At 38.3% G+C, this 144,179-nt stretch overlaps 1 protein-coding gene across 3 annotated transcripts; it reads right to left on the reverse strand.

The window, feature by feature from the left end:
• Positions 1-899: 899 nt before the first annotated feature.
• On the reverse strand, positions 900-72,626 carry GPRIN3 (GPRIN family member 3). 3 transcript variants are annotated; one of them, XM_054485755.2, is made up of 2 exons: positions 72,246-72,626; positions 900-14,743 (listed from the first exon to the last, which is right to left on the reverse strand). In XM_054485755.2, exon 2 carries the CDS (start codon positions 14,616-14,618, stop codon positions 12,288-12,290), a length of 2,331 nt encoding a protein of 776 aa, XP_054341730.1. In that variant the 5' UTR covers positions 14,619-14,743; positions 72,246-72,626; the 3' UTR covers positions 900-12,287. The 3 variants fall into 3 exon arrangements, with proteins under 3 accessions (XP_054341730.1, XP_054341731.1, XP_054341732.1); XM_054485756.2 differs by lacking the exon at positions 72,246-72,626 and adding an exon at positions 72,017-72,030 and having other exon boundaries at positions 2,682-14,743; XM_054485757.2 differs by lacking the exon at positions 72,246-72,626 and adding an exon at positions 71,466-71,675 and having other exon boundaries at positions 2,682-14,743.
• Positions 72,627-144,179: the final 71,553 nt, after the last annotated feature.

Below are 144,179 nucleotides of genomic sequence, written 5' to 3' on the forward strand. Positions count from 1 at the left end.
AGGTATCTCCAACTGGAAGATCTCTTAATACAGGGGAAGGACCCTCTTCTAACTCTTGCACATAAAGCTCTTAATTCAACTCCCGTGAATCTGGAAGGTTTCCCCCAGCAACATTAAACTGTGGGGATTAGAGATTTGTTAGTGAAGTTTAGCATATTTTCATATGTTTATGATGCTTGCTTATATAGTTTGAGTAATCTATTTTATTGCTCATCTTTTAAAACTAATTTGTAGGTGTTCTTTCTATTTGCTGGATTCCAGTACATGACTTCTCTTTCAATTTGTCTATGAAGTCTTTTTATCAAAGTTTTAAGTGTTAATGTAGGTAAATTTACCAATTTGGTTTCCCCTTTCCTCCCTTTTTGAATTGGTAATATTTTATTAGTACTTAACTTTATGTTTTAGAAATCACATTTAATGTGACCCAGTTAAACTTAATTAAAATCTTTTCCTAATTCTTAAAGGTCTGACAATTTTACATGTTGGAAAGTATTTCCCTCATGCTTTAAACAAAAAAGAAAAATACTTTTAAAGTCACAGTTTATGTATCTCACAGTCATACATTAAAACCATTCTTAGGCCAGGAGCGGCGGCTCATGCCTGTAATCTCAGCACTTTGGGAGGCTGAGGTGGGTGGATCATGAGGTCACGAGATCGAGACCATCCTGCCTAACACAGTGAAATCCCGTCTCTACCAAAAATACAAAAAATTAGCCGGACGTGGTGGCGGGTGCCTGTAGTCCCAGCTACTCAGGAGGCTGAGGCAGGAGAATGGCGTGAATCCAGGAGGTGGAGCTTGCAGTGAGCTGAGATCGCACCACTGCACACTCCAGCCTAGGTGACAGAGCGAGACTCTGAGGGAAAACAAAACAAAACAAAACAAAACCAAAAAAACATTCTTAGTATTTATCCAGATTTATTAAAAGTTTATTAAATAGGATAAAATGGCAAAATTTAAGGCTTTTAACAATTGAGTGGTAAAGTTCAAGTGGAAGAAAGCAAAACTCAGAGGAGTAAGAGAAGAAAAGAAAAATATTTTGCCTATGCCATTTAATTCCCACAAATTTGCAAAGTGAGCATTGTTATTCTCAGTTTCCAGATGAATGCACTGAAGTAATTTGGATATTTATCCTCTCCAAATTTCATGTTGAAATTTGGAGGTGTGGTCTGGTGAGAGGTGCTTTGGTTTACTCAGCCAAATAATTTAGCTTGTTTGATTCAAAGCTGAGATTTGAACCCAGGGTCCTTTGATTCCAAGCCCAGATATTTACCACAATATCTCTGTGATCATCCAATTTATATGTCTCAAGTATCTGTGCCATTGAAAAATTGTAAAACTGTGCATGTATACATTATACCTCCTAAGGTTGAGACATAGATGGAAGTGCCCAGCAAAACGTTTGGCACAAAGGCATTATTTTTTGTTTTGGCTTTGGGCTAAAAAAATATAGATAACAAGCAAATGCTTTCAGGCCCTTTAAGAAGTCTTATCTTGCTTTTAAACACCTATAATATCTTTGGCAATGACATTCTGCTTATTATTATTTTTAATGGCAGGTCAAGGCTCTTCTGCAGTTTGATTGAGAGATGTCAAGCGGGACTAAAAAAGGTGTAGGGAAATACCATTCTTGAGATGCCAGTACTCCCACCAGAAATCTCTGCAAGCACTTTCAGCTTCCATCCAGACAATTTGAATTTCAACTATGTTAGACCTCTGTGATATATTTAGAAAAACCAGCTTCAGAACACTGTTAAGGTAGTTACAAGGGTCTAAACATTTTAGAACTCTGTAAATTAGCTCAGTGGTTGTGTAGAATGGTGTTGAAGAAAATTTAATAATGTTGGCATTCAGAAGTTCATTAAGAATGTGTGTGCTATGGTCTAAATGTCTGTATCCCTCCAAAACTCATGTTGAAATCTGAACTCCCAAGGCGATGGTGTTAGAAAGTGGGGGCTTTGGGTGGTGATTAGATGGTGGTCACAGAGCCCTCATGAGTGAGATTAGTGCCCTTTTGAAAGTGGCCTGGGAGGGGACCCTTCATCCCTTTTACTGTGTGAGGACACAGCAAACAGGCACCGCAGGTGAGCCGGCAAGTAGGCCCTCACCAGACACCAAATTGGCCTTGATTTTGGAGTTCCCAGCTTTCAAAACTGTAAGAAATAAATTTATTTACAAGCCTCCCAGTTTATGATACTTTATTATAGCAGCCCAGATAAACTCAGACAGGGTGGTTGACCAAAAGTGATCTTATATTGTTTACAAAAGGCAAACCCTTCACAAGAAACAAGAGGTATTTTGAGCTCACAATCAGTCCAGTGAAGCAAGATTATGCTAAGAAGGATGTTCTTCTGTTTGCTACTCAACATTGAAGATGTGAAGAATGAGAACATTTGGCTGGAAATGGCACCTAATGAAACAAACACCCACTGGTGGTACATAAACAGCTATAGGCATAAGACAAACTATCTCAGCCCTTCTGAGACTTGCAAGATCTAACTTCTCCAGGCAAGGCATTTATATCTTTGGACATGCATGAGGTTTTAATTTGGCCAAGAATAAATGTCTAAGTATGCAAGAGTTAGAGAATGGCAGCCACAGGGCACCATTTTAGGTTAAAATAGTGTGCATTTATACACACACACAACAGTTGGAGGGAAATTATGGCTCTTGGAAATTTTGAAGCAATCACTGTTGAAAGTTCATGGGAAATTCACTAAATCATTGTTTTGAGATTTGGGTTTCATATATCTTGTACCTCTCCTTCTTTACAGATCCTTGATGAATTGAAGATACTCAAGGAGGTAAAAAGGGATCAAATTGTAGTGCTAGTTTTACTACTGGTCAAGTCAAACTGGGGGATATGGCTGGGCTTTCCATCTCCTTCTAGGAATCCAGACTGCAGGATCCCAATTTATCTTCTCAGGAGTAGGCAGAAAGGCTGGAACTACACAGGGTACACCTGATGGCTCTGGGTAAGAGGCATCTAAGCTTGAACAATAAGGCAATCTAAGTGCCCTGGACCCCTACCCAGCCCTGTTACCCCATCCCCGCCTGTATTTTCACAATGCTCAGCTCTCATCATTCTCACCAAACAACACACACACAACACACAAACACACACACACTCTGCTCTGCCAAGTAAAGGAAAAACCTCGCTTTTGATGACCAGGAGGCATTGTTGATTCTATGGGAATTCTATTTTAATTAAATAAAAAAGTTCTTTCATTGCAAATACTTCCAGTTCCACTGCAGATTCCTAGCAGAAGTTGTCACATGGAAAATCAACTGATTCTGCGCATTCATGGTTAAAAGAACGATTTCAATAGCAGTGGAAACAACAATAACATCAACAAAAAACAGAATAAATTGTATCTATATTACATTTATTATGAAAAGTGAGATGCAAAAAAATCATATTCTAATTTTTTGAGGGTAAAATTGAGTCATTAGTTGAATTTCAGAATTTTAAGCATCCATTCAAAAACCAAATCCAAAATGAAGGTGTAAGTATATGTAATTCCAAAATCTTACTTCAACTTTGTATAAATTATAACATTTCTTCTTTTTTCTAGGAAATGAAGTTTTATTGGTCAATATCTGGAGATGAGAACTTTCTTAAATGATTTTATGACCTTTGTGTATAGACATTATAAAAAAACCTTTATATTTTAATATTAATACATTCATAAATGGACGTTCCAGTTTGAATATTTTTTCTTTTAATATTATACCACACTTTTGATGTTTCTTAGTTGAGTATTTACACACATAAATGATTCTCACATTGAAAACTGCAATTTTTAAGTTATAATTTTTCTGGGTATTATTTAAATTAATACACATCTTTCAAAAATAATCACATAAATTTATCTTTTAAGCAACCATAAGTATTGACAAACATCAAGATTTCAGGTATGCTACACTTATAAACATGTATACTTTTAGTATTTAAAAAACACTGCCACAATAGTTGTCATTGTAGTGTTCTTACAGCTGGTTAATCTTTGATTTTTATTTAATATACAACAATGGCACATTCATTCTCTAAAACATGAACATGTTTTTAAATGTTATTCTTAACTTTCTACTGAGAAGTGGTTGTTTGCACTTTGCCAAATGGAATTCTCTACCAAGGGGTGATTCTGGTATTTCCATTCATATTTTCTTTCCATTCATATTTTCTTTTTTTTTGAGACGGAGTCTTGCCTTGTCGCCCAGGCTGGAGTGCAATGGTGCGATCTTGGCTCACTGCAATCTCTGCCTCCCAGGTTGAAGTGATTCTCCCGCTTCAGCCTCCTGAGTAGCTGAGATTATAGGCACACACCACTACGCCCGGCTAATTTTTGTATTTTTAGTAGAGATGGGTTTTGCCATGTTGGCCAGGCTGGTCTTGAACTCCTGACCTCAGGTGATCCACCTGCCTTGGCCTCCCAAAGTGCTGGGATTGCAGGCGTGAGCCACCCCGCTCAGCCTCCATGCATATTTTCAATCTGATACCCAGCCAACATAATTTTTAGTGTCAAGGATTCAAGGTCAAATTGTGTTAGGTTTTAAGAACCAGGTCAGACTTTTTGATCCCTAATAGAGCACTTCCTTTGAGAAGAAATGAGATAAATTCGAACAATATCAATTAACTGGTTGGAATTGTGATAAGCTGACAAATCTTGTCCAGAGTTGACACTTGCCAGCTAATGATTCTAACGTTGTTACCTAGTCCACACAGTATCACCTGTTATTGATAATACTAATTTTTTATTTGAGTCCATCTTAAGGAACTCAAGACATGAGGCAATTTAAGTGCCCTGGAACCCCACCCAAGTTCATATCCTATTATCTCACCAATATCATCTGTGATTTTTTTCATTTAAATCTTTGACTTCTCTTCAGTGTTGGTAAGCATAGTTTTGCTGAGCTCAAGAGAAGAATGGCTGTGATCATATCCACTTTGAGTGATTATACATGCTTGAAATCTAGGGATCCATTTCCAAAAAATGTAGGGCTTTTATTGGTTTGTGCCAATCAACACATTGATACATGTCCAAAAGGAGTCTCCAAAACATAATTGGTTTTCATTACTGTTTGCCATTGCCAGATATAAAATTAGGTGCTTAAAGAACAGCATTAATTCTCTGTAGCTACTCAGTTACCAGTCTGTGCTTCAGATGCTGGACTTTTCTAAGCACAAAATCTGCTACCAGGCAGTAACACCATTAAATAGGGGGCATCTGATCCAATAATAATATTTGTAAAACAGAGCAGTCATGGAAATATGCAGCTTTCAATTAGTGGTTTTAATTTGTGATTTATTTGAATATACTAGTATAAATAAAATGTATTATGTGTGCATATATATGTGGATAAGCTATTTACATTTTTATGTGTAGAAAATGAAAATACATATTGATTAGCCCTTTTGAGGCTTTTGAACAACTGTTTCATCTTCCTTCTTTCCTGCAACTGCTTTGAGGATTTAGATAATCATACAAGGTATGTACACAATCACACCCATAGTATGTACATCCTAGTCACACACTTAACACAGAAAGGATGTGTGAGGAATGTAAATTATCCCAGTGGTCAAAGAACTGACCTTACCTGTGACTAATGGCATGGTTAATTAGCCCTGACATATTTAATAATATGCCAATGTACTGATTACTATATTCAGCCTTTGTGATAATTATGTTACCTACTCAAGGAGATGATAAAAAAAAAAACAAATCAAACAGCCCTTTCTGACCTTCAAAAATAAAAGGACAAATTCTGTTACTGAATACATGTGCACACTTTTGTTGGCTTTATTCATGTATGTACATATGCCTGCCTGAATACAGAAATTGGCCTTTAAATGGGATACGACAAGTTTTTTTTACACATAAAAATAGAAAACTGATCACTCAGACTGTACACACTCACAGAATGTATTGACATACCACGACCAGCTACAGTATTATGCACGACATATTGTTCACACATTAGTACAGCAGAGATACACACATTTAGAAAATTAGTAATTGCTAGCATATATTTTTCTTATTTTCAGGCTGTGTTGACCTTTTTCAACCTTAATAAAAGGTATCTCCAGGGGCCCTTAAAACAAGAATTAGTCTTTCCTCTCCTCTAGGGATTGGGGGGTATGACTATAATACTGCAATCTCCTGATATACCAGCATCATTTTAAGACACGATGGAAAACATTAGGAAAAATAAGTTACGTAAAGATGTGATCTAAAATAAATGTTAAGGAATCTAAACTAAAATCATTAAGGATGCCGATTAACATGAGTAAGCCCTTTCTATTCATTTTATATAGTTTGCTCTACACACTGCCTTTACATGTTATTAAAAGCAATGATATGAATCAGAAAAAAAACTGTTTAACTGCTCAAGAGTTTTTCTAAAGAAAGACAATTTTTAAAGCAACAAAGAACAATACTAGCAGCAATGTCAAAAAGCAAGCTATAATTTTTGCCCCAGAAATAAATGAATGACATCTCCATAGTTAAGAGATCAAGAAAGCTGTTAGCATTTCTCTCCCATTTAATTCTTTCTAACATCATTAAATCACTGGGGTGTCTCATCATAGTTATCACTGTGCAGGTTGATCATCAGTATCCTATTCTAAAGTGTAAAATGTGTGATTTTTATTCCTACTATTTTGCAGCCAATTAATTTTGAGCTTGAATCCAGAAAGATACTTGATGAAGAGTTAGCATTTAGAAGTGCCCATCTGGAGCATCATTTTCTGTAAGGCATCATTTGAAGCCTCTTTGGATATAAGATCTCATGTTTTAGTGATTTTACATCCGGGAGCCCATTTTTTCACAGCTAAAGCTGGTAATCCTCTGGGCAGAGTTAACTGAATTGCTTTCTACATGCTAGTGTCCAGAAAGAGTAATTACCATAAGTTTAAAGTCTCCATTTCAACAGAACTTCTGGTTGCAGCTGTCTTTGAGTTTTAAGCCAGCAAGACTTTGAGTGGCTCCTCTTCCCTCTGGGCTTGCGTAAAAACATAGATGCCAACTGTATCCTTACTAACGCTCGTTAGTGCTGTGCCTCTTTATGAAGCTTCTAAACAAGATTTTCCAGGAAGAAAGCAGAAACTATGCCTTCGCTTATTTTATCCTGTGGGTTACAGTCAGTCTTCATAAAGCAAACCATCATTATATAATGGTGTGCCCATAATAGATGCATTTGCTGGTATAACTGCCTCTTTTTGGCACATTATTGCTTGGCTTTAATTTCATAGTCAACAGTCTTTAGTCTCATTATTAGTATCTGAGATATTTGTGTCTTAAAAAAACTTGTAAATAACATCTTGTTGCACCATTCTGGCCACCACAAGTCATTTCACCAAGGTCCAAGGTTATTTGAATGTTGTTTATAATTATCATCACTTACCTAACAGCCAAAAGTAATGTTTCAGGATTGTTTGTTGCTGCTATCTATACATATATACAGATGTACTGGATTTACTTTGAGAGAGGTTATTTTGTTGTGGCAAGTGAGTAGTTTAGCTGGTGACTGTTCACAGTTAAAAGTAGCTGTAATGACCTCTGGCAGATGCCACTGATCACTTGGGAGACAGGATTTTTCCACTTCAATCCATCTTCATTTATGTCCTTGGTCATTGCAAACCCAGCTTATTTGATTTCTGCAGCCAAGGAGAATTGTTTTCTTTCCAAGAGTAGGATAAAGTTCATGGAAATCTGTTTCAGTATTTACAAGACTATTTTTTTTCCCATTTGCAAAAATGTCTAAAATTTTGTAGACATCCTTAAGCCCATGTGTCTGGACAGATGACATTTGTAATTGCTCAGCCAGTTGAAGAATTTCATTAAGAAGGATATCGTTACAAGGATGGACAGGAGATTCAGCATATCCCCTGTTATTTGCCAGGTGGCGGCAGCTGACCCGAATTTGGAGAGAATCAACCAAAAAGGGCCATGCACAACATCAAGAAGCATTGCTAACAGAAAACAAAATGCTCAGATACATGTGTAAAATAACAAACACTAAAGGGGATGTTTGACTTCTGATTTCACCATGTAGACAAAAACAGTGTGGGAATAAGGTAGTCGGCTCACTTATCCAAGATACTGCTGAGTTCACTGTTCTATCACAAAGGGAAATTCACAGGCCTCATTTCTCAAACACCACTTAGAACAAAGCAGGAGAGAGTAAACAGCATCCTCTCCATGGCAGCATTACAGATAATTAGTAAATCAGGCAGGTAGAGGTCTACACAAGGCTACAAGTGCCCAGTTTTCAATAAAAACACATATACATATATGCAAACCTTATCCTAATGTATTGTTTTTCTTTATACTGATTCATAAAAGTAGACAAGGGATGTGGTTAATTATGTGTTACTAGGAGTAGACAAAATTTCAAACACTTGGCACAATATGTAGGAGGAAGAGAAGACACACATTTCACACATTTTGGCAGCAAAACAGTAACAAAGTGGATGCAGAAAAGGCCAAACAATTTATATTAACAGCACACTTGCATATATCCTCTGTAAACACATTTTAAAGTAACATCATACTCTCTTCTTGGTATGCTATATATAGGGATTCCCAGAATGACAGGCATTCCCAGAAATGAGAGGAAAAACATTAGTATAAGCAAGGAACAGTGAAACCTCAATATGCTAGAATACAAACAAATGCTATTTTCCTCTTCTGCTTTCTACTTTAAGACAGCAAGCTCCTATTATGAATTTGAATTTGGTTCTGAAATCCAGCTTCTAAGGTATATGTTACACATGCATATTTAGTTCAATTTATTTCAATTTTTATGTTTGACTTTATAACACGGTGAACACTGGTTTTCAAAACAGTATCAGAGAATTCTCAAGATTAAAAAAATTATCAAAGATCAAATTACATTCAATATAGGTGAACTTATCAAGGCAGGAAACATACTAACACATTTTATAAATATTTCATTTCAGACGTGAACAAAAAGGTTTCTGGTTAACCTTGACTTAACAGGATGTTCAACTTTTGCCAGTGACCCAAAACACAGAGGTTAATCAATATTTTACTCTATGTAAAGTAGTTGGTTTGTGGCATTCAAAGTCAATAATCCAGAAATACATAATTAGAAAAGCATTCAAGATAAACATATGACAGCTGAAGCTGTCACATTTTTCTCATGGTCATAAAAACAGAATAATCAATCTTTAAATTAAAAATTTTAGTATTCACTTGTTAAGTGGTATAGCATCTTAATATTTTAAATGTTGAATTGTCTTCCAGACATGGAGTTCTAACTCATCTTTTTACTACTGGTTTAAGGAATATTTTCTATTTCTTGATTCAATAAAATACTTCCTCCATATATTTCAAAAATAAAATGCATGAAAAAGAACCAAATCATATCTAAGAGAAATGAAGGGTAAAACCAAACAACTTTCAACCCAATGTGTGTCATGCAGGTAAAGTAAAGAAAAAACTGAGCAAGTTCCAAGAGTCTGCCACGAAAACTGTTTTGCAACTTCATCTGTTGAATGAACCTTAGGTTTCACAAATAAGGTATACTAAATGCCTAATGCTATGTCACAGATTGAAGTGAAGGAAAATTCTCAAATAAGGTTTTATTGTGAGAGTAACTTAGGGGAGATATCACAATATAAAAATGCTGTTGTCTTGAATAGGTCCCTGTCTTATTTATCCATCTGAAGATATATTTCTGTTATTGTCCTTAAAAGCTGTTCGTTCTATAGGATTTAATCAGCCACAAAACAAACAATATTTTTGTAATATTTTGTGACAATCTCTTGAGTGTTGTAGAAGTGAAGAATTTGGTTCTAGCACCCAAGAAAACCAGTTAAACTTAGTACATTAAACACATTTTCTTAAAGTTTTGATAGGCATAACCACAATAGCAAATCTAGCAATTTTAATGTATTTAATGTGAGACAAATGCTAACAACTCTCTCAGGCCTCTGCTTCATTTAACTGTTTACAAATCATGTGGTTACTCTAAAGTCATGAAAATAAATATTATTATCAGATGCGAAATTCCTTATTCTCGCCTATTTTAATGCAGGGACAGCCTGTTCTAGCCACTTCACAGCAGAGGATTACCTGGGGCCACCCATCTGGAGTAGGCACTGTGGACAGCTGCCACTGTGTACACAGGCTGTACTCTGTGTATACACAGCATGTATGCCCATGTGGGAGGCAGAAGCCAGCTAGCAAGAGCTAGCAGAGAGATTATGTCCTGGCAGAGGCATCTGAGACAGAAGTGACACAAACACAACTACAAATGAGTATTTAAGGCCCAAAGAGAGAGTATTAGGCTAAATCTCTAATCATTAATAGTAATTTGCTTGGTAATTTGATGGAAATTTCGACATTACATAGTATTCTTAATAGACACCAATAGGTAAGAAACTGAAAAATGTGCCTTATTAAAAAATTCCTTCTAATTTCCAAATAGAACAACTGTAACAACTCTCAGGCTCTGAGAATACTGGTCCATGTATGCAAGCTTTGTCTACAGTTAAATTGCTTCAAAATAAATCCAAGGCTTTTTACTAATTTAGATTGTGTCAAGTGTAGCTTGTGCTAAGTTCAGGAATGATTTTTTTTTCCTGCATATGTTCAGAATGTGCAAAACAGAATTAAAGTGAAAAAAGCCAGAACAGATACTGTGAATCGACTGTACCCACGGGACACGAGAGTCTCTAGAGAGAATACCTACGGTTAGGTACTCTTTTCTAGCTCATTACGGGGAATGAGTTCAAAGAAAGCAACCAGTGCCCCTCCAGCCTCTTAAGTCTGGTTTTCTAAACGCAAAATGGAGACCAGCACTCCCCCAACAATGTCTGCAGGAAGGGAAGCCTTCCCAGGGCCATTGTTCATTCTTCCTTTCCACACTAACCCAGTTCTCAAGCCGATGCTGCTCATCCAGGCCAGTGCCTTGGAGGATACTCATGTGTCTCAGGACACACGTCTCTTCTGGAGACACAGGAGGGCTGAGGTCCCAGGAAGTATAATCCACCCAAATCACAAGCCATGTTTTTGTAAAGGCCTCTTCTTTCATTGGGTTTGAAGGATATTATGGATATTTCTCTTAAAATCAATAAGTTTGCAGAAGTTACCTTTTTACTCCAGAGTATATACTTAAGCAATTAGATGACAGTAGTCTATGTACAAAAATTGTAAGGAAGCTCACATTCTAATTTGGTGTTGACTACATTTGTTACTGGAAGTTACTGAACCCAATTAAAAAAAATCACTAATTGCATCCTGTTTACAGGAGTCTAAATTAAACATTGTTTTTGTTACTTATGAGGCTTTTATCATCACAGAAAAAGCAGTGTTTGGTAATCTGCTATTTATAGTTCCTGACCAGAACCTTGGCATTCTCAGTACAGTATCACTGGAGAACACCTGAACAATATCAATTTAGTATTATCCATAATTTGATGACTCTTTTCAAGAATTCAGTCCCATGTACTTCCTCTAGGGTAAGAAAATATGAATATGTCTGGTCAGAATCACAGAGATGTGTCTTGCCTTTAGTGCAGGAAAATGTGTCTATATAAATACATGTTTAATGTAGGCAGTTTTCATAGTCAAAAGCTTAGCTAATGTTCCTAATATAACTTTCTTATATTTATTAACAGCAATAAGAAGGTTTATAAAAAGAGTTGCCTGCAGATGTTTACAAACATTAATTCATATTTTGTATTTTATACATTTAACTGCTTTTATTTAATGTTATCTGGCCTAGGAATGAATCAAATTTGTTCTCATTTTTTTCATTATGGTTCTTATCATATGGTTCTATTTAAAATTTGTGTGGTTACAGCATTCTTACTGCAATAGGACTAGAAATTATAACAATGTTTTTGCCAATAGTGTTTTTGCTACTTTCAATATGAAGCAGGGATTTTAATGGAAATACTATTGTGTGATAAACTGAGGCAGTAATACAAAATAATACATGTATAATGATATAATAATGCTATTTCTATGAACAACATCATATTTTTAAAAACCCAGTGAGCATTATTTTCAATTTGTTAAGGTTGCAAACCTTCAGTGAAGCTTGTTTCTCTTCTCTTGTTCCTTCTTTCAAATTGAAATGACATTTTTATTTATAGAGCTCCAGGTCAAAGGATCTAACAATTTTTAATAGCAATTTCCTATAGTGAATACTTGCTTTTTCTTCCTAGTCTTGCAGCAAAAAACTAAGCAAGCTTTGACATAGAGGGACACATGTGAATACCGTAAATTTATACACAAACTCCCATAAGTACTCCCTTTCAATCTAAGACAGAAGAAGGAGCAGGGCGGACGCAGCAGTTGGGGCGTCGGAAGTTCTGCAGCATGGACTGGAAAACACTGTGCTGCCTTCCTTTGAGCTTCTTATTTGAAGAAGTATCTGAGGAAATGGATCTCCGGGTCTGGCTATTTTGAGTTTTGATTAATTTCTCATGTTCCCTGATTTGTCTTTGTAAATGGTTCTGGATCGCGATTCCCAGGGACTCTGCATCCAAGGATGCACCATATACTTCCCAGGTCATTCCCTGCTCATCCCACACGACGTCCCTGACACGCTTGGACTGTTTCAGCTGGAGCTTGGAGTCTGTGCCAAGCTGCTTTTTCTTATCTCCTGGAGCGAGTCCTACCTGAGCAGCAGCTGCTGTCACATTTAACTTTTGCTCCTTGAGGAACTCGCTGACGCGGCTAGGCCTGCGTGGGCTGGCTTTGACGGAGCGAGATGGGGTCTTCTTGCCGGAACCTGGGCTGGAGTCACCCATGGGATCAGATGGCAGGCTCAGGCTGGTGGCTGTTTTGGTCTGTCTGTTTTCTTCTAAGGTGCTCTCCTGGTTCTTCCTAATTGGGGAGGGTGTAGGATTAGCAGCTGATTCTGTGCCTCCACTTTCTTGAGATTTAGGATCGAGCAGTAGGGCTTTGGCATCAGAGGTATCAGTGCCAGTAGACTCTTTTTCTTTTACTACCTGAGGAGATGCAGGCTTCTTTTCCCTTGCATCTCCTTTATTAGTGGGATCCAAGCTCCCAGAATGATCAGCTTTGCTGATAGAGCCACAAGAGTCAGATAGTTTGCAATCTGGGTCTGTTTTGTGGCCGTTTGTGGTTTTCTCTGCAAACTCAGATGGCCTGGTTTCAAATTTCCCCAATCCATAACTTGTTTCAGGTTGACTGCATGCACTGATAGAAATCTGGTCAATGGCGGTAGCTTTCAGGGAGCTAGAATTAGTACCTGCGAGCTTTTTAGCAGTTGACTCTTCCCTTGCTGGAGTCATTCCTGCTAACCTCCCATCTTCTTTACACGTATGCTGGGCATTACCGGAGACCAAATTGATTGATGAGGTTTTAAGGACCCCACCTGGTAGGCTCACTAGTTTATTTTCCCGTTGGAAAGCTGTAGACACAGCTGCAGCTGCCTGAATGTGCACCTGTGGCATGATGCCAGGGCACTGGCTGGACTCCTGGGGGGCTAGCGTGCTGTCAGAGAGCTCCAGTGTGTGGCTCCCACTGCTGTGGCAAATGACATGCAGCTGCTCTTGTTCAAAATGCTCAGGAGCAGGGCTTTCCTTCAGAAATGCAGTGAGGATACTGGGGCTGGTGGAGACGGATCTGCTCTCGACACTCGCCACTGCCTGCACCTCCGCATCTTGCCAAGCCCTGCTGGGAACTTCCTTGATTTCACTTTCAGCTTGGTTGGTCATCGTACTGGCTTCTTTGAACCTTGACATCTGATGCTGTGCTGGCAGTGGCACCTTCTCTGGACCTGGGGGACATGCCGAAGGTTCGCTAGTGAGGGGGGTTGGTTGAGGTGTCACAGAAATTGTGCCTTGGGGGCCCGAGGCAGTGACAGAGGGCTGCTTGTTCTCTGAACATCCAGATTCTCTAGTTAGAGGTTTAGAGGACCTTATTTCAGAGTCACAGATGGCTCCCTGCCTTTCTCCTTCAGGTCCACCTACAGGAGAGGATGAGTGACTGACCACCCTGGCTGCTGTCACTGGAGTCTGCACTGTTCCCTGGATTGTTTCTGGAGAAGGAATCTCACAGGACACCTGATCTTTGCTGCTACTGAGCATGCCTCCCACAGGACAACTTGGTTTCTCAGGTTGCTCTCTATTTGAGGTTCTCTGTGATCTCAGCAGGGAATCTTCAGGCATGGATGAGGTGATGGCATTGGGCTGATCACCTGGGATGGACTGGCAGGTGTGCTGATTGGCGGGCATTGTCAATGGTGTGTGTATAAGATCCCTTCCTGCTGCAGAACTCGGGGCTGATGCTGTGGGCTGGCTGCTCCCTGGCAGCTGGGGATTGCCGGGAGAGTTGAATGTGGCAGGTGCTTTCTCCACTTCATTGAAGACACCAGGAGAAGACATATCCGGTTGGGTGGTCTCATGCTCACAAACCTGCATCAGGGCTTCGGCAGCTGCCCTGGGGCTGAGGTCTGGTTCTGCAGGGGCACCTGAAAAGCCATTGGCATTCTTACACAGGAGAGCTGGTCGATGCCGAGGTGAGGCAGCCTGTGGCTCTCCTAGATCCTCTTCTTTTCCGGAAGCTGCAATCAGGGATGTTTTAGCTGATCTCAGAGGGTCAGGTACAGTCCCCATGGAATTTCTCTCTTCAGTAGCACTCCAGAGCTCTCTTGAGTAGTGTTCCCACTGGTGGGGGAGGGGAGCGCAGTCAGAGCTCAGAGTGATGACACAGTCAGGGATGATTCCTCTGAAGAACCAGCCTGTGAATCAAGGAAACAGCATCATTAATACAGTACGTCGCTTAAGGATTGAAAAATAAACCAAACTGTCATTTTTATAAGAGCACATTAAAAACTTTTCTTCCCATACCTGTTGATATAAAAATAGACATTGTGGGGAGGGAGAAGAAAAAAATTAATAAAAATAGACTTGAAAAGATTTTGAAAAAAATTATAATTACAAAAATATTATGTTGATACATTAGTTTCTGCTTGCATCCCACTAATGTCTAGCAAATAGGTTTTTCATGTATCTACCTAAGTTTGCTAACTACCTCAAAAGTTATTGGTGTAATCTGATTTAGCAGATGTCAGAAAATCCTGTAAAGCCACTCTAATTAAATCAATAAGTAAGTATTGAAATAGGCATAAACAGATATGTGAAATAAGAAATCTAGGGATAGATTCAAATATAAATGGGGACTTAATCTATGACAAAAGAGGTATTACAATTTGGTGGTGAAAGGCTGAGTTATTTCATAGAAGGAGCTGGCAAACTGTTTATTCATCTGGAAGAAAAGAAAAGTAGATGTTTATATTATACCAATTCCAAAAATAAATCCTAGATGGATGCAGTGGATTAAAGGTTAAAATATAAAATAAATAAATAAAATCATATAAGCAAACCTAGGAATCATAAATGTAATCTAGAGACAGGTGAGCTAGGCTTTTTCTGAGATGGTAGAAACACTGTAAGAGAAAACATAAACATAGGTAACTAAATAAAACTCAAAACCTGAATTTTATGGCATGACAAAAGATGCTATAAAAAATACAAGATGTTTGGGGGAAATAAAAACTGTATAACCCTAGCGGGCAGGCAAAAATGCCTATGATATAGCAGGAGCTCTTTAACATTTACAAGGAGACCAAATAATCCATTGGAAAAATGGATAACAAATATAAAAACATAGTTTACAAGATACGAAATTTAAATAATCATCAAGCTTATGAAAAGATGATCAAATTCATTTGTAGTCAAATAATGCAAATAAAGTAACAATGAATTTTACTTCATACCAGTTGCATCTGCAAAATCTTAAAAAAAAAATAGACTTTTAATAGTAAGGCCTAGGGAGACCTAGCAAAAGGAAGTATTTTTATTAATTGTAGGTGCAAATAAATATATATTGTTACAGCTTTCTTATGGAGGCAGTTTAATTTTTAAAACTATAAATACACATTTCCTTGTGTATTTATACCAACTGTATCAATGATACCAACTCTATCAACAGAAATAGAAACACCAACATATATGAATATGGGGATGTTTCCTGAAGTACTATTTGTAGAAGAAAAACAGACTGGTCTTTATAAACAGGGGGAATGATAGGATAAGTCATGACATATTTCTACTACAGAGTATTATGCAACCAGTAAAGTAAATAATTCAGCTATAACTTTACATGAAAGAGATTTCCTCAAGGTATGACTGAATGAGAAAAACAAGGTCCAGAAAACAGCATATACATTTTCATTTTTGTAAAACAATGACCTAAAACACTGCATACGTATGCACACAAACAGGCACACACACAGATATGTCTGTGTATGATGACATAAATTCTAAAAAACATTTGGAATGAGACATATTAGGTGTTAAATAGAGGGAGAGTGATAAGTTGGGGACAGAGAGGGGAGATGAAAGTACCCAAAGGTGGAAAATGCTGAATTTTAAAAATCTGAAATGATTTAGGGCATATGATTATGTAAAATTACATGTGTGTGTTTATGTATAAACTTTTTTTTTCTTTTTTGAGACAGGGTCTTACTCTGTCACCTAGGCTGGAGTTCAGGAATGCAGTCATGGCTCACCGCAGCCTCGACCTCCCAGGCTCAAGCTATCTTCCCACCTCGGCCTCCCAAGTAGCTGGAACTACAGGTGAATGCCACCATGCTCAGCTAATTTTTAATTTTTTTGTAGAGACAGAGTCTCTCCATGTTGCCCAGGGTAGTCTTGAACTCCTGGACTCAAGTGATCCTCCTGCCTCAGCCTCTGAAAGTGCTAGGATTATAGGTGGAAGCCCATGGACCTGGCCTACAAGCATTTTTTAGAAAGGATAACTAGACACTAGGTCATGTGGATAAAGCAATGGGTCAGAAATTAGTGGATGACTGTGTTTTAATATTTATCATTAATAAGCCATGTTACTTCAGGCTAATCACTTAATCTTTCTGAACCCCAAATTAACTCACTGGCAAAATGAATTAATGATTTCTGAGGATCTTTCCAGCTCCAAAATTCAAGGATTCCACTTCTTTGCACATGATGAATAATACATCAAACTATACGATCTTCACTCAGGCTACAAAGTGTCAAAATAAGGCAAAATCAAATCCTGTTGGGCCTAGATTTTGAAAATACATAATTTTATCTTTTAGCTCAATGTAATCCAGCTGATCTACTATCACATAAGATCTAACAATAAATAGAATGCATTTTCTCCTCTAAACAAACTCTTCCTTCTAACTTCCTTCTTTATATGAATAGGTTGAATATTTTCCCATCCCTGGTCTTAACTGCTTTCTGCTCAAACCATCTCTGTAGGTTTCTATTCTATTTCTTCCTTACCCCAGTATTCTGTTGCAAAATCACTTGCTCTGCCCCAGCCAGTCTTTCACTGTGTTTTGCATTTGTGTTTATTATACTTTTCCTCCCACTGTCTGCCTTCCTCATCCTCAAAAAGCCTACCCGTTCTTCAAGGCCCCACTTAGATTCCATTTTTTTTCTGAAGTCCTCTAAAGCCTTCAAGTTATGAAGTCTCTCTTTTCTCAAAAAAAAAAAAAAAAACTCTTACAGGTTTGTTGGTTGTCTGTGTCCTTTGTATTGTTCTTTTCATGCACTGTTTTTGCACCACTGTTACTTATATAAATGCCTCATTTTTCCAAAAACACTTCAAGCCCCAGAAGGAAAAGAAAGAAGCCTATTGATTCTTTTCTGTTGACTCCACAGGACACAGTGCAGGGTCTTGTGCATAAAAAGTTGTTAATTGATCCTGTTACCCTAAAATGGCCATTATTGCAGCTCTGCCAAATGTCAAACTTACAGGAAAATTTGATCCATGGCATGAAATGTTAATAAAAACATAATGTAAAAGAGTGCTTTTGGAAGGGATAAAATGGTGTTATCTTACTTATTAAACTTTATGTATCTGTAATCCAGGTTTAGATAACTAAAACCAAGAACACTGAACACCTGCTATGAAAAGTTGGAAGGTCTCATAAAGCCAGGAACACAGAATATCTCCTGTGTTGTAAGGCTGGTGCCAAGGAAGCTAATTCGCCAAAGAGGACTATAAAACATGAACAGCTCAAAGTCCAGCAACTGAAAGTTAAAAGATTTAGATGAAGATGACTTCACAAAACTCTCAGAAGTCCATTGTGTTTACTTCCATTTCCAACACATAGCTAACTTTTAGTTTAACTTTGAAAGTGTATTTTATTTCATTTGCTTTGCTAATAGAGGTTTAATTGTCCATCAACTGAAGATCAAGAAGAAAAGCCCAAATTGCTTGGCTAACACCTGGCACTTGAAATCTCTGTATTTATGCATAGATAACAAATCAATACTACTCTCCAATCTGTCTGCTAATGGAATTGTCACAGCATCTCCCTGAGCCCAGAAGAGACTCGCCGAAGTTCTGAACCAACACTCCTTCCCTTCCTCACTGAATGGCAGAAATCTATGGGCTCCAGTAGGTCAGACAAATCGGACATTTAAAAAGTATAACTACTTGCTGGTTTAGAGTGGGGAGTATGTGTCTTTATCATCAACCAGAGTCCATTATGGTAAGATTTAATAACTTGCACTAAAAATGAGGTGCAAACAGGTGGCCCCCAGACTTAATGAGTCCCTCCTACAGAAGGGTGTGTTGCATCTGTGTGTGTGTGTGTGTGTGTGTGTGTGTGTGTGTAGTGTGTGTCCTGCATGGTTTTCTCTTCCTCTTTCCTTTCCTCTTCCCTTTCCCTCTCTTTTTCCTTCTTTCTCTTTTTTTAAACTTTTTTTTTTTAAGTTCAGAGGTAAATGTGTAGGTTTGTTACATGGGTAAACTCATGTCACAGGGGTTTGCTGAACAGATTATTTCATCACCCAGGTATTAAGCCTAGTACCCGTTAGTTAGTTTTTTTCTGATCCTCTCCCTCCTCCAGCTCTCCACCCTCTGATAGGCCTTAGTGTCTGTTGTTCTCCTGTATGTGTCCATGTGTTCTCATTATTTAGCTCCCACTTAAAAGTGAGAATATGCAGTATTTGATTTTCTGTTCCTGCATTAGTTTGCTAAGGATAATGGCCTGCAGCTCCATCCATGTTTCTGCAAAAGACATGATCTCATTCTTTTTTTACGGCTGCGTAGTATTCCATGGTGTATACGTATCACATTTTCTTTATCCAGTCTATCATTGTTGGGCATTTAGGTTGATTCCATGTCTTTGCTATTGTGAATAGTGCTGCAATGAACATACACATGCATGTGTCTTTACCACAGAATGATTTATAATCCTTTGGAATATACACCGTAATGGAATTGCTGGGTTGAATGGTAGTTCTGTTTTTAGGTATTTGAGGAATCGCCACACTGTTTTCCACAATGATGGAACTCTTTCCCTTTTCCCTTCCCTTTCTTTTCCTTCTTTTTCTTTTGAATTGAAGAGATCTTTCATAAAAATCCAGATTTCTCCCTTGCCTCTATTTATTGTAAGGTTTGCATTTCCACAGGGCAACCACTAGGTGGCGCTGAGAAGAACTGTCCCCCTTGATGGGCGTGGACTCTCCAAGTGACCAGGAGTCCTGTTACACTTGTTAACATTACTTACCTGGGGTTGTGTGTGCAGCTGGGTTTGAAGACCTTGCTCTAAGAGTACTGACAGTAGACTTCCCACTCTAATTTGCAGGCCTCTGAGGGCAGTCTGATGTTGTGTTTAAGAACATGGACTCTGGGGCAGACTCCTTGGATTAGAATATCAGTTCCACTACCTAGCTTTAGCTCTGTGTGCTTGGGCAAGTAACTCAACCTCTCAGGGCCCCAGTTTAATCTATAAACTGAGGATAATAATAGTACAGCCTCACTGGGTTGTCATGAGGAATAGATTTGGCCTTTAGAACAAACAGCATCTTGGCACATATTAAGCACCATAAAAGTGTTAGCCTCTTTTAGAAACCTTGGTATTTAAGCTTTTATCTGTGTTAAAGTAAAAGTTATTCTGACACTTGTTAAAATGGTAAGAAGCCTTTATTCAGGACTTTTGTGATGGGTATCAAGAATATTGCAGTAGAGTAGAGAGATGGGGCTCAAATTCAAATACAGCAAGAACAAGTAGAGATATTTAGCCAAGGAGAGGGTTGTGGTGGGGGGCAGGCGTGTCAGTGGATTTAAAATTACTAAGAGGAGACATCAAGTGAAGGGGGATTTTTGCTAAACCACTTAACAAATTCTTGCTGAAATCATGGTTGACCAAAGTGATCAGATGTCAGGGACGGGGAATTCTCTCTAAGCTGACTCAGCAAGATTCTTGCTAAAATTGGACTTTGCAAAAGATGAACACAGATGCCTAAGGTCAAGACCTGGTTGAGAAGAGGGCTCAGAAAATAAAGATTTTCTTAAAAGACTCTCTGCAACATTATAACTTCTTCCTGAATTGAGCAGAAATCACACAGAAGCTAATGGTACCTCTAAGTGAATTTATCTTTAAGTTTAATGGGAACCGTATCCTTGACAGCAGACTCTTTTGGCACCTATTCTTAAAATCGTGAGCAAAGACTTAAAGCCTTGTTCTGGTAATACAGCAAGACTGCAGGGTAAACATTATCCACCTTTTACAGGGAGGGAAACTGAGGCCCAGAGGCTAAGTAACCCACTCAAGGTGGAATACCTGTAATTCCTATTGAACTGAATTCTAATGGATATGAATGCCTAGGCCCTTCCTATGCTGCTTCCTTATTAACTGTAACCATGAGAAGAAAATGGAAAGAAAGAAAAAATTTTAAAATTTTTATAGATAGCTATATATCTATATATATCTCCCTAGAGGAGAAGGAAACTTCTATTTGCAAGTGATTTGCAATCCAGGGGCAGCCTAGATGGCATTAACATCCACTACAGTGCCATTCATAACTGGTCACCTTAGGAAAAGTCCAGCCAGCTTGTTGAAAGCTGACACTGCCACTGCCCATTCTGAAAATAGTGAGTTCCGCTACTATGCCACACTGCATATTTTCATAACAGACACCTGCACTTAATAAGAGAGGCAGCAGGGAATCTCAGCCCTTTGTGACTTCCCCCAAAGCCATGCTGATGGGAAGAGCATTAAGCAGAACGGATGGGGAGAGGCGTGGTGGCCCTGGACCGACAGGAGGCTGATGTAGTGCAGGTCATAGTGATAATCCTGTGGGCAGCAATTACCTTAGCCCACTTCAGAACCACTGCACTGCTAGAACAAGGGCTCCAGGATGTCATCATGCCTCTTTAGTGATATTAAATGAGAGTTACAGGGACCTCAGTGAGCACCTTTCTTTCCAGCCATCGGACAGCTGTTTTTAGTAATCAGATAGCTCATGCAAAGACCCTCAGAGAACAGCAAGGCAAAAAGTAAGAGATGACTAATCCTCAAGAAAAGAGTAAAGAAAAAACATCATCTGGCATCCTATTCAATCTGATCTAATTGCTCCCTTTAATTGGGAACTTTTGCCTGGATCTTTTGCATTCTGAACCCAGCAGATTCTGCCAGTGCAGAGTTTGAAGGAGAAGTGATTCAATCCCAGGAAACAGCCACAGGCTGGGAAGAGCAGTCCCTTCTTCTTTCTTTAAAAACATCATACCGGGGCACTAATAGCTGCCTAAAATGCACTTTTTGAAGACATTAGCTGAAAAATTGTTTTGTCCCTTCAGACTGTGGCTAAAGCAAGTCAAAATGGCTGAAGAGAAAGGAAGACTGCTTTGCTTAGTGCTACTAACAGTGTCATGTGGACTTTCAATTATAATGGTCACTTTAATAAAAGGCTCATGAGAAACAAGCTGCATCCCTTCTCCCCATCCAGTTGGTCTTTTCAAAATTGTTCTAGAAAAACGAGTGCATGGCCTGTTATCTTACTGAATTCCACTGTAAGCAGGACTGGATAAAAACCAATAGGTTAAAAAAAAAAGGGCTTTAAGAAGCCCGATGACCCTAAATATTCCCCCTCTTTTGTCAAATACAATTTGAACAGATGGCTTCTAAATTCACAACAGATTAGAATCATGGGACAGCATGCACTTATTTCTTGCTTTCTCTATTGCAGACACTGTTCTGTATGTGAACTCATTTACTCCTTAGAACAGCTCTACAAGGATGGTCTTACTATGTGCCCTGCTTTGCAGATCTGGAATCTGAGGCAAGGTCACACCACTAGTGAGTTGTGCAGACCGAATTTAAATCCAGACCATCTGGCTCCTGAGTCCACATTGTTAACCAGTTTTACACAGGGAAGAAAGACCTTTTTTTATTTTTAATTTTGTGGAGGCAAACTCAATGACTTGGACAAGCAGCATCATCAGACAATAAGAACAGTAACAGAAAACTCAAAAAGCATAGTGGTATAGGAACATTCCTTTAAACCCTATTACTAACCCAAGCTAATAAAGGTCAATTAGGCAATACAGAAATCCATGCTCTTCATAATGATTAATCCAATTTGGACATTTTAAGAGCCACAGACTCTTCTGAGAAGTTGATGAAAACTATGAACCCTCTAGAATCACATGCATGTACGTGTACACACACATATTTGCAGATCATTTTAGAAGGTTTACGCTCGGTGTTTTAGGGGAGGGAAAATTCTTTTTCCTCTTACCTTCCGAGGTTCTCTGGCTGGAGCCCTGAGAACCTAGGAAGGTAGTAGGAAAAAGAATTTCCAGACAAAAGCCAGATTATCAAAAGAAAAGCATATAACTGTATTTAACATAAGCTTTATGTGACATAGAAGCCTTCATAAGAAAATGAAGACTTGTAGAAATGGTTAAGCCTGAGCATTTTTTTTTTTTTTTTGAGACAGAGTCTTGCTCTGTCACCAGGGTGGAGTGCAGTGGCACCATCCTGCAACCTCCACCTCCGGGGTTCAAGCAATTCTCGTGCCTCAGCCTCCCGAGTAGCTGGGATTACAGGCACGCGCCACCACACCCAGCTAATTTTTGTATTTTTAGTAGAGATGGGGTTTCATCATGTTAGCCAGGATGGTCTCCATCTCCTGACCTCATGATCCGCCCCCTCGACCTCCCAAAGTGCTGGGATTACAGGCTTGAGCCACTGTGCCTGGCCAAACCTGAAAATTTTTATAGTAGGGTTGATGAAGAGTGGAAAATCATGGAAAAATGTGATAAGACAAATGGGCAGGAGCTAAGAAGAGTAAACTGCAGGAAACTTAGCAAGGCCTGTTCCTTCGACTCCACTTGGATTCCCTCTGGATATGGGGAGGGCGCCCCTCACATGAGGGTCGTATGACCTGCTTTGGAGAGAAAGGGGCATGAGAGTCCTTCCCGTACTTGCCATTTCTCAAATTCCTTCAGCTTAAAATAGTCACTATGCCAAGGCGCCCTATGTCAGGGTAGTGTGTTCTGAGCCCTGTCACTGGCAGCCTTTCCAGGGCTGCACATTAGTATCCTTTTCTCTATGGCATTAGAAAATGTCACAAAATAAAATGGACCTGCTTCAACACTTGTTATGAGCTCAAATGAAATAAGTTAAACACTTAGCATGCTACTTAGAATATAATAAACAATCATGAGTTATTATTCTTAAAAATTAGTATTTTGGCATAATTCACCTATGGAGGCAGGAATTATGCAATATATTTTACAGAGAGTCCATCTTACATGGTCCAACATTTAAATAAGTTTACTATATGTTACCCCAAACCCCAATCTAAAGACTACCACTTGAAGAAGTAACATTTAGCTAACTTGAAAATTAACACACAATGAGCTTTATTCTTTTACAATCAGGTGGGAGGAATAGACTTTTTGGTCCGTTTTCAACAAAAATATTTTTTAAAAAACTTGAACTCTTCTCCAGAAGAGGTGATTAAAACATTTAGGTTTGTTATTCTTTCCTTCTCTAATCAAGCTGGATCTTATCATCTACTTGGTTTGCCTGACAAATATTCAAATCTGAATATTTTCTTCTTTTGCAACTCAGCTTTGAAGGACTTCAATTGCAAGCTTATTTTAATTGCAAAGAGAATGCAACAGGATCTCAGGGCTAAGTGGTGGTTAAACAACACACTAATAGAAGTAAACTAGGCAGCCTCCATTTGCATGTTTTTGCACTTGCATTTTAAAATCCTGTGTTAGATATGATCAAAGCTGTTCTGCATCCCAATTTTCTACAGGATATATTTAGCACCAGTAAAGTGCCACTCAGCCTTACAAACAAGTATTCTTGTCCTTGCCGCATTCTTGACCTTACTGATCTTGCTGCCTTTTTCCCTGGCTGCCACACTGTCCCCACTACCACCCGCAACTGTTCCAGGTTCGCATTAAAACAAGTCTTCCACTCCACTTGCTTGCCTTTCGGCAAAGGCATCTTCCAAATGCAGAGGTGGACACCTAAGTGGGAGATCCCTGCTATGCCGTAATAGGCTAAGAGCTTATTGGTAATTTCTGCTTTTAGCTCACATCAGACACCACCAAGTCAGACACCACCAAGTTCAAGCAGTTCTCTTGCCTCAGCCTCCTGAGTAGCTGGGATTACAGACGTGTGCCACCACACCTGGCTAATTTTTTTGTATTTTTAATAGAGAAGGGGTTTCGCCATGTTGGCCAGGCTGGTCTCGAACTCCTGACCTCAGGTGATCTGCCCGCCTCAGGCTCCCAAAGTGCTGGGATTACAGGCGTGAGCCACTGCGCCTGGCCCTACTTGGGTCTTTAATCACATTGGAGGATGGAAAAATGTCTGGTGGCAATATATATACAGTGAGGAATCCACAGGGAAAGGGAGCTGTTCACTGAGATGGTGCCTTGGGGCTCTTCTGCTCTTAGAGAACACAGAGAAACCCAGGAATAGGCAAAGTTGTGAAGTAGATTCCTCAGGGTCTTGTGGTCTATACCTGCTCTGTGCTCCCCATTTGCTGTTTGCAAGGAGAACCAGCCTGCCTGAGAGAATGTGGGGTGCTCTGCTCTTGAGAATGAATAGCTTCTTTGCTGGGGCCACAATCTTCAGGTTTGATCTGTCAGTTGTGATTAAAAAAGCGAGGAAGAGAAGGAAAGAACCCATCACTCTCTTGCTTTACAGTCTGTAAAACATTAAGTTAGGCATCGCGAGTATATAAAGGTTTTGCTTTTTGCCCTTAAGGAAATATCAATCTTTTTGAGGAGACAAGACCAATTCAATCAGAAGCTACAAGTGAGCAAGAGTGTATATAATTAAGTGGCTTAATGCAGTGGTAATACACTACTTTATAGATGTTCAAATCAGGGAAAAGGCCAATATTTCTAATTCAATTGACGTTTCCTGTATAGCTATTCTGTAGGCTAGAAAAAGTTGCCCCTATGTAAGTCTAAAGAAAAGTGAACATTTGAAATAAGAGAAAGATGAATCAAGTAAGGATGAAAAAGAATGGTCTTTGATTAAAGATAAAATAATCCCTTAAATCACACGAAGACAATTATGAAATACTGTTGACATCCATTCATTTATTTAATAAGCTAACTGCCTTTTTGTGCCAGATATTCAGTATACAAATATAAATAAGACACACTTATGTCTCTGAGGAGCTCACACTTCCTGCATTAAACAGAATTAAAGTGTTGTAAAAGAAACAAAACACAACCCCCCCAATGTCCTATAGAAGTACAGAGGATTTGTCATTTTATTCAGCATAGATCTTAAATTAGAGTGGAGAATCCTAAGCTTTGTAAGACGTATTTAATATGATCAAGAGGAGCTAGATGTTAATCTAGGGTAGAGTTTCTCACCCTGGAACTATCGACATTTTGGACCAGATAGCTTGTAGTGGGGAAGGGAAGAAAGGTGGATTGTCCTATGCACTGTAGGATGTTTAGCAGCGCAATCCTGGCCTCCCCTCCGTAGATCCCAGTAGTGCCCCCACTTCCAGCTGTGACAATCAAAAATGTCTCCAGACATTTCTGGGAGGACGTAATTGTCCCTGATTGAGAGAACCACTGATCCAGGAGGTTAGCATATTTACCTTTGATAGACAGAAACATCCTTAGAATGAATGCCTGTGAGTTGATGTAAGAGAACTTATTCCAGCTGGATATGACTTAATGACATAGTTTTCGGCTCTCAAGTCAAAGAGAGCACTTCTCATACTCTACCTGTGAGAATGCAAGTTAGTCGAATTCCTATAAAGAACAATTTGGCAATGTTTATCAAAAATACCAGGTTGTATACACACTGACTCTGCAATTCCACCTCAGGTACTAATGTTGTGAGTAAACTAAATAAATGTGCTAATTGATAAATGCACAAGGTTTTTCACTACATGAAATAACAAAAGATTAGAAGCAATTTAAATGTCCATTAATAGGAAGTTAGTTATAAAAATTATGCTATTTTGATGTAGTGAATACTAAGCAGCCATACTCAATAATGAGGAAGCTCTTTAAGAATTGATATGGGGCTGGGTGAGGTGGCTCCAGCTGTAATTCTAGGACTTTGGGAGGCTGTAGGGGGGTGGATAGCCTGAGCTTAGGAGTTCAAGACCAGCCTGGACAACATGGTGAAACCCCGTCTCTACTAAAAATACACATACACACACACACACACAAATTAGCCTGGCATGGTGGCAGGCGCCTGTGGTCCCAGCTACTTGGTTGGGAGGCTGAGGTGGTGGAACTGTTTGAGCCTGGGAGGCAGAGGTTGCAGTGAGCTGAGATGGTGCCACTGCACTCCAGCCCAGATGATGGAGTGAGACCCAGTCTCAAAAAAAAAAAAAAAAAAAAAAAAAGAATTGATATGGAATAATCTCCGAAATACATTTTTAGGTAAAACAGCAACTAAAAACAAAAATCCAATAATAATAATAATAAAATTTCAAGATACAGGCATATTTTGTATGCTACCATTTGTATTAAGAAGAGAAAAATGAGTATCTTTGCTTGTAGACATATAAAATATTGCTGCAAGGATAAATAAAAAAATTGCTATCAGAGAAGGAAAATGGTGCTTGGGGGACAGAATGGATGAAACATTTTTCGCTTAATATCCTTTTGTATTTTTGGAATTTTAAACTACATGAAATTATTACCTACTCAAAAATAATAAAAAAATTTAAGGCCTGGTGCTCCTCACCTAGGCAAAACTGAGCAAGCATGCACGCTGAAGTTTCTGTCAGTGATGATGGATTTGTGCTGGTCTACGCTTCAACACCCATTCCATCTGCTCTTTGCTGTGCGGGGAGGTCAACCTGGCCATGCAACTAAGGAAACCATAATTTTCTTATCCGTCTTGGTTATCTAAAAGCTCCAAGCTGGGCAATGTGAGTAGTTTTCAAAGTCAACAGCTGAGAAATGCTTTTTAAAGTAATGTCTGTTAGGCCACAAAATAAAAGTTTACTTAAGTTCCTTTTCCCAGACTTTCTGACTCCTGTTTATTAGTTGATTTCTCTGCCCTGCCCACCCCCCGCCATCCGCCTACTTTCCTATTCCTGGTAGTTCTGGCAGTTGGTTTTCAAATCATACATTCCTCAAACAATAAATCCAAAGATGACCTAAGACAAACAACTACGAAATTAAGTCAAAACATCAATAAAAGTGATTAAGAAAAAAATGCACTTATTTTTATTTCTCTAGTCTATATTTTGGGAATTGACTAAATGTCAACATACATAATTTAGAAAACATATTTTAATTGCCAGTTATCAAATCCACCTCTTCTGTCAGTACTGGGCTTAACTGAATTTATCATATCTCATGAAAGCGCAATATTATACTAACTGGTCTCATTTAGTCAATGCTAAACACTTACCCTCCACTTGCTGCTAATGTTACCTTTGTAAAACAAACAAATATGCCACTTCTCCGTGCAAAAAAAATTTTAACGGTTCCCCATTCACCTACAAAATAAGATGTATACATTTTGGCACAGTTTAAAATAATGTCCTTCACTATCTGATCCATTTCATTTTCTGATTGGTATGTTCTCTTATTGAGATAGCCAGGTGGGAGGGGGGTCCTGGGAGAATCTCCAACCAGCCTGTGCACTGGCAGGAATGTGCACTGGGGTGGAGCCCCAGGAAGTCTGCACCATTTGCCGCAGGGAGGAGCCTGGCCCCTCCTCTTCCTGTGTGAAACCTGGGACTCAAACGGCCAGGCAGGAAGCACTGTAGCAGGGACTCAGGCCTTTGGAGTGTCCCTGTTTCCCCTTTTTCTTCCTTTTCACTCAATAAAACCCTGTCTTACTAACCATTAAAATTGCCTGTGAGCCTGAATTTTCGTAGCTGTAGGACAAAGTACCCCATCTTTAGCTGAACTAAGGAAAAGTCCTGCAGCATTATTGTCATTTGTCAGACTCTGTTATTTACGTATCTGAAAACAAGCTTCAAAGAAGGATTATGGTCTTCATTTTACAGATGAGGAAACTGAGGCCCAGAGAATTTCAGCTCATCAAAGGTGCACATTTACTAAGTAGCAGAGTTGAAATTCAAAACCAAGTCTGACTCCCAAACTCATGTTCTTAAGTGTCTCCAAGAGTACAGAATGGGAAATAAACATGAACTCATGATGTATGGGGATAAAAGAAAATATAGACAAAAGGGGTAAATTTCAAAAGCATTTTTGAAAGGTAATTTCGCCCCAAGATCTTTTCTGATAACATCAAACAGTAGCAATTGTTCCATTTCTCTTCTTCTACATCAGTTTGTTTTACCAACCTCAGGACACTTTGCACATATTGCATCTTCTATAGTTTTGATGTTTGTCTTTCCAAACCTCATGTTGAAATTTAATCCCCAGTGTTGGAGGTGGGGCCTAGTGAGATGTGTTTAGGTCATGGGGGTGGATTCCTTGTGAATAATGTCCTCCCTTGCAGATGAATGAGTTCTCTATTAGTTCCCATGAGAGCTGATAGATAAAAAGAGCCTGGCACCTACTGCCCCTCTCTTGCTTCCTCTCTCCCCATTTGATCTCTGCACACACTGGCTCCCTTTTGCCTTCTACCATGAGTGGAAGCAGCCTGAAGCCTTCCCCAGAAGCAGACACTGGTCCCAGGCTTTTTGTACAACCTGCAGAACTGTGAGTGAAATAAACCTCTTTTCTTAATAAATTACCTAGCCTCAGGTATTCCTTTATAACAACACAAACAAACTAAGCCTTATACTTGGTTCTTTTTTGGCTGCCTTCTCTTCCCTGCATACATGGGGAAGACAGTTCTAGGCAGAGGGTGCAGCTAGTGCAAAGGCCTTATGCAAGAGCTCATGGGGAAGAGTGAGGAGTTCAGAATGGCAGCTGGAGCCAAGCAGGTGAGGACAGAATAAGGGGCAAGATTAGAGATACAAGGTGGAGGGATCATGCAGGGCTTTGCTCATGTGTCCATTTGCAAAGAGGTTCCTGCACACCAAGCTACTGTTAAACTGCAAGTCCACTGACTTCCACTCTCTGCCACTTCTGAAGCCCAGCTGAAATTACTATTTTTTCCATGACATTAATCACCTAAAATACCAAAACATTTACCCATTTATTGTGAATATTATATATGAAATGTCTTCCCCTGCTGGAATGCAGGCTTCAAGGGGGCAAAATTTTATCTTTTTTTGCTCATTGATACCCTAAGTGCCTAGATCAGGGAACAGCCCATAATAAGCTCTCAGCAAACATCTGTTAAATTAATAAATACTGCCTTTTGTGTTTTAGCCTGCATTTGTAGTATGCTACCATTTTTATGGTTTTCAGTTAGCTTTTACTAATTGCACTCAAAGATAGATTTTTCTCTAAGGACATATATAGGCGAGGTAATCATACTTCCTGGGTGTTTTGGGGATAATTATAGTTCAAATACTAAGCAATACTGCCACCATAATTCTTCTTATACTATTCTCAATTTTCACTTAAGATACGGTTTTAACATAAAGGGATATATATCAGTGTTTTGAGGGGCTAATTTAAATAATAAATTCTATTCCTCTAAAGTCATCTGCTATGGAGACAGGAAATTTCTAATTCTGTTTGTAGATAGGGTACATCTTATTTGGGGACTTGTAAGCAACTGATTATAATACCCCTTTTTGTTTAAAATACTTTGGAAAAAATGTAATAATAAATACATTTACAGAAAAATACCCAAAATTAAACAATATTCTTTCAAATTTGTCTTTCTAACCTAGGGAATACTTTTGGATGTTCTGGAACATTTAAAACTTGTGATGAGTTCATTAGGGTAATAGTGGCTAGGAACATATGTTGACCTTGCAAACTACTATGCTTTAGAACAAAGCTAAACATTAAAATATTGTTTCCCTTCCAAAAAATTTCAGCTGATGCTTATTTATTATACTATACCACTGGAATTATTGGACTTTTCTTCCTTCCTTCCACCCTTCCTTCCTTCCTTTTTTCCTTTCTTCCCTTGCTCCTCCTTTTTATGTTGGCAGAGGCCTAATATAATTTATTTGCCAATATTTTATAATAGAATAAATATGCTCTTTTTCATTACTTACTTTGTAACAATGTAATATAGTTTGTAACTAAAATGATAAGATATGACCATTTTTAAACTGCTTCTTAGGAGAAGTTGAAATGCATGCAGGGGTGAGCTCCACCACATTATGTAATACCATACTCAGGTAAATTAACACAAAGCACCGTATTTTTGTGTATTTAATGTCAAAGATTAAGAATAATGTTCAGTTGTTGTAAGGGTGGGGTGCAGTATTCTCAGTACTGCTTATAGGAACACAGATTAACCAATTGATTAAGAACACTACAAATATCTATACCCTTTGAGCCAGTAATTCTACCCCTTGGAATTGAATTTAAGATAGTAAACAAAATAACTGGTTAGGGTTTATGAACAATGAAGTTCATTGTAGGGTTATACAGAAGAAACTTGCTCAATAACCTGCCCCTAACAGACAGACAAGCTTTCTGTTCCCAAAGTAGGACTTCCTGAAGACGCCATGGCTCAAGGAATCCTGGCAGCTGGTGGGCCTCTCTCTGGCAGGCCTGCCCAGTACCTGTCACTGATATTGCATGAGACCAAGAGTAAGTGGCTCTTCATAAACTTATGCATGCCACTTACTCTTGTTCTTTTCACCATATAATTTGACTACAATTACATTATATAAAAAGGATGAAGCATGAGTTCAAAAAGTGTTCTTGCTCCTTTGAAATGAAGTTGAATGGTTTGGGAAAACTTGACAAAGGTGGGTTGCTAAAACCAAGTTGCTATTGAATTAAGGGTGAGTGAGACAGCTATAAAAGATAGGAAAATCATTGTAAACACCTAACATTCTTATTCTTAATTACAACTGCGTCTCTCTATTGTAACAAAATGGAAGCAGAAAAATATTGAGGTTCCATAGTGAGTTTCTGTAAGAAAGATGATCCAAAACTCCAATCAATGAATCCATTCTCAAAGAAGACATCTGGCCTTATAAATGATTAGTGAATGATATAAACTCACTAAATCCTTAGTGAATGATACAAATTCAAGTGTTTTAAGTTGAAAGAAAAACCTTAGGAATATATGTGTCATTTTTATAATTCTTAATTTTCACTAATTTTTGATAAATTATATCAATAAATTATGATGCTATAGGCTGCAATAAATTTATATCTAACATAACATGTAGAGAAAATATACGTGTAGAAAAAATATTAGAAGGAAGTAGACTAAGTGTCAGCTGGTTACCATAGGGTGGGGTTATGGGTGATTTTTAAAACTATTCTTTTGTATTTGAAAAACTCTGGAAACATAGTCTTATTTCAACTGTGTAAAATGTAGCAAAATGTAAAGAAGGGTAAGACTGGGAAAACAAGATTCCTACCAAGTCGAACCCCATAGCCAAGAGGTTTCCCATTTTATAACCCTTGTTAAAACTTCCGAGTTAACCACCGCTAAGAATATTCATGGTGCAAAATTGAGAAGGGTGTTCCTCTCTGCAATTGCACTTTTGAATCTTGTTTTATCTCAATGCACTCTCTGGATTTTCCAATATTACACCAGTTCTTACTTTGTTTAAACCAGTTCTACACACGGGTATCAAGTATGTAATTAGGCTGTACTAGATATCTGGGAAGAAATCTGGGGTTAGACCTGCCTCGTTGAGGTACCTTTATTATATGTTGCTGCTTGAGAGTACTAACCAGCTTTAGAAGGTTCACTGTGACCCTGACATGGAGGCACATGATGCTTCTGGTTCAACAGCATTCAAATGCCTTTTTTAGGAGTTGCTTATCACTGCTCCTCATTGGTCCCTAACATTATTTCTTGTCTGGGCCCCAGTCCATCTCTGGCTTTTGGTGTAAGCCACATAGATGCCACAGTCTCTTTTACTTCTGAATTTAGGATCTATTATCTCTTCTTTTGTTATTAATGTCTATAAGTGCTACATGCATTTGAGTTGGACTTTAAATGATAGGGAAGATTTCAACTGTACAGGAGGGAGGACATCAGAGAAACCTACACAAAGAAAGGTGCAGATGTTGGGGGAATATTCCACTTATTCAGGAAAGGGTGGGTTGTCCTGAAAGCTTCAGCATAGTATATTCTGACTTATCAGATTGCGTGATGTTTGTAAAACCATAATACTGGGATGTAGTTACACAAAAGTGGCTATTACTGGGAGACAACAAACATCTTAGATTGAGTAAAACTGGAAAGCCTTAATAGCCCCAACAAGTTTGGGCTTTTGTGGTGGGCAATAGGAAGTTACTAGAGGTTTTCCAACAGACCGGTGAAACAATTAGAAAACTTAAAAAGGAAGTAGTTTTAAAGTTGCACTGATTAGCAGGGGAAAGTCCCAGGTAGAGTGATCAACTATGAGGCTATTTCCACACAAGAGATAGGAAAGAATCCATCAATGTTGTTAGTAAGAAGACAAAGAGAAAAGAGATATGGAAATTATTACAGAAGTGGCATTGGCAGCATTTAATGACTGGTGGCATGTAGGAAGCAAGGCTAGAAAAAGAATCAGGGATGATTCTAAGATTTCAAACCAGAGTGAATAAGAGAATGTTGGAGAGACTGCAAAGATGGTTCAAGCACAGGGAACAAGGCTAGATTAGAAGATGTCTTTGGGCGGCTATGCCAAGGGTAGGTAAAAGGCACAGGCAGGGCACCTCTGCTACCCCTCCCAAATCCCCCCACAACTCACTTCAAATAAATGTATAGTCCAATAAAAGCAGTGTACTTCCTATGAAGGCACCCCTTCCAACTGAGATGATCCTGAAATTCCCTTTTATGTAAAAATTCTGAAGCCACTACTGAAGTATACAAGTGTAGAAAGATGGGAATAGCGGGCCCACAACCAATTGTGTGGTGGAGCTGGCTCACAGAGCTAGTTGTGTTCATCTCTTTCCAACCCCATGATCAGTGACATCATGTAGGTAGCTTGAAATTGGGCCACTGAGGGAATATTCACACCCCAGAATTTGGCAAGCTCTCTAAATTCAGGCACTTTTCCCCCAGAAAGCCAGTTGTTAAATATTTATATCTCTCTTGAGGAACTGGCTATGAAAGCAAGAAAAATAGTGAAGTATTACATAACCCTTGAATGACTGTTAAGATAAACTTTAAGAATAACAGCTGGAAGAAGAAAAAGGAGAAGCTCATGAGTTTGAGGTATGATTGATATGCATGGCTATGAAGGTTCATGACAGGTGGGATGGCAGATTTATTCCCATGCAGAAGGGATCTCCAAATATTTCTAGGTTAGTCATTGGTACCTTGAGGAAAAATTTTCTTCTGATTTTATAAACAATGTTTAATACTCTGGTACAAATAATGTTTTTCATAGATGAGTATTGTTTCTGCTTCTCATTCTTCCTGTTAGAATGGTCCTGCTGGGTTTCCTTTACAAATTAGATGAATACTTCAATTGAGCAATAATGAATTTCTTCAGCAGGCTAGCCTGCTGAATGTGGGAAGCAATTATTAAGGAGATAGCAAATCACCATGGTAGTATATTACTAAACTTCTCTTTCAGGGCATCTTTTCAGAACTAGATCTGTGTTACAACGTCCACACCGCCCCCTCTACAAGCCCCATCTGCGCAGTCTTTCTCCTACCTCCTCCAAAAGGCTAGTGTATTTTGTACTCACTCTTTTCATAATGAATCATTGCTAAGGCTTAATCCTTCAACTGTGAAATTTATTACAAAAATTGTTCACTAGAGCAGGCAAGATACAAGAAATGATTATATCTAACTGACATTTTGCTTGGATTAAGGTTAAGATACCCATTATTTAGAACCATATTCTCCTATACAAGACAAAATACGGTTCTTCAAACCTACTCAACTGTTGAAAAAACCGTGAGGATTGTGCAATAGGAATTTCCATTTCATCTTCAAGAAAGATGATTAAGTGCTACAAAACAATCCAATCTCTTTCTATGTGGTTGAGCACATAACTGGTGCTCAAAAATGTTTGTGGAAAGACTGGAATATTTTCCTGTAACAGTAGGGTTCCATCACACTAAGCTTTAAATCAAATACTTGTGGAACTAAGAGAATAAATGTCCTTTTAACTTAAAATAATTTCTTCAACTGTTGGATTAATTTACTCAATCAATAATGTGCAAATCTTGAGTATTAATTCTCTTAGCTTAAGTGTCTTTAATTCTCATTTAAGGAGAAAATATTTAGCATGATTTGTCGATTCATTACCATTTTAAAGTTACCAAAACAGAATACATGGTGACATTAAAAAGTATAAAGAAAGTGACAAGAGAGATATGATGAATTTATTCACCATAAAAAGGGCAAAAGGAACAGGAGAAATAAAGATATAAAAGCTTCCCTTTGTCTAGTGGTGGTACAGCTTCTCAGGAATGAAGATGGTAGATTAATATTGATGACTTGTAAGGTTGATATAAAAAATCTGGTGACTGAGTAAGTCTCTCTGCAATTCTCTTTTATGGCGAAAAAAAAAAAAAAACCCAAAAGTGAGTTAACTGATATCAAATAACTTATCAAAGTTGCCAGACAAATGTATACCTCTCTGAGTCTGGAAATACAAATGACTCAACTATTTCTTATTCTTTCAACTGTATTCTTTTTCCTCTATGTGTTTACCGTATTTGGCATTTTAATTTTTTTGTTTGCTATGATATCTCTCATATATATATATATATATATATATATATATATGCAGCCTCAATCTCCTGGCTCAAGTGATCCTCCCACCTCCACCTCCCAGTAGCTGGTACTTTAGGGGCACACCACTGCACCTGGCTAATTTTTTTCGCATTTGAAGAGAGGAGGTTTCACCAGGTTGCCCAGGCTGGTTTGCTATAAATTTCGTGCATCAAGGTACACATAGGAGAAACAATAACTAATTAGACATATTGCTAAGGGCCAAGTGAATGAAAGAAAACAAAAAGTACTATGCAGAAATTGGAACTTGGTGCAGCCTAGAAGAATAAATATGCATTGTGGAAGTGGTGACTGAAACAGAAGACAAACATTTCATAGGCTACAATGCTCAGGGATAGGTACCATGGTCAGGCTGTGAAGCGGAAGGATCTGACTAGTGTTTTGAATACAATGTGTCAGACTATGGGAAGTTGATTAGTGGCCTGAAGAGGATACATCCCATCCTAGAGGTTAGCAATATATTATGATGTGGGAACATATTTTGTTGAACAGTTACTATGCTCTAGGTGTTTTTATGTTCTAAAGATTTCATAAGCATTATCTTATTGAAACTTCACAATAATCCTAGGAGGTAGAACTCATTTAACTCATATTTTATAGTCAATGAAACTGAAGCTCAGAAAATTTAATCAATTTGCCCAAAGTCAAATAGCTACTAAGAAATACTACTGACTTTAGAGCCTGCATTCTTTGTAAGCTTATTGACATGGTACCGTGATAGGAATGGCAGGATCAAAGACCCATTGCCAGTGCATGGTATAGACATACCATCATCCAGGACCCCCTTTGGACACCAAAATCCACGGATGCTCAAGCCCCTTAAACAAAACGTAGTATTTGCATATAACCTACCCACATCCTTCCACGTATTTTACGTTTTTTCTGGATTACTTATAATACCAAATACAATGTAAATGCTACGTAAAGAGTTGTTATATGGTATTTTAAAAACTTGTATTTTTTTATTATTGTATTGCTATTTTTTATGTTTTTTTTGAGGAATATTTTTGATCCATGGTTGGAGGAATCCATGGATGTGAAATTCATGGATAGAGAGGGTTGGCTGTATTAGGGGTAGTGGAGTAAAGGAGATGGACAAATGGTTAAAACAATAGTCTGGACAAGCAATAAGAAGGGCAGTAGAGAAAGAAAGACAAGGATGTAATACATGTTTTGAAGCCAGAATGATCGGAACTTGCTCTCTGCTACAGACTGAATATTTGTGTTTCTCCACAACTCATGTTGAAATCTCAAACCCAATGTGATAGTTATTTGGAGGTGGGGCCTTTGGGAGGTGATTAGGTTATGAGGTTAGGGACCTAATGAATGAGATTATTGCTTTTATAAAAGAGACGCCAGAGTGCTCCAAAAACCTCTTTCCACCATGTGAGGATGCGGCAAGAAGACAGCTGTCAATGAACCAGAAAGGGGACCTTCTCGAGACACTGACTGCCGGAACCTTGACCTTGGACTTTCCAGCCTCCAGAAATAAATTTCTGTTGTTTGTAAGCTATGCAGTCTGTGGTATTCTGTTACAGCAGCCTGAAAGGACTAAGACTTTCAGGTTATGGAGGGTGGTGGAGGAAACAAGAACCTGGAAATGAGGCCTGTATCTTAGTGGGAAGGCTGTAAAAGTTGGGTTTCTAGAAAAAGACTGCAGGAAATGAGTGGAAAGCGGAAGGCAATAGATTCACAAAATGGTAATCGCTGGTGTTGGGCACTGAGTGGGATCATGCCTACCATACCACACACATCTCTGCTGACTCCATAAGCAATTTCCTTTTGAAGATTCATGATCGGTCATACCAGAGTGGCAATCACGATTATCACTGCACTTACCAGTTTAGAATTTATGAAAATGAAATTTTCTTTTGACATTCTCCATTACTCTTTGAGCATTTAACTCAAACTCCCATTTCCCCTGAATTTGTTTGGTACTTTTCTGATGGTATGTTTCTAATTGTTTTAAAATGACTGTGGTTAGTACAACTTTTGCTTTAATGGAATATTTAGGCTATCACAAACACTCTCTGTGAATCAGCTATACCAGTGGATTTCATGCTTTTTTGACACCATCCAGTGTAAAAAAAAATGATATAACAACCCAGTACACACATTCATATTCAACCACCTACCTATTTTACCAAAATCAAAGGTTAATAAAACAACACTTATCTACTGATATTCTCTATTCAATTCTATTCCATTTAAAAATGCTCACAGAAACTCACCAAATTGATATCCATAGTCACCCACAGATTGAAAACAGCAAGCTTAATTCAGAGCCCCATCCAAATAGGTAACCATCAGCTTGGGCCCTCTGGTATCTATCACAGAATCTAGCTCATAGAGCTTTAGAAGTGTTGAAAATGAGAAAGAAGGAATGAACCACATTTTTTTTTGTAGATCATTTATTTTTCTTAATTTAAGAAACATTCAGTAAATGCATTACATGGCAATCTCACTAAGTTTATGCCATCTGAAAATTTAGTAAACTTGTTCCCAATCCCAAATGATAACCCCAGTTATAGCTTTAATGCAATCACCACTAAAAATTGGAGCTCAAATCTACAAATTGGGGTTCACATCTCCTGAAGGTCATATTCATGACAAAGCAGAATATTGCATCAATTTAGAACGTAACATTAATTGATATAGAATTTCAACAAGCTGCAAAAAACAGTTAATCTGAAGCCAAACAGATTTATGGCAACAGAGCCTCACCACTCCTACCTCTGTAATTGCTAGAACATATACTAATGTTAAAAAACATGCCTCGGTCAGGCGCAGTTGCTCAGACCTGTAATCCCAGGACTTTGGGAGGCCAAGGTGAGTGGATCATGAGGTCAGGAGTTCAAGACCAGTTCAAGACCTGGCCAAGATGGTGAAACCCTGTCTCTACTAAAAATACAAAAATTAGTGGGCACCTGTAATCCCAGGTGCGCGGTGGCGGGCACCTGTAATCCCAGCTACTCCAGAGGCTGAGGCAGGGAATTGCTTGAACCAGGGAGGCAGAGGTTGCAGTGAGCCAAGATGGGGCCATTGCATTCCAGCTTGGGCGACAGAGTGAGACTCCGTCTCATACAAACAAGCAAACAAACAAACAAACACATGCCTCATGATTACAGAAACACTTTTTTCATAGGCGCTCTATTCCAGCAAGCAAATCTCTGTGATATGACCTCACGAACCCCCTGGAAATGACCTGTGTGTACAACACCCATGACTAATATGTTATGGTATGTGTCCCTCCTTCCAAATGGCAGATCTTCCTCACTGTTATATCCAATGCCAGTTTAATCTAGTCCAATTAATTAATTGGACTAGTGTACTAAGTGCTAAAGTGGGCACTGAGGATACGACATGAATAAACATAGACTCTGCCCTCAAGAAGCGTAGTATGAAGTCAGAAAGGGAGATGTTTAAACAAATGATAATTCCAGAGTGGGAAAGACAGACAATGAGAAGATGAGACAAATGGGGGAACAGGGCTTTACCAAGACAGACAAAGACTCTGCCCGATGAGTGGTGTCATTTCTCTCATGAGAAAGAATCTAGCACTTACAGCAACACGCCAAATAAACGATTGGTAATAGAAGACAAAATAACCCCGAAGTGCTATTTAACTGTGTTGTTGTCAAGGTGAAATATGTTTGTGTTTAATTGTGCTTGTTGAAATGAAACATGTTTATTTTTGCCTGTTGTTGCTATCCTTACTAAGGTGTGCGATAACAGCAAGGGAGCTGAAATGTTTATTTGGAAGTTCTCAAAGTATAGTTCCTGGGCTTTTTAGGGTTCCAGGGTCTCTTTCCAGGGGGTTCGTGACGTCAAAATTTCTCTCATAATTGTACTAAAAGTTACTTGCCTTTTTGACTATGTTGATATTTGCACTGACTGGACAAAAGGGTAATTATTTGATAGTACTCATGTTGATTTTCACAGTGTCCCTGAAGGCATGTCCAAAAGAAAACTTGCAGCAAGGCAACACAGGGCAATGGGGAAAACACTGTTATTTAGAAGACACAGACTTGATTTTTTTGGAGCCTCAGTATCTTCATCTGGGAAATGAGAAGGTTGGCCTGGATTTTGGATCCCAAACTTAGTTTTGCAGCAGAATGATCTGGAAGGCTTTAAAAAAATTACAGGTGTCAGGAACTTGTAGGACGAGACAGAGATTGGGCCTTCTGGGATGATGCTGTGGGTGGGGAAGGGTAGAAAGGACTACATTTGTCAGCAATTGTCTCCCAACCCCTTGTCTTTCCAGTGTTGCCTGCCTTCCTGATAACCTTTCAGAGCTAATTAGATTGGTACTGAGGTAGAGGAGTGACGACAGGTAGCTGCTGTCCTACTCCAGAAAAGATCCATTACTGACAGGTAAATGAGGAGGCGTGGATGGCTGGTGTTTGTCACCAAATATGAACACTGAGGCAGGATGGGTTTAGGAGCTGTGGATGTGCCCAGAAAAGCTTCAGCCTCTTTGGCAAGCACTGTGTTCTGGTAGCTTCTATATTTTCCAATAATGGACCAAGTAACTCTGTGTGTGTGTGTGTGTGCGCGCATCCACACGCATGTGCAAAGTGTATGGTATGTGAGCCCACACACAGGGGATGGGTGGGAAGCAATTACCCTAAGAGTAAAGCAATGACTTTGTTTGCAAAGAAGGCTCAATTGCAAGACAGGTTTAGCCCTGTGATTTGGGTAATAGAACAAAAGCTGCGTATCTAATTTGAAATTTTTACCGATAATGTCTATATTTTGCTAGTCAAGGTATTCTAATCAATGTTAAAATAATAGTACTCTGCCGAGAGACAACAGCCACTCAATGCCGGATTGAGTTAACACATTCCTTGACCTTAGGTTATGTAGGTATCTTGGAATCAGTAGAAAAAGAGAATCAAAACAGACATAAAAGACAAAAGGATAGCTTTCCTCTTCCTTCTTCAGAACAGACTCCCTGACAGTTCGGTAAGATCTGCTCTGGCAGTTTGGTGCCCTGGCTAACAAGATAATAATTGCATACACTCTTGGAGGAGCAGAATGCAGCTCTCCTTTCTCCTCTCACCCATTTACTACCAGCCCTGCAAAGAGCTGCCCAAGAAATGGTTGTGTAACCTTTGACTCGGTTGTTATTTTTTCCTTCCTTTAATGAAGTAGACCTTTGTTTGCCTCCTTGTCCACGTCACCAGCAATGACGAACTATAATGCCGTCATGGTAATGCAATCTGGGATACCGATCAGATGGGTTAATATTTGCCAACACATTTCACAAAGAAAAAACTCCAATCTGCCTAACTCACCTTAACGGGGGTCAGTTTTATGCGGAGCTCCCGGTTCCATAATGAATAATGCCTACAATTAACCTAGGCCAGGCCGATTTAATTTCAAGGAAAAGTTCTGCGAGTTTTACCCGCCTCCAGAGAACTGAATTCCAGGAAATTCTTGCTATAATTAGTAGAATAGGGATAAACAGTAGTACTTTTCTCTGAGCCCAGAGCCCATCTTGTCCCTCGCCACACAACAAATAATATAGGGTATTTTTTGATGATAACGATGAATTTTGAATAGACCAACCATTCTTTAACAGATATTTATTTAGTACCTACTATGCACCAGATATCATGTACAATTTTATTTTATATAATTTTTACTTCTCTTCTTATTTATTCTACAACTTGTCTATGCACTGCTCTTTAGGTGTCTTTAAAATATTTATTTTAGTAAGATTATGGTAGTTCTTGTTGATGATATTCTAATTCATCTTTTAATGGAATCTTTCTTAATTACAGACCCCTTTCATTAGTTAATACTGCACTAGTCACTTCAATTATCACCTAGATTTTGAATTTTGCTTTTGCTTATCATTTATATGTGCAGAGAGACTAGTTGAAAAAGACACCATCAGCAATTTATTTTGAAAAACTAGCTATCTCTCTAGTGTTCCTCTACAGAAAGTACAGGTAATCTGTTACACATGAGACATATAGCCTCCCCTCACCTGAAATCCTTGAAAGGTAAAAGAAGAAGATAATGTGAATGCATTGCAAACTATTAAGAAATGAAGGAAGAAGCTAGAGACTATTATTCTAGTCAGGCATATTAGCACAGTACAGTGTTTCCCAGTCACTTTCCTATTACCCCATGATGGGAGTTCAAAGTTGATGGCATCGTTTCTCCTACTCTCATTTGTGGAGGGGACAACGTTGGCTGGGTGGTGCTTCACCTACTGAGAATCTAGCAGTATGAGATGAGCTCTTGCAGCTCTAGTTGGAACTCATAATTAATATTCCTATATGGGGGTGGGAGGAGGACATGTCCAATGAAATGAAAGCTCATAAAGATATGTGTCAAATATGCTGGTTTAGGTGGACCTATGTATAACAATGTACATTAAAAAAAGATAATTTTAATGTCTTTTTTTTTCCTTTCAACTATTTATTCTGATACACAAGCTTTTCACACACATCTTGGGAGGAGTCTTCAGTCCAAACAAAGAATTTTTCTCCTAGAACCATTAAAGTTGGAGGGTGCTGTGGCCTCAGAACAATCTATTTTCTATTGTAGTGGCTTTTGGGGCATGGCTGGCTTCTCAAAATAGTTTAGAAAGTTTAGATCCAGGCTCAAATGGTAACCACAGTGGCCAGTATTCCCTTCATTTGTGGGCTAAATTCATGAGAAAGCTGACAGAATTTGTCCAGGTGTGAGGCATGAGTGACGTGCAGGAGCGGAATGTCCATCCCCAAGGAGTGGTCTGCAGTCCACAGACTGGGCGTGCCAGGGAAGGGACCAGGACCCCCAGGGAAAGCAGGACTGAATGTTTCCTGTTCACTATCCCTGGCTGCTGACCCTCATTCCACCCACCAGGTCTACAGCTTGGCTTTGCCCCTTTTGTCACAGGACCTTATATGGTCAGTGGGCAATGCTGACCTTCAGGCTACTTGTCTGCAACAAGGAGACTGCCATGTCTGCCCCGTCTGCCAACTGCTGAGTCACCTGATGTGGACATCTTAGTAATTCCAAACTCCTTTTTCATCCTCTGCCTTTGGGTGTCTGAGCCTTCTGGGCCCACTGTCTTGTCACCAGTTGCCCACTGTTTGACTCAGAAAGCTCAGCCTTCGTCACTGGAGTCCATCTAGTTTCACGCTATGGTCACTGATGACCTTGATGTGGAGGGATCCAAAGAACTTTCTGCCCTCGTCTTAGTTGACCTCTTGGCAACATGTGCAGGTTTCTTCCTTGAAATATGTGCTTCTATTGGCCTCCATGATCCACACAGCCTGTTCGTTTTCTTCCGTCTTTCTGCCTGGTTCATCTTGGGTAGTTCCTGCTCCTCAGCTCAGATCTATACCTTGGTGTTTTTCACTACCCCCTATTTTCCCTGGGTGATCTCTCCCAATCCCACAGCTTTATAATCCCATGTATCAGTTAGCTATTGCTGCAATATTGCTGTGTAACAGACTACCTTGAAACTCAGTGTCAGACAGAAGTTGGCACTTTCTGAGTGAGGAAAGTGAGGCTCAGCGAGAAAAATGAACCTCTCGGGGACATGAGTGACATGAGTTCCAAATCAGATTTCCAGTTCACTGTATTTTCTACTGTGTTCTGAACTTAAAGAAAGGATCGATCATTATCTGTCTCTTTCTATGAATAGCTAATGAGCTACCATATTTCAAAAAATTTTCAAAAATCTCTCCCTTATTTTTGTTCTCCAAAATTCTGTAAAAACATGCCATTAGTGTCTCTCATTGACTTCCTTTATCTGATTCTTAAATGAGAGCTTTCGTTCATTTGCCACAGCGATAATGACATATTTAAATTCTCCTTCTTTTTCCAAATTGTCAAAAATAATCAGTTTCTATAAAATTATTAATTATGTCTACATTTTCAAGTTCAGTACAATAAAATGTTACTAATTTGGAATGAAGGAGGCATCCATTAGGATTCTTTGGCGGCACACAGAAGCAAATGATCCTGGCTAGCATACAGACAGGAAGAATTTATTAGAATAATAATAACCAGCACCTATAGCACTTACTTTGATTAGGCACCATTCTAAGCACTGGACTCATTAATTTCTAGATTAATGCCTATATAGTAGGTACTGCTATTGGCCCCACTTTACAGATGAGGAAGCCAAGGCACATAGAAGTTAAGTAACTTGCTCCAGGTTGTGCAGTTAGGGTATGGCTAAATATGGATTTGAACCCAAGCTGTGTAGCTCCAGAGTCTTAGGCACTACAGCCTGTCCAAGGATCTGGGGTAGTCACAGAATTGAGGGGAAACCTATGGAAGCAGGTTCAAAGAGGGTAGAAACCAGGTCATGGTAGAGGCCTGTCACTGGAAGAAACTCTAATCACCCTCATCTCCCAAATCCTTGATTCCATTTAAAGGCTCCAGATACAAATTCCTGGGAGAGAGGCCCAGTTAGGCCTTGATGAGGAGAAGGCAGGGCAGCTTGACTGGCAGTTTCACCAAGGCTGAGCACAGAGGGAAGAACCGATTCCCCTAGAGAAGACAGGAGTGTTGTAAAAAGAAAACAATGAATTTGGGAGGTTGGACAGCAAAACACTGCCCATTACATGGAGCATGAAGGAAAGGAGATTTTTATTTCATATGAACAAATAGCTCATAATAGCAGTTGTGTGAGAAATTCCTCAACTGCCTTTAAAACGTGTCCTCAGTAGACTCCTTTATTTGGAAGAGATGTCCCAACTTTTTCCTGTCTCACCACCCACACCCTGCCACCATGGCCATACCCTAACTGCTCTATAGAGCCCATGTGTTCCCACTTCAGTTGGATGACAGCGTGCTCAAGCCTCTATCATCAGGGAAAAGTCTTTCCTGGCCCATGTAGCTACTGACTTACATATAGCTCTGCCTTCCTCACAATTCGACTTCTTAAAAAGACAGTCTACAATCCCCACACTCCCCACTTCTTGCAGAGTTACTCCCAAATCTACTATCATGTTGTTTCTTTGTCATTTCTGCCATTCCACTGAAACTGCCCTTACTCAAGCCACAAATCACTGGACTTTGCCAAAACAAATGAACATGTTTCTCCCCTTATCTTTGTTGACTTCTCTGCAGCACTCCATATTCTGACACTGTCCTCTGGAAGCTCTTATCTGCACTAGGCTCTTACTTGGTTTTCCTCTTTTCTCTACAGAAGTCTCCTCCTTAATGCCGTTCTTCAGTTCTTTTTTCTCAGTTCATTTCCTAAATGTTGGCATTTTCCAGACCTGCTGTTCTTCTCACTCTATACACTCAACCTGGAAGACCTAATTACTTATATGTTCATAAATCTCAAAATTCATCTTCAGCCAGAGCTCCCTTATTGATCTCCAAAATAGCAACTCTCCATTTAGAAGTCCTATTGATATCTCAAATTAAATATGTCCAAAACTCATCCGTTTTCACTTCTAAGCTTGTTCTTCCTTCTTAATTATCTCAGCGAATGTCATCTGCATCTTCTCGTCCATGCCAGAAACTTCAAAGTCATTCTCGCCTCTCTCTCCTCATTGCTCACATCCAACTAAACACCAAGTCTTATGGATCCTTCCTTTGTAATATCTCCTATGTCTACCCACCTCCTCTCTAGTCTTCCTACTGATATAATGTAGGCTCTATCATTTATTGCCAGAAATAAGCCTTCTTAAGTGATCTCTCTGCCTCTGATCTGTACCTTCTTCAATTCTCTAAATTGCTGCTGGAGAAATTTTTCTAAAATGCAAATATGATCATGCAAGTCTCAGAATTAAAATCCTTTTATGGTACCCACATATTTCAAGATGAAGTTCACATTCTTGAGTTTGGCATACAAGTAAGATGAGGCTTCTGTTGCCTCTTAAGCTTCATGTCTCTTGTTAGGTCCTCCAGAGCCTTTCAATACAACCATAAGGAAGGATCAATGGTTGCTCAAATACGTCATGGCCTCTCTGCCTTCTTCCAGGCTGCTTCCTGTTTCTTGAATGCTCTCTACTGTGTTGGACACTGTCTCCTAAAATTCAGGTCCACCTAGAACCGGCGAATGTGATTTTATTTGAAAATAGGTTTTTGTAGATATCATCAAGTTAGGACAAGGTCATACAGGGTTAGGGTGGGCCCTAAATCCAATATGACAGGTGTCCTTATAAGAAATAAATTTGGACATAGACACAGACACACAAGCAAGAAGAGAAGAAAGTCCTGTGGAAACTAAAACAGAGATTGGAGTGATGCATCTATTAACCAAAAAATGCCAAGGATTGCTGGCAACTACCAGAAGTTAGAAGAGGGGCATTGTATTAGGCTATTCCTGCATTGCTATAAAGGAGTAGCTGAGACTGGGCAATTTATAAAGAAAAGAGGTTGAGTTGGCTCACAAGTTCTTCAGTCTTTATGGGAAGCATGGTGCCGGCATCTGCTATGTTTCTGGAGAGGCCTCTGGAAGCTTACAGTCATGTTGGAAGGTGAAGGGGGGGATAAGCACATCACATAGCCAGAGTAGGAGCAAGACAGAGAGCAAGGTCCCACATAGTTTCATGTTTTGTTTTTTGTGTTTTTTTTAGATAGAGTCTCGCTCTTGTCACCCAAGCTGGAGTACAATAACGTGAACTCGGCTCACTGCAACCTCCACTTCCTGGGTTTAAGCGATTCCCCTGCCTCAGCCTTCCAAGTAGCTGGGATTACAGGCACCTGCCACCACACCTGGCTAATTTTTGTATTTTTAGTAGAGACAGGGTTTTGCCATGTTGGCCAGGCTGGTCTTGAACTTGTGACCTCGTGATCTGCCCATCTCAGCCTCCCAAAGTGCTGGGATTACAGGTGTGAGCCACTGCACCCAGCCGCCACATAGTTTTAAACAGTCAGATCTCACTTCTCACAGAGAAGTCACTCACTGTCGTGAAGACAGCACTAAGAGGATGGTACTAAACCATGCATGAGAAATCTGCCCCATGATCCGATCACCTCCCACCAGACCCCACCTCCAACACTGGGGATTACATTTCAACATGAGATTTAGGCGGGGACACAGATCCAATCTATAACAGACATGGAACAAATTATCCCTTAGAGCGACTGGAAGGAACTAACCCTGCTGACACCTTGATCTCAGATGATTAGCCCACAGAACAAGGACAGAACACATTTCTGTTGTTTTAAGCCATCCAGTTTGTGGTATTTTGTTATGGCCGCTCTAGGAAACTAAAATACCCTCTCTACTCTTTCTTGCATTGCTAATAATCTCAACACAACTCAGCATTTTCTTCTATGGGAAGCCTTCCTTGCACTTTCCCATCCCTAAACCATTCCCCCTTAATTACAAGTCTTTCCTCTGTTGTCTCATTGCATTCTAAAGATCTTTATTATAATGCATTGCTATGCCATCATTTTTTTTTTTTTTTTTGGTTTCTTTAGTAAGAGTACTGTAGAGAGTGAGTGGGTGCCTACCTGGTGGTCTCAGTATCCTGCATGCTGCTGGCAAGAAGAAAAAGAAGTACAGTTACTGTTTGGTGAATGCTAACATGCCTCTAAAGAAATGTGATTTTTATTTCGTTCAAATGGAGTATTACAAATCATTAAGTAGAGTGGACATGTTAATAGGAAAAATAAAATCTCACATAAGGCCAATGTGTATAATGTGTTGCCAACAAAATTACTGTAACATAAAAGAATAGAAGTTTCTACTACTGAAGTTAACTATATTCACTAGCAATGATGAGAATTATGTCCATCCTATCTCAAATCATGAATTATTTGCTTTGAATTTATTTTACTGTTTTGAATAGTAGTTTATAACAAAAATCAATGTCATATGAGTATCTAAATAATAGAAATATCCTTTGTAAACAATAAGATACTGGGAGTCAGGAATGTTTCCAACATGCCTTGTTACCTTGACCCTCAAGGGGTTGTAATCTCTCACCTGCTTCAGCGGTGTGCATCTATTATTGGGATAAACTCACAGGTTTATAAGCCTCATTAGGAAAGGAAGGATCCAAAGTGTGTAGAACAAGCTTGTCCTTATGCAGTCCAGGGCAGTTTTGAACATAGCCCAGCACAAATCTGTAAACTTTCTTAAAACATATGTGATTTTTTTGCAATTTTTTTTTGTTTTTTTAGCTGATCAGCTATTGTTAGTGTGTTTTATGCGTTGCCCAAGACAATTCTTCTTCCAGTGTGGCCCAGGGAAGCCAAAAGACTGGACAACCCTGGTGTAGAATATTAATCGGACAAATCACTTGTCAGAAGTATGGGGTTTTTACCCACTAAAAACTACCTCTTCGTGGCCTGAGGTGGCTCAGACAGCTATCTCCACTTTGCTGTCATGGGAACTATGAATCACAGTCTCAGAGTCTATATCGAAGACCTCACAAATCTGTGGAAATTTGCCTAATAAAAATATAATAAGCTGGACTTTTAAGAATTCACTAATTTGATGACTTGCCACACATGCAATTATGTTACCCTCAGATGGTAATGGAGGACTGTTTTTCTGAAAGTGATAAGAACATTATGCACATATGTTCGGGCCTAAAAAGACCAATTGTTATTAATATTAACAAAGATAGCCAAGGCCTTTTGTGTTTTGTTTGTAAAATCCCTTGCTTCATTGAGGGCTATGAGAGGGAGTAAAGCCAGGCCTTCAGAGTAATTATTTTTCTTATTCACTCAACTCATGCAGCTAAACAACAGGCCTATGTAGCACAAACATGAAACATTACTTTTTAGGCTATCCCAAATTGTTTAACACACACAATGTGCCAGGCCTGTGGTGGGTTCTAGAGAGCCACAAAGACTCAATCCCTGCCTTCAGAAGCTCACATCTACTGGGGAGAAAGGTGATTTCACTGCCACAGATTTCAATGGTAACACAAGAGAAGAATGACTCATTCCAACTTTTGCAATCAGGGAAAGCTTCCGGGGAACGAGTGGAGATCTGCTGCAAAACAGGGAAGGAAAAAAATACCAGGAACAGAGTAAGTAATCACACAGATTATGGTACACACAAGGTGGGTGGAATCTGCCAGTCCTCACCTTCAGGAAGTTCCTATCTAGTGGGGGAGGCAGAAACATAATGGGAGACTGGACTACAGTATAATGGTGAGCCCTTTGGTAGAGCTCGGCATAGGGTGTTATGAGTGCACAATGCTGGCACACGTAAGAGAAGGCCCACCCAAGGCCTCTGAGTGTAAGCAACAGCAATGCTGCCTTGAAAACTAAGCAGGACTTCACCAGTGGGGAGGAAAGGGCATTTCAGGTGCATATGGACAAAGCATGAACAGATATATAGGCAGCCTACTGGGGAAGTGGTTGAGGGTGGGGTGGGGCTGGAACAATATTTAGTTGGCGTGGCTGCAGCTCCGGATGTAAGATATAGGGCTATAGGGTGTGACAAAGTAAAACTGCGGGGTGCTTTGTAAGCGGAACTGTGAGAAGTAGGGCACTGGCAGCAGGAACTGAGGGAAGGATGGACCTGGAAATACTGAAGAGGTCAAATCAGCTGTGCCCTCTGATTGAATGCGAAGGATGAAAGAATGGAAGGATCCAAGGTTTTAAGACAAGGCAGAAAAGCAACTGTGTTGAGGTAAATGCTATGACAGATGGTATCACAGGGTACCCACCACAAGCTGGTGAGGTAAGAGCCTCAGCAGGATTCTGGAAAGGTGTGCTGGGCAGGATGAGCCCTGAAGGATGGGGAGTCAGCCAGGTGAAGGAATGGGTGAGTGGAAGAGGCCACTAAAGCAAATGAACGGCATGAGCAGAGACGGGAGGCTGAAGACCACACGCTGGAGGACTGCCAGCCATTCAGAATTACTGTCCCTTACCTTCTGGAAACATTTCACTGTGTGAGAGGCACAGTGGTTAACAATGCCTCTAGGATCAGATTATTCAGGTTCACATCTGGTTGGCCACTTATAAGCTGTGTGGCCTCAGGCAAATTAGTTGACTCCCCAGTGCCCAAGGTTTGTAACACTTGCCACCCAGGAATGAAAATAACACCTTGCTCTAGGACTGTTGTGCGCTCTTAGAAGAGAGTTTCGCACACAGGTTAGCTAGTAGCAACAGCAATAATATTAGTGATCATGGTAGTAGAATTACTTGGGCTTTCTTACTAACAGGAACTCACCACCAGGTCTACCTTCCAAGTCCACTGCTCCTTCCCTAGCTCCCTTTTCTTACCCTGAAATCGCCTTTGCAAAAATTATATCAGTGAGAATATTATGGCAGTGGGGGAGATCTGATCTAGCCAACCCACTCCCCATTCCTTGCCTTTAGCTTTCAAGCTGCCTTAATTATTCCTGGACTTAGGCCTAGGCCTAGCTAACTTTTAGACATTTAGGTTATAGTTTAAATGAGAATAATGAGACCATCAGGCTAGGGGAAGGAGAGGAGCCTGAATTCTGCTAATAGGCTGTTCACAAGATATGCAACTTCCCCAATTACTCCTGCAAATAACATCACCAACGTAGAGTGGCCTTTTGAGATATCTTTTCAGGCTTTTTGCATGTCTGACACTGATGGCTCCACCTGGTCCTGCCAAACTGCTCCTGTGGCCCCACAGAGGAGTGACTCAGCTCAAGAGGACAGACAGCTTTGACTCCCTATGATTTCATCTCCACCCCAACCAATCAGCAGCAAGCACCTAGCCACTCTCACCCCTTCCCCCAAACTGCCTTTGAAAAATCCCTACCCTATACAGGGCGGGGTCTGTTGGGGGGTCGGGGGGCGGGGGAGGGATAGTATTAGGAGAAATACCTAATGTAAATGACGAGTTGATGGGTGCAGCAAACCAACATGGCACCTGTATACCTAGGTAACAAACCTGTACGTTGTGCACATGTACCCTAGAACTTATAATAATTTTAAAAAAAGAAAAATCCCTAAACATATGAGCCTTTATGAGATTGATTTGAGTAATAACTTTGTCTACCATGTGGCATGGCCAATCTCTCATCAATTAAACTCTTTCTTTACTGCAATGCCATGGTCTTTATTTGTGCAGTGGGCAGGAAGAACCCCCTGGGTGGTTACAACCCCATCTACTCCACAATCATAGAATAACCAAAAGATCATGCTTTATAACATGACATTTTGATTCTGAAAATGTGTTGGACACCTCAGGCTGCATCACAAATATCTCAACTTCCTGTTCTGTCACCCAATTCACTTCTTTTTACTTTTCCCAAATTTTACTATCTCCTTTCTCCACAATTACTCCTAAAATATTCTTCTGTAAACAAACTGAAACTGACAGAGATGGGGAAAAGGCATGCAAAGTAAATCAGTATATCCAAGAAGAACTGGCTTCATGAACTGGTGTTTGGGAGGGAATTACTATGGATAAGTAGCTTGTTAGAATGCTCATTCTTTTGCCTAAATCTCTAACTCTGCTACTCCAACTGCTTAATTTATCCTCAGGGGAAAGAAAAGCCATATACTAGTTCTTCATTTGGATTAATCATTTTCTAGCCTGACTTCCTCAGTTGCAAAGACTGTCAGCTCTCTCACTTTTTCTTTTGCAGAACATATCGTTTTCTTTAACTTTTAGACATTTTCCTTCTTGCAGAGGTTGCTCAATTACATGTGTATGTATATATATATATGTAAACTAAGATGACATATTAATTTGTTAATAAAAATTAAGAAAAATAATGCTTGAGTAGTTGTGATATTCTCTGACTGTTTTAACAACGGTAGTGAAAGGAGGCAGAAGTTAGGAGGAACACCAACTTGCAAAACATAAGAATGTTTCAACTAAACTATGGTTTTTGCTGACGGTCTTATTAAAGTTGTACAGATGGTATCAGGCAGACGGTGTTCATTACAACTATGGTATAATGATGGTCTGCAAAATCTTTTGCTTGTTCTTTGTCTGGGACCTGCTTGGGAACAGCTTTGGTATTTCCCTTTCAGCCAAGTTTGCCTTTCGTTGGTGCTTTCCTACACTGTGTCTTTATCACAGCGGGTATTTCTCTTTGTCAGAGAATCTACCTCATCATATTCAGAAAGCTTACTTTAAAAAGTTTTATAGTTCTCTTGCCTTTTATCTTTGTGTTTTTTAGAATGTGACTCCCATTCAATTTTTTTTTTGTTTCTTATGTACATATCCTTTTATACATTAATTTTCTCTTTTTCCTTTGAGAAAACAAGACTCTCAAAAAAGAAAAGTCACCCATTAATGATAGGAAAAATATTTTCTTTCTCCCATTACAATGAAGACACCAAGACACTTAAAACAACACACGAAAAGAAATAACTATTAATCTTACAAGGATTTAGAAGGTAGTACCCCCAAAATACTTAGAAAGCAAATTATTTTTGAATTCTACTACTCCAGCTGGACCCAGTGGTATGTGTCTGTATTTCCAGGTACTTGGGAGGATGTGGCAGGAGGATCACTTGAGCCCAGGAGTTTGAGGCTATAGTGAGCTATGATCATGCCTGTGAATAGCCACTGCACTTCACTCTGGGTAACATAAGGAGACCCTCTCTCTAAAAAAACAAACAACTACTCTGCCCTCAGAATCTTGAGGAATTCAGTAGTTAACTCAATAGAAAACTGAAATGAATTCAAGAACTATTTATTAAGGCTTCTTATGTATAAGACATTGTGCTAAATTCTGTGGGGGCTATACAAAGATATATACAAGACATACAAAACTGGCCTCCAAAACTAAATATTTCAGGGAAGATACACCATGAAAAATCACTCTTGTACTAGACATGTAGAGAAAAATGCCATGAGAGAGCAAGAAAGCAAATGATTAATTAATATTAGGATGAATTTAAAAGGTATTTTGGAGGTATTTGGCAGAGATTTTAAAAAATGCATATAATTTTATTTCTTTAAGCTATTGAAATTTTGGGGTTGTATATGTTACAACCCGTGGTTAATACAATGAAACTGACCAAATTGAACTATGTGCTATTTCCTAGCACAGCATAAATATTCGAGTTGGGTTTTAAAAGCTGAGCCTTTGGGCAGAGGGAAGAGGCTAAGGAAAGATTCAAAGGCAGGGAGGTACAGACTTACTGTGGTCCCTGTGGTACATTGTTACCTGGAACTTAAAAGTATATGCAGGAAGAGCTGGGATGGGAAGAAAATGGGCTGGGGCTTGGGATACTCATTGGGAAATTCAGTTCTAGACACAAGCCTATTATGAATAGACTTCAATGCCAGGTTAAGAAAATGGATTTAATTCCAGAAACTATTTCAAAGTTCTAACCCTGAAACGAGTAAAACATGAATGACTCCATTAAATAAAATGTGGAATGAAAAAGAAGAGAGAAATGTTGGGAGTGTTTAGAAGTGTTATTGAATATTAGGAAAACCATAATAAATCCTAAAATTAAGAAAGACTGACAGGTTGGGGCCATGATAATCTTGATTTTTACCGACCCCTGCAAATATGGAAGAAAATTTGCACTAGTTTCAGTGTCAGGCCAGTAAACCTATATCATATAATGACCAAAAAAATTGTTTTCATCAATTTTCTTGGGAGTGCTCATGATTTTTGACTGATCATTTGAACACATGGAATAATGTACTGTCTAATTTCGGTGCCTCAAGGGCCCGTGCAGTTCACAGAATCTTGCTCCTGGCATTGGATAGTTTTTCCCAGAGCAGTGGCAGATGTCCCTGAGCCGTGTCTGTTTTCTCTCTGTGACTTCTTAACTGCATACATTTTTAAGGTGGCCGATTTGAGAAAAGACATGTGATCCCAAAGAAAGGTTTTTTGTTTTTTTCTTTGCAAAGCCAACTAGCTCTTGCTTGGCTTTCTATATCAAGAATAAAATATAATCAGTATGACACAAATAGACTTGATGGTTGTTCTATGCTGTCTTGGTCACTCATTTATGAGAAATTGTTGAAAGGGTATATATTAAACCAATATTCTCTTCAACTTTTTCCTTTTCACAAATGATTTTCTGGGTCAATTAAGTTTGCATAAATGCAAACTTCAGGAGTGAAATTCAGGTTTAATATATTCTACATGAGGGCAGCAGGCAGCTGATGAGCAAGTTGTTCTTATTCTGTGTACCTTGATAGGATTCAACTTTGGCCTGGATGAGGGGAATTTGTTTTCCATGCAGGGCACTCTCATGAGAGTTTCAGAAAAACAATATGCTCTTGTCAGAACAGTATGCAGTTCTTCTAAAACTGGGGCTGAACTACATTTTACCCTTTAAAGGTCAGGAGATATTATTATGCAGCAAATTTAGCCTATGATTTATCTTAAAAAGGAACCATCACATATAACCCTCACCAGATCTGGGTAACGTTAAAAATGAGAATAAATTTCAATAACAGTACTAATAATAGCTCCTCCTGTGTATAAGAGATGGCACTCAGCACTGTCACTTATTTACCTCCACAACAAGCCCACAGGCAGGCATTAGTTTTTCAGTTTTAAGATCAAGAAACAGAATTTTATTCTTCATCTACCTTGAACTCATGGCATTGTTTTCACCACTGGTTACCTCTCTGACATTTTCCTATGTCGACTTTTCTTTCCACTTTCAGATCATCCCTTTGTAGGCTTAGATCAAACTAATTCCTTCTTTGACCTGAAATGTTGGTTTTACTGAAAATTCTCTCCTTCAGGCCTCTTCTTTCCTGTCCTTGATAATCTCTAATCTTAGGATATCTAATGGTACTGACCTTAATTGCTCTCAATCCAGGCATCTCCCTTTCCTCATGTGCCTGGTCGTCTTCTATTATATAATAAGTGCGGGCCAGATATCTGACCTGCATATTCTGCCAGGGTCCCAAATAATATCCACCACTAGATTCAACATCATTCTGCCAAAACAAACTTTCCCTCTTGACATCACTAATTCTGTTAATGGCACCAACGTTCTCCAAGTCAAAACCTGAAGTCATTTTGACAGCTTTTGTCCCTTACCTCCTAGAGTCATAGAGTCACCAACTCCTGTGGCATCTCTCTCCAGAAACATTTGCAACTATCTTTCTGACAGCCGAGACTCAAATGCCAATAATTTGAGTCTCTATATAATTTACATTCATATAGCTCTTTAAAATAAAACAAGCTCCCACAGATACTACTTCTTATAATTTCCACACTAACCTCACAGATACAAAAGCTGAGGTTTCAGAAATGTATGAATTTTGTTACACAGTGTAGAAGCAAAGTGAGGACTTGATCCCAGGTCTTCTGATTCCTGTTTTCCAGGTGTAATAGTCCAACAACTGCCTGTACCTTCATGCATGAGGCACAGCTGCCTTAGACACAGTTTTTCCACTGCTCCAATGCAGCTTATGTAATCACTAATAGTGACTGTCTAATAATCATTGTTAAATGACATCTTTTTTAAAACACAGATCTGATCACATCACTCTCAGCTCAAAAGTCTGTCAGTAACTTCTTAGACTGAAAAATGTTCAAATCACTTAACCTGGCACTCTCCAGTTTGTTTCCAACACCATTTTGAAACATTGCTTCCCATATCCTCCCATACTACAGCCAAGCTGAACTATTCTCAGTGTTTTTGTTTTGTTTTGTTTTTGAGACAGGGACTCACTCTGTCACCCAGGCTGGAGGGCAGTGGCACACATTAGACTCCAGCCTGGGCGACAGAGTGAGACCTGGACTACAGGTATGCGTCAGCATGCCCGGCTAATTTCTGTATTTTTTTGTAGAGACAGAGTTTTGCCATGTTGCCCAGGCTGGCCTCAAACTCCTGAGGCTCAACCCATCCTCTTGCATAGGCCTCCCAAAGTGCTGGGATTACAGGAGTGAGCCACTGCACCTGGCCCTACTCTCAGTGTTTCAAATACGCTTGAAGCATTTGCCTGCATTCCTCTGCTCAGGCCATGCCCCCTGGACTGCCTTCTCTGCCTTTGAAAATGCTGACTGTTCTTTCTTTTATTCATTAATTAACACCAAAGCATTGATGGAGCAATAGTGTATCAGGGACTGGGCTAGGTATGGAAAAAAGCCGGTGAATAAGGCAGGAAGGATCCATTTCTCAAAGGGCTTAGGATCCGCTGGAAGCATTAAGTTTCAGGACAAATGCCATACTCTCCACAAAATAACCCGTTCCTGATACCCTCGGCAGGAAGTGAGGACTTTCTCTTCTCCACAGCCATAGTACAGTGAGGAAACCTCGATTATAGGATTTACCATAATCTGACTGAATTAGTTATTGAGGCATATGTCTTATCTCTCATGCTATAAGCTCCATTTTTGATAGGAACTCTAAGAAGCTCCCTATTTAGCCCTCACAGCATGTAGTGCAGGACTTCTCATTTAATAAGACCTCAATCAACAATATTGGAATAAATAATTTCTCTCAGCTTCTGTGAGTATGAGGTTGGGGAGAGACTGCCGCATGCCCCATTCACACACAAACAGCAGAGGACAGTGAGCACACGCTACTCCCACACACGCTCACCAGATGGTGAACATAACATTATTTTAGGCAACAGAACTGTCAGCTGACATCCAGGGTCCCATGATACTTGCCTCCATCCATTTAAAGAGATGTTTGAGACAGAAACTAACCCAAGATTTCTGGACATCAGAGTGCAAATCTGTTCAGAGAGCACATTTTTCTGTGTCAATAAACAGAGAGCAGGATTAATATCTCCTCCATATGCCTGCTTTTCGGACCTCAGAACTAGGAGGACGCTATATTCCTGACCATGATTTGGGACTGGATTTTTTCTTTAAGAATTAACACAAGTCTCATACAGTTACATTTACTCTTTTTGGTGTACAGGTCTATGAGTTTTGACAAATGCTTCTGTGTAACCACCACCACAATCAAGACAAAATAATTTCCATTGCTCCCCACCAAGAAATTCCCCTTCATGACACTTTGTAGTCAAACTCTCCTCACCTTTAATGCGGACCTCTTTCTCCACCTGCATAGTTTTGTGTTCTCCAGAATGTCACATAAATGTAAAAGCACCTAGTTGTTTCAGTCTGGCTTCTTTAATTAGCATAATGTACTTGACATTCATCCTTGTTGTTGTGCATATCAATACTTTGTTCCTTTTTATTTCTGGACATTGTTTCACCACATGAATGTGCCACTGTTTGTTTATTCATTTACTAGTTGAGGGACATTTGAGTTATTTCCTATTTTTGGAGATTATGAATAAAGCCACTATAAATAAGTTTTTATGTTATCATAGGTTTTCCTGTCACTTAGCTAGATAGGAGTGGTCATATGGTAAGTGAACGTTTAACTTTATAAGAAACTGACAAAATGTTTTCCATGGTGTCTCTACCATATTTTGTATTCTCACTAGTAACATAGCAGCATTCCAGTTGCTTCATATCCTTACCAACACTTGGTACTGTCAGGGCTTTTTTTTTTTTTTTTTCTTTTTCTCTGCTGTTCTTAGTATATAGTGTGGGATGGAATTTTAACATTTCTTCTTTTTAGAACCAAAATATTTCTACTTTGATACTTAGCCCACATTCAGTTTTTCCTCCTCTCCCTTCATTTGGTTCTTTGTATTAGCTCTCCCACTAGACTAAAGGTTTCTTTGTGGGTAAGGAAAAACTCCTAGTCATCTTTGTGTACATGAAGCTCTGCCACCCCTTCCCAAGTGCAGGGATTTGCAAATAACACATGCTACTTAAATAAATGCTTCTATGTGATCAGATTAGATTATTAGATTAACACATACAGTGACACAATTAATACATCCAAAGGCTAATCTAGTATTGGCTAATTTTGTCAACTGGGGAACACCAAAAGAATTTTAATAAAACTATATACTTTCTTCCCTTTTTATGAATTTTTCCATTTTCATTTATATGTCTGAAAAAACAGATTTCTGTTTTCTTGCTTTACCAAGGGCTAAATTGGAAAATATATTTGGGATTGTGAAATATTTGTGTAATACATTTCTTGTGCTTATACAAAAGACAAGATTGTTATTACTGGTACTTAAGTAAGAAATTAAGAGTTATTAATTAATTAACTTCACAAATTAGATCACATATATTTCAATGTGTTTTTTAGGTGAGAGAGAAGAAATTGGAATTACAGAGGGGACCTGATCTGTACATACTATTTGTCAAGTGAGTTGGGGCAAAAAAGAGGTTGAGGGTCACCGATAAAGACTCAAAGAATCTTGAAAATGGAAAGGTTCTCAGAAGATACAGAGGCCAATCTCCATTTAAATGCTATAGCCATTTATTGATGGCTATAGCATCTGGCTTCCACCACTGGTAAACTCACCACTTCATACAGCACCAATTCACACATCCTTACAAGCAAGAGACTCAAAACAAAACAATAAATAAAAGAAACATGGGGGAGGCAACTTCTTAACTGAACTTTCATTTTTCTGTAACATTATATTATATAAACCTTCTGTAGCACCTACAGAAATCTAAAAATAGAGATTAGAATCTATTGTGGCAGAAAATAAGTTTGTCACTACATCAACCAGCCACATGGGAGTTAATCTCATTAACTTTTATATTGCAGGATGATGCATACCTTGGAGAGATGAGTTCAGTGGTAAATGACATGAATCTTGGGATTTCTTTACATTAATATCTACTTCTTCTGAAACTTCAGTTTTTGAATGGAAGTAAACCAACAAGTTCTAGTTGTGTATAGAAGAAAATTTGCATAAGTCTATAGAAGTCTATATAAGAAAACTTCTTAAACATAGTTCATGAACAGCACGGATTAGCTATCCTTCAGCTGGAAGGTTTCTTGGAGAACTTAAAAGCAAGGGACTTTCTGCAGAAATGACTGCAAACATTTCTCCTTTTATGGGCTAGCATCCTCTATGGTGGTTTTATACCACTGTCTTACATCTGATGGAAACTCATTCCCAGAATTCCCTTTCCTAAATCGTTCTTCATTCCAGTTGGCTACAAGGGAAATTCGTGTGACCTTTGGAAGGTAAAAGTGAAACAGCAGTATTCTGCTCTGAAGGTCAGTGTAGTCAGCAAGTGCAGCTCACTGACCTCCCAGCTCACCTTGTCCATGTCAGGCAGCAGCCAGGCTGCCGGAACTTTGGCTCCCCACAAATCTCCTCTTTTGGTTTCTGGGCCAGGTGCACAAATGGCTTTGCAGTGAAGAGTGCCAGTCCCTTTTGGGCTGTTCAAGTCAGGGTCATTGAGGCTGGAGAAGTATGAGTCAAATACAAGTTCCAGTTTATCTTTATGGGTTTCATTTTCTCCTGCAGATTCTAGTTTGCCCTTGCTCAGCTCTACTTCAAATCTAGCTTTTCTTCCCAGTTGCCAGCTCTGCTAACCTATGATGACTTTAGCTCCATACCAGATGTGAAAGCAACTGCAAAGCTCTCACAATTGTGCAAGGTCTAAAACTGAAAATAAATCCATTATTCCATATTACCATAGTGGTTCTGCTTTTCTAAGTGATAGGGATTCCACTAAATCTTTTCTATTCAGAATACGTACTTGGTTAAAAATATTCTTTTGTGCTGCCTTTCTTTTTTAAAATTTATGATATTGTCAAATGAAATAGTACTAATGTACTGAGCCTAAGTATGTTATTTTATTCTCCCTTGTTTTGGGGATAGGGACTTGGAATATGCTCTTTTACACAATTCCTCTCAAAACTGGTAAGCCGAGGAATTGGGAGTCTGTTCCATAACCAGAGAATACCGAAAAACTAACAATTAATTTGAACTTCGGCATAATAATGAGTTAAAAACTACTTGAGTGAATTAGCTGCTTCTTCGAAATTTGTTTTAATGTGACACTTGGAAAGCTATGTCACTCATGATGAAATCTAAACATTAAAATTTTGAAAACAGGCTGGGCATGGTGGCTCACATTTGTAATCTCAGCACTTTGGGAGGCAAAGGTGGGAGGATCAGTTGAGCCCAGGAGTTTAAGACCAGCCTGCGCAACAAAATGAGACCCACCTCGTCTAAGAAAGAGAATTGAAACCAATTTCAGTTAATCAATTTTTATCATAATGTATGTGCATTGAGAATAAATAATTACTGCCATGAAGCACTTCGACCTTTTTACTTAAATTCCTAATGTTGTACATAATTTCTGAAGATTTTATGGTCTTTAAAGGCAGGGATGCATCTTCTCATTTTTACATCCTCCCATACTGGCACACAGATAAGTCCTTATTAAACATCAATTGAACTAAGTAAAGAACACATTTCAGCTTCCTGTTTTTTACAAAAAAGAAAAGAGCAGCAGGGTGTGAGCAAACAACCACAACCAACTACATCCTCTGATGCTTTTCTCACTATTATATAGAAACTCCAGCAGGAAACCACTGCTATATCCTTTTCACCACTATAGCAAAATCTTATGAATTAAAGGCAAGCATAAAACAGCTCCATTGACATCACATAAACGTTTGTGACAATTTATACTCACCACACTCAAGTGCTTTAAAACATCTTAACAAAGTTTCTCAAGGACAAATTCCCAAGGAAAAATAATCATATACTTTAACCACGTGTTCGGAGTTTAATTATATGAAAAAGCACTAAGCACTATTGAAACTTGTTGCCCCTCTCAATGTAGCTGATGTTTACAAAAAGGTCAAAAAACTGACAAGTGTTAAAGTTCCTCATATGACTCAGACTTATAAAGATTTCTAACAGACCCAAGATGTATTAACGACTACTCCAAAACACGAAAGTACTAATTTTTTCCCTTTGTATTCAAAACGACCCAAGAATTAGGCATTTCTAGCTAGGAAATGTAGACCCCCCTTTTTCCATTCTCACACATTATGCACTCATATGTACAGCAACACACATTTTAAATTTGTAATGTGAGCCTTGATAATGCATTTTATCAATGAAGGAGTCTTCCATTGAAGATCTCTTATTCGTCCAAGAACTACAAAGACAAGATGATGGCAGAAGTCCAGGCCTTTCATTCAAGGGCTTTAACTTCAGTGTGAAACACAGACAAACATATTCATTTTACACAGAAGTCAGAGGTCTAGAACTCTGTAGCTTTCTTGCATGCCCACATTCCCTAAGCTCTCCATAGGGCGTAGGGCTAAATGACTACATGTGTAAATGAATGAAGGCATACATGCTTGGTGATGATGAAGAGGGAGAGATAAGAAGGGCCTGTTTTGATTTCAACAAAGGCAGAAAGGGCCTAAAATTCAGAAAATGAGCCCATGAATGAAGAAGAAAACAAGCAAGATTTTAAAAAACAAGTGGTGGGGCATCAGAGCTAGAATTGATCTTAGGGATTTCTGGACCAGCCCTCTCATTTCTAGAGAGAACCTGAGGTGCCGTGAGCAATGACATGACTTCATGTACCACTTTCAGGGACTGTGACATTTGTGTACCCATTTCATGATTTTAGCCTCATGTGCTGCCTATCTAAACCATTTTTTTTAAACTCAATATTTTTCATTCAATTGACTTTAACTGGTGCACTGATTGAAAACATTAGCCTTGTCCTAAAAAATAATATCTGTGAAATTACAGGTTTGATGTACTGGTTATATTATTTTTCATAGCATATGTTTTTAAAAGTATACTTTGAAATGTGTTCTGAACATATTTCTACATTTAAATAAATTCATAAGTATTAAAATCCAAAGCAAATCTGTATACTACCTAAGATCCTCTCACAGGTCACTGCTGGAAATGTGCACTCTGAAAAGCAGTGCCCTCTACTGTGTTATCTCCGGGAACAAAGAGTTTGAATTCTGAAATGACATGAGGTGGTAAAGACATTCCAGAGTGATTAAAAGGGTCCAGTAATAAGACTAATGCCTCTAGGTGATTTCTGTCCATTTTCTTTTACTAGAAAAAAAAATCAATTGCTTATTAAGGAACTAAAAAAATAAGGCAGAAATCATGGCTTTTTTCAGTTATTGGATTTTCACTTTCCAAATGGACAGACAGGTATATTCATCCTCCTACCAAGTACCATTAATTCATTAGAACTACAGTTTTAAGAAGGAATTTGTCGGAAATAGGCCTCCTGTGTGTGGATTACCTTTTCTTTTCTTAGTATTCCATTTGCAATGAGAACACTTAGCTGTAAGCTATAATAAGGAATTGCTTAACTTTCATAAGTAAATGAATGTCTATGATTAAAACATCAATCACGGAAACACTAGTTCTATAAATAGTTTCTAGGTCCGAAGTCCATAGGCAGTTAAACAAGACACATGTTTGTTTTTTCTTGTTTGTGTGTGTCTGTGTGTGTGTGCGTATGTGTATGTGTGGGTGTGCACGCACATGTGACATAAGAAACACATTTGGTTTTTCTTTTGAGAAACAAAAAAATGTTATTTGCTGAACATATGTGTTACCTGGTATTTTGATAAAAAGTTATGTTTGCCAATTTTATCACCTATGCAATGATCTATAAAATTTTAACCTAAAATACCTGTCCTTGAACTCACCCTGTTTTTTTTTTAAATGTCTTATCACTGATTTAGAAGATTTCACATTTGTTTTTTAAGCAACACAAGATGAAATCCAAGATAGAAGACAGAAGTCCATAAAATCGTACTGAGTCCTTACATTTTGACCCACTGTGATTTGCATCACCAACAGAGTCCTGCAGTGTAGCGTAGCGGTGAAGCTCATGGCCTTTGACATTGAACGACTGAATTCACACAGCTCCATTACCATCTGTGGGACTTTGGGCAAGTTATGTTATCTATTTCCTCATCTGTAGAATGGGGAATTATTAATGTGCTATTATTTAGTAGTACAAACCTCAGAGATTTCTTTAAAGGAGAAGTGGTTTTAGCAAGATGTCACTGGCAGATAAGCCTGAAGAATAAAATTTTGAAAGATTTATACATATCTGTAATCTAGCCCTCACCCATTTCCTTTGGAAAGTAGATGGATATATATGGAGACATGTATTAGGGTTCTCTTATGCTCTAGAATCAAGATGGCAAAGTGCCTCAAGTGTTTTTTTGTTTTGTTTCTTGTTCACTCTTTAATGAATTTTAAACCTTCTTCCCGCATGTGTTTAGTTGGTCTTTCATTCTCTTCCACTCATCATCATTGATTCTATAATGGAGGCTCCATCTCTTTTCTTTTATTTCCCATACCCCACCAGTCTCTGCGCTCCAAGGCAAATGAGGTTCTCCTCCCAGTCGGGGCAAATACACAGAGATGGAATCACTTACTAGGCATTTCAGAGGCATGAATTACCACTTAAACTTCCAAGGTTGAAGCCCTGGAGAGGGAGACCAATGGAGAGTGGTGAGCACCTCCTCAGGATAAAAAGATAGCAAGAAGGCATGGGGTATTTCACAGAACAGCTACGTAAACAGCTGGGTATTTACAGTCCCATTGGAATAGGTACATTCCCCAATAATGATCTGACTCAAGATCATTCCCCAAGGGTGGAAGAGCTTCCTGAGAGTCTAAGCAATTATCTAAAACAGTGGCCCTTAAGCAGTCTTAAAATACACTCGTGTATCACAAACAATTTATGAGCAATGATAAAGTACCAATGACAGCAAATTATTTATTAAAGTATAATTTAGAGCCGTTTTCTCTAATGAATTATATTAACCTCAAAAATCAAGTTATTTCTATAATAATGTCACTCTTACTCATTTCACTGGCATGTGTGGATATTTTCTTGAATAGGAAAAAAATGGAAATGAAGTTACACTGAGGTTCTGGTATCCTCATGAGAAAGAAATTTCTCATAGTACACAGACCAGCAGACTCTTATAAGAATTCTACATCTTATATCTGTTCCGTTTTTGTCACTTCTGCTACTCTCTACTTCTTAGTTGTTTTTAGGAGAACTAAGTCAAAAATGCATGTGTCTGTCACTTTATTTTCTACAACATTAAGGAAGTGGAGTATGGGAAAGACATATTGTTTTCAAGTTAGCTTGGCAGGGAGGAAAGGAACCCAGGTGTGGCAAGCAGGTGGTGAAGCTGTGAAGAGGAACGGAAATGAAGCTGAATTGCTTGGCATACAGGAAGGAAGAAAGAGGTACAGGGCTGCTTGGTTAGGACAGAGGAGGGACCCAGGTTGTTAGGCTACCAGGGGAATTCTCTGAGATCGTGACCAGGAAAAGAGCCCATTCTAATCTTGTTGAACTATATTTATTACTAAGCTTATTCCCGTTGTCTGGGAATTATTTGAGAGTTCAGACTATGTATTATTCAATTTTGAGTCCCTAGCACACAAAACAGGATTTTACATACATATATATATATGTGTATATATATATGTATATGTGTGTGTGTGTGTGTATATATATATATATATATCTCAAGTACTTGATACAGATTTATTAAATGATCCAAAGAATTCACCTTTCTTAAACCAGGGCCCTCTACCAACCCCATTTCACATTCTATCTCTCACCTCCTAAATAAATTCCTATTTCCAGTTGGAGGAAAGCTTTGATTCAATTTGCAAAGTAGAAGGAGCTGACATGCCCTCAATCCAGTCCAGCTCAGGTTATTAACTTTTCCCCTCCCTCTCGGAGACTCAGATTTCATCACTCAAAAGCCACAAACCCCAGAGGGAGGATTTTTTAAAAACCTATCATTATAGTTCTAAACATCAAAATAGCCACCAGGGGAATAGCAGAACAGTTTCTTCATAAAACAGCATAAACATTTCAGTGAACTAAATTTGTGTTTTAAATGGCACTTTCAGAAAAATAACTTTATCTCTAAAGACTTTTAACACCTATGGTCTTATATATATTATCAGTTCATTACAGTGACAGGACGCCTGATACTTAAACACAGCCACTATTCTATAAGGAAATGCCACTCGCTCCAAAGAAAGCGTAGAGTCGATGTGGCACTGTGTCCTCTGTTAGTTTCGATTGGTACTATTCTCGGCACTGTCTTCTTGGAGTGAAGCTGTTGAAACACCGACACTTTAGGATTAATAATTAGATGAGGGGATGTTTTTAGAAATAAAGTAGGAGGCACGAAGTGGGGGTGGTATGCAGCGAAGTGTGCATGAGGAAGGAAAGTGGCAGCAGAAGTTGAGAAGGCATGAGAGATTTCAGAGCGCTATGAAGACAGCTTTCCCTACCGAAGAGATCTGCCTGAGTTTTCCATCTTGTTGCCTCAAAAGGGCATTTGTCTTTATTTGCAACATGAATAAATCAACCCTGATGCAGCCACCTCATTTTTTAGCCATAGTAACAGAGCAGTTCTACACAATCAAGTGGCCAGACTGTGCAGTGATCTGCCTAGCCTCAGAGAGGGGTTGCAAACACAGCCTACTGCAATCATTAACTGAGCATTTCTAGGCTATACAGAAACACAAGTTGGGATATGAGTTGATACTACTCCTGAAAGTTTACCTCAACTGCCAGGCCTGCTAAATAAAATGCAGCATCACTTGAAAGACTGAGATACACTCTGGACTTTCAGGAAGCTATGCAAGTTTGGTCTATATATAAAAAGTTATACATAAGATAAAGATATGGTGCATTTAAAAATACATAAAGCAATCCAGTGTGAGATCTCAGTCATTGGTCTTTAAGGTAAAGAAAAAATAAATTACATTATTGTTAAAACTGCTAATATTTTTTATTTGCCACTTGTGGTACAGTAAAAAGCAAGCAAGTACACAGATGAAAAACTCCGTTATTCTTTAACAGACTACGTTAACTCAATTTTTATTCATTAAACTTTCACAGACTCTACATATTTTGATATTGCAAAATTTTTAGACCCTCACTATGGTTGATGGGGGTTAACTATGTTTGGTGCCATTACCTTTCTGCTTTGTAGACACATCAATTTCATGAGTACAGTCATAGCATTTTGGAGCTCAACGGTACTTAGGGAACACCTAAGTAGTCCAGACTTTGCAGACTCAATACCTACAGGTTTGGGGTAGTAACACAACTAAGTGAAGCTGTTGGGCACAAGTGACTTGTATAAATGCTCAATGTCAGTGAGACATTGAGAAGTGGTGACTACAGCGAAGTAATGAAGTAGCATATATATTGCTGTTCAGCTCCAGCCTAGAGAATGTGGGTGAGGGCTTCATTTTTTATAATAGATCTGATGTTTAAACACTGGCTTAATTAAAAAATAAATACCTGGAGGCCACAGTTTTCCTGCTAGGCCCACAGACTGCCAGTTTTCAATTCTGATTTGGTACATACATCTCCAAATCTGAGGCCCAGACAGGTAAAGTGAAGCGTATCAGGTCTCTCAGATGCTCACAGCAAAGCTTTCTTCTGCTCTGAGAATCCACTTGGGTAGACAATCCCTCATGTGAAAGGAGACTGTAAGTGCATTTTCATTCACTTAATCAGAGCTCAGCCCCTTTCCCTGACAATGACAGACTTCTGCTCTCTGACTGTTTTCAGAACATGTTCGACATGAAAACAAGAACAATCATCCATACCCACTTTGTCATAAGCAATTTTTACTCAACCAAGGATGCAGGTGAAAATGAACATGCATTTACTAACTTACTAACTTTAGCTCTGACTACAATTTTTACCGGAATTTAAAATTCTTAATTTTAATTAACAATTACAATTTTAGCTGCTTCATCTTTATCTGCATTTTTCAAGGAGAAATACCTTATAGAAAAATTCAAAGAAAGGCATGCTTAATTAACAATACGACTAAGTATAAATTTAAGAATCATGCTATGTATAAAACAAATTAAAAACAGGTCTTCAGAATTACAAAAGTTTTGCTGCAATCATGGAGCTTTAAACCATGCTTTGAGTGGATTGAGAAACTAATTTAGAGTGAAGGAATGAGCATTTCAAGGTGATATAATGCCAAAGACAAAGATCAAACTCCAAGAAAGTGGAATTCACAGTGAGTAAAATGTCTTTTGCATTTTTGAACAATTTTAAAAAAATGTATACTGAGAAAGCACATTCATATCACAGAGTAAAAAGGAAGAAACACAATAAAAACTTCTATGTTATATTCAGCATATCTGTCCTGTACAGTCATAATTCAGAATAAAGACACAGAGGCAATGCAAAATTTCAAATCCTGATAATATTTGCAGGCTATTACATTTTAGAAAAATTGTCAACAAGAATTGAAACAAAAAATGCTCCGATTACTCAGAAAATATAGTTCACACAAACACTTCACTCCCTCAGGCATTTCATTTAACCAAAGTTATACATTACAAAGAAAGAGAAGAGTCTCCCATAGACACAATATGGTTATTTTAATTTTATGCTATTTAGAAATCAATAACAACTGATTTCTGAAAAACAATCAAGAATCTATTAACATAAAGCATCTGATTATTCTTCATAAACCAGATCTCCCACTTGGATGGACTATTTGCAATTCAAGTTTTAAAAAAATTCTCTGTAACTCTTTTTTCCTCCAGAAAATTAACAGATGCAAATGTGATTGTCAAAGGAGCTTTGGAGACAGATCTCTGTCCTCCAGCTGTCCATTACTGAATTAGCAACAATGCGGAGGTCCCCGGAGATGCCTGACATTGTGAGTTTTTACTCTCTGGCCTCTAGAATTTTTTTAAGGGTTCTCTTGCTTCTGTAAGTGTCACAAAGCTGTGACTCCTGACTAAACCAATCCTCTAGAGGTGGCTTGGTATCCACACTATTTAGGATCCAAGAATTAAAAATTTTAAATGGAATCTGGTGTGTAAGGCCAAGAAATTGTCTTGTCTTAGATCACCCAGCTGATCCCCACGATATTTCTGCTACGCTGGACCCTTGGGACAGAGATGAGATCATGGCATTGTCATTTAGAAAGACTTACTGAACTGACTCTCAATTTTGGAGGAAGGGGTGCATAGTAACTGATTCTCCTCCCTCACCATGGAGAAGACTCTTGGACATTGTCTTCAGGTCCTGGTTCTTTTCCCCTTAGCCAAGAATTAGCGGGGAATTAGAAAGAGGAGTTCTGGATTTTTAGCTTCAGCTCTATTAGTGACTAGAAACAGTTATTAACTTCCCTGGGACTCATCTGTAATCATTTTATTTCTTTGTAAATAAAGGCAATGGTTTCCAAATCTGGGTACTGGAATCCTTTTGGGACCTTTATAAAAATACAGATTTCTAAGCCCCACCTCCAGATTCAGATTCAGATTCAGATTAGGGTCATTTATAACTGTCTGGTAATAATAATTGGGGCCCCACATTATGCTGCTAGATTCAAAATAAAGCCAATAATTTAATTACCAACATGAGCAATTAGAAAGCTGTTACTATGTTGCCAACTCCAATATGCCCAGTTAAAAAGCTGTGAAAACTTTTCTCACTGGCATTCAAGACAGTGCGTAATTCAAATTGTAAGAGTATATACATTTTCTCTCTGAAATTCAGTAATTTCAGAATTTCAATCCAAATGCAGACTCTAAATGTTTTTATTATTCCAGACTTGACTCTTATGTGAAAAAAGTTAGATTATCACTAATTTGAACACTCTGATACAGATAAGAAAGAGGTCCAAGTCATTTTTATTTTTTTAAAAAAAGCAAAGTTCCATATTTGGTTGCACTCCAAATCAACTAATTCAAGCAGATGAATCTCTGACTTAAGTGGCACTGGTCTTCTGTTTAAAGGTATAGCTTCATCTAAAAGGGTGAAAATATCACAAAATTGTTCTATTCCAGAGAAAAGACAGCAAGAGCTGAATGAAGCCCACCAAGAAAATGTTCAGGAACACAAGTAAAGGTTTTCTTCTCTAACTTTGTCTCCTCAGAATAACTGTTAGGGTACAGCAAAACACAAGAATAAATTTTCTAGAAATGCATACAAACATATTTAAATATCTAACTAAGAAGATGGACAAGTCATAGAGCAACTGACGAAAAGAAAATATGGCAGATGCTGCCCTTCCTTTACGAGTTCATGGCTACCAAGCGATCTGGTTCATCTTCACAGCCTGTCAGTTCCTCACATGACCACCTCGGCCTTCTGCGCCAACGACTGTAGTTGCATTCTGAGAAATGAAATAATCACGCCACAGTGTGGTGTATCTCGTAATGTCAATAGTTCAACAGTAAGGTTCAACTGAACAAGGCCTAACCAGTAAATTACTGCAAAATAAATAAAAAGATGGCAGGAAATGGCAGATTTATGATGTTATGGCCACTCTGGCTAGATTTTCTTAAAGTAGCAGTATTAGGAAAATAGATCTTAGTCATAAAATAATTAACAACTCCAAAAAGGTCAAATATACAGAGCTAGAGAATAAAACAGTGATTACCAGGGTGAAGATAGTCAGGGGAGGAAAAGGGGGCATCCAGGTCAAAGGATACAAAGTAGTAGATACAAAAGATGATGTATACATTATTTGGTTCCACTACAGACACCGTCACCATTTTACATTTTATGTATATAATGTATACCATTATATATGTTTATATATAAAAAATATATAAAATATGTATATATGTATATATATATAAAATATATATAAAATATGTATGTATGTATCTTATAACATCATGTTGTATACTTTAAATATACACAATGAAATTTATTTTTTAAAAAGTAACTCATGTAATATTTCAGTCCAAGCAGAAATTCTACTGCAATTCTCTTCCAACTTGATATTTATTTTTTCTTTTCTAAATGATTCTTAAATATAACTGCCATTACTCCCTCATTCGTTGTTTCCTCCTTCTATAGACACGAGATCAGCACCCCTTCCTCACTGCCCAGCCAGATCCATCCATCTTTTATAAACTAACTCAAGATCCCCCTCCTCCTTGAAGCCTTTCCAGATTAATTCAGTCCCCAAGGATCTTGCTCTCTGAGTTTACTGCCACGCACTCAGTAAATCGTAAGTCTTGCCTTCCTCAGTCAGGCAATTATGCTATTCAGAATATTGCGGAAAATGCTTGTCTATCAGATCTGTCAGATCTCTTGGTCGGCTCTTGGCATCTTGCAAACTGGGAACGTCTCTTCTTTGTATCACTTAAAGCAGTAGCTTTCAGACTTTTTGGAACATGATGTATAATGAGGTATACATTTTTTATCACAGTCCATTATGCAGGTGTGCACACACACACACATATGTATATATATTTAAGGAATTTCATGAACAATACTTACTCTTCTGTTTTAGTCTTTTATTTTTCAAAAATAAAAATGCTGATCAGACTCACTAAACTGACTTCACAGTGTGCTAGTTTGAAAAGCGCCATTCTTGAAGGGCACTTAATGATTACTATGGGATTACTGTAACTATTTCTCTCATTTAAAAAATAATTTTTAAAAATGTATGTGGCCTTTGGGGTCTATTTAGCCTGTGTTCCTGAGTTACTTGCTGGTTCAGTCCGTTTTTTACACTATCATATGTTTGCCTTTTGGAGTCATCTAGGACAAATAAATACTTAGAATATGCACTCTTTGTCATTCTTTTCCCCTGAGCCCTATTCTCATAAAAATAAGAATCCTTGAATTTTTATAACTCATTTCTATAAAATTCAAACCTCTATTCCCTCATTCTCTCTCTTATTTTTCTAATATGCAAAGTAGGTGGTAGACATTTGTAGATGAAATATTTGAGCCAAAAATAATTAAGACTTTTCCCCCTTTAAGCAGCCTATTGTAAATTAAGGTAAATATAATTTCTAGATATTTGAAGAATATAAATTTGGGTAATCTGAATACCATAGATCCTCAAAATGAATGCATTCACCTAAGTCACCCAGATAAAATGGTTTACTGACCAGATGAGTTGGCAGGCCTTTTGGACTTCAGTTTGTAGGTGGATCCTGCTGCCCTCTCTATTCTCATCTTATCTTTATGTACTCACACTGTTTTTCAACCACTTGGAGCTATGTATTTTCCTTGGTCTCTGCTTATTTTGGTCCCCATGCCAGGAATGTCCTTCCCTCTCTTCTTCACTGGGCTAGGTCCTTTCATCTTTCAGGTCCATGGGAAACTCTCCTTATTCTCTCCACCTCTACCCTGGCCTCCACAGCACCCTGTCAGGGCACTCCACCAGCGGTTGCTGGCAGTGTCCCTCCCAAGTTTTGCAGGCTGAGACTATGTATTGTTTATTCTTCTATTCCACAATCTAGGACCATGTCTAGTCCAGGAATAAATATATGTTGAATGTATCAACATATATTCATGAAAAAGTGAATGAATGAGTGCATAAAGGGCAGGAGCAGCTGCCAATGAAAGAGCTCAAATATAAGCTGTGACTAGAATCATGTGTCCTCCTTCTCTGAGCCCAATATTTTATAATTTTGTGGTTCCAGGACCAATATTTCCGTGTTTCCTGCAGGCTGCAGATTTTGCAACTGGAAATTCAAACACTGAAGGATAGCTGGATCTAAATATAGTCTTTTAAGTATGTTGAGGCATAATTAAGAAAATGTTGCAGGAACAAATAATTAAGCATATTGGGCAATTCTTTTGAGGCAATTAAAACACTCAAATTTCAAAACAGCTTGCTGGAATCCAGCCTGCCCTCCAATTGACACTGATCTGACTCATATAACGCTTCAGTCCTCTACTTCCCATGTGAAGCTGATGCACTTGTGATTTTGTCCTAATCATTTTCGTAGAAGTCTAGTTAGTGATTAGGTGAAGACTCACCACACCACAACACACTGTACATGGCTCTCCATGAGTTCCTCTGCTGTTTCCAAAATAAATTTCAATCATATAACATCCAGACTTGCAATTGCAATTGCTGGGTTTTTTTTCTCTTTTGAATCAATAACCTATTCCCCTGATTAAAGACACACAGAACTTGAAAAACTAAACACACACAAAAACTCGAAAAGTGTTCTTCCTGCTTCTATTTCAAAAGAACATTCTCTAACGCAAACTCCTGTCTTTTGCAGATAGCAGCAGAGATTTTCTGCTTTGGGCTGTGACTCATGTACCTTTATTCCCACAATTGTTACTCAGGGCAGGCCAATGGTGAGCACAATGCGAAAAGAAAGAATAGTTTATAACTGGAAAATAAGCACATTCGGGCGAAGTACACTCAAAGCATTATCAAAGTAAAATATGCAGCAGCACCAACAAGAGCAAACAAAAGCCCACGCAGGAGATGTGTAAATATTTCATGAAGCAAAGCCTTAATCAACCCTCTCTCCCAAATCTTGCTGGTGTTGTAAACACTTCAGTTTCTTCTAGTCCCACCGTGACCCAGATACCTTGCGAAAACAAAATAAAAACATAGTCCAATGGATCTTTAAACAAATGTGTTGTGAAAATATTTAGATGGAGCATACCCAAGTACCGCTTTAACCAAGAGGAAGAAGACACCTTACTCAAAGGTGGGTGCTTCTTGAGTGACTGCTCAGAGCTCCGTTTCTCCCCTCCCCCTCCAAGCCCTTGCCTTTTGCCCACCTCCTCGGCTGCTTTGTGGACATTCACATCGTCTTAACCTTGAACTGCCTACACCCCAAGCAGTGATTTCTCCCAATGCCCCTCCAGAAAGCCCTTGAAACCTGGTCTGGATTCGATGCCTTCCCATTACCCAAAATTCACTTCCCAGTAGCATATTAAGTACCTCTCCTTTTTTCCCTCTTTCACTGTCCATTGTTGCGTCTGAAATGATGCCTACATCGTTTCCATCTGCCTGGAGAGCACGAAGATCTTCTGTGTGTGTTGGCTGACAGGCTCCTTCAGACCTCTTCTAAAGCCCATCTTGAAAGAACCGTTTATCACCTCTAGTCTCTACCCTGATTTAATGTGGTTCCAAAGTTCGCCTCTATTAGTGAACACGTCTCTACAACGATTTCCCTTTATCAACCCCTGCCCGCCCTTCCTCTTTTCTCTGCCTACCTCAAGAAAACCTATTTACATATGCATTTATGTATGTGTGTGTATACATACACATACATACACCCATATGTAATATATATTTCTATGATGTTTTGACCTTAAAGGGGATAAGCATAGGAAAATGAGATAAATGTTACACACACACACACACACACACACACACACACACACACACACACACACACACACCCCTCATATTCGGATATTCGCAGTGTGCAGACCCGATTGATTATAAATCCCCCTGCCCACGATCAGCAGGCGTCTTCTCCCATTTACCTTCAAAGCCAGAGCCAAAGAGAGCAATGACCTTGCAGAGAAATTCATCACCTGCGAGAAAGACTGCCCCTCCTAGAGCGCAGAATGGGACGGAGACAAGAGCAACAGGCAAAGGATCCCTGGGCAAAATGTGGGACCGAATCCCTTCCGCATCCCTACAGAGCACACCACCAGGCTCCGGTCCCCCGCGCTGGCTGCCGGGTGGAGGTGCGCAGGGGGCGTCTCCTACCTGCTCTGCCCGGCTCCGCGGCGCGGCGGGGCCACTGCCTGCGCTGTGGCGGGGGCTTCCCGTCGCATATCCCAAGCACCGTCTCTCGGCGCCACACCGATGGCTCCGGCGGGCCCGCGAGCTGAGGTCCTTCTCAGCCCGGTCCCGGAGCGAGCTCCGTGCGTTCAGGAACCGAAATTACTATGCCAAGAGCAGAGGCGGCGCGCAGCAGTCGGGCGTAGACCGAGGGGGCTGCCCCCACCGCGGGGCTGCAGACGCCGCCGCCGCCCCCGCCGTGCGCAGAGCCAGTTTAGAGGTGAGAGTTCACTTGCCCGACTGTTCATCCGTCAGGCCTGGGGTGCACCCATCTGTCCAGCGCTGCCCAGCCTGAGCATCCGACAGAGGGACGACAGCTTTGCAGGCGGCGGCGGCGGCAGCAGCAGCAGCAGCGGCGGCAGCAGGAGGCCGAGCTCCGCCCCCTCCAAACCCCCTCCCCCGCCTTCCCGGTCCTGGGGGAAAGTGTTGCAGCCCCGGCTGCTGAGCGCCGGGTCGGGAGCTAGGAAGGGTCTGGTGGGTTGTGATTCTGCACCCCTGGAGACCAGAGACAGATGGAAAGTTAAGAAGGGATTAAGGAATAGGGCTGGGGGCCCAGAGCGATTTAGCAGGCATTCTGGCCCTTGCTCCCTCCCACGGGTCACCAGACTCCATGGCTGAGTCTAGACTCTAGCAGAAGGTTTCCAGTAAAGCCACGTGCAGTGAAGATCTGAAAGCAAGATCATCCGATAAGTAATATGTTTTGCAAAATGTACAGTATCCTGCGTATTCGGAGAGGCACTGCTGACCGTGTTCCTGTCCCCACCCCCTTCCCCCTACCCCATGGGCTTGGAGGGCTTTGAGGGCTTTGGAAATCTTCCCTGTTGAGCAGTTCCAGAATCCTGAATGGATGTGTAGTATGGTTAGCAGCTGTAGATGGTGCAAAATGTTACGATGAAAAAAGCTTCATTATTAACTGGGTATTTGTTGGAAGGCTCTGTGAAAAATGCCTTACATACAGCCTCAGCCTCTTTAATTCTTACTACAACCCATTGAGGTGCCTCACCATGTGGATGAGGAAACAGGCTTGTATGATCTAAACATTTTGCTTGAGGTCACACAGTAGTAACCTGCTCAGCTGGGATTCAAACCAATCCAAAATATATCCTCTCAACTAGTACACAGCACTCACCTAGGGGGTCTTGTTAAAATGCTGATTGTGATCCAGTAGGTCTGGGGTAGGGACTAAGGAAACGCTGTTTTAATTTTTTTTTTTTTTTTTTGAGACGGAGTCTCCCTCTGTCTCCTAGGCTGGAGTGCAGTGGCGTGATCTCGGCTCACTGCGAGCTCCGCCTCTCGGGCGTCAAGCGATTCTCCTGCCTCAGCCTCCCAAGTAGCTGGGATTACAGGCGCCCACCACCACGCCTGGCTAATTTTTGAATTTTTAGTAGAGACAGGGTTTCTCCACATTGGCCAGGCTGGTCTGGAACACCTGACCTCAGGTGATCTGCCCGCCTCGGCCTCCCAAAGTGCTGGAATTACAGGCGTGAGCCATGCCTGGCCCAGGATAGGCATTTCTAACAAGTTCCCAGGTAATGCCCATGCTACTGGCCAAAAGATCAAACTTTGTGGCACTATTCACAATAGCAAAGACTTGCAACCAACCCAAATGTCCATCAATGATAGACTGGATTAAGAAAATGTGGCACATGTATACCATGGAATACTATGCAGCCACAAAAAATGATGAGTTCATGTCCTTTGTAGGGACATGGGTGAAGCTGGAAGCCATCATTCTCAGCAAACTGTCGCAAGAACAAAAAAACAAACACCGCATGTTCTCACTCATAGGTGGGAATTGAACAATAAGAACACATGGACATAGGAAGGGGAACATCACACACCCGGGCCTGTTGTGGGATAGGGGGAGGGGGCAGGGATAGCATTAGGAGATATACCTAATGTAAATGAGAAGTTAATGGGTGCAGCACACCAACATGGCGCATGTATACATATGTAACAAACCTGCATGTTGTGCACATGTACTCTAGAACTTAAAGTATATTTAAAAAAAAAAAAATCAAACTTTCTAAGCCACTAGATCAGGGATTTTAAATAAGTTTCTTCTTTTATGCCAGGTGTAGTTAATTGATAGCTGCTTCCTGAAGGTGGGTTAAGAAGGATTCTCAGGCTCTGTCTGGGTTCTCCGGCTAGCCATGTTCATTTTGGTTGAAGATGAAGGGAGCTGGGTCATCTTCCCTACACTAGGCCGCTTCTAAAAGGACATCTTTATTACAGGAGTGGTTGTGGCATAATATTTATGTCATCATAGTACTCGTATCATAAATATGCTAAGCACAGATGTCTTTATTCCAGTTCTCCCTCTCATTAAGCAAACTAAGCCAAAGTTTTAGGCCTAAATTTGTATAGGATGAAACACTTTACAAAGTGCTCATGTGAATAATTTTATTTGTCTTTATACAACACAGTAAGGCAGATATAATGTCACTTTACAGGAAAGGAAACTGAGATAGGGTGACTTTCCTGAGATTATACAATTAATATATTATATGTGTGGTAGGGACTAGATTGCAACCTATCTCTAGTTCTGTCTAGGGCTGTTTTTACTATCTTACTGTATTCATTTCCTCTTGCTGCCAACAAAGTACCACCAACTGAATAAAATACAGATTTATTACTAACAGTTCTGGAAGTCAGACATCTGAAAATGGATCTTTTAGAGTTGAAATCAAAGGCCCGCAGGGGCTGTGCACTCTTTCTGGAGACTGAGGGGAATCACCTGTTCCCTCTTTGTCTTTTCTGGCTTCTAGAGGCTGCCTGCATTCCTTGGTTGGAGATCTCTAACCTCTACTTCTCTTGCCTCATCTCCTCCAAGTCTGATCCTCCTGCATCCCTCCTGGAAGGACCCTTGTAATGACATGGGGTCCACCTGGGTAATCCAGAGTAATCTCCCTATTTCAATGTTCTTAATCACATCTGCAAAGTCCCTTTGCCATGTAAGATAACATATTCATAGGTCCCAGGGTGTAGATATCATTGGGGAGGGTCATTATTCTGTCTATCAAAACCACATTTAGTACTTATTCTGTAGTTTCTACCAGACCTTATTCATCCTTCTCCTCTGTTTCATTTCTCAGACTGCTGGGAGGTTTTTACAGCTCAAAAATTCACAGGAAAGTTATTCAAGAGACAACAATAACAAATCAGTATTGACAAGAAATACCTCAAAGTCATGAAAAATCATGAAAAGGACACATAGGATTATGATCATGAAAAAGACATATAAGATGTACAGCTGCTTTTGGTCTGACTGACACTGAGATGATCCTTGAGGGACATCCTAAATACAATTAAAGGACCTCTTTAGCAATACAAAGGTTTTAAAAATTCTGCTACTCAAACAGTACACAGTTCCATGATGAATAAGGTGATTCAAAACTCATGCAGAATTGAGTACAACACCAAATTCTAAACAGGGTGATGGTTTTCGGAGTGATGATACACGTTAAATCAGTCCATCAAACAAAATCAACAAATGCTATTGAATGCCTTTTGTACTCAAAGCATTTATAGAAAGACTGATATATGGAAGTTTGTCATTTCATTGGGAACACACAATTTATGAAAAATGAAATCATAAAGGATTTAAACAGAAGAAACAATAGAAGTGACTTGAGCTGGTACATGATTAATTGCTAAGTGAATTAGATGAAGTGAACATTCCATTTGCAAGTTAGGTTTATCCAGGAGAATGGAGACAAAACTAGAAATGTAGGTTGGAAGTTTGTGTTGTAAGGATCTTAAATGTCAAGCTAAGGAGTTTAGGCTTAATCCACAGTAATAATAATGGTAATAATACATTATGTTCACACAGTGCCAAGTAATTTACTAAGTGCTTTTTACGTATTTTCAGTCATTTGACCTCCTCTTCTCTCCCCCTAGACAAGCAGGCCAGTGCATGGGGGAGTGCGTACACACACACACACACGCACACCCACACGCAATATGGGAAAGGAAATGCAAGCCTCTTATCAAAGAGACTTTCTTGACCATTCTATATAAATTATCAGCTCCCCTCAACACTTACCTGGCATACTTTCTATCCCCCTTACCCTGCTTTATGTTTTTCTGTTGAACTTAGTACTACAGCTTAATTGGTATACATTTGCTTATTGTATATCTACCTTCGGTGGGATGGAGATCTTTGGCTCTTTTGTACACTGCCGTATTTCTATTGCCTAAAACAGTGTCCAACACTTATTAAATGCTCAGTAAATATTTGTTACTGAATTATTACTCTCAGTTTGCAAATTAGGGAACCAAAATCCCCGACATTTAAGTGAACCTTTACAATGTCCTACAGCTATTTAGCGGCTTTACCAAGACTAAAATCCAGTGTCCAGCCCAGTGCTTTTTGGACAGTGTGTTTCCTTTCCAAGTGAAAGTGTTAGTGGTGTTTAAACAGGAACAGCAATGAATTTTTAAAATATAAGAATTTGAGACTAGAATCTTCTCTAAATGTCACATCTTTCCTAAAAACTTCATCAGTTTAACTGGATTGGCAAGAAGAATTGGCAGGACAGAGTTACCAACAGTGGATTCTGGAGGGCTGCCATTGGTTCTGAGTTATTTGGCACTGAGTAATACTGTAAGTTGCTTTGTAATTTTTTCAAGTTAATTTGTGTGTGCACATCTTGACACTTGGTATTACAGGCTCTCTGGGCACAGGGACCATCACTTTTAATTCCTTTATATCCCTGCCTTCTGCCCAGTACTGGACTCAAAATAGACTTGTCACTGAATGACTACAAGAAGACTGCCATCTTTCTAAAAATCACATCTTTACAAACTGCACACAAGGCTGGAAGAAACAGAACCTCAGTGAAGACAACAGCTTTTATACATTTATATTTATATTTTTTTTTCATGGAGGAAAAATATATTTTCTAGAACCCATTGCCTTCCCTTGAACCATTGGCCAGAATGTGGTCACTAGATCACTCAAGGAGGCTGTGGAAATAAGCATCTAGCATGCAGCCATGGTCTTGCCTTGCTTTTTCTAGGCTAGACATCTTGCTGCCTAAATTAAAACTGAGCTTGTGTTGGTAAGGGAGAAGGAAGGCAGGTTGTAGGATCATCCCATAGCAGTGTCTTCCCCAGAGAATCAGTGGAGAAACACTGAAGGCTAACATTAAGGTCCATTTTGATATTACCTGAGTGTGCCTGGATTTCTGGAAGATCATGGCAAGCATATAAGTCAGGCTCCTGTTTCTTCCCTCTTTTCTCCCTCCTGTGCTCCCTCCCTAACTCCTTCCTTCCTCCCTGCCTCCCTTCCCCACTTATTCCCTTTCTTCTTTCCTTCCTCCCCTTCTTCTCTCTCCACCCCTTTCTCTTTGTTACTAAATAAGGCTTCTCCAGCATCAATTTTTGGTCATACTTAGTACTCCATTGTACGTTTAATCAATGCCCTATTGTTGAGTGTTTAGATTGTCTCCATCTGGAATACTCTTAACATAGGCTTGTTCGACTGATTGGATAATAGATACTCGAATCACTCCTTGTCTTACTTTCTCATCTTTTGCGGCTCCTAATTTTACATGTTCCATTCCTGCAATAGTAGTTTTTATAACACACTAATATATTGTTCCACAACAACATGAATTTGTTATTTGTGCCCCAACCTAACTCCTCCTGAAATTCCCTTTCCTCGTAGTCACTTGTGTTATTCAGGGTTCTGCAGAGAAACAGAACCACTAGGAGATATATAGATATAATGAAAGAGAGGTATGATGTTGATGGCTCACTTGAATATGGAGGCTGCCATCTGTAAGTTGGAGGCCCAGGAAAGCTGGTGGTATAGTTCCAGTCCAAACCCAAAGGTCCAAGAACCAGGAGTACTGATGTCCAAGGCGAGGAGAAGATGGATGTCCCAGCTCAAGACAAGAGCACATTTGTCTTTCCACTGACTTTTTATTCTATTCAGGACATCAACTGATGAATGGAAACATAAAATGCGGTATGTATATATATATATAAATACACATATACATAAAACGCGGTATATATATGTATATATATAATATTTGGCAAAAAAAGAGTGAAATGATATTATATTAATATAATAATGATATTAATATATGCTCCAGTTTGAAAACGGACAACAGACATTTCTGTAAAGAAGACATAAAAATGGCCAATAAGCACATAAAATGATGCTCAACATCATTAGCCATTAGGGAAATGCAAATCAAAACCATAATAAAGTTTAAAGTACCACCTTATACCCATTAAGATGTCTATTATCAAAAACCAGAAAATAGCAAGTGCTAGTGAGGATATGGGGAAACTGAACACTCACACATGACTCATGGGCATGAAGAATGGTGAAGCTACTTTAGTTACCATATGACCCAGCAATTCAATCCTGAGTATATACCCTTGAGAAAGGAAAACATATGTCCATACAAAAACTTGTACATAAATGTTCATGGCAACATTATAAGTGATATCCACACAGTATAACCAACTCAAATATTTACCAAATGATGGATGAATGGATAAGTAAAATGTGGCATATTTATAAAATGGAATTTTGTTCAGAAATAAAAGAAACAAAGTATTGATACATGCTACAGCATGGATGAACCTTGAAATCACTACACTAAGTTAAAAAAAAAAGCCAGTCGCAAAAGACCACATACTGCAGAATTCCATTAATATAAAATATCCAGAATAGGCAGATCGATTGGACAGAAAGTAGATTAGTGTTTGCCTAGGGCAGTAAGGCTGGGGAAAAGAGGGAATGGGAGCTGACTTCTAATGGGTATGAGATTTTTGTTGGGGTGATGAAATGTTCTAAAATTAGATTACGGTAATGGTTTCACAACCCTGTGGATGAAGTAAAACAATGAATTGTACATATTAGAAGGGTGAATTGTATAGTATGTGAGTTATATCTCAATAAAGCTTCTTGAAAATATTATTTAAACAACTAGTTTAGCCTGACAGAATACTTTTTAAGAATTCTTAACTACCATTACACTTAGGCTGAGCTCACTCAGCAACCTTTTAATCTCTAACTCAGTTTCCCTGGTATATTACCTGATCAATGACACTTATCCTGCCAAAATGTCAACTTATATAAATAAATTGATTCTCTGTTTTTCATGTCCTTCTCTTATAGGTTTTTCCAGTCCAAATAATTTTCCCAGAGTGTGATCACACTTGGAGTGAACTGATAGAATTGACTTTAGCAAACCACACAACAAAACACCTGGCCTGTGTTAATCTCACACAGCTACTACATCCCCAAGGGACCCTACCTAAAACAGCCCATGAGCCAACCAGTTGGCCTCTTGTTCTGTCTTCTTGACAAGTCTAATCTTCCATATATTAAATAGGATATTATTTTTTACTGCAGAACTATAAATATTTCCGGTAGAAACGTGGTATCACATAACAAGAGAAAAATAAAGCAAAATAAATTAAAACTAAAATATAGTTCTAGAACAATGCAAGAATAAACAGTGATTTGGCATTCAGCACCATTTATCAGTTAATGACTGAGTTAATGAATGAACTCATGTCATAAGCATAATGTTTATGGATTGATGAATGTGTTCAGTTTGCCCCAGATTGGTTAAGTTTGTCTGGTTATAATGAAATTGGACCACTCAATCAGTATGACTGGAATTATACTCTGCAAACACGGTGCCTCCTAGATTGTAGAAGATGGAAAGTCTGATTTACCCAATAAATCTTCTAGAATGGTACCTCAAAGAAATTTAGAACCTCAAAAAAGTGGTTCTCTATATCCTATTTTTTCTGTTGCTTATTACACAGAAAATATATATATGCATATAGGGATCCATAAACCTAGATACAAAAATAATATGTTTTATTTTATATAGATTGAAGGTATCTCTGATAAGATTACATTTGTCTAAATGCTGCCAGATTTTATGGAAATGTTTTATACACATGAAAGATAAATACAAAAAAGCCTTGTCTAGTTAACAAAAACACTTAATTCTTCTAATCATCTAATTGAAAATAATTTCAATTTGTTATTTCCAGGAATGGCTTGTCTCTCTAATTATCCATTTACTATAGGAAATCTCCATGTTTGTAGAAGTTGAATCACAATGCCTATCAATATGAAGTGGGTTCTTTTTCCCTACAGCAATAGTGTTGTAATTAGGCCTGTCTTCTCTGATCATGAATACACTAATAAAATAACCCAGAGTTTAAAAACTAACACTGTTTCATAGAAACAAATACTAAAATCTCTGCAGTCATTTAAAATAAGGCTATGTTCTAAAATCTAGAAAAATAATATAAATAAGTTGTGTACATCAACTATTCAAGGAATCCCAATGTACTACAATGTATATATATAACCCTTAACAATTTTAACACACACTCACATTACTTATTTAAAACAAATATTCCAGCTCTAATAGCCATTGTTTTAATTATACATGATTCAAGGATTAATTCTGTTTGCATTCTTGTGATTCAGAAGATGATGGAGGAAATAATGTTTTGTCAAATTTGCACTGAAACTGCTTAGGGAAGTTTGCATAATTTTTTTTCTTGATTTCCTACAGCAAGAAGAAGCCTTAAAAATTATTGAAAAGTTCTGACTAGCAAACATTTGTTAAGATTCTACAATATGCCAGACACAGTATATTAGGCAACGAAGACACAAAGTTGAGTAATATGTAGCCTTGCCCTGGTCTTGTAGCAGATTTCCAAACAAGTATGAGTTATGCATGAGGCTCTATAGGGCACAGGGCAGCTAGAGTTTTGGGAAGAGAGAGGATCCTTGAAGTGAGGATTTAAATGTGAGATAAAAATGGGTTAGTGAGGTGAGGAAGTGGAATGAACAGGAGATAATTTAGAGAGTGGATAATTCAGGCTCTGCTCAAGATTGGGTCATCAGAAAATAGGGTTATTATAATGTGCACATATTTGAAGTGCTTATTAAGAAACATAATTCATTAAATAAAATGCCTACTGAGTGTTTTATTACGTACTGGGCAATAGGTTGTAGGTGCTGCAAACATGATGATTAATGAGACAGTAAAAAATCTCTGACCTTTTGGAAGTTAAACTCTAGTGTGGCAAACAGATAAAAATTGAATATACAAATAAATGTATGCCATAATGTCAGAGAGTAATAAATGTCATAAAAGAAAAAAGCAGGGTCAGGGCCTGGAAAGTGACGGGGTGCTATTTTAAATTGAGGGGTGAAAGGTTAAGGAAATCCTCTCTAAAGAGGCGGTTTTGAGCAGAGACCTGAATGAAGTTAGGGGGCAAGCCATGTGACTGTCTAATGAGGAAGAGCATTGCAGATACTACGAACACCCTGTACAAAATCTCTGAGGCAGGACCATGGCTTGGTATGCTTATGGATCAGCAAAGAGGCCAAAGTGTCAGGAGCAACCTAAATGAGTAGACGAATAACAGGAAATGAGTTGGCAGAAGTGGCTAGCTTATTTAAAGTCTTTGAATTTACCAAAGCTATTTTTTCTACTTCCTAATTAGGTAGCTATACTGTATTTCTCAGCATGCCTTGCAGTTAGGTGTATAGACACATGAAAGATTTCTGCCTAATGGAATGCATCACTTTCAGACTTACTCATATAAATGTTGTGCGTGATTCTGTCTTCTGTTTGCTAGCCAGATGCACAGGATCCCACAGAAGACCCAAAGGCCCTGGGGAGTCCTGGGTCTCCAACCACTTAACTAGGAATATTTACATTGCACTTTGTATAAGCACAAAATGCAGTTAATTACACTAAGTCACCAAGATGTGGGGGCTCTCACTAATAAAGCTTTGGAATAATTACGGTTTAAAAAGAAGTGTTTAATAAAGCTGACACTTGAGTTTATTGTTTTTTTATTCTTTATCCTACATCCCCCAGATTAGACAACTCTAGAGAAGCAAAGTGGCCACAGAAGATCAATTTGAACTTTTTTGTTTTAAAGAGAAGAGGGATGGTCATCTTACTTGTTTTAGTGATGCGGAGAGGTGCAGACATCAACTTCCAGGGTGCGAGGGTCCTCAGCTGCAGCCTCCACCCACAGTTGCCTCTACCCGATTCTTTTCCTGTCCAGTTCCAACACAAATAGCAGGAATGATCAGAACAAATCAGAAAAAGAAAAATATAGTTATCTATTAGACAGAACTGAAGTTGGATCACTTCCTTTATAAGTAAAAAAAGATGATATGAGAAAAGCACTTGTGTATTGAAGAATTTGGCTCATTAATTAATAAATTCACCTTAAAATTTGCATAATGCTTTCCCTGCCTCTTCATCTTTTGGGTGCAGACATGTGGCTAAGATCCCAACAATATTTTAAAAGATTTCTTTTTTCTCCCTGTGGAAATGGTCCCCTAGCTGCATTTTAAATCTGCCCGTCTTTGGCAATTTTTTTTTTTTTTTTTTGAGACGGAGTTTTGCTCTTTTGCCCAGACTGGAGTGCAATGGTGTGATCTTGGCTCACTGCAACCTCTGCCTCCCGGTTCAAGCAATTCTCCTGCCTCAGCCTCCTGAGTAGCTGAGATGACAGGCATGCGTCACCACGCTCGGCTTATTTTGTATTTTTAGTAGACATGGAGTTTCTCCATGTTGGTCAGGCTGGTCTCAAACTCCTGACCTCAGGTGATCTGCCCGCCTCAGCCTCCCAAATTGCTGGAATGACAGGCATGAGCCACCGTGCCCAACAGTCTTTGGCAAATTTAAAATGAAGTGCCATGGCACTATCAAGCATTGGGTGCTTTATTTTATTTTTTATTGTGCATGTACTCTGTTTCTGGCACTCTTCTAGGTACTTAAAACACAAAACTCCCTGCTCTTGTAGAGCTCAGAAGAAAAAAGGTGTTTGATTATATTAAATAATATGACTTGGTTTGGTTTCACTTTTTGTATTAGTTTCCAATTACCATAGTTAGAAATTACCACAAGCTTAGTGGCTAAAAATAGCACAAATTTATTCTCTTACAGTTCTGGAATGAGGCCTATGGCACTAAAATCGAGGGTTTGGCAAGGCTGGTTCCTTCAGGAGGCCCCAGGAAAGCACCTGTGCTTTGTCTCTTCCAGCTTTTAGAGGCTGCTGGTATTCCTTGGCTGGTGACTACATCACTCCAATCTCTGCTTCTATAATCAGATTATCCTCTCTTCTGTCTGACCTTCCTGTGTCCTTCTCATAAAGAAGCCTTGGGATTTTATTCAGGCTCACTGGAATAATCACAGATAACCTCATCACAAGATCACTAACTTAATCACATTTGCAAAGTGTCTTTTGCAATGGAAAATAACATATTCACAGGCTCTGGGGATTAGAATATGGATATTTTTGGGGAAAGGGAGCATGGTGTTTAGGCTACCACACTTTTTCAATATTTAAGACCAAAGAAAGTATTTTCTTTTTGGGAAAGCTTCAGACAAATCGTTTTGTAGAAGAATGATTCCATTCTCTTTCTCACAGATTGCAGGTAGACCACTAGAGTATGAAGGCATGTGTGAGTTCCATTATGCTATGGGAGCAGGGTGTTCAGAGATTCAGTTCTATTACATTGTTGTCTGGTGATCTCCAGCAAATTCTTTAGTCTCTGTGACCCTTGGTTTCTTCATCTTTCCACAGCAGTGATAATGGTACCTCTGTCAACTGTTGTCTGTTGTCTGAAGATCAGCTGAGATAACTATGAAAACCAGTTGACATACTGTGGGTGGAGTTTCTCAAACTCTCATACACAAATTTCTAGGGAATTAGTAGATACTTTTTAATAAATTTTTGATTCTCTGGATTTACATGCAATTTTTGTTCATATATATGAACATGGGGGAAATATTATCTCTATTTTTAATTATATTTTCTGAGTGTATATATTTTTCAAATACCAAAAATCATTGCACTGGATAATTATAATAACATTTCTCTTTTTCTTTCAACTTCTCTAGGAATGGAATAGTTATATTCCCTTCCTTCATCAAAACCACAAAATTGACACAGGAAAACTCTTCTGATTGAACACTAATATCTGGAAACCATAGTGGTACATCCTTTTCTCTTTCTACAATGGTAATTTCTGGAACACAGGACACACCCTGTTTAAAGTAGATGACATGCTTACCGAAAACATCAATATCCCCACGATATTGTTGCACTTGAAGTTTTATGCCCTGTTCCAACTTCCACTACTCCACTGAAGGGGACAAGTATGACTTTCACCACTGATAACAATTTAGCCTTGATCTGCCTGGATTACTCATCACATTCCCAACTACATGCTTCAGAATTCTTCAAGTCCGCCTATCCTCACTTTGCCAGCACTCACTGCCATTTTTTTCTACCTGCCCTACTCACCCCAACTCACTGAATCATGAGTGGCTTTGTAGACTAAAGTGATTTGAATGGAGGCATTTTGTTGAATCCCTGTTCATGGCTTGCTTATTCTAGGACACAATATGTCCTTAAAACTGTGGCAGTGTGATACAATCTTATAATCTTACCACATTGTATGATAGATTGCAAGTTCCATTAGAGTGGAGCTCATATTTTGTCTACTTCCTTATCCTTGACACTGGATTTCATGCCTAGAAGTGCTCAGGAAATATTTTTTCATATTAAATAAAACATTTATTAATTTCAAACCCATTGTTTTTTTTCCCTCAGGAAACCTATCTTACTTTCTATTTTCTTTTTTATTAATGGCATCACCCTCTAAACCGACATCTAAGTTTGAAACTGTGGTAATTTATGTCGGGATCAATAGACTATGGCCCTCAGGCCAACTCCAGCTGCCACCTGTTTTTGTCAGTGAAGTTTAATTAGAACACACCAGAGTTGAGTAGTTATGACAGAGACTGCAAAGGCTAAAATATTTTCTATCTTGCCCTGTATATGGAAAATATTTGCCAACTGCTAAGTTATGTGATAATGCCCAGCCATGTTACCTCCTGTCCATATTACTTTCTTAAATATGAATCATCTTCCTGATTCTTTCTCAACTCACCCTTAATCCCCACTTATATCAGGTGCTTCCTCATTGTTGAACTCTCCATAAGACAAGAACAATAGATGTGAGCCCCTGAGGACAGGAATCCAGTCATATTTACCTCACATCCTCAACTGAACTCAGTAACAGTTGCTTGTGTGAAGTACGTTCTCTAAATATCTGACCAAATATCTCACTGTCTGTGGTCATCTCTAGGCTTTCCTCTAGGTATTTCACGTAGAGCACAAAGTTATTTAAAAGATATTTACCTACACCTTTAGAAGCCTCTGCACAAATAGATGTTTCAGGGCTTATTAAAGGAGAATCTTCACAGTGGGCAAAAAGCTCGGAAATGGCATTGTGGAAAATACAATGAGAAAATTATGCAAAGAGATAAGAGTAAAATAACACTGATTTTCTGTAGCACTTTTAATGATTGTGAGTGTATTGTCTAGCAACTAAATAATCAATAACAGGAAGGAAAGGAAAATCTATGTGGCATGGAGTGGTATTTTTCAACTTTTATCTGAAAAAAAAACCCTGCTAATATAAAAATGAGTGCAGAGTAAACTTACTTTGCAGTATTAAGAAATACATGTTTTATGCTGGACTGGCTGAATGACATTATTAACCTGCAGAGGTTAAGATCCATGAGATCAAAGGATTTATAAAATTTTTCTCTTTCAGGACCCTCTCCAGATTTTAACCATGGGAAGGGTTGGTCTTCTCATCCTCTAGGTTGTCAGTGGAGGAAGACTTAAAACCGAGGAACCTATTTCCTCCTATATTCTATTGTTCTTGTGACAGAAACTGAAGCTTCATAGGGCTTCCTAGAGTGTAAAGGGACCTCTTTGTTGTTCAATTTCAGAACTTTATGGGCATACATGTAAACCTTTTGGACAACATGTTTCTGTCACAAAATGGCTACAAAATAGCATTTAAATTATCAGGGCAATGAGAAAAATGGACTTATCCCAAACCTGAGCTGATTACTATGCAAAGAAGTAAAAGGACAAGAAAGGTTGTCTCAGAGTAGGAATGGTTGGTAGGTAGGCATGGAGGGATACAGGGGCAAGAGTGTTTATTTGTTTTCTCTTTTGAATATTTTTTCCTAATTGTTGCAACATGGGCTGATTTTGCAATTCACAAGAGATTTTAATACTAAAAACTTCTAAAGATGACAAATAGCCCGCTATGAGCCTGGAGATGAGTATTTAAAAATTCTAAAATATAGATATATCTCAGTTAATCAAAATTTGATCAAAATAATAAAATATGCACATATCACAGAGACTTACACAAATACATGCATGTATTTGCCTGCCTATCAATTTCTATCTATCGATCTATCTATCTAATCAGCTATCACTCTATAATAAATATCAATTTCAGAGCATTGTCGACAACTATGCATAGTTTAAAAACTATAATTATAGGCTGGGTGCAGTGGCTCACACCTGTAATTCCAGCACTTTGGGAGGCTGAGGCGGGTGGATTGCTTGAGCCCAGGGGTTCCAGACCAGCCTGGGTAATATGGTGAAACCTTGTCTCTACGAGAAATAAAAAAGTTAAAAATAAAATTAGCCAGATGTGGTGGCACACGCCTGTCATCCCAGCTACCCAGGAGGCTGAGATGAAAGGATTGCTTGAGCCTGGCAGGTCAAGGCTGCAGTGAGCAGTGATGGTGTCACTGCACTCCAGCCTGGGCGACAAAATGAGACCCTGTCTCAAAACAAACAAACAGACAAAAAATCTATAGTTACAATAGTAATGAAGCCTGTACAGGTTAGAGTGAACAGTAACAATATTTTTTAATATGCTGCTTAATAGTTGAGACCCAGGAAACAGACATTATACATTTTTCACTCATAGGTTACAAAGCACGTACTCTTTACCTTTTAGTCCATTCCAATCTATAATTGCCTTTGAGAGTCAATAGGCCCAGTCCTGTAAGGGTAAAGATAACAGTTTAATGCATCACTAGAACCAGAGAGAAAAGGCAATGGATTCAGAAATATTTCTTTACTGATTTAATATATGAACCAACTCAATTATTAATCTCACTAAAAACATAAGGCCTAATTTCTCTTGGGCAATATATCAATGTTACAAGATTGTTGAATAACCCTGGACAAGATTAACTTCTATGTTATTGTGAAGGGTAGGTCAATTTCTATTGCAGAGGGAGTCAACATAATTATGTAATATTTTAAAAGGAGTTAAGAGACAGTAATATATCTCTGATCCTGAGTCTCTGTATATACCTTATTCTAACTAGAAACTACTCCTCTGACAGCTCATGTTTAAATCTTATTAGGTATACACTTAAAATTATACCAAAACTCCACCCTGCCAACCGCACTATTACCCTCATCACCTCCTACATTCCTTCTATCTTACTTAGTATTTCTAAAACCTTTTTAATCTTATTGTTTCCTTCTCCCACTCTATCCCAAAGTTAGTACTTATTTTTGCTCCACTTTTTTTGGATTTGAATATTATTCTGATTAAGAAGTGTCAAGCTTCAATCTCTAAGTTTTCCTTTGCTCAAACATCTTCTTCAACCCACTCAAATGCTTATCTCATCAGGGTCCCCATATGCCCTGCTGAGCTGGAAAGTCTAGGAATGTGGATTTTGCTGTATTTCTTATTGAAAATGTAGGCTGCAGCTTAAGTGAAATGCACAACTTCCCCAGCTCTTCGTTATTTCAACCCGAACAATGTAAAGAAAGCAAGCTATCTCCAAGGCCAGAGCAAGAGCAATTTCTCTGAGGGTGGAAGTCATTTCCAAACCTTCAATTTAGGTATAATGTAGCCAGAAGATGGGGACTGTAAACCAGAATAGGGTTAGAAGAGAGGAGAAATCTCTAAAGATCCCCCGAATCAAATGAAACACAAGTGGAAGGTAACAGGAAGTTACCTTACCTGTGTGACTTTGGGCAAATTCTGGACTTCTCAGACTTATCACCTATAAAGGGTGCATCATAAGACCTATTGTGTAGGTTTCTCACGAGACTGGAAATAGCACGTAGCCCAGTGCCTAGCATATAGGTAGAACTCATTTAATAGCAGTTATTGTTATTATTCTTTGTTTTGCAGAGACCAGGGCTTGTAAATGAATTAAGAAAGAGTTAAAATTTCCAGAGGCATTGTGGCAAACATATACTTACCCTGGGGTATCAAGTAAATGTGGGGGGGAGTCTAAAGAGCTTGGCTCTGACAGGGGTAGTCTTTAGTACACAATTAGAAAGCTATCCCCATTAAATCTACTAATATTTTTCTCACAAAGGCTCCCAAATGCCCTGCCAACTTTGAGAGTCTAGTGGTACGTATTTCACTGTTCTTCCTATTGAAAATGTAGAATATAGGTTAAATAAAATTCACAACTAAAAGCAACAGTCTGCCTCTCTTGATCCACTAAACAATTGCCTCTCCTCAGAGACATGTTTTCTATTTTAACTAAAAAGTGTCCTACTGGAGCTGTACTCCAATGGCACCTCATAACTTCTATTTTCTGTTGGGGTATCTACAATGTAACTGTGAGGTTAACCCCAAGTTAGGGCAGAAGATGGCTTTGTTCCTTCAAGTACCATAGGCATGGGGACATGACAGGCAGGTTACTGTGTTTCTTTCCAAAGGCCAATTGTATGACATTATTAAGTTAAGGAATTTAGGAATGTCTTGCAGATTTTCATTATTTGGACTTTTGAAATAGTTTGCCTTACTCCATTTGGAGAAAGTCACCTACACAGAACTCTGAAACACAAGAAAATGACAGAGACAGTGAGGTCCCTGGAGCTGGCCTCACTTTTTCAGGTCGCACTACGTAGAGCCTGTTGACCACTGATAGTGATGGTGGTCGGGGAACAGTACCACTGGGTTCTGCTTTTCCTCTGACAAGGCATCTGATCTCAGACAAATCACAGTCTATCTGAGTCTCATATTTTTCACCCAAAAAATATGGGAGTTGGACTAGATGTCTACATTCCTTCTAGCCCTAACATTATATCAACATCATTATTTGTATTCTTGATCTGACCCTTCACATCCTCCAGGGACCCTAGATGTAGGAAATGAAAATTGGACAGGAAGTTAGGAGTCCTGTTCTCTTAATAGTCAGTGGAGTGATGATAGTCACCTCATACTCTCTGGGCCTTGACTTCCTCTTTTGTAATGAAGTTCAGTGAAGAGCAAACAAGGCAAATTCTTTGCCCCGACAGTAGGTCTGTGGGATGTGGGGGAGAATGCATAGGGCAGATGATGTCAATGTCCTTTCCACTTCTTGAATTCTCTGAGTCATCTTAGACACTCTGTCCACCATTAGTCAACCAAAGCTGAAATTAGAAGATTTCATGAAATCTAAATTCCTGGGTTTTTTGTTGTTCTATGTTAGTTTTATTTTTTGTTTTTGTTTTTGTTTTTGTTAGCAGCTCTTCACAAGTAGAAAGAAAGGCTGGCTGGTAAGAAGATGATGACTCCTAAAATATTTTAAAAATCAGTCTCCTGATATCATATAAAAGGACTTCTTATAAACCCAGGAATCAAAACAATTCACAAAAGAACAGAATTTCACTGCAGAATTGTGTCTTATCTGTCTCTACTGCAAGAGTTTAATGAGCAACATTTGTTTAATGTTACTTTAAATTCTAGCCCTTATTTGTTAAGAAAAACAAAGAGCAGAAAAACCACATTGGGTTACTGTATATTATTAGTCTTATTGATTGCTACTTCTCAGAATCACAAGAACAATTAATCTTAGTGATCAAAGAAAGGTGGTGCATTGCTATTTACCACTGGGTAATATATATGAATGCAATTGACTGCCCCTCCCAGTGCAGAGAACCCTGTGGGTTAGGAAGGACATGCCATTGTTTTCTGTTTAGTAGACATCTATTGGTATATAAGAAATCGAATTATCTTCTGTTCACATTTCAATTAAGTAGCAAGGAAGATAAACAAATAAAGCTAAATATAGCTTTGCAGAAAAAACTCTTTTCGGTTGTCTTCTTCAAAATTTCCCAAGCTCAGGCTGCTGTAAGAAATATGAACTAGAATCCTTTCTTCCAAGTTGTGTATATCGAGAGGCCACTAGCTTCCATTTTATAGATTATCTGCAATCAGCTCAATTGAGTCATTAATGGGTAGAGGCATTGTAGCTGTGTATGAATAAGAAAAAGAATGTGTGAATAAAATTGATAGGCTATGACTTTTAAAAACATAGTATTTATCCTTATGAATTCCTTACGATTCCTCAGTACACAGTATGTTGGCCCCAAGGAATTCTTGTTGTTTCTAACACAATTATTAATTTCTCTGTTGTTTCTGTTGTGACACATGTAATATCAAAGTATGAATAGCTAGAAGTGTCTTAATTTTTTTCTTGATAATGCTTTACTGTTTATAAGTACATAAAACACATCCAGGGGCCCAGTGAGATTTCATAGTCATTATTAATGATAGGAAGGTTGATATAGAAAGGGCTTCTTCTATTAAATGCTTTGGTGAAAGATGGTTTTTAAAATTTTTTCTTGGAATTTTTTCTTAATGCAAGGGCCATCCATTCAATACATTTATCCAATATATTTAGCCTCCTGCCAACCCCTGTTCAAGTTGCTATATTTGATGCTAATGTTTATCCGTTTCCCCTTCACATATTTGACAATTCTAGAAGATAACAGCAATGAATAAAACTGTCTTCATGGAGCTTACAGACTAATTACATAAAATAAGAGCTAAAGCTGATGGCACAGTGAAAAACTAGGAGCATTTCATTTGTAAGCTCTTTTTATTTATTTATTTTACTATAAGTCTGGGATACATATGCAGAACACGCAGGTTTGTTACATAGGTATACATGTGCCATGGTGGTTTGCTTCACCTATCAACCCGTCATCTAGGTTTTAAGCCCCGCATGCATTAGGTATTTGTCCTAATGCTCTCCCTCCCCTTGCCCCCAAACCCCCGACAGGCTTGTGATCACACACTGGGGCCAGAAGTATCTTTAAATAGGGTTCTGGTATTCTTAAAAAGTTAAATCAATAATTCAGTTATTCTTAGGATCTCAAAAATATAAACTTTCTAAAGACATCATCTTTTGTTTTAAAAGTATAAACTTAGCTCATTACAAAAAAAGAAAGAAAAGAAACAGTGATTTACTTAAGAAAGAAAGCTGACTTGGGTGCTTTAGTGATAAATGTAACTTTCCTTGAATGAAGAAAAGAATATCTTTCTGAAGATTTCCACTTTATAAGTTTCATTTCTTTTTCTCAAGTACTTTCTTCAGAGATTTATGATTAAATCTCTTCAGAATCCCTGATTAATTCCCTTCAGAAGACATCAGAAGCCAGGTAAATGGAGAAGTAGAAGGAATATCTTGCCAGAAGTACCTAGGTCTTCTCTGCGTTGTGTCAAATCAGCCAAGTGAGTCGTGTGTTTTAAACCTTGGTGTTTGGCTATTGCAGTATAAAATAATTATCATGAGCCTTGACTGAGGGACCCTAATAGGGCCTCTGAGGCATCATCTGGAGGGCAAAAACATCCTTGAAGAAAGGGGCATAAGCTCATTTGGAGCATTCTGAGAAGTCTCAGTGGATATAAACTAGTGTGCATGGTAACCCTTATATTGCTAGACTGTGGGGCACTTGGGAACATTTACAATTTCTACAATAATTGCAATAGTTATTTCCTTGATTTTCTGGTCCTTTCCCCAGAATTCTCACTGAGATACCAGCACTCTCCTTTCTTTCTCTCTCACTGAGAGAGCCCTGGGGACCCCATGTTCTTTCTCAGTGGCTGCTACTTAGATCACCCCAGGCCAGTCACTGTTATTGCTGCTGCTGCTACTTTCATTCAGTGGTCTTGTTGCTCTCTCTCCCTATCAATACTTTGACTTGCTGTCAGAACTTCTGCTATTGGTACCAGCAATATTGGAGGGAAGTATTTCCATTACCAATTAATGCTTTCTGGACCTCCAAGGGTCAAATTTTCAGCTTTATCTTTACTAATACCACATTAGGAATTTCGAACATGATTGCCAAAGCCCAAGAGTAACACAGCAAACATATTCCTCGCCGGTGATTGCTCAGTAACAGAAAATGGGCATATGTTTGCCGTATTTTGACATCCTAAGATCCCTACCTTCTCTATATTATACATCTGCAGCCTCTCCTCCTAGCCTCCCTTTTGATGTGAGTGTGCTAACATCATCAACCTGAAGTTCAGGCCCAAAGTTTCCTTCCCCAAAGCCCAGATAATCTTTCCAAAAGAACTCTGGGAGGTACTGTCTGAGTCTCCAGACTCTCCGAGACAAATATAGCGATTAGAATTCATATTAATTTTTTATTTCTTCTGTAACAAATTACTACATATGTAGTGACTTGAAACAACACAAATTTATTATCTTATATTTTGTTGGTCAGAAGCCTGGTGTGGGTCTCATTAGACTAAAATCAAGATGCCAGCAGTCTGTTTCTTTTTGGAGGCTCCAGGGGAGAATATTGTTCTCAGGTTGTTGGCAGAATTCAGTTCCTTGTAGTTGGAGGACTGAGGTTCTCATTTTCTTCCTGCCTGCTGAAAGTCATTCTTAGCTTCTAGAGGACACACATTCTTTGACTCATGGCCCACTTCCTCCATCTTCAAAGGGAAAGTATGCTCCATGTTAGAATTTTTTGATTAATATATTGAGATAAAGAAAAAAATAGATATTTATTAGGTCATTAAATGAAGAAGTCTAGGTGGCTTCAGGCACAGGTGGATCCAGGGTTTCAAACAGATCTTCAGGAATTTGCCACTTTTCATCACTTGGTGCTCCTTTTCTCTGTGCTAATTACAAATTCAGGTAGGTTATCTCTTTGTCTGTAGGCTTTTGCCTCATCATTCAATTAACTCCAGTGGAAAGAAAGGTTCTTTTTCTTGTGCATTCCATCAAAAGTTTGGGGAACAATTCTTTTACCCTGCAAGGTTATAGGATCATCTTGGAAACAGTCACCTTGTGTCAGGGTAATACAGTTCTTTGATTGGCTAGACCCAGTCAAAATCCAGACTCAAAATCCTAACCAAAATTCCCAGGTCTGGAGCCAGGAGATGGGGTAGACCCATTTTAGTCATCTGGATTGAGGGTGCATAGAGGTGCTATTTGTTACCTGATGTGGGTGTGAATGCTAAACAGGCAAGAACAACAGATGTCTACAGTTGCTTCTCGGAATTCTGGGGAAACATCACATCGAGATGTAATATCTGAAGATAAAAATATAAGTTGCAGAAGTAAGAGAAAACAGAAGTAGTAGGTAGTCTTTAGAAAAATGCACATTATAAATTATCATGTGAATAAAACAAAGTGACTTTTATCTGTCATGTAAATATTACACACCCTCCAATATTCTATCTGTTCAACTTCAAGCAAAGTATTTAATCTCAAGTTTCTCATATGTAAAGTAAAGATAATATCAATTACCTTTTGGAGTCGTTGTAAGGACTCGAGATGATGCTTGTAAGGAATGCACTTCTGTGTCTGGCATTGTAGTTGGTGTTCAATGAATGACAGCTATCATTATCATCATGGTTATTATTTTAATGAATCTCAGCCTTTCTCATTCCTGAAGAACAGTTTGAACTCACCACACTTCTATATCTGTTTTCCTTGAGGGTAATTAAGCTACTTATAATGGCCTTGCTTTAATTGTCAGACTTGAAATAAAATTTTTATCAATTTGCTCTGAAGCCATTAGGCCTTTATTTATTGATTCAGGTCTAAGGAAAACCCCAGAAGTCTTAAACAGAGCAATGCTGATTGAGGTTAATTTTACTTTCACATAAACCAAACGCCTTAAAGTGAGGTGGGACTGGCAATGTTGCTGACATGAAATTCACGTCCTTCTGAGGTGTTCTGTCACTGCTGCTGTTCATCAAAATCCAGTTTTATTTTATCAACCAAGAGGCATATGATTCTGAAACTATATATCTCACTTCTCAATTCCAGTTCTTACAGAATGGTTTCTCCTACTGAAAAGTAGGATTGCTAAGGCCTGAGGCATGGTCTGGGTAGCAGGCTGCTGGAGTGGGTATCAAGATGGAGTCTGTGTGGAGATTAGGCCCACGCAGATCAGGGGATGGGGTGGGCAGGAAGTGCTGTGGATTCATGTGCTGCGAGATTCGCTCAGGATTCTCCCTGAGGGGGCCAGTTATTGGGCAGATAATGGCACAACTTAATCCATGTTCCAGTAGAGAGTGGAACTGGAGGTCTTGACACTCTTCCTGTCCTTATCCTGATGTTCTCAGGGTCAAGAAAGGGCTCAGGCCTGTGGGGACCCTGTAGTACACACTGAGTGTTAGTTCCTATGACTGTAACAAGTTTTCACAAATTTGGTGGCTCAAAGCAACACAGAGTTATTATCTCACAGTTCAAGAGTCAGAAGTCTAAAATGAGTTGGCATGGCTGTGCTCCTTCTGGAGGCTCGAAGAGAAAAATTGATTTCCTTGCCTTTTCCAGCTGTATTCATTGGCTGTGGCCCCTTCCTGCCTACTCCATTCCCTTATCTGCACCTTCAAATCCCTTTCTCTGTTGAGCTCTGCTTCCATCATCACATCTCCTACTCGGACTCTCCTGCCTCTTTCACTTACAAGGACTCTTGTGATTATATCATAATGACAGTCCAGGGTAATCTCCCATCTCAACATCCTTAATTTAAGCCCATCTGCAAAGTCTCTTTATCATGTTAGGTAACATATCCACAGGTTCTGGGGATTACAATGTGGTCATCTTTGGTGGGAGGGCATTATTCAGCCAACCACACCCCATCCTAAATATAGGCTCAGCTATTTAATTCAAGGGCAAAAATATTAAATTCCCCTTGCAAGAGAAACCAAGAAACATCACAGAGAAATAATAATTTTTTGCGCAGAAGTCGTTACTAGTCCCCAGGATCCTCAGTGTGTGCTTACAACACACAACAGCAGGGATATGAGTCTTATTGTGACATATTAATTTTTAGGACATTTTCCTTTTTAAAAAAGATCTTATCAATGCCCAGAGAGGATTGGCTGATATGAAGAAAAAATTGGTAGATATGGTAGATATGAACAAGAGACTATTTTTTAAAACTTTTATAAAATCATGGTCATTTATGGGCATAACATGAATCTTCCATTTTACCCAGACCTCAGTTAGGGGTTGTATTAGTTTACTAGGCTTCCCTAACAAAGTACCACAGACCGGGTAGTGAAACAACAGAAATGTGTTTCCTTACACTTCTACAGGCTAGAAATCTGAGATCAAGGTGACAGTACGATTGATTTCTTTCTAGGTCTTCCTCCTTGGTCTGTCTTCTCCTTGTGCCTTTACCTGGTCTTCCCTCTGTGCCTGTCTGCGTCCCTAATCTCCTCTTCTTATGAAGACATCCGTCTTGTTAGACTAAGGCCCATCCATATGACCTTATTTTAAACTATTTGCCTCTTTTAAAATCTCATCTCGAAATATAGTCACACTTTGAGATGCTAGGGGTTAGGACTTTACCATATGAATTTTGCAGGGACACAATCTAGCCCAGAGCAGTGATCAACCAAATTTACTGTTTTACATTATCTTTTGGTGGAGTAATTTGTTCCTGCTGCAACTGTCTCTCTTCCTGGCAAACCCAGAGAGAAGGGTTGACATAGGGGTTAGCTTCCTTGCAGACACCAGGTGTTATTTCCAGACCTTGCCATCATCAGCCAGTGCCATAGTGAAACCAAAATAAGATTGATCCAGTCTGAGTCCATGTCTTTGTCAAAGTTACACAGAACCTTGGGGATTTAGAAGTTATCACGGAAAGTTATTTAAAGCTATCCAAGCTGTTATCTGTTCCCTTTTTAAGTGTTCATATTAACTCACAATTCTGTTAAAACAGGGGGTTATATTCTTTGGCTTTTCCTGTTTTAGTCATTTTATTTTCATATGTAGTGGGGTGGTTACTTAAAATTATTGCTTAGAAATGCAGAAATATAGTTTTATTTTCTGTACCTGAACTCACCTTACCCATAAGACCTCCGACTCTGGTCAAGAATGAGGAGAAACTTTAAGTTGCCCGTTCAAGTTTTCTCAGCCATTTTCGGTTTAAATCTTCCTCTTTTCCAGGGTGAGTCAGTGCTTCTGCTTCCTTCCCTTCCCCAGGATGAGATCCAGACCCTGAATGGAGAAGCGAGCGGGAAGGCTCCTAGTCCTCCCTCTGTCCTCTTGTCCTTTCTATTCCTTGAGGTGTCTCATGCCCAGGGTTGAATTTGCTATGTAGTTAATGAAGCTTAAACTTCAGAGCTTCTCATTTGCAGGCCTTCCTCTGAGCTCTTAGAAAAGGCCTTAATGATGGATTCACATGGTCATAGCTTTTGTCACATTAATGAAAGTAAAACACTTTAACAGCAATTGATTGAGACACTGTTGCCCGCCACTTGACCTCCCCTCCACTAAAGCTGTCTGCCGTGTAAAGTGGCTTTGGAGTGGCTGTAAGAATATTGGTCATCTAAGGGGAAGGTGACATGGGGATACCCTCAGTTTGCATTTAGTGTGATGTGTTTATATGGTTTGGAGTCACTTTCACAAATGGTTAAGTTATATGCTGGACAACCTTTGGTAGTAATGGCTTCCAAAAATATTCTTGTCACTTGCTGTACCCACTTACAATGTGCAGGGCTGGAGTGGTATCATGATATACTACCTAGAATGCCTGGCACCAGAAGTGTGTTGGGAATGGAGGAGAAAAAGGCTTGGGAAAAGCCTATAGAAGTTTCCTCCAGTCATCAGTGGGGTAAAATAGGAAACAGAGGATTCAATTCTCACTGACAACTGGACATACAAAAGTTTTCTCAGGCCAGGAATATACTGAATAATGTAGCATATATACTTGTAAATGTCATGCATACATATATTTTTTCTGATGGAAATTATGCAAAATGGAACTTAGAATTTCTGTGTTTGTAGGACACAGGTACATCTGTGCATGAAGTCATGGGTTTTATGCTTTCCAATTATCAATAATAAAAAAGTCAATCAAGCATACTTGAGGAGAATGTGAATTATCTACCTTTTTATCCTCTCTATAGAAAATATTACAAAACAATTATCCTATGAAGAGGTGATCAAAGAGTATGCAGTACAAAATGTAGGAAAAATGTCTTACTAAGGTATAAACAAATAATTAATAAAAATGTTATCTAGATTTGTGAGACTTGTAGTATTTGTAAGCTTTCTTATATTTTTTTCTCTATTAAAAAAAATTCACTTTTGGCCAGGCACAGTGGCTCAGGCCTGTAATCTCAGCACTCTGGGAGGCTGAGGTGGGAGAAGTGCTTGAGGCCAGGAGTTCGAGGCCAGTCTGGCCAACATGGTGAAACCCTGTCTTTACTAAAAATACAAAAACTAGCCGGATATGGTGGCACATGTCTGTAATCTCAGTTACTCGGGTGGCTGAGGCAGGAGAATTGCTTGATCCTGGGAGGCAAAGGTTGCAGTGAGCTGAGATGGTGCCACTGCACTCCAGCTTGGGCAACAGAGAGAGACTCCATCTCAAAATAAATAAATAAATATTCACTTTCATTCTTAGAATGATATTGATCACTTTGTATACTTTTTTCTTAAAGTGGGCTCCTAAAATTCTATATGCCTCAGGCCCTGTGGATCTTACCTGGCCTTCTGTATACCCCTTGATCAGTGAACATTGAGTGCTGACACGAGGGGCCCTGGACCCCAACCTGAGGCAGCTTATTCTGCATTCTCAGTGTCCAGACCCCAGAAATGTCCTGGCCAGTGTTCCCTGAGCAGCAGCATTTCAGCACACTTCTGTCCATTTCTGAATTTCAGAAGCACTTGATGCCTCAGTGACATTCAGGATGCCCCACTGGCACCACGGGCATGTGAAGTGTGGGGAGCAGAGGGCACGCGACTCCAAGGCCCCTTTCAGAGCAAACACTCCATGCCAGTGCACCCACCAGTGTTGGGATGTGTGCGTGCACGTGTGCTTGGTGGGGGTGGAGGTGGGCCTAGGGACCTTTGTGAAGTCATCTATTTCTTTTTATTAAACAGGGCTGCACTTCATTCAGTGTTGAAAGGAAGACATGATGAGATGGGACAATCAGGTTTTGAGCGAATGCTTGACTTGGCATAAGACCAATTTTATTAGCCAAGAATGACAAGACACATTGAACAGAGGTGTCAGACTTGTGAGAAGTATATAAAATAGGATTCCAGAGCAGAGAGGGCAGCTGAACAAATGAAGAAAGTGACCCCTGCTCAGCTTGTGCACTTAGTTTCTGTCCCTGGAATCAGACACAGTGAGAATCAGAAACATTTCCTTAATACAACAAAGTAATCACATCATGATGCCCAAGAAAGAGACTGGCACCATATGGAACATTCTATAAGTGTGAGGCCATCTTGACCCAGCCTCCTTTGCCTTGGAAGTTCTAAACATGTCTGGAAATTTGTTGATCTACCCCCTCCAAGTGTTTGGATCTCGGAAGGCAGACCAGTCTTATTCCTACCGACACTCTCCAAGCACCTCCTCCCAACTTCAGGACCAGCTTCTATAGCACTGTGGTGTAATTTTTGAGAGCACAAAATGGAGATAAATCAAAGGGGTCAAATACCAGCACCATCAATTACAAGCTGTGTAATCTTGAGTAAATTACTTAACCTCTCTGAGCTTCAGTTTTCTTATCTGTACAAAAGATTGCTATAAGGATGAATAAGTTCATACATGTAAACTACTTGGAATACAAAATGTGTATGTTTTAACTATTATAATCCCCTCACTGTAGGACATGCACTTGTACCATATATTCTTCCTCTTTTCTGGCCTATGACTTAGAGTGAAAACAATGTGGTCAGGCCTTCAAGCTTTGTTCCCTAATGTTTAAAAAGAAGCTTTTGGGATTTAGAACATTCTTTTCTATCTCAAAGACTGAGTAGTTACATTCAAAAGCCCGGATTTCAGGGCTATTGTTCCTGAGATGGACTTCAAGTGCCTATTTTGGAAGTCTAGAAATGAACATAGATTTTTAGCTTCTGCGTGCATCCCAGCTATAAAGATACTAAACTTCTCTGAGGCAATAGGCACTGCTGGCTAAAAAGAGAAAGATCATGAGCAAAGATGAAAAAAGGGGCAGTAATTAAAGTAATAATATATTTCAAAATGCTACACAAATAATAATGAAGGAGAACAAACATTTAAAATTTCCTTTAAAAGTGCCAGGTGTCAGGCCATGAAATATATATATATATGTATATATATATATGTTATATATATATGTTAACATATATATATGTTATATATATGTTAACATATATATATGTTATATATATGTATATATATATATGTTATATATATATGTTAACATATATATATGTTATATATATGTTAACATATATATGTTATATATATGTTAACATATATATGTTATATATATGTATATATGTATGTATGTATATATATGTATGTGTATATATATATGTTAACTTCATCTTTGCAACCACCTATTATATGCATAGTTTTATTTTACTGGTGAGTAAACAAAGGTTTGTAGAGTTTTGCTACCGCTCAAACAATACAGTGTGATAAGGGATAGGCTATGATTCGAGCTGAAGTTTTGCTTCCAAGGACACGGTCTTTCCACTCATTGTTCCTGGTACCCCACCCCCTGCTCTCTAAAATTCAATTCTCTGAAAGAAAAGCATCTGACTGGAAAACAGCATTTTCTATCAAGAGGTTTCCATCATCAGCTGGGAATGTATCAATTGTGGGGAGCATCTTCCTGAACCTTCAAAGCCTTTTCTCTGTCAGAAGAGAAATCTCGACCTCATCAGAATCTAGGGTACTGTTTCCATCTGCAAGTTTGACATCTCAATGTGATTAGGTAGGTAGTCAATTCTAATTAACTCTCCTCTTCCAGCCAATTCTGCCAATACATTGGTTGTATTTTAAAAATTCAGACAATTCTTTTGGAAAAACATCATTCCATCTCTCTCCAAATACTTGTTACTTTGACTCTAAGACCTCATCTTTATTCTCATCACAAATTCCTCAGAAGAACGGTTAAATTGATTTTGCATAAGATGGTGACAATGAAATTTTGTTTACTTCAGAATGGAAATACAGACATCAAATATATGAACTCATTGCTCTGGCTAACATTGAAAATCAGCACCATACAAACTGTCATATGATTTCAATCTTAATCCCAGGTGAGATTGTGAGGAAGACAAAATTTGCTTTTTATGGCCCACTCCCTCCTTTCCCTCCATCTGCCACCTTGCCTTTATATCTCACCAACCATGTTGTATCTAACATTCACATTCATTCTTTACTTCTTTCTTCCAAGACCTGGTTGCAGGGAAGAGTCTGGTAGACTCACTCATGCTAATGCCGTTGGATCCCAGCTTGCCCCTTATAGATTCTTTCTTAGTTTCCCATATGTAGATTCATAAACATGCTTGTCTCCCTCTCACCTTCCATCCTTCTTTTAGGATTGTTTCTCCTCTTGTCTTCAATTTAATTATAAGGGAGTTAGGAAGCATCTAAATTCTTTCCATTTTACCACATGGAAAGGTTTAAAAATAGATAATTCTGCTCACAGTCACACGATCATTTATCAATGTTCTGCAAGTTCTGGTTAAGGTAGTAAGACTTAAATAGAAGTAAGTTGTGCATAAGTTTTGTAAAAGTGAAGACAACATTATTTTTATTTGTAGGTACGAAGACATACCTAGAAAATACATGTGACTAAAGTCAAAAAGTATTATGATAAAAAAGTTTAGTAAAATGATATGTATGAAAACCATGTAACAATAAATGTGGGTTATTCCAAAAATTCCCATTTAGAAAATATAATGAAAGATGAGCTCATTCACAGTATTGGCAAAATACTTGAAATAAGATAGAAATAAACTTATCAAGAACCACAAGGCTTATATGAAGCAAGCTAATTATTATTATTATTATTATTGTTATTATTATTATTATTATTATTATACTTTACGTTTTAGGGTACATGTGCACAATGTGCAGGTTAGTTACATATGTATACATGTGCCATGCTGGTGTGCTGCACCCAGTAACTCATCATTTAGCGTTAGGTATATCTCCTAATGCTATCCCTTCCCCCTCCCCCCACCCCACAACAGTCCCCAGAGTGTGATGTTCCCCTTCTTGTGTCCATGTGTTCTCATTGTTCAATTCCCACCTATGAGTGAGAACATGTGGTGTTTGGTTTTTTGTCCTTGTGATAGTTTACTGAGAATATGATTTCCAATTTCATCCATGTCCCTACAAAGGACATGAACTCATCATTTATTATGGCTGCATAGTATTCCATGGTGTATATGTGCCACATTTTCTTAATCCAGTCTATCATTGGTGGACATTTGGGTTGGTTCCAAGTCTTTGCTCTTGTCAATAGTGCCGCAATAAACATACGTGTGCATGTGTCTTTATAGCAGCATGATTTATAGTCCTTTGGGTATATACCCAGTAATGGGATGGCTGGGTCAAATGGTATTTCTAGTTCTAGATCCTTGAGGAATCACCACAATGACTTCCACAATGGTTGAACTAGTTTACAGTCCCACCAACAGTGTAAAAGTGTTCCTATTTCTCCACATCCTCTCCAGCACCTGTTGTTTCCTGACTTTTTAATGATTGCCATTGTAACTGGTGTGAGATGGTATCTCATTGTGGTTTTGATTTGCATTTCTCTGATGGCCAGTGATGGTGAGCATTTTTTCATGTGTTTTTTGGCTGCATAAATGTCTTCTTTTGAGAAGTGTCTGTTCATGTCCTTCGCCCACTTTTTAATGGGGTTGTTTGTTTTTTCTTGTAAATTTGTTTGAGTTCATTGTAGATTCTGGATATTAGCCCTTTGTCAGATGAGTAGATTGAAAAAATTTTCTGCCATTCTGTAGGTTGCCTGTTCACTCTGATGGTAGTTTCTTTTGCTGTGCAGAAGCTCTTCAGTTTAATTAGATCCCATTTCTTAATTTTGGCTTTTGTTGCCATTGCTTTTGGTGTTTTAGACATGAAGTCCTTGCCCATGCCTGTGTCCTGAATGGTAATGCCTAGGTTTTCTTCTAGGGTTTTTATGGTTTTAGGTCTAACGTTGAAGTCTTTAATCCATCTTGAATTAATTTTTGTATAAGGTGTAAGGAAGGGATCCAGTTTCAGCTTTCTACATATGGCTAGCCAGTTTTCCCAGCACCATTTGTTAAATAGGGAATCCTTTCCCCATTTCTTGTTTTTGTCAGGTTTGTCAAAGATCAGATAGTTGTAGATATGCGGCGTTATTTCTGAGGGCTCTGTTCTGTTGCATTGATCTATATCTCTGTTTTGGTACCAGTACCATGCTGTTTTGGTTACTGTAGCCTTGTAGTATAGTTTGAAGTCAGGTAACGTGATGCCTCCAGCTTTGTTCTTTTGGCTTAGGATTGACTTGGTGATGCAGGCTCTTTTTTGGTTCCATATGAACTTTAAAGTAGTTTTTTCCAATTCTGTGAAGAAAGTCATTGGTAGCTTGATGGGGATGGCATTGAATCTAAAAATTACCTTGGGCAGTATGGCCATTTTCACAATATTGATTCTTCCTACCCATGAGCATGGAATATTCTTCCATTTGTTTGTATCCTCTTTTATTTCCTTGAGCAGTGGTTTGTAGTTCTCCTTGAAGAGGTCCTTCACATCCCTTGTAAGTTGGATTCCTAGAATAATTGCTTATTCTCTTTGAAGCAATTGTGAATGGGAGTTCACTCATGATTTGGCTCTCTGTTTGTCTGTTATTGGTGTATAAGAATGCTTGTGATTTTTGTACATTGATTTTGTATCCTGAGACTTTGCTGAAGTTGCTTATCAGCTAAAGGAGATTTTGGGCTGAGACAATGGGGTTTTCTAGATATACAATCATGTCATCTGCAAACAGGGACAATTTGACTTCTTCTTTTCCTAATTGAATACCCTTTATTTCCTTCTCCTGCCAATTGCCCTGGCCAGAACTTCCAACACTGTGTTGAATAGGAGTGGTGAGAGAGGGCATCCCTGTCTTGTGCCAGTTTTCAAAGGGAATGCTTCCAGTTTTTGGCCATTCAGTATGATATTGGCTGTGGGTTTGTCATAGATAGCTCTTATTATTTTGAGATACGTCCCATCAATACCTAATTTATTGAGAGTTTTTAGCATGAAGAGTTGTTGAATTTTATCAAAGGCCTTTTCTGCATCTATTGAGATAATCATGTGGTTTTTGTCTTTGGTTCTGTTTATATGCTGGATTACTTTTATTGATTTGCATATATTGAAGCAGCCTTGCATCCCAGGGATGAAGCCCACTTGATCATGGTGGATAAGCTATTTGATGTGCTGCTGGATTCAGTTTGCCAGTATTTTATTAAGGATTTTTGCATCAACATTCAACAAGGGTATTGGTCTAAAATTCTCTTTTTTGGTTGTGTCTCTGCCCGGCTTTGGTATCAGGATGATGCTGGCCTCATAAAATGAGTTCAGGAGGATTCCCTCTTTTTCTACTGATTGGAATAGTTTCAGAAGGAATGGTACCAATTCCTCCTTGTACCTCTGGTAGAATTCGGGTGTGAATCCATCTGGTCCTGGACTCTTTTTGGTTGGTAAGTTATTGATTATTGCCACAATTTCAGCTCCTGTTATTGGTCTATTCAGAGATTCAACTTCTTCCTGGTTTACTCTTGGGAGGGTGTATGTGTCGAGGAATTTATCCATTTCTTCTAGATTTTCTAGTTTATTTGCGTAGAGGTGTTTGTAGTATTCTCTGATGGCAGTTTGTATTTCTGTGGGATCGGTGGTGATATCCCCTTTATCATCTTTTATTGCATCTATTTGATTCTTCTCTCTTTTCTTCTTTATTAGTCTTGCTAGCAGTCTATCAATTTTGTTGATCCTTTCAAAAAACCAGCTCCTGGATTCATTAATTTTTTGAAGGGTTTTTTGTGTCTGTATTTCCTTCAGTTCTGCTCTTTTAGTTATTTCTTGCCTTCTGCTGGCTTTTGAATGTGTTTGCTCTTGCTTTTCTAGTTCTTTTAATTGTGATGTTAGGGTGTCAATTTTGGATCTTTCCTGCTTTCTCTTGTGGACATTTAGTGCTATAAATTTCCCTCTACACACTGCTTTGAATGTGTCCCAGAGATTCTGGTATGTTGTGTCTTTGTTCTTGTTGGTTTCAAAGAACATCTTTATTCCTGCCTTCATTTCATTATGTACCCAGTAGTCATTCAGGAGCAGGTTGTTCAGTTTCCATGTAGTTGAGTGGTTTTGAGTGAGTTTCTTAATCTTAAGTTCTAGTTTGATTGCACTGTGGTCTGAGAGACAGTTTGTTATAATTTTTGTTCTTTTACATTTGCTGAGGAGAGCTTTACTTCCAACTGTGTGGTCAATTTTGGAATAGGTGTAGTGTGGTGCTGAAAAAAATGTATATTCTGTTGATTTGGGGTGGAGAGTTCTGTAGATGTCTATGAGGTCCACTTGGTGCAGAGCTGAGTTCAATTCCTGGGTATCCTTGTTAACTTTCTGTCTCGTTGATCTGTCTAATGTTGACAGTGGGGTGTTAAAGTCTCCCATTATTATTGTGTGGGAGTCTAAGTCTCTTTGTAGGTCACTCAGGACTTGCTTTATGAATCTGGGTGCTCCTGTATTGGGTGCATATATATTTAGGATAGTTAGCTCTTCTTGTTGAATTGATCCCTTTACCATTATGTAATGGCCTTCTTTGTCTCTTTTGATCATTGTTGGTTTAAAGTCTGTTTTATCCGAGACTAGGATTGCAACCCCTGCCTTTTTTTGTTTTCCATTTGCTTGGTAGATCTTCCTCCATCCTTTTATTTTGAGCCTATGTGTGTCTCTGCACGTGAGATGGGTTTCCTTAATACACCACACTGATGGGTCTTGACTCTTTATCCAATTTGCCAGTCTGTGTCTTTTAATTGGAGCATTTAGTCCATTTACATTTAAAGTTAATATTGTTATGTGTGAATTTGATCCTGTCATTATGATGTTAGCTGGTTATTTTGCCCATTAGTTGATGCAGTTTCTTCCTAGCCTCGATGGTCTTTACAATTTGGCATGATTTTGCAGTGGCTGGTACTGGTTGTGCCTGTCCATGTTTAGTGCTTCCTTCAGGAGCTCTTGTAGGGCAGGCCTGGTGGTGACAAAATCTCTCAGCATTTGCTTGTCTGTAAAGGATTTTATTTCTCCTTCACTTATAAGCTTAGTTTGGCTGGATATGAAATTCTGGGTTGAAAATTCTTTTCTTTAAGAATGTTGAATATTGGCCCCCACTCTCTTCTGGCTTGTAGAGTTTCTGCTGAGAGATCCGCTGTTAGTCTGATGGGCTTCCCTTTGTGGGTAAACTGACCTTTCTCTCTGGCTGCTCTTAACATTTTTTCCTTCATTTCAACTTTGGTGAATCTGACAATTATGTGTCTTGGAGTTGCTCTCCTCGAGGAGTATCTATGTGACGTTCTCTGTATTTCCTGAATCTGAATGTTGGCCTGCCTTGCTAGACTGGGGAAGTTCTCCTGGATAATATCCTGCAGAGTGTTTTCCAACTTGTTTCCATTCTCCCCGTCACTTTCAGGTACACCAATCAGACGTAGATTTGGTCTTTTCACATAATCCCATATTTCTTGGAGGCTTTGTTCGTTTCTTTTTATTCTTTTTTCTCTGAACTTCCCTTCTCACTTCATTTCATTCATTTCATCTTCCATCACTGATACTCTGTCTTCCAGTTGATCGCATGGGCTCCTGAGGCTTCTGCATTCTTCACATAGTTCTCAAGCCTTGGCTTTCAGCTCCATCAGCTCCTTTAAGCACTTCTCTGTATTGGTTATTCTATTTATACATTCCTCTAAATTTTTTCAAAGTTTTCAACTTCTTTGCCTTTGGTTTGAATTTCCTCCTGTAGCTCGGAGTAGTTTGATCATCTGAAGCCTTCTTCTCTCAACTTTTCAAAGTCATTCTCCATCCAGCTTTGTTCCGTTGCTGGTGAGGAGCTGCGTTCCTTTGGAGGAGGAGAGGCGCTCTGCTTTTTAGAGTTTCCAGTTTTTCTGCTGTTTTTTCCCCATCTTTGTGGTTTTATCTACTTTTGGTCTTTGATGATGGTGAGGTACAGATGGGTTTTTGGTGTGGATGTCCTTTCTGTTTGTTAGTTTTCCTTCTAACAGACAGGACCCTCAGCTGCAGGTCTGTTGGCATTTGCTAGAGGTCCACTCCAGACCCTGTCTGCCTGGGTACCAGCAGCAGTGTCTGGAGAACAGCGGATTTTCGTGAACCACGAATGCTGCTGTCTGATTGTTCCTCTGGAAGTTTTGTCTCAGAGGAGTACCCAGCCGTGTGAGGTGTCAGTCTGCCCCTACTGGGGGGTGCCTCCCAGTTAGGCTGCTCTGGGGTCAGGGGTCAGGGACCCACTTGAGGAGTCAGTCTGCCCGTTCTCAGATCTCCAGCTGTGTGCTGGGAGAACCACTGCTCTCTTCAAAGCTGTCAGACAGGGACATTTCGAAGCAAACTAATTTTTTTTAAATGAATAGACAATATACCTAGAAGAGAATTGGAGAAACATGGCTTCCTCTATATATGAGGAGTCTGTATATGCCAATGTTTTTTTCTTCTAAATAAATATATACACAAACATAATTCCAATAAATATTCAAATGGGATTAAAAATCAACTTTGCAAATGCTTACAATGTTTGTCCAGAAAAATAGACAGACAAAAACAAATAAATAAAAATAAACAAAAATAAATAAATAACAACAACAAAAAAAATAAACAAAAAAATAAACTAAGTTTATTCCTAATAAAACTTAGTAAGGTTATAAAAGTTTAAATAAAGTATTGCATGCCAAGAATTTGAGATTGATTAGGATTTTAATAAATCACTACTTTTATATATGTTCATTTAGTACTTACATGTTATAGAATTTCCGTAAGTCTTAGTAGCATGTTAAAATGAAGTCATGCTAACATTATTTTCCAAGTTATAGTGACTTAGTCTCTGCCTTTGATACTGAAGGACTTCTTCCATCCCCTGGCAAAGTCACCAGTAGTTATTTCTGGGATGTCAGGGTGTGTCACGTGGTGGCTCGTGTTCTTCATTGAGTCACATCACCACGACCTCTGCTGCTGGTATTCTTTATAGGAATCCCCCAAGATGGCTTCTCTGAGCCCACAGACTGCCAAAGCCCTCTCAGTGAGCAATGACAAAGTTGGGAGGACCCAGTGCAGTAACATTTATGCCCACAGCCTCAGGTGTATTTCACGAAAACATCTCCTGACCCTTCTGATCTTAATTCCCCTCATCATCAGGGCATGAATTTAGCTCCTCAAGCCAGAGAGAGGTAGATCTGAGTCATCTTGTCTTACCCAGCCATGTCCCTCCATCTTTCTTCTTTATTTCTTCTTTGACTTCTCCATTTTATTTCAGTCCCAAATAAAAACCCCCATGCTCATCAAATCATGCAAATAGGATAGGTTACTAGTTCATCAAACAGGCAGATTCTGAGTCCAAGTTTATGCTCAACAGAGGCACTGTGCTGTAAAAGAATAATCTTAACTGTATCATAAATCACTTATAAACAGTGAGTTATTATAGTGTATTAGAGGCTAGGCAGAGTACATAGGCTAAAAAGTCATGGTTTCTGTCCTCAAAGAAACTTATTGTCCAGGAGTCACAGTTATTATTTCACTAGGATATCAGGAGATGGCATATCAAGTGCATTTCTAAAATACATAAACTATATTTTCCTACTTTACCAAATTAAATGCATTATAAAAGAGCAATTAAATTGAGTCTGTCATGACTTGTTCTCAGTTAAGCGCCTAGAATTCTTTATTCCATTCTTTATGTTCTTAAAATTCATTTGTTTGTATTTCTGAGAATCCACATCAAACTACAAGAATGCAGTAAAAAAATCAAAACAAGGCTGTTGCCAATCTTTTAGTAGTTTTCCTGTTCTCTGCAGATCTTCAAAAGTGTTTCACTGTCTGCCACACTCTGTTAATACCTTTGAAATGATATACTAGACAAGATGCCGTCACTTTGAAAATAATCATGTGATTTCTTACACGATCTCTACCTCTATTTTGGATTGACATGACATAGTTATCAAATAAACATCTCATTGATCATAGACTTTTAACTGGCAGTTGTGTTATGTACAAAGGAAAACTGGCAAACAAAACATGGTCTTATTCAAAGGTGTCTTGGTTTAGTGGAGAAGATAGGTTTAATAAACAAATAATGAAGATGATGATAAAGATGATAGTGACTATGATATGATATGATAATGATAGAAGTACAATAGGCAGAAGAATACTGTTTATTCAATAAGTGGTGATGGGCTAATTGGCTCTTTAGCTGATCTCCATCTCACACCATACCCCAAATCAATTCTGGATGAATTATAGATTTAAATGTGAAAGTTAAAGCATAACATCTTTATACCTCGGGTAGAAAAATATTTCATAATCCCCTCTTGAAGCCATGTGCTCAGGACAGCATTCTTTTAGACCACATATTGTGAATACATGGGATTCTACAATGAGACTCATGCCCAGCCCTATCTATTTTCTTGAGAGTCAAGAGACAAGTTTCAATTTCTGCCACCAAGTTTGCAGAATGAAATGGGTACAGTTTTAAAGGGAAGTGATCCCCAACCACATGTGTAAAATGTCTTATTATTATCATTTTATCTCCCCTCAAGTATAAAAGAGTCAGAAGAGCCAGCTTGAAAACTGGGGAGAGTCAGGATGCTCACTATCCACAATAGCTTTTTTTATGTGCTGCTGAAAGAGAGATGCAAGAGCCGGAATCAAAGATTTGTAACCACGAGAGATGAGACTAGCTGTGATTCAGGGAGAAAAAGCAAGAGTTTAATGAGCATTGCAAATGTAAGCACAATTGTGAAGGGAATTGGGTCAAGGATTGAAATATGGGCTATGTGGGGCAGATTAGGAAATGAAGTCATTTAATAAAATGTGTTGGAATGTCGTTTTATTGTGATGTCCTGTTAAAACATCAGGTAAGGTTGGACCTTATTCATGCCAAGTGTGTATCCCTCCTGTTCTCTCTCTTTCTTTTTTTATTTCTCTCTTTCTTGAAGGCAGATGTAAAAACTTACTTCCATTAGAGATCCAATTCTAGTCAGGGTTATAGTTTTTTTCCAGACAAAGCACCTTCCCAAAACTCTTGCTATTTTCTTCTAATGTTGAACTGGGTTGGTCAACCTGAAAGACTCTTAAATCTTTTCTTTTCAACCAAAATTAATTCCTGAACCAAAGTGATCTGTCAGCCAGTTACATCTGAATTACCTGGGGTAATTGTTAATTAAAATGCAAATTTCTGGTTTTGCTTGAGGCTCCCTGAATCAGAATCTCCTAGAAGTAGGTTCTAGGAATCTGTATTTTAAACAAGCCCTGTTGATGATTCTCAGGAATTCTCAACTGGTAAGTAACTCTCGTAAGTGTCTTTTCTCAGCTCTTCTTTTCTCTTGGCTTGGCCTCATCTCTTTAAGTCTCCAGAGCTGAAGATATTTTCTAGGCAGAGGATACACCACCAACAGAAAAACAAAACAAACAACTAATATGATCTTCTTAAAAACGTCAGACTGTGTTACTTTCCAATTTTAAAATATTCAATGTCTTCCCAATGAACTGGGAATACAATATTTCCATGGCTACATGCCCTTCATTTCTGATCTCATTCTCTACTACTTCATCTTTTCTGCCTTGATATCCTCTGATTATGCTGGCATAGGATCAGATCCTTGAACCTGCCAGGATTGTTTCTGTCCGGGAGCCTTTGAGGTTACTCACTCTCTGCATGGAAAACATTTTCCATGTCTTCCTACTGCTGGCACCATCATCATTCAGATCTCAGATCCTGCTTTACCTCAAGAAGCCCCTGATTTCCCTTTCTTGTATGTGCGTGTGCATATACATATGTGTGCTCCACTTGTCATTGTCCAGTATATCAGACTATTTAAAGTTTACTTTCTGGCATTTATCACTTCTGAAATCAACTAATCAATCAATTAATCACTTTTTCTTTCTATCCTTTTTAAAGAAAACTGACCTGTCTCCCCGCTTCCCAGCTGCAAATGAATGAAAGAAGAATCTTCATGTGTGTTAATCATTGCTATGCTTTTAGTGCCTAAAGTGGTGCTTGGCACACAGTAAGTTTCTATAATTACTTAGTGAAGGTTGAATTAAAAATACCAAAAGTTCAAGACATTAAAGGATTCTTATGGTCCGCAAATAAACCCTCAAACCATAATGCCTTCAGTTCTCCTAATTTTATAATTGCTCCCTTTTCTACCCAAGTATCTTACCTCCAGTCTTGTAATATCTGCCCGTAATTATGTATGAAGGAAGAAGGACAAAGACCTAGATAATATAATGTGTAATTTGGCAAATGAGACCTTACACTTTAATATGGAAGCTAAATGGCAAATAGTGTCAATGTAATTCCCTACATATAAAAAAAAGATATGGACCTTAAATTAATTAATCAATTAAATCATTAATTCAACAAGTATGTATTGCTAACCAATTCTGTGCCGGGCCCTCTCCTAGGCAGTTAGAATACATGAGTAAGCACAACAATGACTCCTGCTCATGGAGTTTACTCATATTCCTACCTGGTAGCTAGAACATGAGAATCTTCAAGTTGTGGAGAGCTTGTCTTCCATCCTGATTTATCTTCCTCAAATGTTTATTTGTAAATAATAGTTTTTGCTTAAAAACCTTAACTCTTCTTAGATATGCAAATAAGTTGCTCTGAAATACACATTTCTAATTATCTCCAAAATATCATGCATTATAAATTGAGGCAGGATGCGGTGGCTCTTACCTGTAATCCCAGCACACTGGGAGGCTGAGGCAGGAGGATCACTTGAGCCCAGGAGTTTGAGACCAACCTAGGCAACATAGCAAGACCCCATCTCTACAAATAATTTAAAAATATTAGCTGGGCATGATGGCATGTGCCTGTAGTCCCAGCTACTCAAAATTCTGAGGTGGAAGGAGCCTAGGAGATCCAGCCTGGGTGACAGAGTAAGACCCTGTCTCAAAAAAAACGAATATATATACCTATATTATTTCCAACAGAAAATTATCTGCATAGCAATAGTTGTGGAAGTTAAGAAAGTAGATGAACTCAGAGGAAGAGTAGATTACAGCAATTAGGGGATAAAAATGCCATTCAGTTATTAGGTCATTGTTCTTCTTTATTCACTGACAATATCTATGAGTTTAACATTAATGTTAGAAAAAATTACTTGAACAAAACTCATAGCTGAACTTCAATTCCATAGAGAGGTATTTATGTATATAAAACGATATAGATTTATGTATATAAAATGATATATAAAATGATATTTTGAAAATTTAATTCTATCTCATCTGCAAATCTGAGGAATTAATACAAAATTTGAGATAAAGATTAAAATTCATTAAACATTTTTATCAACATATAGAAGGATAGATTTTTAAAATGCCAATCATTTAAACAAACCAAAGCACACATTCTTTATACACTAGAAAGACATGATCAAGCCATCTTTTATTCCTCTAGGTAGAAGAAAGGACCACTCTCCTTCTTGCCATCCTCAGTGTTGTACAGAACACTTATAAATATCTATTTTTCATTCTGTTACAGAGAGTAATATGCAAATGGGAATGGGATGAGGTATAGAAAAATGGGAACTGTCAGTGCTTTTTCTCTAGGTACCAGTGGCTGGATGATTTTGCACTTGTGCCCTTTTAATAAACAACTCAAAAGCTGAGAAGAGGGGAGGACAGAACAAACATTGTTATGTTAATTAACTAATTAATTAATTTTAGTTTTAATTTTTTTTGAGACCAAGTCTCCCTCTGTCGCCCAGGCTAGAGTGCAGTGATGCAATCTTGGCTCACTGAAACCTCTGCCCCCTGAGTTCAGGCGATTCTTGTGCCTCAGTCTCCCAAGTAGCTGGGATTACAGGTGCACGCCACCACACTTGGTTAATTTTGTATTTTTTGTAGAGATGGGGTTTTGTCATGTTGTTTAGGCTGGTATCGAACTCCTGGCCTCAAGTGATCTGCCTGTCTTGGCCTCCCAAAGCGCTGGCTGGGATTACAGGCATAAGCCATGCCTGGCAGAATTAATTTTTTTTATTTTTAATTGACAAATAAAAATGATATGTATTTATCATGTACAACATGATGTTTTGAAATATGTATACATTGTGGAATAGCTAAATCGAGCTAATTAACGTATGCATTACCACATGCGGTTATCTTTTTTGTTGTTGTTGTTGTAAGAACACTTAAAATTGATCTCAGCAATTTTCAAGAATACAATACATTATTATTATCTATAGCTACCATGTTGTACAATAGATTTCTTGAACTTACTCCTTTTATCTAACTGAAATTTTGAGTCCTTTGTCCAACATCTTCCCCAGCCTTCCCCCAGCCACTGGTAACCATGATTCCACTCTCCACTTCTATAAGGTCAACTATTTTAGATTCCATATGTAAGTGAGATCGTACAGTGTTTGTTTCTCTTTGTTTTAATTTTTATTTACTTTATTTATATTGACACTTATTAGATGTACATATTTTTGGGGGTACATGTGATAATTGAATTTTTTTTTTTACTATTGAGTTTTTTGAGCTCCTTATAGATTGAGTATTTATGAATCCCTTTTCAGATGGCTAGTTTGCCAATCTTTCCCCCATTCTGTGGGTTGTCTCTTCATTTTGTTGATTATTTCCTTTATCTTCTATTCTGTTCCATTGGTCTATGTGTCTGTTTTTAGGTGAGTATCATGATGATTTGGTACTATAACTTTGTAGTATATTTTGAAGTGAGGTAGTGTGAAGCTTCCAGCTTTGTTCTTTTTTCTCAGAATTGCTATGGCTAGGCAGGGTAGTTTTTGTGACATATAAATTTTAGGATTAATGTTTCTATTGCTGTGAAGAATGTCATTGGTATTTTGATAGAAATCGTCTTGAATTGGTAAATTACTTTGGGTAGTATTGTCATTTTAACAATATTAATTTTCAATTCCATGAGCATGGAATATCTTTCATTTGTTTGTGTCCTCTTCAATTTCTTTCAACAGTGTTTTATAGTATTTCTTGTATAGATCTTTCACATCTTTGGTTAAATTGATTCCAAGTATTTTATATTCTTTGTAGCTATTGTAATTGGGATTGCTTTCTTGATTTCATTTTTAGATTGTTTGCTATTGGTTTATATCAATGCTACTGATTTTTGTTTTGTTGATTTTATATCCTGTACCTTTGCTGAACTTTTCAGTTCTGACAGTTTTCCTATGGAGTCTGTACATATTTCTAAATATAAGATCATGTTATCTGTGTACAAGGCTAATTTGACTTCTTTTCCAGCTTGGATGTCCTTTATTTCTTTCTCTTGCCTAATTGCCCTGACTGGGACTTCCAGTATTATGTTGAACAAAAGTGGTGAAAGTGGGCATCCTTGTCTTGTACAGATCTTAGAGAAAATACTTTCAATTTTTCCCGTCAGTATTATATTGGCTATGGATTTGTCATATGTGGTTTTAATTATTTTGCAGTATGTTTTTTCTAAGCCCAGTTTGTTGAGGGTTTTTAATCATAAAGTGTTATTGAATTTCATCAAATGTTTTTCCAGCATCTATTGAAACAACCATAAAGGTTTGTTCTTGTTTCTGTTAACATGATGTATCCCATTTATTGATTTGCATATGTTGAAACATCCTTGCATCTCTGGGATGAATCCCACTTGATCATAATGAATGATCTTTTTAATGTATTCTTGAATTGGTTTGCAGTATTTTGTTGAGGATTTTTGCATCTATGTTCATCAGTGATATTGGCCTGTAGTTTTCTTTTGTGTTGTGTTTTTGTCTGGTTTTGATATTAGGGTAATGCTGGCCACATGTAATGAATTTGGAAGTATTCTCTCCTCAATTTTTTTGAAGAGTTTGAATAGAATTGCTATTAACTCTTAAGTGTTTGGTAAAATTCAATAGTGAAACCATCACATCCGGGGCTTTTCTTTGCTGAGAGAGTTTTTATTACAGCTTCAATCTTGTTACTTGTTATAGGTTTGTTAAAGTTTTTAAATTTCTTCACGGTTCAATCTTGGTAGGTTTTATGTGTCCAGAAATTTATCCATTTCTTCCAGGTTTTCCAATTTGTTGGCATATATTTGTGCATAATAGACATTCGTTCTATGTATTTCTGTAGTCTCAGCTTTTACGTCTCATTTTTCATTTCTGATTTTATTTATTTGGGTGTTTTCCTTTTTTCTTAGTCTAGCTAAAGGTTTGTCAATTTAATCTTTTCAAAAAACCAACTTTTTGCTTTATATTGTTTACTTAGTCTCAATTTCTTTTATTTCTGTTCTAGTATTTATTATTTCTTGCCTTCTCCTAATTTGGGGTTTGGTTTGTGCTTGCTTTTCTATTTCCTTGAGGTATATCATTAGATTGTTTATTTAAGTTATTTCAATTTTCTTTATGTAGGTGTTTATTGCTATAAACTACTCTCTCCATACCACTTTTGCTGTATCCCATAGATTTTGGTATGTGGTATTTCCATTTTAATTCGTTTAGAGGCTTTCTAAATTTCATTCTTAATGTCTTCATTGATTCATTCGTCATTCAGAAGCATGTTGTTGAATTTCCATGTACTTGTGTAGTTTCTAAGGTCCCTCTTGTTGTTGATTTCTACTTTTATTCCAATGTGGTCAGAAAATACACTTTATATAATTTCTACTTTTTTGAATTTTTTCAGACTTATTTCGTGGCCTAAAGTGTTGTCTAATCTAGAGAATGTTCCATGTGCTGATGAAAGGAATGTGTATTCTGCAGCAGTTGGGTAAGATGTTCTGTAAAGGTCAGTTAGGCCTTTTTGGTCTAGTATGGAGTTTAACTCCAATGTTTCTTTGTTGATGTTCTGTATGGATGAACTGTCTCTTACTGAGAGTGAGGTGTTGAAATCTCTTACTGCTATTGTATTGCAGTCTTTCTCTCCCTTTAGATCTATTAATGTTTGCGTTATATACTCAGGAGCTCTGATGTTGGATGCATATATATTTATAATTGTTATATCCTCTTGTTAAATTGATCTTTTTATTATTATATAGTTACTTTCTTTGTCTCTTTTTCTAGCCCTTGACTTGTAGTCTATTTTAGCAGATATAAATATAGCTACTCCTGCTCTTTTTTGGTTTCCACTTGCATGGAATGTCTTTTTCCATACTTTCACTTTTAGTTACATGTGTCTTTGTAGGTGAGGTGAGTTTCTTGTAGGCACCGTATAATTGGGTTTTTTTTTTCTTAATCCATTCATTCACTTTATGTATTTTAATTGGAGAATTCATTCTATTTATATTCAGCGTTACTGTTGATAAGCAATACTTACCTTTGATAAGAAAAACTTACTACTGATATTTTATTCCTCATTTTCTGGTTGTTTTGTAACTCGAGTCTTTTCCTTCATTTCTTTCATACTGAAATCTTTTGTGGTTAAGTGATTTTCTTTCTAAGTATGTTTTAATTTATTTAGTTTGTATTTTTAGTATCTATTATAGAATTTTGCATTGCAAATACTATGTGGCTTACAGAAACCATCTCATAGATATAACAAGTTATTTTAAAGAGATGACAATTGATATGTTTTGCGTATTTGTCGTCTCCAAATCTCATGTTGAAATATAATCCCCAGTGTTGAAGGTAAGGCCTGGTGGGAGATGTCTAGATCATGGGGACAGATCCCTCATCAATGGCTTAGTGTCATCCCCTTGGTGATGAGTGAGTCACTCTGAGTTCATGTGAGATCTGATTGTTTGTAAGTGTGTAGCACTTCTCCCCTCTTTTTCTTGCTCCTACTCACACCATATGACATGCCTGCTCCGCCTTCACCTTCTGCCATGACTACAGACTTCTTGAGGCCCTCATCAAAAGCTTAGCAAATGCCAGCACTGCGCTTCCTGTACAGTCTGTGGAATTGTGAGCCAATTAAACTTCTTCTCCATTAAATTGCCTGGCCTCAGATATTTATTTATAACAACACAAAAATGGCCTAATACAACAACTTATCTTAGATCACAAAAAAGAATACAAAAAAAAGCAACAAAAAAGTTTATTATTTAGCTGCACCCCAGTCCTTCTCCAATCCATTTGACTGTTTGTCATCTCAATTTACATTTTTTTTTGAGACAGGGTCTCACTCTGTCATCCAGGCTGGAGTGCAGTGGTGTGATTATGGCTCACTGAAGCCTCTAACTCCAAGGCTCAAGTGTTTCTCCCACCTCAGTCTCCTGAGTCACTAGCACTATAGTGGGTGCATTCCACCACATCTGGCTAATGTTTTAATTTTTTGTAGAGATGGGGCCTTGCTATGTTGTCCAGGTAGGTCTTGGCCTTCTGACCTCAAGCAATCCCCCTGCCTTGACCTCCCAAAGTCCTGGGATTACAGGCATGAGCTACAGTGTCCAGTCTCAATTTATATATTTTTATACTGCCTATTTCTTAATAGGTTGCAGTAGTTATTGTTTTTGATAGATTTGTCTTATAGGCATCTTACTAGAGTTGTAAGTGGATTTCACACCATAATTACAGTATGGGAGTATTCTGGGGTTGTCTATGTTGTTTTCCAGTGGGTTTTATACCTTCGAGTGTTTTCTTTTTACATATTAGGGATTTTTTTCTTTCTGATTGAAGAACTTCCTTTAGCATTTCTTATAAGATGGGGCTGGTTGTATGAGTTCTTTCAACTTTTGTTTATCTAGAAAAGACTGTATACCTCCTTTATATTTTAAAGATAGCTTGTCTGGATAAGATATTCTTGCATGGCAGTTTTTTTTGTTTGTTTGTTTCAACACTTTGAAAATGTTGTTCTACTCGCTCCTGGCCTATGTGGTTTCTGTTTAGCACTCTGTTGCCAGATGAATTGAAGTTCTTTTTTATGTATGTTATTAGCTTCTTTTCTCTTGCTGCCTTTAGGATCTTCCCTCTCTTTGTCCTTGACCTTTGAGAATTTGATGATTAAACTCTCAAAGTTTAAACATTGTCTGCCTTGGGATATTCTTGTTGGGGTCAGATCTGTTTGGTGTTTTCTGACTTTCTTGTACCTAGATATTTGTATCTTTCTCGAGTTTTGGGAAATTGTCAGTTATTATTTCCTTAAATAAGCTTTCTATCCCTTGCTGTTGCTTGGCTCCCTCTTGAATGCCAATATTTTTTAGATTTTTTTTTTAGGTAACTATCTGTATCTTGTAGGCAATCTTCATTTATTTTTATTCTTTTTTTCTTCTTTGTATTTTCAAATAGCTTGTCTTCTAATTCTCTGATTCTTTCCTCTTCTAGATCTAGTCTGCTGTTGAGAGCCTCTGATGAATTTTTCTGTTTAGCAAATATATTTCTCAGTTCCAGCACTTCAGTTTGATTTTTAAAATTATTTTAATCTTTCTGTTAAATTTTTATGATAAATTTCCAAATTCCTCTTCTGTGTTATCTTGGAAATCACTGAGTCTCCTTAAAACTGCTGTTTTGAATTCTTGTGCCAGGGAGCTCATATATCACTATCTTGTTAGTGTTAGTCACTGGTTTATTGCTTTGTTTATTTGGGGAAGTCATGATTTCCTCTTTGCTATCATTTCTTGTAGATGTACATCTATGTCTTTGCATTGAAGGATTATTTATTTATTCCAGTCTTCTCTGTCTGGCTTGGTTTGGTTTTTATTGGATATGTTTGCTTAAGAATTATTTAGAATTTACCTGTTGAATTCCTTTTTTTTTCTCTCCTAGGTCATGGCCCCCTCTTCAGTACTAATGGTGCCTTAAGTCCAGGTTTGCTTTGGCTCTAGTAAATGATAGGAGTCCTATTCTGCCTTCTGAATGTGGAGGTCCAAAGGAGGATATCCCAGTAGTGTGAAAAGGCTGGCTAGGAGTTCGTGCCCAGGAGAACTGTGAAACATACTTCCTACAGCGTGGTACTGCTGAACAGTCACTCTGATTTGGCATCTCCTTTAGTTGAGTCACAGAGCAGTTTCCAAGGCTGGAAATGGTAGTCCTACCTCTCACCTTTGTCTCTGGCTGTCCTCAGGGATATGTCTTCCTTCAGGAACTCATGATGCCTCCTGTGGTTTGAAGCACAGACAGGTCTCCCGTCAAAGAATCCAGGATTGTGTGGAAGGTAGTTTTCCACCTTGACCTCACTTTTTCCACTTTAGAAACCACAAGTTATGGGAAATTTTCTATGGACTTGGTGCTGGGAAGATTTAGGGGAGGGATTTCATGGATATAAAACAATCTGATTCTCTTTTTTTATTATTATACTTTAAGTTTTAGGGTACATGTGCACAACGTGCAGGTTGGTTACATATGTATACATCTGCCATGTTGGTGTGCTGCACCCATTAACTCATCATTTACATTAGGTATATCTCCTAATGCTATCCCTCCTCCGTCCCCGCAACCCACAACAGGCCCCAGTGTGTGATGTTCCCCTTCCTGTGTCCAAGTGTTCTCATTGTTCAATTCCCACCCATGAGTGAGAACGTGTGGTGTTTGGTTTTTTGTCCTTGCGATAGTTTGCTGAGAATGATGGTTTCCAGCTTCATCCATGTCCCTACAAAGGACATGAACTCATCATTTTTTATGGCTGCACAGTACTCCATGGTGTATAAGTGCCACATTTTCTTAATCCAGTCTATCATTGTTGGACATTTGGGTTGGTTCCAAGTCTTTGCTCTTGTCAATAGTGCTGCAGTAAACATACATGTGCATGTGTCTTTATAGCAGCGTGATTTATAATCCTTTGGGTATATACCCAGTTAATGGGATGGCTGGGTCAAATGGTATTTCTAGTTCTAGATCCTTGAGGAATCACCACAATGACTTCCACAATGGTTGAACTAGTTTACAGTCCCACCAACAGTGTAAAAGCGTTCCTATTTCTCTACATCCTCTCCAGCACCTGTTGTTTCCTGACTTTTTAATGATCGCCATTCTAACTGGTGTGAGATGGTATCTCATTGTGGTTTTGATTTGCATTTCTCTGATGGCCAGTGATGATGAGCACTTTTCACATGTCTGTTGTCTGCATAAATGTCTTCTTTTGAGAAGTGTCTGTTCATATCCTTCACTCACTTTTTGATGGGGTTGTTTGATTTTTTCTTGTAAATTTGTTTAAGTTCTTTGTAGATTCTGGATATTAGCCCTTTGTCAGATGGGTAGATTGCAAAAATTTTCTCCCATTCTGTAGGTTGCCTGTTCACTCTGATAACAGCTTCTTTTGCTGTGCAGAAGCTCTTTAGTTTAATTAGATCCCATTTGTCAATTTTGGCTTTTGTTGCTGTTGCTTTTGGTGTTTTAGACATGAAGTCCTTGCCCATGCCTATGTCCTGAATGGTATTACCTAGGTTTTCTTCTAGGGTTTTTGTGGTTTTAGGTCTAACATGTAAGTCTTTAATCCATCTTGAATTAATTTTTGTATAAGGTGTAAGGAAAGGATCCAGTTTCAGCTTTCTGCATATGGCTAGCCAGTTTTCCCAATACCATTTATTAAATAGGGAACCCTTTCTCCATTTCTTGTTTTTGTCAGGTTTGTCAAAGATCAGATGGTTATAGATGTGTGGCATTATTTCTGATTGCTCTGTTCCGTTCCATTGATCTATATCTCTGTTTTGGTACCAGTACCATGCTGTTTTGGTTACTGCAGCCTTATAGTATAGTTTGAAGTCAGGTAGCACGATGCCTCCAGCTTTGTTCTTTTGGCTTAGGATTGTCTTGGCAGTGCAGACTCTTTTTCGGTTTCAGATGAACTTTAAAGTAGTTTTTTTCCAATTCTGTGAAGAAAGTCATTGGTAGCTTGATGGGGATAGCATTGAATCTATAAATTACCTTGGGCAGTATGGCCATTTTCATGATATTGACTCTTCCTATCCATGAGCATGGAATGCTCTTCCAAAAAATCTGATTCTCTTACCGTCTGCTCAGGGTTTTTTAACTTCTCTGTGGCCCCAGAACTGACTCATTCTCATATTCGAGTTCTGGGACATTGCTGGTGATAATCATGGTGCTATATATTTGTTTTTGGTTTTCTTTAGTGGGACTAAAGCCAGCTTACATTTATAACACTATTTTGGAACTGGAAGTCCCCCGATATTGTTCTTTCGAATAGTGCAAAGCCTGACTTCTATTGTGCGTTGGGCCTGTGCAGCTTATGTTGCATTTAGGGTACTGTTTCTCTTTTAAAATATGGGTCTAGACTCTACCCTCTATAAGAATAAATGCTTATCTTTGGAAGAGATATGTAAGTCCAATTCAACAGGTACTCCTGGAAGATAAGCAAAAATCTTGATTCCTCACTTGATACCAGAATGTACCAAAGCCCTCTGGACTACCTAGAACTTCCTTTTCCCAGTCCAGAGATTTGTCTGAACTAAATAATCATGATGCTGGGAAATGTGTTGTTGAGTACAACTCTCTTTCATGTGTTATCTGCTGATATGAGCAAATTTTAAAACAACACCAACTTGGGGTAGAGGGTGAGTTTCCTCACAACGGTTTAGAATACATGTTATCTGCCATTCTTTCCAATGCTGGTGACCTGAGGACAGGAAAACAAAGCGGCAAGATACCCAAAACACTGAATGTTAAAGGTCATCTTTTTGATGCTTATCTCTTAGAGTACTAAAAATTAAAATCAGATCACATGCACTGTTAAAAGTGTTTTCCTTTGCAATGTTCAAATTTATTGTACTTAACCCTTCAGTAAGTTCTGATACACCATGAAGTTATGATGGCGATGTGGAAAATAAAGGGATGTGTTAGTAACTAAACACCAGGCACACCTCATATTTACCTCTCTCCTGATATCCATGAAGAAGATCCTATTATAGCTCAGAAGTTCAAGGTAGACCCATCAGCGAATGAACTGTGGCCCCGGCAAGCTGAAACAGGTGGGGAGAAGCATCTGCTAAGGATTGGCAGCTAGCTGGCAGGAAGATGGTTCAGGAACAAGTACTAGACAAACCTCCTCTTTCCCAACTTAAGCTAGAAGAAAGTAACAATGGAAGAGAGAGGATACTGACACTCAGATCACAAACCAGTTGAGGTAAACTCTCAAAATAAAAGCCTTTAAATCAAATACACTTTTGTCTTTTCTAGAATTTGTGACTTTTTAGAATTTGATATATGTTATCACTTATCATACTTTCAGTCAAGACTAGCAGTAAATATTCAATCACATTAAGAATGTTGATCTGGGAAAATGATCAATATTGATGCACTGTAGCAAAAGAGACAAGCCAGGTAGTACTTACTGTCACTCTAAATGAAGTATGGCTGCCAAAGTAGTCAATAAAAGAAAAGAATACCACAATAACAGTTGACAGCATGTCTTAACTCAGTAACATGCAGTCTATTCAAAGAATAATTATTATTGGTACAGCAAGTAAATTAGTAATATCATGCATGGCCAGCTGATTCTGAACTTTGTTAGAGTCTATTAAACTTGAGGATTTAAGTGATTTGATAACACACTAATTTAATCTTGAATATATCCAGCTGCTCCAAAGGCAGCACACATAGTACAGAAGAGACAAAAAGACGAAGATGTGACTTTGAGTCTGAGGAGCTACAGAGGGTAGTCAGTTACAAAAACAAGTCCAAGAGCTTGACTGCCTGGGTTCAAATTCCAAGTGCACTTGATCTTTCCAAATTTAGTGTTCTTGCCTATAAGATGGGGATAAAATTAGTACCTATTACAAGAGGTTTTTGTAAGGAATAGCTGAGATAATTTATGTAATGCCTTTAAAGGGTATAGTGTAAGTGTTTAATAATGTTTACAGATGATCAACATTGCCATAAAAAGCATTTATTTGCCCACATAATTATATCCAAGAAAATTAAAATAAAAAGTGGATTCTATAATGAGCCACACGATCAAACCAAACTAAATCTCACTGCTTCATTAATTTTCTCCCACATACTTCTAACACTATGTCTATAAAGGCAAAGCCAAATGAAATGCTACGCATGCATTTGTTTATTATCAATAATCATAGCATGTAATTTATTTTTTGGACATTTCGTAATTTTTTATTACAAAGTAATTCAAAATCATACATTATAAAATGCATTCACATAGTACAGAAGCACATTGTAGTAAAATGTTGAAGTCCTTTTATTATTTTCCCCTTCACTCCCCTAATCACCCTAGTGATAGTACTGTTTCTTAAAATAACTTTTAAGTATATATGTGTGCGTGCATATGTGTGTGTGATTTATATTGTAATGTGTATGTCATCATGATTATATTTTATAATTATGTTACATATAACATAATTTAATCTTTTTAAAGTTAATAGAATTATCCTAAATAAATTGTTATTTGATATGTTTTTTTATTTAACTTTCTTTTTTCTTGGTGACCTTTCCATGGCAGTGCAAGTGAACATAGCTCATTATTTTTGGATATAATACATCGTTTTAAAATATAAAGTAATATGCAGTCATGTGTCACTTAACACAGGGATATGTTCTGAGAACATACACTAACAATTCATTGTTAGGACATTTTGTCATTGTGTGAACATCACAGAGTGTATTTACACAAGCCTAGATTGTGTAGCCTAGGCTATATGCTATATAAACCTGTGTGGCATGTTGCTGTGTTGAATACTGCAGGCAATTGTAACACAATGGTGAATATTTGTGTATTTAAACATATTTAAAGACAGAAAAGGTACCATAAATATGTAGTATAAAAAATTATAAATAACACATCTGTATATGGCACTTACCATGAATGGAGCTTGCAGGATTGGAGATTGCTCTGGGTAAGTCAGTGAGTGAGTGGTGAGTGAATATGAAGGCCTTGAACATTCCTGTACACTATGTAGACTATATAAACACTGTACACCTAGGCTACACTAAATTTATAAAAATTATTTTTTTCTTTAATAGCAAATTAACCTTACCTTACTATAACTTTACTTTATAAACTTTTAAATAATTTTTTAACTTTTTGACTCCCTTACAATAACACTTAGCTTAAAACATGAACGTATTGGCCAGGCGTGGTGGCTCACGCCTGTAATACCAGCACTTTGGGAGGCCGAGGCGGGCAGATCACGAGGTCAGGAGATCGAGACCATTCTGGCTAACACGGTGAAACCCCGTCTCTACTAAAAGTACAAAAAAATTAGCCGGGCACGGTGGCTGGTGCCTATAGTCCCAGCTGCTGGGGAGGCTGAGGCAAAAGAATGGCGTGAACCCGGGATGCGGCGCTTGCAGTGAGCCGAGATTGCGCCACTGCACTCCAGCCTGGGCGACAGAGCGAGATTCCATCTCAAAAAAAAAAAAGAACAAATTGTACAACTGACCAAAATACTTTTTTCTTCACAATCTTATTCTATAAGCTTTTTAAATTTTTTAACCTTAAATTTTTTTTCTGTAAAAACTAAAACATAAACACACACTAATGTGTGCAGGTCTATGCCTACACAGGGTCAGGATCATCAATGTCACTGTCATCTACCACCGCATCTTGTCCCACCAGAAGGTCTTCAGGGATGGTAACACCCATGGAGCTGTCATCTCCTGTGATAACAGTGTCTTCCTCTGGATACCTCCTGAAAGGCCTGCCTAAGGCTCTGCTACAGTTAACTGTAAGTAAGTAGGAGTAAAATACACGCTAAAATAACAATAAAAAGAGTAGTATAGTAAATACATAAACCAGTGACACAGTCATATATTATTATCAAGCACTATATACTGTACACAACTATACTGCTATAGTTTTATATGATTGACAGTGTAGTAGGTTTATTTACACTAGCATTATCACAAACACATGACTAATGCCTTGTGCTACAATGTTATGATGGCTACAATGTCACTAGGTGTTAGGAATTTTTCAGCTCCATTATAATCTAAGGAGAGCACCATTGCACATGTGGTTCCTCATTGACCAAAAGGTCATTGTAACTGTATAGAGAGAGTATATACAACTGTATATAACTGCACTATATTCCACAATGTGGGTACTCTACACTTTAGCCATTTTCCATTTATGAGTAGTTTGCATACTTCCAATTTTTCATTATTTCAAACAACGCTATACATACAGTTTTGAGTTTATGTAGGAAAACTGTTTTAGAACTACATAAGATTTGCACGTTTATGGTTTTGAATGATCCTGCCAAATTACCCTACAGTTTTGGAGTCTCAACCATGATATACAAAAGCGTTTCCCCGCACTCTGGCCAGCAGTGCATGGAGGGACAGTTCAAAATCTTCCACTCTAATATTGTTTTATTATTTGTTAATTATTTTTATTATTTTTCATTTTGAAGTATTTCTTCCTTTTTTGTCTCTTGGTATTTTTAAAAAGTAAATTGCTTCTTCATATGTTTTGCTTTCTCATTGTGTCATCTTTTTCTCGGAGTTGAAGCTCCTTAGGTATTTTAAATATTAATCCTTTTAAAAATATATGTTGCAAGTATTTTCCCATGATTTATTTGCATTTTATAATTGTGTTTATGTTGCTTGATTTTATGATGTTGGGGAATTATATCTTATTTAAGATGGCCTCCGCAACCAGTATTCTAAATTAGCTCCTATATTTTGTTCTAGTATTTGAAGCAAAGGAGAGAGGTCCTTGGTGAGAAGTTCAGTTTAAATTGTGGCTCTGCCATTTATCAGCTATGTGTCTCTAGGAAAGGCACTTAGACTCTTCAGATTATAAATAATTTGCAAAATATCTTGCATTAACCCTTATTTGGAATTAACTACAAATTTTACTGATGTATTCGCTCACTGTTTATTTTAAAATCATATTGTACTTAGTATTTGTTAATTGTGAAATATTTGACTATTATGAAACATTCTAAACATACAGAAAAATGTGGAGAAAAATAAAAGACAGACTTGAGTAATTATGTAACAGGTTTATCAAATCTTGAGATTTTTGCCATATCAATTTCTTACACATGTGAAAAAAAATTAGACACAGTTGAAGACTCTGTGTACCTCTCCCTGGCCCTACTGCCTTACCCGCTCCCTGTAGCCATGCAGTGCTGTGCTTTATTTCCCATGCCGTTTTAAGTATTTTGAACACACGCACAGACACACACACATACACACACACAAAATTGTTTCGTGTTTTTTTGTTTTTGTTTTGTTGTTTTGTTTTTTTTTGAGACTTAGTCTCATACTGTCGCCCAGGCTGGAGTGCAGTGACACAATCTCAGCTCACTGCAACCTCCACCTCCCAGTTTCAAGCGATTCTCCTGCCTCAGCCTCCCAAGTAGTTGGGATTACAGGCGCCCCGCCACCACGCCCAGCTAATTTTTGTATTTTTAGTAGAGACGTGGTTTCACTGTGTTGGCCAGGCTGGTCTTAAACTCTTGACCTCGTGATCCGTCCGCCTTGGCCTCCCAAAGTGCTGGAATTACAGGTGTGAGCCACTGCGCCTGGCCAGTTTTGTGTATTTTTATACTTTAAGAAGTGGTATTATACTATTACACAATTTTGCAGCTTGTTTTTTTTTTTTGAGATTTATTTTTGTTGCTTTAAGTGGCTCCAGCTTGTTTTTATACCTATTATATAGTATTTGAGGCATTAAATCACAATTTATCAATTTGGTTGAAATTTACCATCATTTATTTATCCTTCTCTTGATTGAGGTTTTAGTTTTAAATTGCTTTATTTTATTTATTATTTTGCTGTTTAAATAACCCTGTTATGTCTTCTTGAGAGTATGTTTTAGGTTTCCGAGGCTAAATATCTAGACATAGAATTGCTGGGTATATGCACACTTTCCGCTGAAATCATTAAAATAGATATTAAATGGATATGGCCATATTGCTCTTCAAAGAGGTGGAACCAATTTTCACTCACTCCTAGAGCATATGTACTTTCTATTTTTTTTGTATCCTCATTACAAATATTTTCTGAACTCACTACTTTAAAGTTTTGATTTTTACATTTAAGTTTTTAATTCACGTGGGAATGCTTTTATCTTTGTAAAAAGTGAGGTAGATTCCCATATGGCTAATCAATAACCCCAGCACCATTTATTGACTAGTTCATTCCTTCCCCAATGATTTGTACCACTTTAGTTATCCATCAAGCTTTCCTAAATGCCTTCTGGGCTCTCTTCCAGGTTCCACAGCACCGTTTGTCTTTCCTTGTCCTAGACCACAATTGTCTTAATTACTCCACCTTGTTATGACTTGCTATCGGAAAAGGGAAGCCCCTATTTTGTTTTTCTTCAACATTTTCTATTTTCCTTGTCCGTTATTCTCCTATATACATTTTAGAATTGACTTGATAGTCTAAAATTGACCACAGTTGTTGGAGCCATTAAAACTATAGACCTAGAGTATTTTTGGAAGAATAGGACATTTTAATATATATGTTCTTATTTTTCCTCTTTCTTTCTTTCTTTCTCTTTCTTTCTTCCTTCATTTCTTTCTTTCTTTCTTTCCTTTTCTTTCTCTTTCTTCCTTTCTTTCTTTTTCTTTCTTTCTTTCTTTCTTTCTCTCCCTCCCTCCATCTTTTTCTTCCTTCCTTCCTTCCTTCCTTCCTTCTTTCTTTCTTTCTTTCTTTCTTTCTTTCTTTCTTTCTTTCTTTCTTTCTTTCTTTCTTTCCCTCTCTTTCTCTCTCTTCTTTCTTTCCTTTCTTTCTTTCATCTCCGTCTCCCCTGTCTCCCTCTCCATCTCCCCTGTCTCTCTCCCTTTCCTTCCAATCCCTTCATAGAAGCACCTGGTTGATGGACGTTGGAATTCTTAGACCTATGCTCCATGCATCATCTTCTAACTGTTCTTTCATATTTATGATGATTTTGCTTTTTTTTCTATTTATTTGGGGTAATATCTAAGGCTGATTTTTCAACTGTGTTTCGTTTTCTATTCTTCCCACTTATTGATCATTTTAATAATTTCTTTCTCTTAGCAGCCTTATTCTTAATGGATGAATTAACCTTTTGAATTTTTCAGAAGTTACTGGTTTTGCTGATTTTCAAATGCTCCTTGGTTGCTTTAGGGCGTTAGTTCTTTTGTTTATGGATTTTATTAGCTTTCTTTCATGTCATTGCATTTGCTCAAATGATTGCTGAATATTCATTAGTCTTTTCTACCTAGAGTTGATATTTTGGACTGCTGTTGGCAGCAGAATATTTCAGTGTTCAAAGGAAAGTTTATGTTTTCCTGGAAGTGAACACAGATTCAACAAGAGACTTCATTCCTTGTCTATATGTGTGCATGTGTGTGTACATGTGTGTGCATGTAGCAAAAACATGGCCAGGTTAGCTTTCTTTTAGGGAATACTTGTTATGTATTTTCTAAGTGCAGGACCTTTATGTCCTTATGGGTGCACTAAGTCCCCTGAGGCACAATCCTGCTTCTCTATTTTCAATGTCCTTATGGGTGCACTAAGTCCCCTGGGGCACAATCCTGCTTCTCTATTTTCAATGTCCTAATGTCCTCATGTCTGCACTAAGTCTCCTGGAGCGCAATCCTGCTTCTCTCTTCCCAGTGTCCTCATGGCTGCACGAAGTCCCCTGGGGCGCAATCCTGATTCTCTGTCCTCGAGCTCCCATTTTATTGGCTCTAAATGTGGTCTTAGCTGAAGGCCAGTTGCTGAGAGTCAGCTTCTGGAAAAGAGATTGGCCCAGCCAACAAGAAAACTACTCTTTTAGGCCCCCGTTGCCTTTCCATTTAACATTACTTAATGATTCAGCACTGTTGCCTTTCTCCAACAGTTCACTGTCATCAGAAACATCTTTCTGTTCTCATGTGCTGAGGACACATTTCACGGCTTGACAGGATTGCTGAGTATTTGTTATATCACTGTAATATGATTTCTTGAAAGAAAAGAGATAAAGCCAGACATCCTGAGCCAGAAGTGTTTAGTCAACAGTTTAGAATTGAGTAATAACGTCATTTCCATTGTGTTCTGTGCTGTCATCAGAATTCAGTGAGATAATACGTTCTCTGCACTGAAAACCCATGTCATAAGTTTGTATTTTCCACAGGACTGAGAACAATAAGTACTTTTACTGTTGAATAGCTAAAACCACCTTTTTTCAAAAACAGATTAACTCCTCCAAATTATCTAGATAAATGTTCCAAAATCTTCCACTTATTGTTTCAAAATTTATAGTGTTTTTTGCCTTCTCAAAATATCATCTTTCTGTTTTCAAAACTAAGCTGAGAAATATTCTCAGCTTTTGAATTGTAATGCGATGTTTTTGTTTTTTCTTTTTTTTCTAATTTCTAGTACGCAGGAGTTAGACCAATGAGCACTAAGAGTTCTTGGAATAGGGTGTACGTAGAGGTACCTTAAATATAAGGCTCCAAATGGAGGCTTAGGGTAATTCCTTCCATTTGCAGCCTATATTCAATACTTTTCTATTTCATTTATAATGTTACGCTCCTGTGGGACAATGGACATACCTCTATTCTAGAATTTCTCCAGTCTGTTGTATTTAGATTGTGAGTACCCCAAGGGTGTTTACATTTTCATTGTTAATACTATAAGGAGAAAAAATGTCTGTAAAATATCTGTCACTCAATAATTATTCTCTAAATGAATCAATCATATTTTTAAAAACATATTTCTCTGCTATACCAAGTATAAATGGCTCAAGCAAAGTGGAAGCTTTAAAATAACCATTTTGAATTTCTAAACAAAAATTTAAATAGCTCCAATAGCTTAGTACTCACATTAAGAAGAATCTACTTGACAACTTAAAAAGGTTTTGTTTCTGAGCTGGTGGTTAGCTAATTAACTTGATCTAATCACATTATTGAATTGTGTATTTAGAACAAAGATCTGCCTCAGCAAATATTTTAACATGTTATTTTAGATTCTGATATGTGCACTCAGCTTTGAGAAAATATGCAGGTTCTTTGATTACATTTTGAATAAAAAAACGGGCAATTAAAATTTATGGTTGTGAGGAGATGGAGAACTGGGAGAGTCTCCCTTTATTATATTTTCTTCCTAAGCATAAATCATTATAATTGCTTTTGAAATAAACACAAATATGACTCAACAGTCTTATCAGCTATGGCTTCAACCCCCAAGATTTACTGTGCGGCCCTATGAGAATCATAAGTAGCTAAGAAACTCACTTAGGAATTGATGACAACAAAGTAACCTTTTGTGTACCACTGACATGGGCCTACTGTGATCATTACTAGAAAGCTGTAGTAACTGCTGCAGACCTGCATTGCTATGGGACAATGAAAATACCTCATGTAGATTCAGCATCATTTCTATGTGATAAATCATTTTGACGGAATTACCAAGGTTTGATTTTGTTTGAAATGTACTGATCAGATAATGGATGCCGTGGGTTAGCTGATGGGTAAGAGCGGCATCATTAATTGTTTCCTGGTGGCTGTTCAGGGCAGCACTGAGGGGCTGTCTCTGTTAGGGATGTGATTCCATATTGACAGCACTTAAAAAAACCCAAATCAGTAAATAGCCAGGGGAACTTTTGTTTGAAAAGAAAAAAAACCCTCCAGGATACGATTCATGAATCAAATTTTTGATAAGTGTAAACTTTGTGGATGGCTTTTTACAAATGTTATTTCTATGACCCCCCATTGCCTACCCCCACTTTGTCTCCCCGTTAATAAAGCACTATGCACCTCATACACCATACAATTATTTATCCATTACAGGCACAGCTTGGTGAAGATGATTTAACTCCCTTCCCAATTAAATGGAAATTGAGACATGAGAAAGTCCAATGATGATTTGTGTTTGTAGCCAATCTTAGATGTCAAAATTCCAAGTAATAGTAAACCTATTTCTACAACGCTGTCTCCAGCAACCAATGTGTGGTTATATAAATGGCACATCATCCAAGAAATATAATGTGGATGTAGACAAGAATGTATCTTCAATCTATTATTTTCCTACAATTCACTATGCTCTCCATTTCAAGATAATTAAGACATTTGTCATTTTTATTCTGTAATTTTGGTTTGTATTAGATGAAATGTCATCATTTCTCAGAACATCTTGATTTCCTTATTTTGCCAAGTGACAGGTTTAGTTTCTGTATCCTCCAGATGTGCTCTCTTAAAATGGCTAAATTAAAATTTCCTGCCATTCTTCCCTGAGACTTCATCATTTTGGTAAGCTCCTGAAATTGGCAAGTCAGGAAACCAAACTCCCTCCTCTCCAAGCAAAGAATGCTTGTGTTGTGGAGCAGATCTGCAGACACAGATTGTAATCCCTGCTCCACTTAAGACTTGCTAAGCCATGTTTGTAAGTCATTAAACTACAGTGAGTCTTCATTTATTAAGTGGATTACTTCCTGACCTCGATGTGTCCTCTAAAATGAACCTGAAGAACTTTGTGCTTTGTAAGTATCTCATAATATGTTTGGCAATAAAGCAGCATGGTGCAAAAGAACTCTATTAAAATTGTGTTAGCAGAGGCAAGTAATCAAATTTTATAAGTGGAGGAATAGAAGAGTACTAAAAAAAAACAAAGATGCTGACTAATACTAAACCCCAATGCTTTCAAAACAATGTGATAAAAGTAAAAAAAAAAAAAAACCAAAAAACTTAGATTTTATTCATACTTTTAAGTAAAATAACCTAAATATACTTAAGCTTTATGTATCCAGTTTCATAGAAGCATAAATTTGCATGATTGGAATGGATTTCTGCAACTATTTAATCCAATTACTGTCTCCATCTCACTGTCATTAGATATTTGTATCTTTTTTAATAGTTTCCTTGATAAAAGATTAGTTAGCTGCAACTGAAATATCACTAATGATACAAACTTTATTATCTACATACAACTAGCTGCTTGAAAATTCCTTCAAATTTTGCTTTCTTATAACTTCTACTCACTGATATCTGTTTTGCCCTCCGAGGAAACAGGAAAAAAATATCAAAACAGCTGTATTCTCTACACTTATGCCTTTTACAGTTGACCATAATTATTACAGTACCAAATGTTTTAGTTCTCAAAAGATTTTCCTTCTTTTGTGGCATTCCGTGGCATTATTCTGTCTCCCCTTAGCGCTCACTGCTAACACTATCCACTTCATATGTGTCTTTCTAAAGGATTTGGGTCAGATTAGTGTGAACTCCAGGGACTTCAGGAATGGTCCAAGCAGTCAGGACCTGATCAGCATATTCTCCAGGCTCCATTATATTGTGAACTAACAGAACTTCACCTGCCAAGACACAGGGCTAAAGAGTGATCCTTCCTTTTGTCTCTTTCAGATAGGTCCTCCCAAAGGATGGGTGCCTTCATTCACTCAAAGAATACCTTGTGAGTACATGCAATTATCAGACATTTTTCTATGTGTTAGAGATCTATAGTGGACTAGACTCTCATGGAGTTCAGTCTAGAAGAGGAAAAAGAAAAAAAAGTTAGAATTTGGAACTCCCTAAGTAAAAAGTCAGGTGCGAAAATGGACAGTAATTCATAAAGTGGGGAATATAAATTAGATTAGGTAGTTCATGAAGTTGTCTTTGGGGAGAGGCCGTTTCAGGTTAGTTCTGAAGGGAGAAGAGTAGCAAGTCATCCATCATGTAATTAAAGCGGCCTCCTGTCACTCTGCAAGTCTTGTGCTCCAGTGCGTGTAGTAGCTTTGCTCTTCTAGGGTGACTGTCTTCAATGGCTGCCAACTCCTCTGGACCATATGGAAGGGCTGTGGTCTGTGCTACCAGAACTCCAGCTGAGCTTCTCACCTGGGTGCAAAGAGCTTTCTCTACAGTCTGTATTAATTTCCTAGGGCTGCCTTAACAAAGTACCACAAATTCAGATGGCTTAAAACAACAGAAAATTGTTGCCTCATAGTTGTGAAGGCTAGAAATCCAAAATCAAGATTTCAACAGGGCCATGCTTCCTCTGAAGGCTTTGAGCAAATCCTCCCTTGACTCTTCTGGCTTCTGGTGAGTGCCCACCATCCTTTGTGCTCCTTGATTAGTAGATGCCTCACTCCTATCTCTGCCTCTCTAGTCACATGGCCTTCTCCCTGGTTCTGTGGCCAAATTCAATGACAAGAGTCATTGAATCAAGATCCACCTTAATCTAGTATGGCCTTATCTTAACTTTATTACATCTGCAAAGACACTATTTCCAAAATAGGTCATGATCACAGATACGGGGGTCAGGATTTGAATGTATCTTTTTCAGGGATGTAATTTAATCTACAACAATGTTCCCATATACATTGAAGAGCTTTGTGCTGACAGTAGATGGGACTTCTTTTTTCAGTAAACTTCTCTTTAACTATCAAGGAAAACTTTCTTATTATTATGTCTAGCTTTTTTTTTTGGAGGAAGCTCCCTTAAAACAAGCAAACAAAAATCTTGCTTGGGCCCCTAGTGACAGAATTGTTTCTCAATAAAAAAAATTTTTTTAACCATAATCCTCTCAATCCCAGAGAGAAAACTGCCCTGGGAACCAGAGCAGATAAATGATGGAGTGAAACATTGAAGTGGGGGCTCAACTGGCTATTGCACTAAGAGAGGAAGAAGGGAAATTAATTTTTTCTTTTTCTTCTTTTTTTTTTTGGGTTGAAGTCTTGCTCTGTCACCCAGGCTGGAGTGCAATGGTACGATCTCAGCTCACTGCAACCTCTGCCTCCGGGGTTCAAGTGATTCTCCTGCCTCAGCCTCCCTAGTAGCTGGGATTACAGCTAGCCCATCGCCATGCCCAGCTATCTTTTTTTGTGTGTTTTTAGTAGAGATGAGGTTTCACTATGCTAGCCAGGCTGGTCTCAAACTACTGACCTCAGGTGATTCACCCGCTTCAGCCTCCCAAAGTGCTGGGATTACAGGCGTGAGCCACCGTGCCCGGCTGGAAAATTTATTTTTTCAATCTGTCCTCACATTTTTAGAACACTTTAAATTATTACGTGAATATACGTGTACAAGTGTGTACATATGATGATATAACTATGTCTGTGGGTGGGTGTGTTTTTGAAATTTGTGGTAGATGCAAGTTTTATGATTATTGGAAAGATAAATTGCAGAGTGGAGCAGCAATAAGTCAAGAGACCCAATCCCAGCCCTATTTGTATTTTTGTTTATTAAGAAAATTTTCTACTACTACTGCATCATCAATCATAAGATGCATATTTTAGTTATATTTTAACATCTTCAAGATCAGGATGTGTCTTACAAATGAAAGTGTTTTCCAGTCCTTGTTGGTCAGGGGGGCAGTTAGCACGGGCTATCATTGACTTTAAGTGCATGAATGCAGAAATAGATTTACATATTTTTATGGCCACTTCAGTTGAGTTATGTGCATTATTGAGATCACACATGCTGAATTTAATTGCCATTGCTAATGTCTCCAAAAAGATTACAGTGTACCTTAGCTTTGCAATTAAAATTTATTGCATGTGGAGAAAAGTGAAAACAGAAATGTGAAAAATAAACCTATGTCTAAATAATGCTAAAAGGACCCTTTCGATAAGTGTGAAACAAAATTTTTGTATAAGCAAGCCTTGCATTGTAGTTTAACTGGTAATATTTTGTCTTAATAGTACATAAAATAATGGCTCATCTTCAATAAATGGCATCTTAGAGTCAAGGAAATGCAGTAATTTATTCCCTCAAGTACAGTGAAACATAAGCTCTTCAAAATGCAGGCTTTCATAACTTCCCAACTTCTAGACTAATAGCTAAGAACAAAAATCTCTTTGGTAGTGAGTAAATAGCATTTGAAGACTCAGGGAAAAATGACTATAGCTGATAAAAATCTAAAGATTCAGAATCCCATTCATCTTAAGAATCCCATTAATACCACCTTGGTCCAAACCATCATCATTTCTCACTGGAGCAATCACGACAGCCTCCAAAATGGCCTCTCTGCAAACCCTCCAATGGCTTCTCATTGCATTCAGAAGAAAATCTAAATATCTTGACAGTAACCTGCAAGGCTCCACCTTCTTGAACTGGCCCTGGCCAGCTGACTGGCCTGATCTCTTCCTCCCCTCCTCTTTCATGGCGATTCAGCCACAGTGACCTCTTTCTGTTTCTCTTTTTGGCTTTTCGTCAAGCCCTCGGTTTACTGCCTTCATACTGGCTATTCTCTCATCTTGCAATCTTCTCCTTCCAGGTCTTCCAATGACTTGCTGTTTCTTGTCATTCAACTCAGAGGGGATGATCTCAGAGAGACCTTCCTTATCCATTTAATATAAAATAGTCTTTAGTTTATATCATACTGTTTTATTTTCATAGCATGTGTATCACTCTGAAAGTATTTAATTTGTCCACTTCTTAGTTGTCTGTCTTCCTTTCCCATAAAGTGTAACTGCACCAGAGGTGGAGACAGCAGGGGCTTGTCTGCCTTTCCACTGCTATGTCCTAACACTATACTGTTACTGTTTGTTGAATGACCAAATAGATAAAGTGTAACTGGACAGTTTAACATGAAGGAAAAATGCTTTAATTGGCTGGGATGCTCTATAAAAGCCAGTCTACATAAAAATCAAAAAGCACTTCAGAAGCAATTGGAAGCTTAAGAAACAAAAAATGAAACATTGTAAAGAAATGGAAGCAAAGAGTAGTGGAATCCAGCCATGATGGAGTGACTTAGCCACAGATTAGGATTGGGTATGTTGATGACATGTAATAAACACTGACATTGGAGAAGAGAGACAGACAACAGAGCAGCTTGGAAGTCTTGAGATGAGGAGCACGCACCTGTTACACGCAAAGCCCTCATGGCAGTGAATGTGCTCCACTCCAGGCTGCCAGACAGCTGAGCTTGGTAGTCAGCGGCCAGGAAGTGGCATTCACGTAGAATACAGTGGTGTTAATAATGCTTTACATTTCCAAAGCATTACTAGCAAAGTCAAAAGCCTATGAGGGCCAGGGCAGGTAACATGAATGAGGGAAGCAGGCTGGGTCAGGCAAGCTCACGCCCCATTTAAAGGGACCAGCTGCTACTCAGCAGCGATGGCAGCCCTGTGGGCATTCAGGCCAAGCATGATGAGATATTCTCATTTTCCTAGAAAGGACAGATATCTGGATTTTTATAAAAAATTTTTCTACATTTCAATATTGGGAACAAAATCAACTTACAAAAACACACCATGAATGAAACAAAAGCAGATCTGTAGTCTAAATCTAACCCACAGGTCACTAGCTTGCAACCTCTACCTCATAATTTTGAAAATTCTACTTCAGTATTATCTTTTCTGAAATATCCAAGGACCTTAAAAATAAATAAGTACAAAATTTAAAATTTTGATTATGGAATGAGCACATTCTTATTTTGGAAGTAGAATTTGAGAGTACAGAAAAGCATAAAAATTTGGAAACAAAAAAGCTAGTGTTCCTATGCCAGATAACATTCTGATGTATGCTTTTCTATAATTAAGATTAATGATCACTGATAAAATATATATGTACTTACCCACTCACAAATATTCTTACATGTGTAGGCACATCATGTTTTATTGTACTTCACTTTATTGCACCTCATAGATATTGTAATTTTTACAACTCAAAGGTTTATGGCAACCTCACAATGGGCAAGTCTACCAGCACCATTTTTCCAACAGCATGTGCTCACTTTATGTCTGTGTTACATTTGGGTAATTCTCGGAATGTTTCAAACTTTTTCATTATTCTTATATCTGTTATGGTGATCTATGATCAGTGATCATTGGCGTTACTATTGTAATTGTTTTGGGACACCACAAACCATGTCCATATAAAGTTGCAAACTTAATTGATTAATGTTGTATGTGTTCTGACTTCTCCAACGACCCTTGGGCCTTCCTATTCCCTGAGACATAACAATATTGAAATGAGGCCAATTAATAACCCTACCATAAACTCTAAGTGTTCAAGCGAAAGGAAGAGTCACAGGTCTTGCACTGTAAATCAAAAGCTAGAGATGAGTAAGCTTAGTGAGCAAGATATGTCGAAAGCTGAGATAGGCAAAAGTTAGGTCTCATGTACCAAACAGTTAGCCAAGTTGTGAACACAAAGGTAAAGTCCTTGAAGTAAAAGTGCGATTTCAGTGAACACAGAACGATAAGAAAGCAAAACAACTTTATTGCTGATATGGAGAAGTTTGAGTGTCTGGATAGAAAATCAAAACAGCCACATTTTCTTAAGCCAAAGCCTAATCTAGAGCAAGAATCCAACTCTCTTCAATTCTGTGAAGGCCGAGAGAGGTAAATAAGCTGCAGAAGAAAAATTGGAAGCTAGTAAGGGTTAGTTCATGAACATTAACAAAAGAAGCCATCTCTATAACATAAAAGTACCCAGTGAAATAGCAAGAAGTAATGCAGAAGCTGCAGCCAGGTTATCAGAAGATCTAGTTAAGATCATTGGTGAAGGTGGCTACACTAAAAACCAGACTTTCAATGTAGACAAAACAGTCTCCTACTTGGAGAAGATGCCATGCAGGACTTTTATAGCTAGAGAGGAGAAGTCACTGGTTTGCTTCAAAGCTTCCAAGGACAGGCTGATCACTTGTTAGGGACTAATGCAGCTGGTGACTTTAAGTTGAAGCCAGTGCTCATTTACCATTCTGAAAATCCTAGGGCTCTTTAGAATTATGTGATAATTTACTCTGCCTGTGCTCAATAAATGGAACAACAAAGTGTGGGTGACAGCACATCTGTTCATAGTGTGGGTTACTGAATATTTTAAGCATACTGTTGAGACGTACTGCTCAGAAAAAAAGAGATGCCTATCAAAATATTATTGCTCATTGACAAGGCACCTGGTCAAACAAGAGCTCTGATGGAGAGGTACAAGGAGATTAAAGCTGTTTCATGCCTTCTATCAGAACATCCATTCTTCAGTCCATGGATTAAGAAGTAATTTTGACACTCAGGTTCTCTTATTTAAGAAATACAGTTTGTAAACCTATAGTTTCCATACAGAGTGATTCCTCTGTTTGATCTGGGCAAAGTACATTGAAAACCTTCAGAAAAGGATTAACCTTTCTAGTTGTCATTCAGAACATTCCTGATTCATGAGAGGAAGTCAAAATATCAACATTAACAGGAGTTTGGAAGAAGTTGGTTCCAATCCTCATGGATGATTTTGAGGGGCATAAGATGGGGAAGTAACTGCAGATATGGCAGAAATAGTAAGAGAACTAGAATTAGTAGTATAACCTGAGGATGTGACTGAATTGCTGTAATCTTATGTAAAACTTCAATAGATGGGGGGTTGCTTCTTATGGATGAGAAAAGGAAGTGGTTTCTTGAAATAGAATCTACTCTAGGTGAAGATGCCATGAACATTGTTAAAATGATGAAAAAGACTTTAGAATATTACATAAGCTTTGTTGGAAAAGCAGTGGCAGGGTTTGAGAGGATTGACTCCATTTTGAAAAAAGTTCTACTGTGGGTAAAATGCTATCAAACAGCCTAGCAAGCTACAGAGAAATCTTTCATGAAAGGAAGAGTCAACGGATGCAGCAAACTTTATTGTTGTCTTATTTTAAGAAATTGCCACAGCTACCCCAGCCTTCAGTAACCACCACCCTGATCAGTCAGCAGCCATCAACATCAAGACAAGACCCTACACCAGCAAAAAGTTTATGACTTTCTGAAGGCTCAAATGATCTTTAGCAATTTTTAGCAATAAAGTATTTTTAAATTATTTACATTGTTGTTTTAGATATAATAAATTGCACAGTTAATAGGCTATAGTATAGTGTAAACATAAATTTCAGATGCACTGGGAAACCAAAAAGTTTGAGTGATTTGCTTTATTGTAATATTTGCCTTATTGCAGTGTCCTGGCCCTCAATTAACAATATCTCTGAAGTAGGCCTGTACATAGATAGCTAGATAGCTTTATGTCCTGTTTTCTCTCTTATCGTTAGATTATAATATTAAAACATTTCCTTGTTATTTACATTTCTTATGAATATTATTTTAAAAGCTGCAAAGTATTCCATTGTAATCATGTATTATCATTTATTTAAAGTTTTCTTTATTTTGGATGTTGACGTTGCTTCCATTTTTACTAGGACAACTTAATGAACATCTTTATGCCTAAATATTGGTTTGTATTCCACATTATTTCATTAGATGCGATTGCCAGAAGTAGAATTATTAAGTGAAATGTTGATGAATGAAACCAAATTAATCCAAAATATTTTGTCACAAAATCTACTTTCAAGAGCAGTTTTGAAAATACTTAACATATTCCTTTCCATCATTAAAAAATAAGGAGACGTAAGACTTTCCTACTTGCTACAAATTTATTTAATTACCAGTAAGAGTGATTATATTTTATATGCTGATTAGCTACCACATATGTTGAAGCCAGCTTAATTTTTGTGCTTTGTAGGAAAATCTCTTTTTTCCCCCCTTGGTTGGGTGATGGTTAACCTTTTTTCTTTATACTTGAAATTAAAATTACTATAATATATCTATATTAAAATTAATTTTCCGTGGAACACAATGAAAGTTTTCATTGTACCTACACAGGCTTCCATTCAGTTCAGCAATGATTTCCTTATATTCTATTATTACGTTTCCTATTCTCATGTTTGGTCTTTAGTAACATGCATGATTTATAGGTTGGCTTCTCTGTTTTCTCTCTTATTTCATTTTATCTATTAATTTGGTTGTTAATACCATTTAATGCAGTTTTCCACCTTTAATGTTTTGTTTTTTGATTGCCACCAATGCTGACTTTAAATTTGTTGCTGTATTTGGGGGATTTTCATATTATTTTCCCATTGTATTCAGTTCCTTTTTCACTACTGTTTTCATCTTAAGCCTTTCTCTTCCTATGAATTCCTTCTTTCCCTAAGAGGCCCTTCTTTCTCATATCCCCTTGAATGCATCAAACATTTTCTAAAAGCTCCTGTAGCTCCTAGAACATTTGGCTTTGTGCCTCTATCCTATTAGTAAGAATAATTGTGTCAAAATACAGGGACAAAAGACAGGGCACGTGGGCTCTTCACCACAAGGCCACATTTCTGCTTGCAATTCACATTCCACTTCCAACTTTTAGTGGAAGTGTGTCAGTTTCTGTGTCATGTCAGGTTCTCTGAGAAGCAGATGCCAAGATGGAGTTAGGGATATGAGAGATTTATTATAAGTTTTGTCCATGAAAGCTAAAGAGGAGCGGCAAGAGGAGTAGGAAAAACCATCACAGGGCAATTCAGGTCCGAATCCTGTGAGAGGAAAGGATGATGGGAGGAGAATTGGGTAGAAAGAGTTTCAGAGTGTGGTGTCAGGTCCGAGAGCATTTTGGCCAGCCACGGGGCAGTTTCTCTAGAGCAGAAAGTACCCATCAGAGGAGTCTTACATTGGGTAGAAATTGGCAGGTCTCAGTCCCTCTACCGTGCATGTCATTGGCTGGGGGTTACCTGGGGACAGCAGGTGAGAGAGAGGGGTCTCTGTAGGGGACCTGAAGGCACTGCAGCAGGAGAGAAACTTGCAGCAGTATGTCTTGAAGGAAGGTCCAAGGAAACTCCACCCTAGCTGCCACAGAAGGTAACCAGAAAATCAACACCCTTCAATCTAAACATTTCAGTTTCTCATCCCAACATATCCTAGTTACTAAAGATGTTTTTCTAGTCTTTTCTGGAGGTGGCATTTCCTCCCACATGAAGCAGCAAGAGTGAGCAATGGCCAGGAGGTTTGACAAGACCCAGCAGACTTCATGACATGTTGATAGTCCATTATCTTCCCTGAGCACTACATAATACTGCTCTATCACTTGACCTAGGTCACTGGTTTCAGTTAATTCTCAAATCTTTTCTACAGCGCCTTTTTGCATAATCTGCCTGTTCCCTTTTCTAATTTTCTCTACTTCCAGGGCTGATGTCAATTTACAACAGAGAAATGATTGTTGGTTATGTCCTCTTTTTGTGCCATCTTCATCTGAAGAGTTTAACCATTTTGAATCACATCAACTTACTCCAATTTAATGCTCTCTAAGGCATTCCACTATGTTTAAAATTAACACCCAACTTCTTACCATGGTGTACAAGATCCTACGTGATCTGCCTTCTCACCTTGTCTTCTTTTGCTGATTCTCATTACTCATCATAATCTAAACTCCTTGGCTTTCTTACATTTCCTTGACTACCTGAAACTCTATCTGGGCTCGAGATTCTTCTGCTTCTATCAGTTTTCCTCCAGAGCTTTGCGCCATGAGACTTCTGTTCTCAAGTATCAGTGCCTCAGAAGCCTTCTCTGACCTCCCTACTTAAAATACAACCTCCACCCTCTACCACCACCACTGTCTATTTTCTTAGCATGCTTCCTGGTCATCCTGTCCCCTTCCCTGATCATACTGTCATCAGTTTTGCCCTGCATTTTATTGCTACTTTGTATCAGCTCTTTTGTAGGGTTGGCACCGACATTCAGGATACTCTGTATAAGTTAGATCAAATGAGACCTAATCCATGCTAGAGCAAGGTGGGAGATGTCAAGGCTTCTAAGGAATTTGAAAGAGTTAACCAGTCTGAGCTACACCGCTGCCTGGATCTGATTCTCGACACTGGTGTTTCATCATCTGGAATTATACCATTTACATGTTGTCTTATTTAATATGTCTTCCCCATCAAGAAAGGAAGTGCCAGAATGTCAAGAGCTGTGTTTGTGGCATAAACTTCTGTATGCCTGACCCTCCAACAGTAACTGGCACATGGAAGGCATATCAATAAATATTTATTTAGTAAATGAATGAGTGAATAATGGAGGAAAGTCTTTGTCTGAAGGAAGTATATTTTATATTCACAGCACAGCTTCTCAAACCTCAGCTATATGCATGGTGATCACAATAACTTTGACAGAGAGGACTTAGAGAAGATATTACAGAAGGTCTTGTGAGGAATATCAGAACACACATTGTTAAATGAGGGATATCATCAACATAAGGAAATGCAGATTGGGCATTGTGGCATGTAGCCAATTTAGCTAGTGACTCTGCAGCCAAGGCTGGTGCAGGTTTGGAATGCTGATCCTTCCAGAGCTGTCTATTTTCATTTCTCTTCTAGGCCTCCCTATGGCCTCCAACCATGCTAGCTTGTCCTTCCTTTCCGCTTTCACTATCTGACCTCCAAAGGAACAATGTTTTCCTCCCCTGTTGGGCTCTGCTCTATTTTCTGTGTCCTGACTAAAATTGCCTATTGAACGGTCACATTATAGCATGCATTTTGCCACCTTATACACATTTGAATTTTTAAAACAACTTTCATGGGACTTGTTTTTTAGTTTCACGCTGGGAAATTTTCCAAAACCGATGGAATCAAAATAAAATCTATGTTGGACTAAATTTTTCTCAGCACCGCCACTTCTAAATGCATACCTCTCTCATTTGCATTGAAATTCCAGCAACTCCAGTCATTTGTTTCTTAGATATTTCCCTAAAACATTATGATCTTCTCGGAGAAGATGGACCATTTCTTCTCATCATGTTAGAATATTTTAAACCCGAATGTGAACATGTGGCTCAGCTCTAGTTGCTTTGGTGATGATATCTGGTAGACATATATGGTTTATTTCTTTGGAATTCCACATTCAGAGAGAGACTATTTAAGGCAAAACGAAAACAAAAACCCAACACAGAAACAATATGTGAATTAGGAAAACGTGCTGATTGTCTTTTCCATTTAAAAGCTCTTTCACTGTAGGAAAATATGACTTAGGGAGTACACTTGAAGGTCTGTAGCAGCGCCTGTTGCATGTTGCTTATTTTAGAGGCAGAGGCGTGGAGTGTGGAGCCCTCTTCATGGACTGAAGTATCCAGGTTACTTTTTCTATGAGTGTGTAACATTCTGCCAACCGAGGAAATCCAGTGGTGTAACATATGCTGTAATCAGAGTCTGGCTTCGGGGAAATTGAAAACATGATTTGCAATTTTTTAGTCTGATACCAAGAGCTCTTCAGTTTGAAGAGAAACAAAATGAGCTTTATTATTCTGTGGCTGCTCTGACTGAGTAACCTTCGTCTCCATTTTTTGCTCTCTAATAAATTACCTCTGATTAATCTTGCAGATTTTTATGCAAGCAGGATTGGAGCAGAAAAAAAAAGTCGTTTGTGTTAAGCAGTGATGGGTTATTCTTATTAATTGATTAAGCTGCCCTGAGTTGTTTTTGGAATCATAAGAAGGTAAATATCATGAATTGATGATTACATTGCCATTCAATAGATGTCATGCAGTATTTTTTACTTCATAAATTTGTGTAAAAATGCAATGTTTGTTTCATGTATAAGGAAAAAGAGCAAAAGGTCTTTCACAGATTTTGAGAATGAGGGGGAACCATGTCGTTTCCAAGGATAACAATGCCTTTTTCCATGTCATTCCCTGCAATAGTGCACAGCATCTCAGGTTGTCAGCAACAATAGTGCAAGATGCCTGGTGCTTCATGCCTCAAAGCCTACTGCTACTGTCTTTCTAATTAGTCTCTGGTAAGTTATGGAGAGAGCAGATAGACAGGCTCTTGGGTGACAATATGCTTCATCACTCAGGCATATAATAAATATGCTCATTAGCATTACCTGGTTTTTAAAATAGTAAGTTATGCACTCTGTATTTGGCCAAACTTGAAATTCTTCTAGAACCATGTAGTCCCTCCCATAGTCAAAAATATTTCAACTACTATTTTAATGGATATTGTAAGTAAAACTGTATTAGCGCCTTTTAATGAAGACATATTTGGAGACATTATATTTGGTCAGATGGTTGGATATTCAAGCCCTTCCTTGTTCTGGAATTCTATGTGACTGTGGGCAATTTAGTGCATCTCTATTACTAAGTGTGTAAAATGAGGATAACTATAGCTAACAGAAGGGTGGCTGTGTGGATTAAGTAACATAAAGGATGTAAACTTCTTGGCCCAGTGTCTGGGATTTAGAAGCAATTAATAAATGAATTCACTCATCAATGTTTACTGGGGACTTAGTATGTACCAGTCATTGTTCTAGACCTGTGCTGTCTAATATGATAAGCCACTAACCACAGGCAGCTATTGAGCACCTAAAATGTGTCTAGTCCAAGTTGAAGTGTGCTGTAAGTATAAGATATATGTGGATTTCAAAGATTTGAAATAAAGGAAGTAAAATATTATGTTAATACTTTGCTACTTACTAGATGTTCAAGTAATATTTTGGATATATTATGGTAAATTAATAAGTTATGAAGATTAATTTCATGTTTCTTTTTTAATGTGTTTACTGAAACATTTAAAATTATATAAGTAGCTCACATTCGTGGTGCACACACATTACATTTCTTGTGGACAGTGCTGGTCTAGATGCTGAAGTAAAAGCGAACCAGAAAACATCTTTGCTATCGTAGAGCTTGCTTAGATATCAAAAAGGGGGGATACATAATACAACATGAATGAATAAATACAGCCAGTCTTCATTATTTGCAGATTCTGTGCTTGCTAATTCATCTACTTGCTAAAGTATACTTGTAATCTCCAAAATTAACAATTATAACACCTTTGTGGTCTTTCACACATCGGCACAGAATGACAAAAAATTTGAGTCACCCTGCACACATTCTCAGCTGAGGTTAGTCAAGGCAGTCCTCTCTGCATTCTTGTTTTAACCCTCATAATGTAAAGTGGGCTTTTTTGTGTGTTCTACTTGGTGCAACATTTTTCACATTTTTGTGCTTTCTGTTGATTTTGCTGTTTACACCGCCCCCTGAGAGTAGTGCTGAAGTGCTGTCTAGTGTTCCTAAGCACAACAAGGCTGTGATGTGCCTAAAACAGAGAGAATATGTGTGTTAGATAAGCTGCTTTCTGGTATGAGTTATAGTGCTGTTGGCTAGGAGTTCAATGTTAATGAATCAACAATATGTATTAAATCACATCTTTCAACAGAAACACACACAAAACAAGGTTATATATTGAT

Source organism: Pongo pygmaeus, chromosome 3 (assembly GCF_028885625.2).
Source record: "Pongo pygmaeus isolate AG05252 chromosome 3, NHGRI_mPonPyg2-v2.0_pri, whole genome shotgun sequence".
Classification (NCBI taxonomy): domain Eukaryota; kingdom Metazoa; phylum Chordata; class Mammalia; order Primates; family Hominidae; genus Pongo; species Pongo pygmaeus.

Bases quoted from the DNA above. Each gene is read 5' to 3' on its own strand.
- GPRIN3 (XM_054485755.2), bottom strand. From the start codon at position 14,618: ATGGGGACTGTACCTGACCCTCTGAGATCAGCTAAAACATCCCTGATT.